Genomic DNA, 141956 nt, shown 5'->3' on the forward strand with positions numbered 1-141956 from the left:
CACCAGCTACTCAAATGTATTCAGTGCCACCACCAACAGTAAGCCAAAATAGTTCACTTCAGGACCAACAAGAACAAAATTATAGCATTGAAGCATTTGCTAATATGCTCATTGGTTTTCATGATAGCCAATAGAATAATTTAAATAGTATTATTTAACTTTTATAATTTATTTGTATTATTCTATCTAAATTGCATGCAATAACAAATAATTATAGAGTAGCTACGTTACAATAATAAGTGTATATTTTACAAGTTCACACGCATATGGTGTTTTGTAGGAGGAGGGGGGGGGGGGTAGATATACCACACTTTTCTGGGATCTTGCTGAGTCAAGTATCAACTGTTGGGAATATCAAAGGATGACTCCATGCAAAATTTGAGCCGGATCCGGCCAAAACCGGCCGTGATTTTTATGAAAAACCGGTTTTTTCCGGTTTTTAGGGGGTATCTGTAAATCGATTCAGCTGGAGCAAAACCGGTTAGAGGTACAAAAAATTTTACTTCACATGAAATTTAGCCAATGCAATTGCCTACAAAAATGTACTTCATCATCAACTTGATTGGACAACTCTTTCCCCTCCAAAATGTCCATTAAAACCTCGGAAACGGCAAAAATCGCCAAAAATCACGCCTTCGGCGGCAAATAACGGCTAAACGGTCAGCCGGAGGCGAATGAAACATAAATAAAGAAATGTCTGCCTCAAAAAGTTGTTCAACATCAAAGAGATGCTTGAAGTCTCTAAAACGACTCCTTCCCCTCCTTTAAGGGGAAAAACTGAAAAAACGTGATTTTCAAAAGTATGCCCACTTCGTGGGTGTGGGGGGCACTGAACCCGTCACCCCAGGGTCACCAAATATAAAGTCTAGGCGGCTCACAATGCTGAATTTTCACCAAGTGAAAGTCTTGTGTCATTATCTCTTATGAGAAAAAAGTTATTAATTAATTAAAATTTCAAATTGTGATTTTTTGATGGATTTCTTTGATGAAATGACAGGCCGGTCAATTTTTAGGCCATTTTTTGCGGTTTTTGGGCCGTCACGCCCAAACGGTTTGAGATAATCTCACGGGACCTTTTGCCCAACCTAAGTCTGGTTATTTGTGAGGTCTAGGGAAAAAAAACAGACTTACGCAAAAGATTATAATTATAATCTTTACACAGAAAAATGGCACGAGGTGAGGGTTTGAGGGGGCAAAATGAGCCGACCAGCGATTTTTGACGGCACGCAGCGACGTCGTGCTTCATCCAATCCGGGATTTTTTTTTTCTTAGACCTCAGAAATAACCAGGCTTAGGTCGGGCAAAAGGTCCCGTGAGATTATCTCAAACCGTTTGGGCGTGACGGCCCAAAAACCGCAAAAAATGGCCTAAAAATTGACCGGCCTGTCATTTCATCAAAGAAATCCATCAAAAAATCACAATTTGAAATTTTAATTAATTAATAACTTTTTTCTCATAAGAGATAATGACACAAGACTTTCACTTGGTGAAAATTCAGCATTGTGGGCCGCCTAGACTTTATATTTGGTGACCCTGGGGTGACGGGTTCAGTGCCCCCCACACCCACGAAGTGGGCATACTTTTGAAAATCACGTTTTTTCAGTTTTTCCCCTTAAAGGAGGGGAAGGAGTCGTTTTAGAGACTTCAAGCATCTCTTTGATGTTGAACAACTTTTTGAGGCAGACATTTCTTTATTTATGTTTCATTCGCCTCCGGCTGACCGTTTAGCCGTTATTTGCCGCCGAAGGCGTGATTTTTGGCGATTTTTGCCGTTTCCGAGGTTTTAATGGACATTTTGGAGGGGAAAGAGTTGTCCAATCAAGTTGATGATGAAGTACATTTTTGTAGGCAATTGCATTGGCTAAATTTCATGTGAAGTAAAATTTTTTGTACCTCTAACCGGTTTTGCTCCAGCTGAATCGATTTACAGATACCCCCTAAAAACCGGAAAAAACCGGTTTTTCATAAAATTCACGGCCGGTTTTGGCCGGATCCGGCTCAAATTTTGCATGGAGTCATCCTTTGATATTCCCAACAGTTGATACTTGACTCAGCAAGATCCCAGAAAAGTGTGGTATATCTAGGGGGGGGGGGTTAGGGGGGATAGTTGACCCTTTAATAATATGTGTGTGAAACACCCAAATATTATTTCTAGCTACAGGGGGTACAATACGGAGATAAGGAGAAGAAATTTAATGGACAGACGGAGGGGGATGGGGGAGAGGGAGGGGGAGGAAAGTACAAGATAAAAAAAATTCCCATAAACACATTAGGCTGGTTAAAAATACTTCTAGATATAATTCTGTTTTAAAATTTATTTGGAATAGTCCTCTATATTTTGAGATATTAATAGTTATTCTGCTTCTTTTGATAATTACTCTACAAGGGAAAAAACCAACCCATCAATTTTGAACATTGGTTTAAGGGGTTTATTTGATAAATAGACCTTAGATTGTTTTGGTTTGCTAGCCAACAGCAATAGTGTAATACTTTTAGAGAATGAATACATTACCTAAAAGTCCTGTAAATATCTTATGTACAAACGTCAGAGGTTTAGGCCAGTTTAAGAAAAATAGATATAGATTAAATGGTGTCCCTTATAAAATTAAGGAAATGGTTGCTTCTTGCAGGCATATTCCAACTATTTATTTTTGCCTTGAAACTAAACTTAAATCTTTTCACAGAAAAATCCGTTTACCCAAGAGGATGAAATATATTGGTGAGACTTCATGTGATTCGGGGCAAGGAGGCATTTTTGGATTCATGGATAATTGTTTTTCAATTGAGGACAGAAAAAGAGATGTAAAAGTTATTGTCTCTAAACATGCTATGTTTGTAAGGGTAAAAATTGGGAATGAATATTTGAATTTAGTTCCCGTCTACTTGCCTTCAAATAAGGAGGAGTGCAACAAAATATTTAAAAAAGTTAGCTCATTTTTAGACAGAAACAACATAACAAATTTTAGTATGTTTGGTGATACAAATTGTGATTTTAATCAAAAACGACATAATAGCAGGAACATCCTTATTCAATCCTTTCTTGAAAAATATAATTTGCATGATTTAGCAACTAAACTAAATATTGAACCAGGCTATACCTGGAGGGGTACGAAGCAAAGAATTAATTCTTATTCATATATTGATCATTTTTATACAAATATGGATTTTTTTAACTTTATTGAATTTTCTCATAATTCTTTTTCTGATCATAAATCAATGAGAATTGGAAACAAGAAAAAATTTAAATACTCAGCCCCAAAATGGCAGGGATATCTAATTAATAATAAGGATTTTATTAATTTAATGAAAGAAGAAACATCTAAATTTCTAATTGAAAATGCAGATCCTATTTCTTTTAAACTTAGCAGTCACAATTATAGTAATAATTTTGGTTTAATGCATAATGATTTTACGTTTCTAAGCTCAGAACATCAAAATAGCACAGTTTTAATTTGATTTAATAAATCATCTCAAAAAAGCGCATGATAGATTTTTTTCAAAATTAAAGTTCAAATCTTATAACAAGACTAAAGAATTTGATAAACAAATTAATTTGCTTTATGATATGATTGATTCAAATAAAAATTGTGTCCAGGCTAGTAAGGAAATAAATCAGCTAATAAAACAACAGCAAGAATATTTCAAAATGCTTGTTCAAACCAATTCTGAAACTTTTCAAATGTGAGCCCTCTTATTAGATGGTTTACCAAATAACTTTACTTATAAAAATTTTAGAAACTCGAAAAAAAATGTTCAAACTTGCTGGTTAATAATGAATTGATTGATTGTCCTAGGAAAATAGCCAACATTTGCATGCACAACTAGTGTGTCCTAATGTTATGCCAAATTCGAATTTAGATGAACTACTTAATTTTTTTTGATTTAAAGCTTGACAATATGTATCCTAAGATTAAGCATTTAACAAACCCATATTCAACAACGGGTGAATTCAGAAAAGTTATAAAGAGCATGAAAGCAAATAGCATGCCAGGCCCTACATCTCAACCAACACAATTATTTGCTTTCTTGCTTGATAATTTACCTAAATTCACTACAAAAGCTTTTAATAATATGTATGATATCGATTTGGATAATTCTAGTTTATCATTTGTTAAGGAAAGAAATATTACATATATTCCCAAACCAGGACTAGATCCATCAATACCTGGAAACCGCCGCCCTATTGCACAAATGGAAAATGTCTTGAAAATTCTTGATAAAGCAATCAATAAAAAAGTTACTCCTTTGCTTTCTAAAATTTGTCATTCTGACCGATATGGCTTTATACCTAAACGTCATATGTCCAATGCCAGTTTATCTATAGTAAGCATAATAAATCATATCAAAACACACAACTATAATAGCCAACTAATTTTTTTTGATTTACAACGTGCATATGACAAAGCATTACATTGTGTGTCTAATATTATTATTAAACATATTTTTCCAGAGGGTAATTTTGCGAAATCTTGGATTTCTCTTACAAATGGCGGAAGTTTCAAAGTTGTTGTTAAACTGTTTTTAACCTATTTTTGTATCGGGGGTCAAAAATATACTAGGACACCTATAGAATTAGACTGCAGAGCCCAAATTTGAATTAAGTCCCCAATAAACTTTTTTTGGGGGATTTAAAAATTAATTTTTAGTGTTGCTGTAATCATTTTGACCGAAGCAAAAGCTTTTTTTTACTTCGGGTAATATTGTGGCTTACAGAACATTTTTATATAATTCACTTTATATTGATACAATAAAAAAAACATTACTCTGTTCATTGGAAATAATTTTTTTTCCAAAACAATTAATTTCATTAAAAAATCTAACATTTACAATAAAACAAATAATTCTGAAATCTAACCAATAAGAAGTGTTGTTTTATATAATTCTTTACAATTCAAAAAAAGAGTGTTTTCACAAAGTGACTTATTTCCAATGTAGTTAAATATTTTTTATTTAATTAAAATGAAAAGAATGAAAACCATACACATAAAAGATACATACTTTTTAAAATTATTTTAAAAGATAAGTTTAAATAATCTTATTTTATAACACAGTTGTATATGTGACAAAAATAAATTTGTTGTATTGCATAAACATTTGTTGTCATTTAACCCTTTACAGCCATTTTTTATGTTTTTAAAATAAGTGAGAGAACACAAACATGTTAATGTTAATTCGTTGATATATTATAAAGAATTAACTTTTTAGTGAATTTTTGTAGTAAAATCATAAGGCCTAATTTTACTCTATACCAGAATACAATATTTATGAAGCAAAACACTCTAAAAGCTACGAATTTTACCCAAATAAAAAAAAGACCTTTTGCTTCGATCTAAATGATCACGGCAACAGTAAAAATTAATATTTAAATCCCCCCAAAAAAGTTTATTGGGGACTTAATTCAAATTTAGGCTCTGCAGTCTCGTTCTACTGGTGTCATAGTATATTTTTTATATACGTTTTAAAAATAGGTTAAAAACAGTTTAAAGGGAATTCATCTAGAAAATATAAAAATAAAATTGGTTTCTCTCAAGGGGCACCTTCAAGTGGAAGTTTATTTGATATTTACAACCACATATTTTATTGTTGTTTAACTAGTCCTAAAATTAAGAACCTAACTTTGAAGTTGGATTGAAAACCATTTGATCCAATATTTTTTGCTGATGATGGCTTTAGTGCCTTCCAATTAAAAACGAATCAAGATATACAATTGATTTCCAACTCACTTCAAAAGTTAGAATCAACAGTAAATATCAAAATAAACTTTCAAAAAACTAAAATTCTTACGCATGGGGAGTGTCCGCTTAACATTTCTATACTAGGGAATAAATGTGATATAGTAAAGCATCTAGGCATTTATATATCTTTTAATTTAACCCAAGCAGCAGATGTTACATACGAACAATTGTTTGAAAAAAGTCTAAAAAATTTGCATTTTTTTGCAGTGATAATGTTTTTAAACGTAGAAATATAACTTTCTCCTTAATGAACACCATGGCTTTTCATATATTTAGAATTTATGCTCCTAATCAAAAGCAAATGAAAAAACTTTGGAAAGTAACAGCAAAATTTCTTTGGTCCTCTAAAAGCATAGAAGGGAAAAATTCTTATAGATACAAGGTTGCAAAAATAGAATAGAGATGGATTTTTCTCATGGTGGGCTAAATATGTTGTTACCATCTCAACAATCATTTATTATTTGGTTTAATGCTTTCTTAAATTTATTAAAGCACGCCCATCTTTTCCCAAACTCAAATATTGCAAGACTTTTGTCTCACAAACATGTACCAATAAGTAGTATTTTTGATAACCTTGGATCTGAAATCTTTCATAAATATATTAAAAATTTTAGAACCTTTTATCCATTAGAAAGTGGACTAATGTTTAGAAAAGCAAAAGGATTTTTAGTACTTCTAGAAAAGCATAGAGAAACCTTTCTTCATTCAAATATTACTTCATCTGTTTGGGCAAAAAATATCAAATTTAACAGTGTTGATATAATGGAACTAAAAGAGCATGGACTAAACACCATTGCATCAATTCTTGATTTTGTCAAAATACAGCACAAAGTTCTATATCGGGCATTGTTAAATTCTGCCATTAAAGAAAATCTTACTGAGAAACCAGTTTTATTAAAACTACAAAAAGTGGTAGAAAACATGTATAGTGGTTTTGAATTTAATAACTTAATTTGTTTAACCGAATCAAAACAAAAGTTTGTTTTGAAGCCCATCATAAAGCTTTTTGAAAATTCTCCTAGCATATACAGGGTGAGTCAGAAAAAACTGAGTTTTTCGATTTTCAGAAACAACAAGAAGGAATACAGAAAAAATAATTATATATCCTTGTTCTCTGTACAAAAGCACATCAAACTTGTAAAAGGTGTTTTTCATTATCTCTAAAAATGCGGCCTCTAAGATAGGTGTATGGTGTCAAAAAATGCCTTGTGTGAAAAATGTTGATTAAGATAAATTAAAATAACTCATCTATTTGCATAAAAAAATCTTAAAACTTCATTATTTATTTAGAAAAAGGTCTAAGAAAAGTACTTTTATGAGTTTTCAAGGTGAAATGCTTTTTTGCTCCTCACAAAAGCATTTTTAGAATACTGCAATTTGTCATTTTTTCATATTTCTTGATTGTGATGCATGTGGTTTAAAAGAATCTTCTATAATAACGTAGCTTATAGTAAAAAGAAAAAAAAACCTTTTTATTTGACAAAAATATCTCTTAAGATAAAAAAGTTATCAAGGTTTGAATTCTTAAAATGAAAATGCCTTTTAGAAACCCTACCCTATTTAAATGAAGTTATTATGATGGATTATAACACACAAGTATAATTTGTCAAAAGGGGGCGGAGATTTTGGAGATTAAATTAAGTCTTGCACCAAATATAGAGAAAATTCACGGGGAGGGGGTAAGAATTTAGGTAACAAGATGAAATATTTCCGGTCATGAGCTGGTTTTCCAGTCATGGAGCATTAAATCTTAACAATAGATTACAACAAAACATTTGATTTATAATGTGATAATTTAATTTAAATAAATTGTATTTTTAAGATGTTAAATATTTACAATCTGTTGAATACAAATTTTAATAATCAAAAAATATGTTTGTTTATCTTTTTAGAATGGTAGATATTTTTTTATTATTCATAAATCTACCTAAAAAGTACAAAATAATGGCCGAAAAAGTCACCACACACACTTTTTGAAATCTTTATGCTCTAAAAAGCGCTGTTGTTTTCAGAGATATTCAAAAACACCTTTTCTAAGTTTAATGTATATTTTTATAGATATCAAGAACCTAAAATTGTTTTTTCCATATTCCTACTGGTTGTAACAGAAAATCGGAAAACTCAGTTTTTTCTGACTCACCCTGTATACCTTTCATTTTAAAAAAACAAACAAAGAATTATTGCAAGATCAATTTATTCCCCCTTCATTTAAAACTAGACAAATGGATAAAAAATACAATCCTGAATTTGAGGTTTTCAAAAACAGCTTTAATAAAATTCTGTCGCTACCTATCCCAGCCAGAAACGTCGTAAGGAAAATCGTAAGGAGATATTTACTATATTAACGCAAAAATCGAATTTACGATTTTATAGGGATTAATTCGAATTTGTAGTAAAAATTGTGACAATCGTATGTATCTCGCATTTTATGTTTGTCAACACACACTTACAAACAGACACACAACCAACATTTTCAAAATCATTGTGTGAGAAATATAGTTTATAAATTGGCCACTAGGTATTCACATTACTTTGTATAGACAATTAAAATCTTTCTGTTATCAAACAAAATAAATTAAAAACTGGTATAACAAAATATCATAATGTGTTAATTGTCTTTTATTGAAAAAAAATTTGTTTTTAAACATTCTCATTTTAAACCACAGCAAGTGTACAAAAATATCTAAATAGCAATTAAAATAAGATAAATTCAGTAAGAAATTCTAACTTTCTCACAATTATAATTATAATGGAAACAAATTTAAAATCAACCTTATAATTTCAGAGGAAATACAAAGAGAAACAACCTCTCTTTCTCTCTCTTTCTGTATGCAAAGTACAATTTGTGTATAATGTTAAGAATGAATATTAATGATTTACCTAACCTTTCCTTACAGAAAACTACATGATGTTAAATTGATTTTTTAATGAACTATTTATTTACGATTTTAGTACAATATCGCGCGCGATCTTTACGATATCACCTGCGATTTCGTAGGTGTATCGCGCAGCTCTAAGTACCTTTTCGACCATTTATCGTAACATATCGTCGATGTGCATTGGACGACTATTTAGCGATATCGTAAGAACTCGTGCTCGATTGCTACACGACATCGTGCGCTATAGTAGCGCGATAGTGATGCTACTTTCTGGCTGGGTATAATTTCAGAGGAAATACAAAGAGAAACAACCTCTCTTTCTCTCTCTTTCTGTATGCAAAGTACAATTTGTGTATAATGTTAAGAATGAATATTACTGATTTACCTAACCTTTCCTTACAGAAAACTACATGATGTTAAATTGATTTTTTAATGAACTTTTTATTTACGATTTTAGTACAATATCGCGCGCGATCTTTACGATATCACCTGCGATTTCGTAGGTGTATCGCGCAGCTCTAAGTACCTTTTCGACCATTTATCGTAACATATCGTCGATGTGCATTGGATGACTATTTAGCGATATCGTAAGAACTCGTGCTCGATTGCTACACGACATCGTGCGCTATAGTAGCGCGATAGTGATGCTACTTTCTGGCTGGGTATTGTATTATATTATAAAAGTTTCCTGTTTGAGCAATTTAATCGTACTCTTATAAGTAGAAATAAACTGTATGAAATGAATCTATTGGAGAATAATCTTTGTTTAAAATGTAATAAAAAAGCAGATACTGATCACTCTATTATGGAATGCTACTTCCCTAGATATTTTATGCATTGTCTTGCTCTATTTCTAGACCATTATTACAATGATGGCAAGCCAGACTTCATTTTTTTGAAAGAAAACTTCTATCTGTTTAATATACATTTTCCTGTATACCAAAATGATGAGTATATTCAAATTAGCATGTTAACACTTGTAGCCAAAGATAGAGCATTAAAAATAAGCAAGGATGAACATTTATTGAAATATGATGATTTTAATTGTTTTGCTCAAACACTATTTATTGCACAATTTGCGTCAAAAATGCCTACTAACACAGGAATTGATTGTAACTTCATTGATAAATTTGTTGAATTTATATTGCTTAGTAAAAATAATGTACAAATTTTTCGTATTAATTAGATATTATATTGCTATTGTATTATCATATTATGATAATTATATCAAATATTAATCATGTTTAATTTGTTTCTTGAAAATAAATTATTAAAAACAAAAAAACATAATACAATTAAGAAGGATCAAAGCCAAAGTATTAAATGCTTTTAACAGTTTATGTTATCATATATCTATTCAATTTCCATTGTAATTATAATATAATTATTGATTGATATACGATATACAAAATTGTAAGTATATTTGTTGCAAAACTGCTTTAATACAGGATATTGTTTAAACTTTAAGGACTTACTTATATTTTTAGGACTTCATATTAGAGATGCCTTGCTTATAACATTGTACTTTGTTGTCCTAGGAATCAGAACTCCAAAAATCAGACCAATCGGATAATTTTATCACACTAACATTTGTTGTTAAAAAAGGTAAAAAAAATGTGTTTAAAATTGACGTACGGACAATCTGGTAACGATTATAAAGTTGCTACGCTTTCTAAATCGTACTACTACAGGAATCACCATCCAAAGTTTGGAATCGATAGGACAATTCTAACCTGTTTAAATAAACAAAAAGAGATAACTCTCCGTGACGTACGGACGGCCCGGCCATAATTATAGAAAAGCTTCGCTTTTAATAAGAATTTTATGATAATTGTGGATCATTATAATCATACTAAAATATTAAATGGATGTAGAATATACGTGAATATTATGACAGGGGGAAATTATACGTCAATTCAGCTTTATAACATGGAATTTATTTATTGGTCAGTTTGTTCATCCAAGATAGGGAAGGGATGGAGTAAATGGGATGGAAGGGGGAATAATTATTTTAGCCCGATGCGTGTTTCCTATTACTGGAGAACATGAAAATCTTGTGTAAGATCCAAGTTATAATATATCCATTAAAATATGATTTGTACTTTTTTCCTTATTCCAAATTTTACCAAAATGTCGTCTTACTTCATGCAAAAAAAAATCTAAGTAAAAATTGGTATTTGTTGTGTAATATGGTGGAATTTCAAAAAATACATTAAACGTGTCTCTAGGAGCATTTTGGCAAGCGGCCCAGGTCGTTCGGAATAAAACGTGGAAAGACAAGGATAAAAAGTCAATATGAGAAGTTTAAAGTAACACAGTTTGAGAGATCTTAAGCGAATTATGTGAGAAAATTCGCTCGTAGTATTGAATAAAAAGTAGAATGGCTGATATAGAAAGCCTGGAGAGCTAGCAGACAGAAAAAATTAAATTAACCTTAGTTGTCAGCTACGGCCGTTAGATGGCGGTAGAGAGACGTAGTATAGAGGGAGTACCTCTTGCGGCGGATTCGTGCATTATAAATGATATACAGGCTATATGAAGCGGCAGGGGCCGACAATGATGTATAGGCACGTTTATATACTCTTAACTGAGTGGTAGTAGAGGAGGACTCTACGTAAGGCGGTACAGGCCAGATAAGTTTCTCAATTGCGGTAGGCAGATTGTGAGACGGAACGGTACAAATTTAGACTAAACCACGAGGGGTGGTTGTTGTCAAGCTGAGCGCGAAAGCAAGTAGTCATACACACACACACGCACACACACACTTACACTCGGACTACAGGGGCCGAGAGAAAGCTCGCTGTTTTACTTCATTCTTTATCTGACCATTGAACGAACAACATCTAAATACAAAAGTGAAAGAATAAAGAATAAAGGATAGTGAAACATAGGTTTATGCTACAAAGTCGCTTGTGATATTAATCGTTTAAGTTTTTTCTAAAAATTTATTTTTCCCTCCCTCCCACTCCCTTAAATTTTTCATCAATATCTTTTAATTTTATAGCATTTTTTCTTTATATTTTTCCTTTTCAAAATTCACCGATTTTTCTTATGCACGTGGTTTTTGATAGGGCAATAATAGATAGTTTTATGATTCAAATTTCAAATTGGATGCTATAAGACTTAACCTAAAAAATTTTTATAAGGGTCATTTTTAATGTCGATTCGATTTATTTCTTTTAAATATTAATTTATTACTCATAATGCTTCGTTTATTTTATATGAGTTCATTCTAGATTTTTTGATTTATATTTTATATAAATTTTTCAGATTTTTTATCATAAGCCTTTTTGTTTCTATCTCATACGGCGCATATTTATACATAAAATGGCCGACGGTGAGGATGAGATGCAGTTGCCACATTTGGGCGATATAGCCCAGGAATTGCCGGCGTTTGAGGATGAAAACGGTTTCGAGCCTGTATCTCCAGGTATTATTTTAATTGACAGACCATTGGCTATTAAGTTCAGAGTTTTTCTTTTAGTCACGTATCATGATATAGACCTATGGTTATATACGTTACATCAATTCTTGCTTTTTAAAATTTTTTCGACTCGTGCATACACTTGTTTAAGGCACAATAATATATAAATATACTTTAGCTGAATTGCAAATCTGTCGACTAAATTCATGGATTTTCATGTTGGACATGTTTTGTTCAGCTTTAACCATTCAAAATAGCAGTTGCAATGTATAAATGAAAATCGATAATTGAAATAGTTTTTTATTTTTTAGCAGCGGACGTAGATGATGATCCTGCTGTTGATAGTGACGAAAGTGTCCATGATCAAGAGGATCAGATTGACGCCGCTCATGCGCAGTTCCATGAATCACAACCAGCTCCTATGATGGATGAAATTGCGGAGGCGGATCGAATGAATGATGGAAACGGAAGAGATCCAGCGGATTTGTTGGCCATGCTAGCTGATGATGCACCAATGGGAGCCAGACCGTTTCGGGCTTCCACACCTCTCATTCCAGCGGCTCAATCGTACATTCAACAAGAAAGGGCCAGATATGGTCAGCATGATCATATTAATAGAGTAGCACAGCAACACCCTCAGCATCTCCCACAGTGCCGGCCTGGTCCAGTTCATTATCCATCTCAGAATCAGGCAATGAATTTTAGTAATGTTAACATAAATGCGGCACCATATATGGCAGGAGGCGCGGCAGCTAGGCCCCAACCGCAGCAAAACGGCGAACGCATACGCCATAGGTCGGAGGAACTACCCAGAGTGCCGACAAAATCAGCTCAGCCTGTCATGCCTCCACGTGGTACGTGTCATGACCGAGGATCAGCGGCTGACAGGCCTTTATCTGTCGATAATTCGGGTCAGGTACCAAACAGTGCTCTTATCGACGTAATTCGCATGCTAGTCAGCGATAGAAATCAGAAAAACCAGCAGAGCGCCAGCGCTTCTCAGCCATCGACCAGCAATGGTGTTGGCAGCGTCCAGCAACAGCAAGTTCAGCAGCAGCAGAGGACTGGCTTACAAGCATCTCAAGCGGCCAATTTTCAACAGGCTACGCCGTTTCCCCAGGGGTGGCAGATGGTCGCGTTGCCGAGCAGAAGACTCGTCGCAGGTGTGCCTACAAAAACAAAGCCGCCCAGTTTCTGCCTAGTACACTATGCCGTTACGCAACAAACCAGATTGGGAAAAATAACTGAGGTCAACGCGCAGAATTGCCGTGACTCCAGTTATTTGAGGTTGATGCAGAAGACTGGTCTCGATCTATTATCTGTCCAAAATAATATCGAGGTAACATTATTACAATTATACGATAAAAAAGTCTCGTTCGCAGTTCTAGTTCCTTATTCTATTTTGCAGTTTCAATTTTTTAATTTCACAAGTATTGTGGCACTGAGATGTGTTTTTTATCCGTAATGCTGTAGATCTTAATAGGCACTAGAGCATTGTATCTGTACAATGTAATATTTGAGGTCATTGTTGTATATCACCATATCTGATTTAAGTAACATTTAAGTGTTATAAAATTTGTTACGTTTTAAACTATAATTTAGGACGCAGTCCGCGAGCTTTATAACATGTATTTGCCCCCCGAGGCCCACGCCGCCGTGCATCGCAGTATGGAGTTCTCGCTTATGGCAATCGAGCTGCTTAAGTTCATGAGTCTCTACACGAGTTTGGCGTTTACAAACAGCCCCTCTGTGGTTGTCAAGTTTGCCTGCAACGACAACCGTGAAGTTCTGCAGGGTGAGAGGCTAACCAGATTAAACACCTTGCGCAAGGAGCACGAAGAAAGTGAGAAGCGCAGACGGGACAGAGAGCGGGAGGCCAGACCATCTGCGAAACGCTTCACTGGCACGTGCCATAATTGGTAAGCGACAAAAATTTTTTAATATATCTTATTTACAGCCGATTTGAGTTTGTTGTAATAATAGTTGGATCTCGATTTTGCGTGGGCAATCAATGGATATGCCAAATAAATAATCAAGAATGTTTCTTTTCGAAAAATACATAGTTTAGTTTTTAAAAAAAAAAAAAAAAATATATTTGCAATTTAGCTTATCATTTAGCAGAGAGTTTCTTAGTTGTTAAATTCAGCCAATTTTAATGTTTTATTATATTTTCAGCCAGAAACAAGGCCATAGAGCCTCTCAGTGCACAGCTCCTAAGAAAAAGGACTGAAGCGAGGCTTCGAGTTCTCCGGCCATAGCGGCATATCCATCCACCAAAGCCGAGGAGCTCCTTATTGACGATGTTATCGCCCCGCTCGATAACGACAATTTAACTGACACAAATTCTATTGACTTTAACTCCAATGGTACTATTGAAAATGACGACAATATTTCTGTAAAAATTGTTACCAGTGACTTAGTCGTAAATTCTTTAAGTGACATTTCTGACCAAGATTTTGCGGCTTTTATTGACAAGGAAATTGACCGGTTGCAAGGCCTTGGTTTTGGTCCAGTTGCAGGAGGGATCCATGATCCAAAGGCTCAGTTATTTTATAAACAAATTTTAAACGCCAGTGATTCAGTTTTAGAACTATTAAGAGACGGTTATAAGCCGGACATAGTTACTCCTCTTCCTGAGGCGACAGATATCAGGAACAATATGAGCGCTTTACAAAACATTCAATTTGTTCAGGCAAAAACAGACAAATGGGTTAAGGAAAACATTGTTAGAAAAGTTGATTATAAACCTTATTTTGTCAACCCTTTGACGGTGGCGTCAAAATTGGATAGTGAGGGTAACGTGAAATTGCGCCAGTGTCTAGATCTGTCGCGTACACTGAATGATTGTTTAAGAAAAGTCTCTATGAAAATGGAGGATATCTCCATGGTCCTTCCCAGAGTTACACCCGGCTGCTGGATGTCCGTGTTGGACATCTCAGCGATGTATTGCCATTTGGCATTACATCCAGAGTTCCGTGGTTTATTTGGTTTTGCGGTTGTCAACGCCTCCGGCACGCGGGAGTTCTATGAGTTTTTAACGCTGCCATTTGGCACAGGTTAGTTATTTTTATCATTTTCTAATTCTATCAATGGCATAAATTTTCGATACGCAAGTGCTAAAACGCATAAGGATAGCGATGTCTATTGTTTAATGAATGCAATATGAAATGTATTTGACAGCTTCATGCATGCTGAAAACCAAAAAACGAATGTATATTTTTTGTTTTTACATTTTGGTAGCGTTTTTCTTAAGAAACGATCGGGCGTCAAATTGAACTATACGTATTTATTCGAATTGATCCATAAGAATGCAATATTTTTTGTCAGGTCCAGCCACATACATAATGAATTCTCTGATAGTCCCCATACGAAGATTCTGCCACGCTCGAGGCATCGATTTATCGACATTTGTCGATGACTCGTTCAATTCAGCCTTGTCTAAGATTAAAGGATTGGCTAGCCTTAAGTTCATAAAATTCGTGTTCGAAAGCACAGGCTGGACGTTAAATTTATCGAAATGTGTCGGGCCTGCCACTTCTTTGTGTTACCTGGGTTTCAATTTAGACTCGATTTCCATGAGAATCAGTGCCCCTCTAATGAAGATAATAATTCTTACAAATGATATTAACGCTGCAATTTCAAAAGCCGATAAGGTTGGCGTAATACAGGCCAAAGAATTAGCACATATCCTTGGTGTATGTTGTCACCTTCTCCATTCTCATGGAAATATAATGAGAGTGGTGACTAGAGCATGTCAGCAGACACTTGGATTGACTGTTCAGGAGAAAGGATGGTCCGGGTCGTTAGTTATAAACGATAGAATGTTACAAGAATTCGAAATGTTGAAAGTTTACTTAATAAGGTGTGTACATTCGAGTTTTTTAGTTTTTGAAATGTTTTCAAAAAAAAAAAAATTTTTTGCAAATCCGACACAGTTGTGCATATATTTTTTCCCTGGCATCTTACGAATGTATTGTTTTAAGCCTCGGTTAAGTTTTGACGTTCATTTAAATATGAGCTATACATTTACAATATTATTTGTTTTTATTTTAGTTTCAACGGACAACCTGTAAACAAGTGCAATGCTGTCATCAACATTATCCAACCTGCGAAGCAGGCAGTTTTGCTGGAAGCTGTAGATCCTCTAGACATCACGCAAATAGAGTCCATCATGGTCTCTGATTCGAGTGAATCTAGGGCTTATGTATTTGAAGCAGAACAACTTCGTTTTATAAAGGAGTTTCCCTTCGAATACGATGAAATGCAGCAGTCCAGTACACTGCGTGAGTTGTTGGCAGTTGTTAAAATGTTTGAACAGGAGTCCTTTCTCCAGCAAAATAGACACAAAACAGTGGTTTGGTGCACGGACAATCGCGGCTTAGTCAGCATTTTGAACCGCGGCTCTAGAGTAGAAATTCTACAGCGCCATGTGATAAATATCAAGCTAGTCCAGTTACAATTTGATATTATTCTCTTGCCAGTATGGCAGAGGAGGAGCACGTTGTTACTCAAAATTGCCGACGAGGGATCTAAAGTAAGTAACACCGACGAGTGGTCGGTAGCTCTCGAGGACTATAATTTAATATGTGAGAAATTTATGGTTATGCCGGATATCGATCTTATGGCCAGCGCGGCAAATAAAAAATGTTCGGCGTTTTATTCAAAGTTACCGGATAAAACGGCATTAGGCACCGACTTTTTTATACAAGAACTGGATAATAAGCGCGTCATGTACATATGCCCTCCGGTCAAAGTTATAGTTCCAGCATTACATAAAATTTTAAGTATACCATCCGCCACTACCGTTTTTATTATTCCCTTATGGCAGTCTGCTTGTTTTTGGTCGCAATTTATTGAAGCCGGAAGGTTTAAGTCTTTCATAAAAAGAATTTTTGTGTTTAAGACCATTTTTACATCAGAAGCAGCAGATTGCATGTTTAAAGGAATGTGTAATTTTTCTATGATCGCTTTTTTGATTAAAACCTGAGTGTGCATTTATTAGTTAATAGAAATGTTATATTTATTGGGCTACGATATTTCTTTGGCAAGATTTAGTAAATATACAGATAAGACCTTATTAGATCATATGGGGAGGTTATAATTCTATTTTCATTATAACGAAAACATGTAATAAGATTTGAAGATATTTCATTCGTACCCAATAAAATGATATCAATTTCTATGCAGATATAATTATTTTAATTCATGTATACATCTGATTTGTAATCTAAAGTATTCATTAACCATTCAAGTCCAGAAATCATAGGATCGTGAGAAGCATTTTTATTTTCAAAATATTTACATACAATTTAGGCACATTATTCTAAATTCAGTAGGTTGTTTAGACGAAATTAGATTATGTATGCTTATAAGAGAAACCCTGCTGGTTTCGGACTTTTTGGTTTTCACAAGTACTTTTATTATCCATTTATGTCCTTTTATGTATTTGTCAAACATTCGGTCTTTCCATGAAAGTGCAATTTGAAAATTATTCTAGTCTGTGATACACTCTGAAAATTTGATATATATTTGTTGGCTGTTCAAGAAATGGGTTTTACAATCTTAATATTTGGTCTTTTTTAGTTGATTCCGAATGGATTTCATATATGTGCACACTGATTTTTTACAAATTAAACGAGTTTTTCTCGGAAATTTGTTATTTGAATTCTCAATTTGTATACCCATTTCAGATTTTATATTAGAGGAATCCGCGGAAATCAGTATAAAATGGGTCGCGCCGGATTTGATCCAGCTTACCGAGTCAGAGGACAACAAAGACCTATGAGAGGCAAGTATAGTTGTCAAATGATATAAAATCGGGTAGTAAAGGCAGAAATCGAATGTTTTTTCGGCGTTAGGATTGATAGTCTTTTAGTCTCAGATTTATGATACAACAAACAAAGAAATTTGTTAATGTACAATGGGCGGTTTCGACACATATTTTTTCTTTTCATTCAAATAGCTGCATAACTGTCTCTATAAGAGATTTTTAATGTGTACGAAGTTTCGCTTTATACAAACCTACGGTTAATTTAATCTATATTTTTAGTCGGAGAGGGTCTTCCTGCTCGAATTTCACAGAGGTCAGCTCTGAGAATCATGAAAGCAGCGCGAGGTCTGAATTTGTCGCCAACAAAGAATCGAGATGCCAAATTATATACGTCGTCCCGCGCCCAGTCTACCACGAGCGTGCATTCCCAAGTAGTGGAGGTATTTCTTGCCTACTTGCGCAAGAGGAATCTGCCTGCAACCACGTTCCAGGAGAGGGTGTTGCAGGACTTCATCCATTATCTGGAGGATATAAGGAAGCCTTACTCCTTCCTCAAACAGGTTTGTGGAAGTTTGAAGGCATGGTCATACATAATAGATCAGCCTGTTTCGGAATTTTCACAACGTGTGTCGCGGCTGTTAGAAGGAGCGGTGAGAAGGGCAGCAGTGGAACGCGCCCCCGTCAGAAAAGCCACGCCCATTCCTAAGGGCGTTCTCACGGCAATCATGCGCAAGATAGTCTACGACTATGACTCCATCTGGGACATTCCGCTGCCATTTTTCCGAGCGACGGTGGCAATAATTTTGCAGTTCCATACATTCACTCGTCTCGCCGATCTTGATCAAGTGAGGGCTTGCCATATAAGCCAAGATCAAATCGGCGGGGTGGAAGTTCTGCGAGTGATCTACCCCAAGAGGAAGAATGACCAAGAACATGAAGGTTGTACAAACCTGTTGGCATCAGAGGGCGGAGATATGTGCCCGGTGGCGCTGATTAAGAAGTATTATCGCAGATGTGGATTCCAGTTCATGGGGGAAGGGATACTGGACGAAAATTTCTTGTTCTGCAGATCTTCAACCATGTGGCTGCCAGGAGGTAGACAAATTGTAGCTGACGGCAGGTATCAACTCTCGCCACAGACTCTATTGAATGATATCACGCAGTTATGCCGTCAAGTAGGATATTTCGGCCCTGTGGGCAGAAAGTCCTGTAAAATGTCCGGGGTTTCCGCAGCGTGCGAAGCCGGCTTGTCGGACGAGGCGTTGAGGGATAAGGGGAAGTGGCGGTCGATTGAGATGTCCCGTATGTACCGACAGATGACGGAGCCATATCAAATGGCTTTGTCGCGGTGCATTACAATGCAGGACGATCCACAAATAACGGATTTTGCGCGGAACTCCGGTCAACCAATTTATCGCGGGGCGCAAAATCCTAGGTCGACCTCCCATCCCCAAGTCTCGCGGCGTCCGTCCCCAAGCAGACATGAGGACATTATACCACAGCGGCCACAGGACAGGCCTGTGTCGGCAGCCCAAAGATTATTCCCATGCCAGCCGGTGATAAACGGCCACACAAATAGAGCTGGGCTTTTTCACAATATTGTGATAAATTCTCCGTTCACAGGAGGACAGCGAACGGCGAGATTCGTCGACGACGGCATTGTCGACACACGTTTCACAAGAAACACTGACGCTTTTCGTTCTTGGTTTTAGCCAAACAAATAAGTTTTCCGTTAAGTATTAATTATTATTTTATGTAATATTCGACCTTATAGGTTATGTCCTTTGTGTTTTATCATGGTATTTCAAGATTAGTCAAGATATTAAGGTTGTCATAGGATTTGGCGGCGGTTAACGATATAATTCTGTTTCGAATGACATAATTTGACCACATTCGAAGCGCGACATGCGTTGTCGGATATTTTCATCGATAAGTTATCGGTTTTTTCAGTCTCAATTAACAATATTACCATAAAAGATACAAAGGATTATATCTATTGAAAATTCATACTGTGTTAAATCTAGTACCTGTTGTATTAGTCATGTCAGGAATCTGAAACTTATTTTATCCAAATCATGTTACAATTTATTTCTGATTTTTGGAAGTAATCCATATCTTAATGATAATAGGAATTTTACGAAAATTTTTTATGATATAACGTGCAAACCAGTATATAATCTATGAGCATTATTTTCAATCAGTAAGCGTTTCAAACAAGTTTTTTATACCAGTGCAAAACAATACAGTCATCACAGCCTCTTTATATATATCACAGTCATCCCAATACTTGTAATAATATATTTATGTTTTTCATGTTCAAGAAAATTAATATAAGTGAAACAATAATAATGAGTTAGTCATTTATTTTATGAATTTTTTCATTAGTAAAATTTATAGATTTTTCTCGGGAAATAATTCAGCGCTTACGCGACCAGCAGTTCGCGGGTCTCGGTTTCAATTTCAGCCATATTTGGAAAATATCTTAGACTAGGCTCATTCAGCAGCATCTTAGATCCGTTTCTCGTTTGTAATCGACCATGGGAAAAGCCGTTTCACGCGCCCAATGACATATCATAAATATCATGTTATAACGGCAGTTTTTTAAATCATTGCATTTATATTTATTAGATTATTAAGATATTATTTCATCCCCGGCCGTTATAGCTTCTGCTCAGACGAATTTACTTATTCTTTTCTCCCTGTAACTGAAAGTGGTTTTTTAGAAGATAATTATATGGTTGGTTGGTTAGGCCACGTGTGCCCGTGGTGGTTGACTGTTTGTTCGTCACAACTAGTTGTAGGAAACTAGCTTCATTTACTAAGAAGAGAGTTAGACATATACTGTTCACTAGTATAGAGTTAAAATGTCATTCGCCGCCAACGAGGAGTTGTACAATGCTTTGCAAAGTCGTATGGATATAATAAAGGAGGAAATGCTTAGTAGAGCAACAAATACTGAGGATATCGAGTTAAAAAGGGCACTGACCAGGTGCTTATACCACCATGGCTGGGTGGAGGCTAACCTGCGTCATTGTCGCCCTACTGCTGACAGGTCAGCTGCCGCACAGGCTGCCGAGCTGTCTACTATGCTTCAAGATATCAATCGACACGAGGAGGAATATCGTGCCATCTAGATGTGTCACCACATGAGTTATTGACTAGTATCAAAAACATTTGATTATATTTCTAGTTTAATAAAGTTGTGAACCAGCCTTCCTAAAATAAACTGTTTATTTTTGTATCCAGAGTAGTTGAATGTGTGTCTGTAGATCTTAAATGTTTAACCGTGTGCGATTTCTTAGATAAATACTTTTTCATTTCAATTGGGAAAGTTTTTTACCTAGGTGAATAAAATATATTAGTTTTGTCAATTTCAGCCATGTAATCGATTAAAACCTTCAAGGTTATTGCAATCGGACTCGTGATCTTTATGATTATAAGGTTCCACGGAATTTCAATTGGTTTTACACCAAGCAAGGTGATGATGTTGTTTATCTAAGATTTTAATAATTCGACGTCCGCATATCGATTGATGTTTTTTGCGTGTAATTATAAAAACTCATGAAAAAACAAGATTCTTGAAGATTGGTAGTTTCATTTGAACACTCTGTTAAACTGTTTTTAACCTATTTTTTTATCATATATCAAAAATATACTATGACACCAGTAGAATCAGACTGCAGAGCCCAAATTTGAATTAAGTCCCCAATAAACTTTTTTGGGGGGATTTAAAAATCAATTTTATATGTTGCTGTGATCATTTTGATGAAAGCAAAAGCATTTTTTAGTTTGGGGTTAAATTGTTTCTTACAGAACAATTTGATGTGATTCAGATTATATCAATACAATAATAAAAACTCTACTCTGTTCGATGCAAATAATTTTTTTCTAAAACAATAATTTATATAGAAGAAATTTAACATTAAAATAAAACATATTATTCTGAAGTCTGAACCAATTAAAAGTCTCGTTTCATTTCAGTTTTTTACAATTCAAAAAAGAGTGTTTTCACAAAGTGACTTATTTCCAATGTAGTTAAATAATTTTTATTGAATTAAAATGAAAAGAATGAAAACTATACACATAAAAGATACATGCTTTTTAAAAATATTTAAAAAGATAAGTTTGAATAATCTTATATTTTATCATATTTGTATATGTGACAAAAAAAAATTTGTTGTATTGCGTAAACGTTTGTTGTCATCTTTCACTATTTAACCCTTTACAGCCAATTTTTTTTGTGTTTTAAATAAGTGATGGAAAACAAGCACGATAAAGTTAATTCATTGATATATTGTAAAGAATTAAGTTTTTAATGAATTAATTTAGATGAAATCAAAAGGCCTAATTTTACTCTATACCAGAATACTATATATATGAAGCAAAACACTCTAAAAGCTACGAATTTTACCCAAATAAAAAAAGACCTTTTGCTCTGATCAAAAAAGACCACAGCAACAGTAAAATTAATTTTTAAATCCCCTCAAAAAAGTTTATTAGGGACTTAATTCAAATTTAGGCTCTGCAGTTTAATTCTACTGGTGTCATAGTATTTTTTTGATATATGTTTTAAAAATAGGTTAAAAACAGTTTAAGAAGGTTGCGGTACGATTCAGCCATATTTCCGAAGTTTAAATTTAGCAAATTTTGCGAATTTCTATAATCAGAATGGAAAAGAAATCATAGAACATACGAATTCGTGCGGTATGTAAATCAGAATTACCTAAGATTCAAAATTAAGCACGTTTTCGTAAAAAATCGACAAACGAACGTTTTAATTGTACGAATAAGCGTTCAACTGTGAATTTTTATCGAAAATTTTCTATCGAAAATGTGCTTATTTAAGATTGATGAACGAAAATTTGTTAAACGATTCGAATGAAAGCACGTAAGACAAAGAACTTATTCTGTTCCTATAAATTCTTTAAATTTACCATTCTCGAAACTTCTGGGTTACTTTAGATGGAACAGGTTTACTCGTTCCGAGTCTTTCCGCGTTTTATTTCGATCGAGCTTCGGACAATATGACAAAATTGAGTAGGTACACGTTCCAAACGGATTTTTCTGGAATTCAAGCTATGAAATAATAATGTGAGGTTTTCATTGAAGTATCTAAAACGAAAAAGAAAACTGGTTTTCATGTAATATTTATCAATTTTATTATTAGTTTATTCTATTTTTCATTCTATTTTATTGAACAGTACCCAAAATGTTGCCGAAAATCCACAAAATATAACAAAAAAGAAAATGTTGCAAAGAAAAGTTGAGCGCGGCATTCTGAAGCCGGATGCGCTCAGCCAACAAAAATTTGTTTGTCATTCAAAAAATGAAAGGAGAGAATTTAGAAGAAAAGTCATTGAATTTGTAGCTTTATTATTATACAAATGCTTGTAATCTTGTAACAGTTAAATCATAAAGTGATAATATTATTGTTTTAATACGAAATAAATATTTTTAAATTAATTTAAGGAAATCTTAGAAGTTTAAATAAAATAAATTAAAGTAGAGATTTTTACCCCATCAATTGCGTTTAACTTTTTGAGGACCCTAAATAAACATTTTTTGCTATAGTTCAGACGTTTTAGAGATCTTTTGTTGTAGATTTTTTTGAATTGTGTTTGACTAAAGTATATAGGTATTGGGCTTTGTATGTGAAAAAGGGTAGATAGAAAAGAGCAAATAGCTAGCTAGCCTCAAACCAATCCAAGACTTCAATCGAAAATAAAATTTCCTTAATCCACTCCGGAACTTTTGTGAAGGTTTTACAAAATTCATAAACCCAATCGTTTCAGTGGTTAATTCTTCAGCTTTAGACATAAAACCTTACTACTGTATATAATAGGATATATGTTTTTTTTCAGATGAAATCTTTAGGAATTGAGAAAGTGCCCAGTAATGGGCTGGGCGACTATTCCAACGGCATGATTGAGCGTCGTTTCAGCCCGTATTCCGATAACGGCGGCTCCATCGTGGCAATTGCCGGCGACGATTACGTTGTAATCGCGTCGGAGACCCGATTGTCGGGCAATGGGTACTCTATTCTATCTCGGGAACAGCCCAAGCTTTTTAAGTTGTCAGAGAAGACTGTTTTGGGTTCTACTGGCTGTTGGTGTGATATTCTCACTTTTACAAAGGTTTGTAAACCAGTTTTGTTAGCCCTGAGGGGCCGAGAGCACCGTCGACTATCAAAATTGTTTTTAATTTTATGATATATTCTCACTTTTAAAAGGTTTGGTTTTAGTTATTTATCGTCGCATCGTATTATAGATAGCTTTAATTCTGTGGATATTAAAATGAAAATTCATAAGATTAAATTAATGACTAATACCAGTTTTGTTAGCCCCAAGGGGCAGATCGAAGACACCGACTAACTAAACATGTAATGATGTATTTAAATATTCAAGGAAAATTGTTTGTATTAAAAGCTATGCGGGATTTTGCAATAAGACTTAGAACTGGTTCATATCCAGCGGAAGAAAGCGTTTTCTATAGTATTTTTCTACATATTATTAGATAGGTATCTCAACTAACTTGATTAACACAGCGAGAGTTATATTTATAAATATGGATATATCCTACGCGATACTAAAAGATATATATCTATTAATGGATTTTTCCTTTTTTAGTAACTATTAAGCATATGTATTTACTACTTGCAGTCTCTAATTTCTATTCAATTAACTATACATCTTAGATCGATATATTATTACTTTAATGTTGCACCAGATTTTCATGTACTACTCTGATAAAATTGATGTACGCAGCTAGCTAAAATAACGTACTCTTTACCCAATCCCTCCCTTCAATACTAGATGAAAGAATGAGGTCCATATCAGCAAGCTAAATTGGCTACAAATTTTCCTGTTTCAATATATCCTATATCCATTGCCCTATAATCTAGGTTGCTGAGATGCGCATGAAGTCGTACCGCCACACCCACAACAAGGAGATGGGCACCAAGGCCGTGGCCCAGATGACCGCCACCATGCTCTACCACAAGAGGTTCTTCCCCTACTATGTCAGCAACATCCTGGGTGGCCTTGATGAAGACGTAAGTGACTTGTCTTAATCTTAGAAAAATGTGTCTTTAAATTACTTTATATGCAAGCGAAAAACTGTTTCGTTTAAATATGGTTAACATCTTTATAGTCAAAAGGGGGCACTTTGCTTTGGGGGGGGGGGGGGCGGCATGTTTGTTTATTTTAAGACAAATAAAAGTACATTTGTACTAGTTATGATAATTTAGACTTGCTATACTTTGATTTTTTAGATATATTTTGCATGTTGTGACCAATGCCTAAAAAATGTTGAATTAATATTCTTTATCGCATCGTATTATAGACAGCTTTCCGCGGATATTAAAGTGAAAAATTACAAGATTTAAACTGGTTTAAATTTAATAATTTTTATACTTTTGAAATTATCTGTAATACATGATTTTTCTCTTGAGAACCGGTTCTATTCTAGCGGATATCAATCGGTTTCGAAGTTATACTGGAAAAAAATTTATTGTTTTTTAGGGCAAGGGAGTTCTGTACTCATACGACCCTGTGGGTCACGCTGAAAAGAACATGTATAGAGCTGGCGGCAGCGCCTGTACACTCCTCCAGCCCCTGCTCGACAACCAGGTATAGTTGTTTATCGCATTGTATTATAAACAGCTTTCCGCGGATAAAAAAATGTACTGAATTATAAGATATTTTAGCCCCGAGATGCCGAAGATATTAGTAATAAAACTGGTTTTATTCTTGTGAAGTTATGATTGTACATTTTTAGATTTGTAGACAACTGGATAAAATACGATGCTATACATAATTTTTCAGTATGGCTGAAAACCGATTCTAATCCACCGGATCTTTTTCGAATCTTTTCTGGAAAACATATTAATGTATTTATTAGTTTGATTTATAAATAATATCTAGAACACATGCCATATTTAAGATTAGAAAGGGTTTGGTAATAATACGTGGCTCCAATAATACAACGTTTAAAGTCATTATAATGATTGATCGTTCATCTTAAATAAACTATTATGGTTAAAAAGTTCGTAACACCAGAAACTGGCTTTAACTCTAGTTTCCTGAAGTCAAATAGGCAGTGCTTAATAATAGTAACTTAAGGCTAATAACTTTTAAATTCTTAGATTCCATCTTAATAAATCAAAAAAATAGTTGGCTTGTAATTTAATATTTTAAGGTTGGATTAAAGAACATGCAGGGCGTTGAGAGAAAGCCCATCCCCGTGGAAACCGCCATGAACATAATTCACGACGTCTTTGTCTCGGCGGCTGAACGTGAAATTCATACTGGTGACGCTATCCACTTCAACATTATTACAAAGGTTTTTTTTTTAATACTGATTCCTGTTACAACAAGGTACAATGTTGTATGATAAGAAAAGCATCTCTATAATCAAGTCCTAAAAACGTAAGCATGTCCTTGAACTGTTTGCAACAAATTTACTTACATTTTTGTTTAGACTTATTCATCTATATTCTACTTATTTAGTTCTGACACTCTACTATTGTTAATGTTCGTTTGTCCTACTGTTTAAGAGCTTAGCTTTTATGTCATCCTTGTTTTGATTAAACTTAAGCAGCTATAATATTTTTGAACTACCGGAATTGAAATATGATTCTTTTAAAATTCCCCAAACTTTGTCCTGAAATTTATCTAGGTATCAAACTTAAAAATCTTTATTTGTTGACGAAATATAATGATTTTAACATATTTTGTATCTTTTTAGGATGGAATCAAGGTGGAAACAGCAGCTCTGCGTAGGGATTAATCTACCAGCTTTGCATACACCTCAACAATACATTATTAATTCTAATTAAGCCCAGTACATTTTCTTATTCGCAATTAAACAAAATTTGTCCTTTGATTTCACCTTTTAAAAATTGTTTACTGTAATTTCTATGTGTATTTACTATTTATTTGATGAAATTGTGATAATGTTTTCAGAAAATAAATTTACAATGGGAGGGAAGGATTATCTGGGGGCTGACCAAAGAAAAACTAGAGATTCTAATCCAGAAGAAAAAGAGATTAAGGTTAGTTTTTAATGCCTATAATAAAGTAAAGTATATTTGTTTGTTTGTCTGTACTGAAGGATCTCACAAACCGCTTAACCGATCGGGTATTCAAGATTTAAATTTTAGGATGGATTGAAGGTATGTTTTTAGCCCCTCTGTCCCTCTGAATACAGAGCCCCTAGATGCCAGGGGCGTAGCAACAAGTACTTTCATATTACACCAGACTTTAAGGGGCTTAGTTTATTGGGTGTGTGTAGCATAGTTGAGTTCCCATTTAAGAAGCATTTAAGTAGTAACACATATAAGAAATAACAGTGAAATATAAATTTTATAAAAAGCCTATATTTCTCAAGGGGTGTATATTCTGCATGGGATACCCTGTTAAGGGGAGGGGTGGGGGGGGGGGGTGAAAAAATAAAGTTTAATGAACACATTTTTTCCATTTTTTTTTCATACCCTTGGGGTAAAACTAGAAATATGTGTAGGAGGGGTAAAAAATGAATAAGATAATGAGTATTGAAAACATATTTTCCATTTCATTTTTCTCCCTCTCCTTGGGAAAAAACATCTTGTGAAGAATATACAACCCTGTATTACCATTCTTGAAAGGACGGGGCCTATAATTCGAGGTCCCACACTTTATTGGCTACTTAGTTACCTACTTATTAATTTATAATTTTAGTCGCTAGATGAGAAAGATATTGCACTGTTGAAATCATATGGACAGGGACAGTATACAAAATCTCTAAAGGTACCTATCTAATTCTCACATTAAAAAGAAAAAAAATATTTTTAATGATACACACAAATAAGATAATGAATAATGTTATATATATTCGAATCGTTTATTACTTAAGTGTCTTTTGGATCAGCAAGTTGGGCTGTTTATTACACTAGTTCCCAGAGATTTTAATTACGAACAACTTTGGGGAATTTTAATGCATTTTGTTGGCTGTTTTATTGAGTTGAGTGTCCAAACGTTTTAACCAATGGTAATAATTGTAATCTACAAAAGAGGGAATTTTATGTAACATTATTAGGGATTTACATCAATTTTTGGCAATTGACTTATCCCTGATTTGGGATAGATTTCAGATTGCTTAGAACAAAGATAAAATGATAATCCGATTTTCCAGTATGGCTTCGAGACCGATTAATATCCGCTGAATGAGAACCGGTTCTTGGTCATTCTATAAAATCATGTATCGTATAGTTTTATATTCAGTTTTCTACGAATATAAAAATGTACAATCATAATATTATAGAAAGTTTTTTAGTCCGTGCCTTCGGCTTCTCGGGGGTAAAAAACTGGTTTAATTTTATAATTGTACATTATTATATCCGCGCCGCGGAACGCCGTTTATAATACGATGCGATAAATAACTATAAGAGAATTGTTTGACTAAACGGGGTATGTATTCAGGCGGTTGAAGTTGATATTCAAGAGATCTCTAAACGTGTGGCTGAACTAGCTGGCATCAAAGAATCAGACACAGGTCTAGCCCATCCTGGCCTATGGGATTTGGCCGCGGATAAACAATGCATGCAATCGGAACAACCTCTGCAGGTTTGAAATTAGCTTTTTCAGTATGGCTTCAAAACCTATTAATATCCGCTGGATCATAACCAATTTTTTTAGCCGTACAATTTCTTATATTAGTTTTATACAGAACTTTAAAGGTTAGAGTTTATTACCTCCCCCAAATAGTTTTAAGCCTTTTTAGAACCTATAAAAAGCTAGGTACCCTGTAAAGGAGAACCATATGCGGTTCATTGGTTAGCGAGATCCTTTGGTACACACAGACAGAGATCCTGTTACTTTATTGTAAGGATATTAATGCTATGTTTCTTTTAGGTAGCCAGATGTACCAAGATTATTCATGCAGACTCGGAGGATCCTCAGTTTATTATTGGTATCAAGCAGATAGCCAAGTATGTTGTAGATATAGCAGATAATGTGGCTCCTACTGACATAGAGGTAGATATTATTATTATTATTATTATTGGTATTAAACAGATAGCCAAGTATGTTGTGGATATAGCAGATAATGTGGCTCCTACTGATATAGAGGTAGGTATTATTATTATTATTATTGGTATTAAACAGATAGCCAAGTATGTTGTGGATATAGCAGATAATGTGGCTCCTACTGACATAGAGGTAGATATTATTATTATTATTATTATTGGTATTAAACAGATAGCCAAGTATGTTGTGGATATAGCAGATAATGTGGCTCCTACTGACATAGAGGTAGATATTATTATTATTATTATTGGTATTAAACAGATAGCCAAGTATGTTGTGGATATAGCAGATAATGTGGCTCCTACTGACATAGAGGTAGATATTATTATTATTATTATTGGTATCAAACAGATAGCCAAGTATGTTGTAGATATTACAGATAATGTGGCTCCTACTGACATAGAGGTAGATATTATTATTATTATTATTGGTATCAAACAGATAGCCAAGTATGTTGTGGATATTACAGATAATGTGGCTCCTACTGACATAGAGGTAGGTATTATTATTATTATTATTGGTATCAAACAGATAGCCAAGTATGTTGTAGATATTACAGATAATGTGGCTCCTACTGACATAGAGGTAGATATTATTATTATTGGTATCAAACAGATAGCCAAGTATGTTGTAGATATAGCAGATAATGTGGCTCCTACTGATATAGAGGTAGATATTATTATTATTATTATTATTGGTATCAAGCAGATAGCCAAGTATGTTGTAGATATAGCAGATAATGTGGCTCCTACTGACATAGAGGTAGATATTATTATTATTATTATTATTGGTATTAAACAGATAGCCAAGTATGTTGTGGATATAGCAGATAATGTGGCTCCTACTGACATAGAGGTAGATATTATTATTATTGGTATCAAACAGATAGCCAAGTATGTTGTAGATATAGCAGATAATGTGGCTCCTACTGATATAGAGGTAGATATTATTATTATTATTATTATTGGTATCAAGCAGATAGCCAAGTATGTTGTAGATATAGCAGATAATGTGGCTCCTACTGACATAGAGGTAGATATTATTATTATTATTGGTATCAAACAGATAGCCAAGTATGTTGTAGATATAGCAGATAATGTGGCTCCTACTGACATAGAGGTAGATATTATTATTATTATTATTGGTATCAAACAGATAGCCAAGTATGTTGTAGATATTGCAGATAATGTGGCTCCTACTGACATAGAGGTTTATATTTGTTTATCATTCATTGTTAATCATTAAATAAGTTGTTGTTGTTGTTTTTAACAACAACATTAAATAAGTTTTATATTATATTTAATATCAAATGGATAAGAATCGGTGCTCAGAGCCTTACTAAAAATTCATGTACCTATAGCTTCGTATTACATACAATTTTCTATGAATATTGAAATAAAAATCATAAAATCAATACCAGTTTTGTTCGAGCCTAACAAACTGGTTTTCAATCTTATAATTTTTCATTTTAATATCCGCGAAAAGCTGTCTATAATACGACGCGATAAATACTTAATATTTATAGGAGGGTATGAGAGTTGGTGTAGATAGAAGTAAATACAAGATCCACATCCCTCTGCCACCAAAGATTGATCCTACAGTTACGATGATGCAGGTTCAAGTTTATTTTTCTTGTGCCATGTCATTGTTTTCATGAAGGGATCTAAAGGGATAAGACAAAAGCCCAATGATAACAATCAAAAGCACACCTTCTGTAGTCTACAATTGGTGGTTGAAACGTTTTGACACCAAAATGAATGAACCAACTAATAAAAATTCAATTAAAGTCCTCAAAGTTTGTCGCCAATTTAGGTTGCAATATCCTCTCGCATTCATTGGTCGGGCCGTTTATCCAAAAGGGAGGGGATGGGGTAAAGGAGGTGATTGATATTTTAGCCAGCTATAAGTTTCATTTTATTACAGTACATGAAAATCTGGTTTATGATCCAAGTAATAATAAATCCATTCTTATAAAGGTTGAAGAAAAGCCGGACGTTACCTACGCCGATGTTGGCGGCTGCGCACCCCAAATAGCAAAACTCCGCGAGGTTGTGGAAACTCCACTGCTCCATCCTGAACGCTTCGTGAACCTTGGCATCGAGCCACCCAAGGTAGGGGATTTTCTCCCGGCTTTTAAAAAAATTCAAGTAGTTGCATTTTTTATTCAAAAAATCTTAAACGAACCCTTAAAAATGGTGTTTTTAGAGGTTTTTTCAAAGATTTTCTCAGGCTAGGAACGAGATATTTTGAAACTGATAAAAATTCCTAATTCTACTCCTCAAGACCTTTTCAGGGAGCACCATAAAGCCATAGTTCTGATGCAATGATTTTTTGACCCCCCATAAGAGAGGTCTAAAAATTTCAAAGTGTAATTTCTAGGCATAATACGTTTCAAAAGGGGTTTTTCACCGAAAGGCATACCTAATAAATGCAACTGCACTTCTTGAATTTCAAAAAAAGGCGAGGGAAATAATCCTCTAACCCAAGGGCATCCTGTTGTATGGTCCTCCAGGCACAGGCAAGACCCTGTGTGCCAGAGCGGTGGCCAACAGAACTGATGCCTGCTTTATCAGAGTTATTGGCTCAGAACTTGTTCAAAAGTAAGTAATTTTTATTTTTATTTACTAATCTGAGCTTAAATTAAGGTTTGTTTCGTCGTATTTTCACAGATACTTTTGATAAGTTATTTTAGGTTTGGTTATGTTAGATAAATGTTAATGATTGCCCCGCAGGATTAGAGCCCCCCGCAGGGTCTATAAATAGGAGAAAGGCTACTGTTAAAATACGACGAAACCCGCTACTTCATTTTCTTTCCAGAATTGTTTTAAGATTTGTCAATTAAATAAATTCTTAATTGTGAAAAGTACGATTTCTTTCCCAATAGGATTTTTCAAAATAAACAATTTTCTAGGTACGTTGGTGAGGGCGCTAGGATGGTGAGAGAATTGTTTGAGATGGCCAGAACAAAGAAGGCTTGTGTCATATTCTTTGATGAAGTTGATGCTGTGGGCGGAGCCAGGTAGGATAATATAAACTAGCAGCTGCGCCCCTAAAGGCCTCTAGGGGCTCGTAAAATGTTTTCATTCCAATCTATGTTAAGATTAGCTGTTTACCAAAAATAATTTCGTCGCTAGATGGGTTTGTTTAGTTTTAAGAATGTTTATATTGAAGTGGAGATTTGCTTTACCTGTAGAAAATCTTTACCTCACTGTTGACTTTAAATCTGAAAGCTTGCTATTAAGTGTTAGGCATAGGAAAAATCTCAGCACCCACCCTTATTTTCAAATTAAAAAGAAGTTGGGGATGGGTATTAATGTTCAACAGGCATATTGTGTGAAAGCACCAATGTCCAATAATTATCCTTAGATTTGATGACTGCGCCGGAGGGGATAATGAGGTCCAAAGAACTATGCTTTAGTGTCCAAACGTTTCAACCACTAATTTTGATCAATAATTATCTTTATTTAGATTTGATGATGGTGCCGGAGGTGATAACGAAGTGCAAAGAACTATGCTTGAGCTTATTAATCAGCTCGATGGTTTCGATCCTAGAGGAAATATTAAGGTCTTTTTTTATTACTTGCGGATAAGCCCCTAGAGGCCTTAAGTATAAAAAATGAGGAAGGATGGGGGTATTTTTTTTTTTTAAAACTTTACATAGGCATATCTATCTTAAGTTATAAAGCTAATATTAATATGTGTCTACCTAATAGGATTAGGAAACCCTTTTCTGCATTCATTCGTAACCCGGTGGATTAGAACCGGTTCTCAGTCATACGAAAAAAAAGGTTTTAATCTTAATACTATTAGAAATTTTTATTAGTATTTTTATTTATTTTGATATTATACAGGTATTGATGGCAACGAACAGACCCGACACCTTGGATCCAGCCCTGCTGCGACCTGGCCGTCTCGACAGGAAGGTCGAGTTTGCCCTCCCAGATTTAGAGGGCAGGGCAAATATTTTCAGAATTCATGCCAAGTCTATGTCTGTTGATAAAGATATTAGGTAAGTAGGTTTTGCAGTTAGTTCTAATAAGATTTAGAGATCTAAAGGAATAAGACAATGGCCATAAATAAATTGATGTACATCCTAAATGATGATGCATAGGATTACACTTTTGTAGATTATATTTAGTGCTGTAAACGTTTGGACACTGAACTTAATGAACCCACCAATCAAAATTTATAAGAGTCTCCAAAGTAGTTAAGCCAAGTAATGAAATCAATATTATAAGACTTTGGGGACTTCTATATGTGAAGCTTGCCTAAAAAGAAAGAACCCAGTCGGTATAGTATATATTTATTAAGATATTGTATTAGGTATATACTTTTAGAAAAGGATGAATTAATTAGATAATATTTATTTTAGATTTGAATTATTGGCAAGATTATGTCCCAACTCCACCGGAGCAGAACTGAGAAGTGTGTGTACCGAGGCTGGTATGTTTGCCATCCGGGCCAGGAGGAAGGTGGCCACGGAAAAGGATTTTCTGGACGCTGTCAGTAAGGTTATCAAGAGCTATGCAAAGTTTTCGGCCACCCCGAAATACATGGCTTACAATTAATAGTATGGCTTTGAAACCGAATAATATCCGCTGGATTAGAATAGGTTCTAAGCCATACTGAAAAATCATGTATCATATAGTTTATCAGTATTGACAAAAGCTTTAATACCAAAAATCATTGATTGTTGTATCAAAGGAACTAGGGAATGTGATTCAGACAAAGAATTATAAGTAGAAATTTCCCCAAAACCCTCTCCCCTTATTTACCCACCACCCCCTTTCTTACCCACTTCCCTCCAGCTACATCGAAAAACAAGTTTTACTGAACAAATATCTAGTTTTCGGCAATTTCAAATGGATTTAACTGTCTGAATCACAGCCCCTGGAAATATCATAATTTCTTTTATACTATATTGTGTATTTACTATTGCATATGAAATCATAATATAACAAAAAACCGTCCAAAAATTACTGCTTATTATATATATTGCTTCTTTATGAACTTTTAAAGACTGTAAATTTAGTAAACTATCTAGTCCATGCTATTAATATATTGTATCATAAATTGGTGCTTGCAACTTTTGGCTGTGTAATTTTCTTATGAATCTTTAAATTTACATTAATAGATACTTTTATTTATATTATACAATGATATTGTATTAAAATTAGGGACTTGAACCAGGGGTGTATATTCTGCACGGGATCCCCTGCTAATGGGGAAAATAAAATTAAAAATTAAGAGTTATGAAAACATTTTTTATAATTTTCCCATATCCTTGCGGAAAAAATTAGAAAAATTTGTGGGAGGGGTAAAAAAAGAATGAAATTAAGAGCACTGGAAGTATTTTTCCATTTTTACCCTTACTTTGGGAAAAAACTAAGGATAAAAAATTCAATATTTAGCAGCCGGGGAAAAATGAATCTTGTGCAGAATATACACCCCTGTAAAGTTGAACAAATCATAGTGGAATAATTAAAAGGGGGTCATTTTTTCCGTGTATTTTCCATAAAGTAACCTTTTAGTCAAATTCTCTTAATAAGTCAAACTTTTCTTAATAATACCATTCGACTAAAAGACACCCAACTTTACGGAAAATACGCGAAAATAATGACCCTTTCTATTTCAGATCTAAACAAATATTTTCAAAGATGTTGACAAGTGCTGGTGGCATCCTGGCACTCCTACAGGATAATCCTCATGTTAAGGTATATGTATTATGTTTATCATAATTGGGTGTGTACTAATAATTTTAAAATGTTGATAAGTAAAAACAGACAAAAAGTAGGTAGTACAATCAAAATTAGAATACATTTTTTGTATAGGATGATTCGAAGGCTGAGGATATTCAGCTGAAGGTTCAGCTGACACAGTTTGCCCTGAAAAAATTGGACATGATTGTCGACGAATTTTGGCCAGAAATCTCTGATTCTATCCAGATTATCGAGGTAGGTAAACACGTATAATAATGTAGGGAGGGAGGGGACATTGGGCTGTATATTACACAAGTTCCCAAAGTCTTATAATAATGCTTTCATATTGTTTGTCCTAACAACTTTGGGGACCTTGATTCAATTTTGATTGGTTGGTTCATCTAGTTGAGTGTCCAAACGTTTCAACCACTAATTTTAATCTACAAAAGGGATAATTTTGTGCATCAAAATTGGGAATGTAACTATATAACAGCCATTTTCTTATCCCTTTAGATCCCTGATTGATCACCTTATCACTTTTTAGGTTGTATATGAGGACAAGATGTATCCTCTGGAGGTGAGAGAGGTTGCTGCCCTGGTGGCCTCCAAGGTGTACTACCACCTGGCCTCCTACGAGGACTCCCTCAACTACGCCCTGGGCGCTGGCAGCCTGTTCGACCTGAACGCCCGCACCCAGTATGTGGAGACCATCATCTCAAAGTGTATTGACAGCTACACCGCCAAAAGGGTGCTTGACATGGAGGTATGGTAAACATTTTAGATTATTTTGAATGTGCTTTTGATTGTCCAAGCTACTTATTATTGGTCCCCCAAATCAGAGAGAGAGGGAACAAAGCTACTCAATAGTCCCCTAAAATGCAACACAAACGATATTAAGTTTTTATATTTAGAGTGGAAAGAACACAATTGACAAACGCCTGGAAGCCATTGTCGACAGAATGTTTGAAAGGTTAGTACTATCAATTTGACTGTCCTTTTAAAAACGTAGCTTTTCTATAATATCCCAATATCTATTAAAACAAAGTTAATGTTTATTTATTAGCTAAACTTAATAGAATTCTATTATTGTCTAATTAAAACATATAAAACGTATCTAAATAATCAAAATCATGGTCTCTTTATTATTCATTCAAAGGTAATATTTTCATTCCTTTATACTGGGTATTGTTATATTATAATAGTCAGACAGACAGACATCCTGTTACTTAATTATATTGATACTATACAGGTGTTTTGAGCACGGAGAATACCGCCAAGCCCTGGGTATTGCAATTGAGACCAAAAGATTGGACATATTTGAACGCGCAATCACTTGTGATAAAACTGAAACACAGGTATTTTTATGTTTATTTTATACCTAGTTTTTAGTTACCTTGGCAAGAATGAATGCATTTAAAATAAAAAATGCACTTTCTATCTAAACTATATTGATAATTTTTTTGTCAAATATCTTCAAAGTTTATTTGGGAAGTTTTTTTTTTAAAGTGAGGGTGGGGACATTGAACTGTAAATTACACTGGTATCCAAAGTAAGTTTTATAATCACGATATCTTATCAATTTCATTTGCTTAAAAACTTTGGAAATTTTTAATTGAATTTTGAATGGTTAGCTCCGGACTATTGTCTAAACTTTTCAACAGACAATTTTAATCTACTTAAGGAGTAACCTTGTTTATCATTAATGGGGATGTATTTTAATTTATCCTCCATTGTCTTATCCCCTAAGATCCCTGAATCTGATTTTTATTGCAAAATATGCTATTTAAAGCAATATACTGTCGATTGAGGTTCTGGTAATTTGAAATTATGTAGCTTAATATTTAGGCTTGTGAGATGTTGGGCTATGCTTTCCGTGTTGTGATGAACCTTATCCAGAATAGGAGCTATAGAGGAGAACTACTTAGGGTTCTAGTTAAACTTTACAAGGTAGAATATTATTTTTAGTAGAGCAGCTACTCTATAACTAGGGTATATCAAACCTTATTTAAAATAGAAGATATAGAGGGGAGCTACTTAGGGTTCTAGTTAAACTTTACAAGGTAGAATATTATATTTAGTAGTGCAGCTACTCTATAACTAGGGTATATCAAACCTTATTTAAAATAGAAGCTACAGAGGAGAACTTCTGAGGGTTCTAGTTAAACTTTACAAGGTAGAATATTATATTTAGTAGAGCAGCTACTCTATAACTAGGGTATATCAAACCATATTTAAAATAGAATCTATAGAGGAGAACTACTTAGGGTTCTAGTTAAACTTTACAAGGTAGAATATTATTTTTAGTAGAGCAGCTACTCTATAACTAGGGTATATCAAACCTTATTTAAAATAGAAGCTTTTATATTAAAGATGCGGGTAGTTGGGGTAATAACTGCTACATTCAAAAAGATGTAAATGAAATGTTGGTATACCATGTTTATAGGTAACCCCCCCCCCCCCCTCCTTCATTTAATATTAAGAGAAAAACCAATGTGTACAGAAAAGGGGAAAAGATAAATGGAATGAATCCCAATCCTGTATTTGCTTAATTTTCGTAGCGTGGCGAAAAATCATGTAAATAATGAAATTATTATCTAATGGTTAACTGACATGACCAGGGTTTCGGATCCGCATTGATTTTATGCGGATCCGGATCCGGATCTTTGACAATAAAAATAAATCACCAAATTTTTCAAAAAAATTTTATTCTTTAATTCGAAGTCAAAAATACTTTTAATTTTCAAGTCTGAACCTAAACCTTAAAGATTGGCTCTCATCAAGAGAATGTCTGAGATTTTATATAAATTTAGGTAGATTTTTCCATTTTTTCCGCATTTTTTGGAGTCTAAGGATCCGGATCCGCATTTTTTTGCGGATCCGGATCCTTGGACTCAAAAATATGCGGATCCTTGCGGATCCGGATCCGAAACCCTGGACATGACGCATTATGTTTTTTTATAGATAAGCTTTGCTGCCAATAAAGGGTAAATTATCAGCGATCTGATTGGACAAGACAATGGCATATAAATTGATGTGCATCCTCAATATTTATGCACAAAATTACCCCTTCTGTAGTTAAAATTAGTGTTTGAAACGCTTGAACACTCATCGTAATGAATCAACCAATAAAAATTTCACTAAAGTTCCCAACGTTATTAAGCCAACGAATAAGAAAACGTTATCATAAAACTTTTAGGACTAGTGTAATAAACAGACCATTATCCCTCTCTCTCTCTCCCCCTCTGGTAAATTATAAGATACGTTATCAAAATACACATTACACATTTTTATGTGAGCAAATTAAAGAGTACATTATGGTTGTTTATTATTATTATTCTTTGGTGGGCTATGAATATTTATAACTTGTTTAGTTCAATTATGATTGTGAATAACAACAGAGAGAGGGGGCAATGGGCTGATTATTACACTGGTCCCCAAAGTTTTGTAATGTTTTCTAATTCGTTGGCGTAACAATTTGAGGACTTGTGAATTTTGATTGGTTGGCTATGGTCATTATGTTGAATGTCCAAACGTTTCAACCTCTAATTGTAATCTACAGAAGAGGTACGTTTGTGTATCATTATATTTGGGATGTGCATCAATTTATCGGCCATTGTCTGATCCCTTAAGATTACTGAGTATAGCTACTCTACAATTTATAATATTCGTCAGTTACAGCATGTCTGCAACAATTACAAGTGTACAAAAAAGAGGTTTGTGAATTTGGTGATAATTCATCCTTATACTAAAGTAAAAGGATGTCTGTCTTATCGTGTGTGTGTGTGTGTGTGTGTGTGTGTAGCTAAGGATCTCACTAACCACTGAACCGATATTGTTCTCCTTTATAGTAAAGCTTCTTTTAGGTCCAGGGAAGCAATATAGGAGTTGCTTTTCGCTTTGAATTTGTTACAATTTTGTAAGAAATCGTAAAATTAAAAGAAGAAAAACCATTTTTTTTTCTATTGGAAAAATGCTTAGGTAAATGTGTTTAAACCGTACTTTTTTTCGGTTATAGTTGAATTACGATTGTTAAAATTTATTTTAGGGCCTGAAAACACCTGATTATGTGCAAATGTGCCAGTGCTTAATTTTCCTCGACGAACCAATGGCAGTCGCGGATGTCTTGGAGAAACTTTCTAAAGGTAAGGAATAGTTATTTTTTGTATTCATTCGAAACCGATTAATATCCGGTGGATCAGAACCGGTTCTCATCCATACGATGAAATTATGTCTAGCATCGTATTATATCCAATTTTCTACGAAGTATAAAAAAGTACAATCAAAAGATTAAAACCATTTTTTAAAATCCAATAATTGTTTAATTGAATTTAAAACCGCGGAATTCTGTATATAATACGGTTCGAGAAATAACTATTATCGCATAGTATTATAGACAGCTTTCCGTGTATATTAAAATTAATTTTGTTTTTAAAATTTTTTATTGCAAACTTATTAATGATCTGAAATAGGATTTTTGATAACATTGTAATTATTAAAACTATTACTTATTATATTCTGACGTTATTTTTTATTTTATAGTTATTTTTGTTATACTAAACTTGTTTTCTGTAGGTTCCTCTGCCGATGCCCTAATGGCATACCAGATCGCCTTTGACTTGTACGAATCCGCCACCCAACAATTTTTAAGCCGCGTTCTGGCCACCATCAAGAAAACAGCACCCGCCCTTCCCGCAGTCCCTGCTGCTGAGCCAGAGGCAGCCGCAGAAACCGCCGCCGCTGAAGGAGAGTCGGCGGATAAGATGGAGACAGATGACAAGGCAGAGGGTAGTGCGGCTGCCGCCTCTAAGGCAGAGGCGAGTAAGCCAGTGCTTAGCAAAGAAGAGGCGGAATTAAATGATAAGGTTATATTTTCATTTCATCCATCCATCCACTATTTCATAAAGTAGTAATAGATTTTTTGTCTGTAGCGAAGGATCTCACTAACCGCTGAACAGATATGGTTCTCCTTTACAGTGAAGCTTCTTATATGTATAGGGATATAGAAAATGATACATACAGAAAGAAAGAAATATTTAAATGGATAAAGAGATAATACTAATAATTTTATTAAGTTATTAATCTATTTATTTTATAAGTTGATAAACTTGTGAGTATTCTCTCCGGTGAGAAGCCTATCTATTTGTGCGGGAAGGATGCTATATCCCCCTTGAGGCTTAAGACTTACAGATTGGCTAGTTATAGAGCAGCTTTAGCAATAATAAACTACCTGGGTCTGTAATGCAGGGAAGATCAAAGTTATCACAATCTCACCAGAGGTTATCCAAAGGGTGCAGGGGGCCAGGACGGGAGTACGGTTAGGGTCTCCAGGCGGGGCCTCAGGGCATTTAATGGAGTCTGGAAATATTGGAAGATCTTGATGTTAGGCCTAAACAAATAGAGTTATATTTTGGGAAATTTGGTGGAAACCTAAACTTCACCCGGCCTAAGCTATTGTCCTATCCTCCCCCCAATTACATTATTTGTTAATAGGGAAGGTGGAAAGGTTAATGATTTGAAGAACTAAGCTGTACCTGGATGTTAATTCTGGACAGCTTAGTTTTCCAAAGAGCCGGCAGACATTATAATTAAGCGGTCTGAAAAATGAAAATCTGTAATTTGCTATTTGCAACCGCGAAATTATGATGTCTGCCGCAGTGAGCCGCAGGCAGCCTCTGTTCTTCTCCAAATTTGGTGGCCTGAAAGTGTACATACATTAGCGTACATGACACTCCCGGCAAGAAAAAGAAGAACATAGGGCTGTGGGCTGATCACTGCAATGTACAATATAAAGTGGAGAAAAAAGAATACATGACAATACACCCCCGAAGCCGTCACCGCTGGACCTTTAAAAAATGGAAGTGGCATTCGGAGTGGCTGGTCATCACATTTTTTTTTTGGAATTATTATGTCTTTTCTGAAAGACATATTGGTTTTGGATTTGAATAAAAAATGGAAGAAAGGGAAAAGGAAAACACATTGGAAAAAATGAATTTACAATTTTAATTTTTGGAATTGGAGACAAAGGTCCATGGTCTCCAGTTCTTTTTTGGCGGCTGAGAGATCCGCGTTGGCCTCACGGGCTTGCTTCCGGGCACGCTGGGAGGCTTTTTTAAATTTTCTAACTTTGGTTAGAGAAACTTGGCGCCAGGGGGTTGTAGTTTTGGGGGGGCTCCAGACGGGGAAGAGGGCAAAATGCTGGGCTTCCACGGCCGGGCCCATTTTTGACGCAAGAAGCAGCACTTCATAGCGAAGGATGCTGACTTCGCGCCTGGCCAATTCTGGGGGCATACTGAATGCCCACATCCTCCACGAATCAATCTCTTCCTCGAGATACTCGATGTGCTTGGCAAAACCGTCCAGGTAACGGCGGTTTACCACATCCTCCGGGAACAGCCGGGTGTGGTCATGAATACCACGCCGGATGGACTCTAACATACCTTTGATGTCTCTGACTTCATACAGGATGTACTTGTGGTGGTCATAGGGCTTGCCAATTTTAGCCAGCAAGTCGAATGGCAGACTCATTGTGGTTTGGGTTTTATCTGAAATTAGATAAAAATTTGATAAAATTGATAAAAACGAAACTTGTGGCGGCACAAACAGGATGAAAAAATGATAATTTTATTTATCGACACATTTTTTCTTTAATAGAAAATTTTAATAGAGATTTAATAGAGACGGTCTGTTACAGGTATATAGCCGTAACCGTCCTGGCGTGAGGGGTCATAGGTGTTATCATAATGACTCTCACTTTGGAAGTGACGAACGTATCTACCCTGTGGTGTGTTGATATGATTGTGTGCATATCTATCATCATAGTCTGCTGGTCGGCGGTAGTCTTGACGTACAGCAGGTGATGGTGACCGTTGTCGTGTAGGTGAACGTTGTCTCGGGGGAGAACGCCTTCTAGAATAAGAACGGCGTTTTGGGGAATAGTGTCGTGTAGAATAACGGCGCCTAGATGGCGAGCGCCGTTTTGTAGACGAGCGGGAGCGTGAGCGCTGTCTTGAGGTGGAGGGTTCCTGCTGTTTGACCTGGGAAACTTTTTGTTTTTTCCTTCTTGAACCAGAATTCTGGAGACCGTGGGTTTTCAAAGAAGGTTTGGTGGTGTGCTTACAGTCAGGGCAAGCTTGATTTCTACAGTAGAGCATTTTACTATTATGCTTTGGAATCTGGCTGATGGAATTTTGCATATTGTCAGAAGTCTTTTTTCTGTATTCGTAGAACTTCTGTTCACGGTGGAACTCTAAACGGGCGAGTGTGGTTTCCATCGCTGCTTCCTTGCCTCTGAGGTATTCCGCCTGTACGTAAAGGGAGTACATTTTTTGGAATCTGGGGGCGGATACATCATCCTTTCCAAGCAGCTCATGTATCAGATCAAGTTGGTGCCATCTGTCGAAGAAGGTGGGCATTGGGCTAGCATGGAATATTTGATAGAGATTATCAATACTCTTTGTCAATTCACTGTCCATGTTACACGGGGGGGGTTTAGGCTCCTCGGGAAATTTTTGTTTGTATAATATTTCGAGGCGGGCTCTCTTCTGAGCCTCTTCCCTAACCTGGCGGGTACTTGAACAGTGGGTGCCTTTTAGAGTCCAAGCCGGGATTTGAACGTATTCTTCCTCGTTAGGTAGGAAGTTTCCACCCTGGTTGTCAGTGACGTCTATCTTGTGCAGTTCCTGGTTAATTTTTTCTTCAAGAGTTTTGATATTTTCTTGAGCGCACAAGGTAGCTTCCAATAATGTATTTTCAGCTTCAAGCATCTCCCGTATATCCGGGTTGTTGACATTCTGGAACAGAGCGGGTTCAATTCGGGTAACGGAGCCTGGGTGTAGTCGATCTAGCAGCTCCTTTCTCTTCTCCTTTAGATCTTTTTCAACAACAGCTAGCGGTTTGGTTAGAGGGGCGCTGAGAACGGGGCCGTTGTTGGAGATGGCGGAAATGTTGGAATCCATCCTGGAATAAAAAAAGATTTTGTTTATAAAAGAGAAAGAGAAGGCTTTTATGGGGTGTATTGTTTACAATGGTTTATAATATTCGTAAAGCTAAAGGAAGATTGGCAAATAATGATTATTATATAAGAACATTTAAATTTAATATTTGATAACACTAATCCAGGTTTTCTTCGGCTGGAATCAATTTATCGGTTATTGATGTAGAACCATCATCCTCGTAGGTGGGTTAAACTTCTAGAGGCAATTCATCATTTAATAATAACATTATTAAGGGCATTAATCATCATTTACTTGTTATAATTTAACATTTAATAATATGATTATTAACGTTATTAACAGGTGTGTGAACCTGTAAGTAGGAATCTTCTTTTGTTGTATTTTAATATTTAATAATAACATTATTAATATTAATTGTTGGTTTGTAAGGCAATTACAGCCGTATTCAGGGATGTGGGCCAATTCAGCCTTTATTTAATAGGTAGGTTTTTTATGTCTTCGGCACTTACAGCCTTTATTTATTTGAATGAGAAATTTATCACAAATGCATATCATGGAAATGCGTGTCTGTGAGGTTAAAATTATTATCTTCGGCAACTACAGCCTTTATTATTAGGTTTAAAATTGAAGCATGCAGATCATGGAAATGCGTGTCAATGAGGGTAAAATTACTATCTTCGGCAACTACAGCCTTTATTAGTAGGTTTAAAATTAGAAATGCAAATCTTGGAAATGCGTATCAAATGAAGTTAAAATTATTATCTTCGGCAATTTCAGCCAACGTTTAGCGGGTGTAACTCATGTGCAATGCATTGTGTTATCCCGTTACAGGAATGGTTTTAATGGGAGGTTTTTTGTTTGCGTTGCTCCGAAGTGTAAGACTCGTCACACTTGGAGGCCGCGGATCTGATCTGGTCAATTAGCGCGAGCTCGTCCTCGGAGAACAGGATGGCAATGTGCCGGACACTTCTTCTGGTTTCATGAAACTCTTCCTTCCAGTGTTTCCGCCAACGGATAATTACCTGACGGACGATACCATCATCAGAGGTGATGAGGTGTAGGACCTGGCCAAGGCGCCAGAGTTGATCGCCAATCAACTCATCTGGGGACCGGAGGAAAACAACGATATCCATTTCTTTTGGTTGTGGACCTGTTTTGCCAAATTTCTTTGGTCTTGGAATGTAATCTGGAAGGCGTTCATACAGCCAGATCTGCCACCATGATTGATAGAGGCGTTCCATCTGTTCCAATAGGCGGGATGGTTGCTCTACCCTCATTGGTCCAGTGGGTGCACGCCTGTTATTTCTGCCGTGTATCAGACGGTTAGGCGTGATAAGGTCTGCGTGACCTATATCCTCCGTTCTGGATACCGTGCAGATTGGCATGTTGTTTATTTCATTGGCAATGTATGAAAAGGCGGTCTCAAAGGACATGACGTCCAGCTTGAGACCGTTGAATGTTGCATGGAACAAAGTTTTTATCTCTTTGATTGAGCGTTCCACGCAACCTTGATAATTGTGGGCAGCAGTGGGACCGATCTCGTACTCTATGCTGCAGCTTTTTCCATTGAGCGTTTTAGTGATGTCAGCCATGGAAAACTCTGATTTTGCTACGCCCTTGATGAGCTGTGCACCTGGGTCGATGAAGACCTTTTTAGGGTAGCAATAACGATGAACGAATCGTTGGAAAGCTTGAAGAAAAGCGTCTGTGTTATACTTCGTCATAGCATAACAAGCCGTTGCGGATGAGGCTGGGTCTCTACAGACTAGACCCCAAACCTTGACTGTGGATCTGTGGTTATGTTCACAGTGAGCTAAGAACGGACCCATTAAGTCAAGTTGGCAGTAGTAGAACGGGGGAGCAATGGTCAATCTATTTTGATGGATTGGTCCCATTTCAGCTTCTAGGAGCTTGGCCTTGAACCTACGACAATGTGGGCAAGCCGCTCTGATCTCTTTGGAGAGATCTCTGCCATTAAGAATGTAGGCAATGTGCCTGGATTCTAAGAGTGTTGCGTTTACATTTCTGTGTAGTGCAAGCTCTTGATGGGCGTATAGCATAACGGAGTATGCTATTAAGCTATACCGATCGACTATCGGTCTAACGAAGTGGAGGGGAGACAAATCAGGCATGATATTGTCAACGTCTTCTATGTTAGTGCCCTCGACAATACGACCATTGTATTTGATAATGCCATCGTCAGTGACGACATTGTTGCCGTGGGCCTTTGAGTTGGAGAACTTAAGCACTTCTTTAGTAGCGAGTCTAAAGTAGTAATTCTCCGCCTTGTGGATTTCTTCGTCCGAAAGTTGGACGACCTGAGGATTTGGATGAGGGGGGGCCTTCAAATTACGGTACGATTTGAAGTCGAAAAAGCAGAATTTTCGAACAATGGCCATGACACGGAGAGACTTGGGCCATGACCGTTTGCACGGGTCGTAGAGATAATTCGAGAACTTGGTTATCTCTGCCGTTCTTTCCTGAGGTGATTTCGTATCACCATGGAGGATTCTGACCTCTTGGGCAGCGGCCTGCTTCGCTTCCATTGATAGTTTAAGATCTTGGAAGGATTGGGCTGGCATGTCCTGGTAATCAAGATACATCCAGGGTTTGCCGTTTTGCCATTCAGAATTAGCATCGATATCCTTGATAGTGGCGAGGAAACGAGTACCCAAGTCGGCTATGTTGTTTTCAGATTCAACATGTCGCCATTGGTCTGGGGAAGAGAATCGGCGAATTTCGATGACGCAGCTGCGTACGCCAAGAGAAAGAGGGCGTGCATCTTGATGAAGCCAAGACAACACAACGGAAGAGTCCGTGAAATAGGTGACTTTTTCTACCTTGTTTTTGAGATTTTTGGCAACGGTTGTTGCGAGAATGGTGCCTACAACAGCTGCCCTGAGCTCTGCTCGAGGAATTGTGCTACCGGTTACAATCTTTGATTTGGCAGCAGCTAGTCGGACGGTGACCTCGCCTGTGAGAGACCTTGACCTAACATGCACGCATACGATTGCCATGTTTTGACTAGCATCAACAGATACTAACAGATCAACTTTGGGCTCAGAATTTGCCGGAATTACGGACCGTGGGCACGAAACTGACGCAAGTTGTTGCATCGTTTCAATGTTCGTCACCCATGTGGGAAGCAACTTGGTTGGGAGACCGTCGTCCCAACCAGTGGCGTGAGAGAGGAGGTCGTGATAGTCTGCTTTGAATTTAGCAGTCACGGGGGTGCAGAGTCCGAGAAGGTCGAAGTTAGAGGCAACTTGCGACAAGATTGTTCTTTTTGTGAAATTGTGTAGGAGAGCCTCTTCAAGACTTCCTTCTACTGGTGGAGGTCTTTTACCTCGTTTTGTTTTACCGAACGAGAGAGGTTTGACGTCCAGACTGAGAGTGTCAGCAAGTGGAGCCCATCGATAGCCGAGGTAGCTAACATGTGTGCCATCATTCGACACAGTGTCTTCAGGTACAGCTGAAGATTTGACAAAGCTTTTGACGCTCATGCCTGCTAAGTCAAGAGTGAATTTAACTCCCGCAATGATTTTGTCTAGTTCAATTGCGGAGTCTGTTGAATCAGAAGTATCATCAACATAAGTTTTGGTTTTGAGAGCCTGGGCACCTGCAGTATGTTCAGGATGGTTGTCCATGACATACTGAGCTACCTGTTCAAGACCTTCTGCCGTTTGGTTGCCAGAAGGTTTAACCCCATAAATGATGGTGCGCATGATGCGCGTTCTGATGGTGCCACCAGGGGCAAGGCTATCAACCCACAAGTACTTGTGCCAGCGGAAATCAGATGGATCCAACTTAATCTGATTGTATGCCATCCGTATGTCGCATGCGAAAGCATGTGGGCCTGCTCTGAAATTGATGTCCAGAGCTAAGATTTTTTCAAGTCTGTTTGTGCCCTTTGCTAGGACATCGTTCAGACTTTTACCTGACGAGGTTGTTGCAGAAGCGTCAAATACAACCCTGACTGGAGTGGAAAGAGAGTTTTCTTTAGTGACGAATCGCCAAGGGAGGTAGTATTCTCCTGGCAGATTGTCTACAAGGGCGCGTTCCTCAGGGGATAGGTCATCAATGTCACATGAATAGCCATTCAATGCTAGTTTGTCATGTGACGCCATAACTTGTAGTTTGGCCTCTGGATCCTTCTGCAATTTTCGCAGCTGGGACTCCAGAACTTTGAGGGCCCTGTTTTTGTTTGGTTGTAACTCCTTAACCGGATCAGCAATGAAGGGAAGAGATGCTACGATCCGGCGTTCGTCAGGTGAGAACTTGACGGACTTTTTTATTAGGAGTTGTTCGGCCTCTTCTTTCAGAGAAGTTGCCTCCAGAATGTCTCCGTTTTTGCAGTCATTGCAGCCACGGCATCCTATGCAACGGTAAGGTGCTTGAGTGCCTATGTCTTCACTCTCAAGATACTTGCGTTCATGTCGTTTGACGTGTTGAATATTGGTGCTGTATGTATGAACATCCAGCGAAGCGTCCTCGTCTGTTGTTTCCTCAACAGTGATTGGACGGGGATACGGAAAGGTGTCGGTTTTGGAGTCATCCGCGCACCAATTCCTGCCACTGTTCAGAAGTGTTTCAGTGGTATAGCGGTAGGCAGACAGCTCGTTGGTGAAGAAGAGAGCAGCACCAACAAAGTTTACAGTCTCGGCTGCTTTAGCCCAAGCCTTGTGGGGGCCACCAAGTACACCTGTGTGGCCGTCGATACCCTTAAGTGGGCTTCTGTATAAAGATAAACCACAGGGCAATGAGCAGATGCGCATTGGGAACAAGTAATTGTACTTGATTCCCAGGATTATGTCGACTTGGCCTCCGCCAATGACATCTGGTACGGTAGGGAGGAGCTCGTGGCCTTTGTAATGATTTGCAAGGTCACCATAAGGCTCCTTGAGGTCCCAACGAGGAAATGGAGCCGTCAGCGTGTCCATTTTTGCAGCAATTATAGTTGCGGACATGGCACTGTCGACTAATGGCAGTGTGAACTTGTCACTGCCATAGGGAAGATGGACGACTTTACCACCTGCTACGTTCATGAGGGTGGGTCCAGGTCTGTGTTCTGTGGCATTTAGTCTAGCCGCTGCAGAAGCTGAAACTGCGGCTGTACCACAACCGCTGTCATAGAATACAAACAACGGGTTGCCGGAGAGATCAGGGACGTTTTGGCACATGAAGATGCCGGGAGCAGCAACATCAGGGAAAGTGTTGGGGTCGGAAACGTCGGGTGTGGTGTCGGCGGTTTGGAGGTTCATGGTTATGTTATCCATGAACAGAAGGTTGCCAGATGTTATAGGGACATCCTTGGGCAATGATTTGCGGAAATCGCCTAACCTCTTTTTATTCTGCTCCACATGAATTGAGCAGGCGAGGATGTGTTTTTGCACGCGGTGTGAGGATGCGTACTGGCAATTGTCAGCTTGGCAGTAAAAGGTGGTGCGACAATCGTTTTTGTGATTGTTCCACCATTCGTCAATATTGTCGAAATTGACGTTGGTGTCCATTCTGAGACACCTATGACAGGCTTTTGTCTTGCCGTGGAGTTGGCGTTTCTCCTTGTGTGGTGTATTGATGTACACCTGGCATTGGAACAAATATGTGTGTTTGTTCTGACAAAGCGCGCAATCAGTCGATACAGGCTTAGAAGCAGGACCTGTGTATGCTAAGAGCGGAGTGGGCGTCTTAGTCGACTTGTCGGCTAACCTGCCTTTTTGGCGATGTTTTGGGTCCTCCGAGGCCGAAAAGGTGGAGGCTGTGTAGGTTTGGGAGGCTGGTTTACTCCGGTTCGAGTTTTTATGACCCGGGTTGTTACCAGCATGATTGGACTGTTTGTTACTGGAACTGCCGCTGTTTGTGTTGGCATTGTTGCCGATCGAGGTTGCGGTGCCAGTGTGGAGGGATGCCCCTTCATGTTGATTGAGCTGATACTGTAGCTGGCGGAGCTCAGAGTCAAGAAAGAGAAGAAGTTGTTCATAGCAATACTGGCCGTCTTCTTCCCCGTGCTCATCTGCACTCAACATGAATTTTCTAGACATCTCCTTAAAGTAGTCGCCTTTAAGAAGATTCAACACGGAGTTGGCAATATCTGTTTTGCCGTGATACAAGGTTTGCTCCGCGTCATTTTCTTTTGCAAATTCTTGGGTGTCAGCAAGCAGTGAACGGAGTTTTACCATCCATGTGATCTGCTGTTCCCAGTTGTATTTAGGGCATGGTCCAAGTTCCATGATTTTGGCCTTGCGTTTAGCTATGATGCTGGTTTTGCTGCCGTAGTGGAACGACAGCTGCTTCATACAGGCCTTAATGGATTTTTCGGCGGAGCACAACATCTGTGCATTGCCTTGGAGACATTTCTCTTTCAGTATCTCCAATGCTTCGACTTCTGCTATGGAAGGCATTGAGTCGATGTAAATCTGGAACTTCTTTTGGAATGTAAAGAGGTCAAGTTTATCTGTTTTGGCCCCAGAAAAGTGAGGGATAGGAATGTTGGAAGAACGCTGATTGAAAGAGTGTCCTGAGATAGGCACTCCGAAACGGTCCCTCAAGCGTTCAACGTATGATTCCACGCTGGATATTTCAGTTTCGAGCGTGGTGGACTGGGCATCCAATGCTGTTGCATCTTCCTCCATGTCCGTAAGCATCGCGTCTTCACAAAGCGTTTTGGCTTTATGTAAGGAACGCTGTGCCTTTTCGAGTAGCTCTTTGAATTGAGCATTAAGTTTATTGAACTGACCTAACTGCTTAACTTCGGTCGTTTTAAGGTCGCCGAACTTTTCGCAGAGATCGTCGAGCTCAACAAGCAAGCAAGGGGTCCCTTTTTTGTTTTACCCTTGCTTGTTTTACCGCATATGTCGTAGGATTTATGCGGTTGGGGATGGGAGCTGTTTGCTGGGGCATAGTTGCAGCAGGAACAGCTGTGGCCTGAGTCGTAACTGCTGGAGGCACAATTACTTGGCCATCACATGGTAAGGTACCTGCCTCGGATCCGACTGCTGAAGTGGTAGTCGAGTCGTCAGAGCAAGTAGAGAGAGGTACTGCTGGAGCAGCAGTCGTCGTAATCGGTTGAGCTTTCAAACGTGATGTACGATGTTCATGAATGAACTCGATTTTTGAGCGCATGGCTATACGTAGCTGTAACGCTTTGTTCATGTCAGCTTCGGTGACCCTTGGGTCTGGGCTGTTGCGAAAGAAAGCTATGATGTGGCGAATTGACGAGGCTTTTTCTTCCAACAATGATAGACTATTGTCTAGCTTTTCAATGCTAAACCTGTCAGGGTTATTTATGATGCTCTGACAGTCTTCGTCTATCATCATGCACACATCGCATTCGATGATGAGTTTGGTTGCCTCATCAGTCATGGTTGGGGTTTGTGCTGTATCAAGCGCAGATAGATCGACACTAATATTGTGTGTCGATGTGGAAGCGTTATAAGCGGAGCCTGGGAGGTGGTCGTGTAATGGGAACTGTTCAGGGTTATAAAAAACCTCGTCCTGAACCTCTTTCTGTAAATCTTCAGAATAGAGTTGTTCCAAAGCTTCTTCAAGAATTGAAGCTGATTTTTGGAAGGATGGTATGGGGGAATAATTATCCCAATCTAGTTGCTGTGGGGCTAGCTCAAACTCTTCAGTATCTGTAGGGGTTGTGGGGGTTTGTGGTGAAAGGCCGTTATACGGATGTGTAACGGGAAAAGTTACCAGTGGATCAACAGGTGAGGAGGGTAAGTGGGGGGCTGCAAGTAGTTGGGGAGCTGCAGGGGGTGTAGGGAATCCTCGGATAGGTGACGGGGATGGGCTACGGTGGTGGCTGTTTTGGCCTGGGGGGGTGCGACTAACGCTGGGCCTGCGTGAGGAAACGACGGGCCTAGAGTTGCGGTCAACCGGTTTTTGCCGTTGAAGTAGCGCTTTTTTTGTTTTAAGGAGTTTTTTGGCGCGTAATTCAAACGGGGTGTTGAGTTTATGTTTTTTGGCTAAAACTCTGACGGTTTTAGGCCGACGACTCGCAACAGTCGCAGAGTCGGATTGTGAACGTTTGGTGTGAGAAGGGGTGGGGTGTGAGTTAGATGGATGATAGAGGGTGTTATGCCTTGAGCGTGTAATTGCTCCGGGCGGTTTAGTGAGGAAAATCTCCTTCATTGACCACTGAATGCTGTTGTTAATTTATTTATTTAAATTATAACCTCTCTTTAGCTTATATTTTTTTTTTGGTGTTTTTATATTTTTGTGTTTTTACAACAAATAAATGATGAGGGGAGAATCTTCACCGAATTTTTGTTGTCTTTAATATGGCGCAGTATGGCAGGGACCGCGAGCTATCAGGGAGATGAAAAGGGGTAGGGGGGAAAACAGGTTCAGATTATTTAACAGCTATATTGTTAAATAAGAGGACAAGGAGTTGTCCTATGGGTAGGGAGAAAAACAGGTTCGGATTACTTAACAGTTATTGTTAAATAAGAGGACAAGGAGTTGTCCTATGGGTGGGTGGCACTTAGTTGTAAAGCACCTCAGCAGCTGTACAGAATTAACAGTCTGTAAACATCAATGTGCGGGAAGGATGCTATATCCCCCTTGAGGCTTAAGACTTACAGATTGGCTAGTTATAGAGCAGCTTTAGCAATAATAAACTACCTGGGTCTGTAATGCAGGGAAGATCAAAGTTATCACAATCTCACCAGAGGTTATCCAAAGGGTGCAGGGGGCCAGGACGGGAGTACGGTTAGGGTCTCCAGGCGGGGCCTCAGGGCATTTAATGGAGTCTGGAATTATTGGAAGATCTTGATGTTAGGCCTAAACAAATAGAGTTATATTTTGGGAAATTTGGTGGAAACCTAAACTTCACCCGGCCTAAGCTATTGTCCTATCCTCCCCCCAATTACATTATTTGTTAATAGGGAAGGTGGAAAGGTTAATGATTTGAAGAACTAAGCTGTACCTGGATGTTAATTCTGGACAGCTTAGTTTTCCAAAGAGCCGGCAGACATTATAATTAAGCGGTCTGAAAAATGAAAATCTGTAATTTGCTATTTGCAACCGCGAAATTATGATGTCTGCCGCAGTGAGCCGCAGGCAGCCTCTGTTCTTCTCCAAATTTGGTGGCCTGAAAGTGTACATACATTAGCGTACATGACACTATTTTCATCTACAATTAATCTATTTATTTTATAGGTTGATAAACTTGTTAGTTGTTAGTATTCTATCCGGTGAGAAGCCTATCTATTTTCATCTACAAATAATCTATTTATTTTGTAGGTTGATAAACTTGTTAGTATTCTATCTGGTGAGAAGCCTATCTATTTTCATCTACAATTAATCTATTTATTTTATAGGTTGATAAACTTGTTAGTATTCTATCCGGTGAGAAGCCTATCTATTTTCATCTACAATTAATCTATTTATTTTATAGGTTGATAAACTTGTGAGTATTCTATCTGGTGAGAAGCCTATCTATTTGTATCTATAATTAATCTATTTATTTTATAGGTTGATAAACTTGTGAGTATTTTATCTGGTGAGAAGCCTATCTATTTACATCTACAATTAATCTATTTATTTTATAGGTTGATAAACTTGTTAGTATTCTATCTGGTGAGAAGCCTACCTATTTACATCTACAATTAATCTATTTATTTTATAGGTTGATAAACTTGTGAGTATTCTATCTGGTGAGAAGCCTACCTATTTACATCTACAATTAATCTATTTATTTTATAGGTTGATAAACTTGTGAGTATTCTATCTGGTGAGAAGCCTATCTATTTGTATCTACAATTAATCTATTTATTTTATAGGTTGATAAACTTGTTAGTATTCTATCTGGTGAGAAGCCTATCTATTTACATCTTCAATTAATCTATTTATTTTATAGGTTGATAAACTTGTGAGTATTCTATCTGGTGAGAAGCCTATCTATTTGCATCTACAATTAATCTATTTATTTTATAGGTTGATAAACTTGTGAGTATTCTATCTGGTGAGAAGCCTATCTATTTGCATCTACAATTAATCTATTTATTTTATAGGTTGATAAACTTGTTAGTTGTTAGTATTCTATCCGGTGAGAAGCCTATCTATTTTCATCTACAAATAATCTATTTATTTTGTAGGTTGATAAACTTGTTAGTATTCTATCTGGTGAGAAGCCTATCTATTTTCATCTTCAATTAATCTATTTATTTGATAGGTTGATAAACTTGTGAGTATTCTATCCGGTGAGAAGCCTATCTATTTGCATCTACAATTCCTTATCAGAAATGATAAATCGGATCCTCTTATCCTCAAAAATACTAAGGTAATTGATTTTCATTCTTCTTTTTTTTCTATGAATAAAAGACATACCTATAGTTTCTACTTTTTCCACCAATTTGATTAAATATTTTCTTATAAGGGGGGGGGGGGGGTTAATGCAACCATCTCGTAATCAGTGAGCAAATGGCACTTAGAATTCGAATTTCGATCTGAAATTTTGCATGAGTAATCCTTGGTAGGTCTATTTTCCCTAAATCGAACAAAAAGTTGGAAAAGTAACGGCTGGCGGCCCAGCCGTTTAGCCATTTTATAACTATTATCAAGGAAAATCATCACGAAACCTATCTCCACATAATACTCTTTGCTGCTCCAAAACGTTTTCAAACGGTTCTAGTCGCTAGTTGCTGGTACTAGAAATCTAAAAATGTTTTTTTTGTATCATTTCACATGATTTAAAGCAAAAATATGTTTCAAAAAGTTGATTCCTACATTTATGGCAGATTTGCCCTAAAAATAGCCAAAAAAACAGCTTAACGGTTGAGCCGTTAGCCGTTACTTTTCAACTTTTTGTTCGATTTAGGGAAAATAGACCTACCAAGGATTACTCATGCAAAATTTCAGATCGAAATTCGAATTCTAAGTGTCATTTGCTCACCGATTTCGAGATGGTTTGCATTAACCCCCCCCCCCCTTTGTGTGGCCTCAAGGACCTTCAAAATTATGGTCTCAAAGAAAACTTTTAATTTTTTTTATTCGACAAAAAGCATTAGTATATCAATTCTATTTCATTGTTCCATATAGTAATTGAATGTCTCTCTGTCAAAGTAGTAGAATGTATCTGTGTCTATCTATACAAATTTTGCGTATCTTGGCCAATTTTCTTCGAATTTTAATTTTTTTAGTTTTAAGTACCTATCTAAGATATTTTTTTTAAATTTTGTGTGTCTGTACACAAAAATAATCTTTTTAATAAGGGTATAAGTTCTCATGAAAACTAGGTATTCTTTCTAGGTCTATTTTTTATCCAACAATGCATTAAAAATGAAACATATTATTTTTCAAGGATGCTGTACGAGTGAGTATCTGTCATACAGCGACTGTTATTGCTAATGGATTTATGCACAGCGGTACGACACATGACCAGTTTCTTAGGTGCGTTGACATTTTATTTTATAACATGGAAGGAGGGCACATTTGGGACTAGTCCCCAAAGTGTTATAACGTTTACTGATACTTTGACTTAACAACTTTGGGGACTTTTACTGAATTTTAATTGGTTTGTAATTTTAGTTGAGTGTTTACACTTTTTTAACAACTAATTTTAATTTACAGAAGGGTTAACTTTGTGTATCATCATTTGGGATGTATTGTACATCAATTTATCGGCCTTTGTCTTATCCCTTTAGATCCCTGAACAGTTTGATACGAATTAATTTTTAACAGGGACAATCTTGATTGGTTGAGCCGAGCCACTAACTGGGCCAAGTTGTCAGCCACCGCCACCCTGGGTGTGATCCACAGAGGCCACGAGAAGGAGTCGCTGTCTCTTATGCAGTCTTATCTGCCCAAGGTAACTTTTGGATTTTCAGATTACTTTATTATTTACATGAGGGAGGGACGGGACATTGGACTGTTAATTACAGTGATACCCAAAGTTTTATAACCGCGTAATTGGCGCAAAAACATTCACTTTCGATTGGTTGGTTATAAATTGATGGTGTCACTGTCCAAACTTTTTGACCAATAATTTTAATCTACAGAAGGAATTATTTAGTTTATTATCTTTATGGATGTAAATCATTTAATTTATCATCCATTCTCTTACCCCTTTAGATCCCTGGAATAGCATACAACATGATTGTAAATAAAGATTGGATTGACGACAAATGAGAAAAAAATCAACCAAAATTTTTTCTAGGAATCCGGGACTAGCTCAGGTTACGCAGAGGGGGGTGGTCTGTACGCCCTCGGTCTTATTCATGCCAATCATGGAGGAGAAATTACTGAATATCTTCTAGGTAAAATTATTTAATTTTGTAGCGAAGCTACTCTATGATTTACTTTGTCTGTCTGTACGTTATGCAGAGGGGGGTGGTCTATACGCCCTGGGTCTTATTCATGCCAATCACGGAGGAGAAATTACTGAATATGTTCTAGGTAAAATAATTTTTTTTTAAGCGAAGCTACTCAATGATTGGCTTTGTCTGTACGTCAGTAATGCTATAGGGGACATTTGTTTTAAAGGCGTGGGATGGGGATACTATTTAAAATAGACTAATGATTATTTGGTGGAAGATTTCCCTTATCAAAGATAATCTTTAAAATATTTTTGTACGTCTGTGTCTAAATTTTAGATTTTACACTGCAACGTTTTATTATAGAACACCAGGAAAAAATTATCATAATTTACTTTATCATAAATGTAAGACAAACTATACTAATAGTGGAATACTAAGGATTCCTAATCGCTTAGTACATAATTCTCTATCATATTTCGAGGTCATATTTTCTCAATCTATATATTATTCCTTGAAGTTCCACTAGATTTTCATGTACTCTATTAAAGCAATACTCACAACTGGCTAAAATAACGATAACCCCCATCCCCCTGTCCCCTTTACCCTCCTACTGGATGAACTAACACGCATTCTATATTCCAGAGAGGGAGGGAACAATAGGCTGTTTATTATACTGGTCCCCAAAGTTTTATAAAAACGTTTTCTTATTTGTTTGCTTGCCAACTTTGGGGACTTTGATTGAATTTTGATTTGTTGATTCATCAAGTTGAGTGTTAAAGCGTTTTAACCACTAATTGTAATCTACATAAGTGGTAATTTTGAACATCATCATTGGGGAATGGGATGTACAGGAATTATCTGCCATTCTCTTATCCCTTTAGATCCATTACTACTGTTTGTTGTAGGACAAGTGAAAGATGCTACCAGTGAGCAGATTAAGCACGGAGGATGTCTGGGACTATAGGGCTGTCATAATATCTATGTAAACTATATTCATTATTGTAGGACAAGTGAAGGATGCTACTAGTGAGCAGATTAAACACGGAGGATGTCTGGGACTATAGGGCTGTCATAATATCTATGTAAACTATATTCATTATTGTAGGACAAGTGAAGGATGCTACCAGTGAGCAGATTAAACACGGAGGATGTCTGGGACTATAGGGCTGTCATAATATCCATGTAAACTATATTCATTATTGTAGGACAAGTGAAGGATGCTACCAGTGAGCAGATTAAGCACGGAGGATGTCTGGGACTATAGGGCTGTCTTAATATCCATGTAAACTATATCCATTATTGTAGGACAAGTGAAGGATGCTACCAGTGAGCAGATTAAGCACGGCGGATGTCTGGGACTCGGGCTAGCAGCCATGGGCACTCACAGGGCAGATGTTTATGAGCAGCTCAAGTTCTGTTTGTATCAGGTATTACATACATTGCACATTGGGGCATATCAGCCAAAAAGGGGATTTAATTATTTAGAGCCCGAATTTCTTGTTCAAAATGTCAAATTAGAATGTTTGAGGTCAGGGAATGCATTTCTTAACTTATCAGAGCAATATGAAAATTTTTCAGTAGCGCAGCTACTCTATCACTAGCTTTTTGGGCCCTTTAAAGTGTATCTATGTCAAATGTAGTCCGATTTTAGTGTTCAAAGTGTCAAATAAGGGGTTGTTGGGGCCTGGGAATTCATTTCGGTAGAAGGGGAGGGGATGGTGTATAGGGGGTGGATGGGAAATCCTTATTTTAGTCAGCTACAAGTTCGTTCAGTGATAATAAATCCATTTTAAATGTAGGCATGATTGACATAAATTTTTATAAACTAATATCTATATTTATAATGAAATTATGATTCTTGTTTACTGTTTATCTGTATATTAACCCTTAACGGTTAGGGGGAGGGGGTCGTTTCCCCCCCCCTTCTCCCCTCCGTTTTTTTCTATCATATTTTCTGTGTGTGAAAGATAGAGGGCAATAAATGATTGACTTCTTAACTATGGCTATGCCACATAACTGAGAGTTGGAATTTTTTGAATATCTCCATCCTGGCGGGCACGCATGCCAGCAAACCTGACAGGTTCATCCAGATAAAAAGCAAAACATTTTTTCTGACTTAAACAAAGCCTTTTATCTTACTAAAATATCATCTAGTAGTAAACCCTTATGTAAAATATAGGTATTCAAGTCAATTTTAGGTTCCAGATATGATCTTGAAGGTCCTGATCCTCCAGGTCTCTAGAAATCTTTAAAAGCCTCCTGTGACCGCAATTTTTGACTTCAAATTTTAAATTTAAGCTTTTCTTGTATGTCTACATAACGTATTAAAATTTCCTAAAGATCCGCCGCCGTTTTCCCGCCACCCGCCGACTGCGGCGGCTGGTAGCTGCCAAGTACAGCTGCAGCCGCCAAAATTTATGTTTTGAGATTTATAATATAAAATTTACATAAAGATAAACATTTTCTGAAAAAATTGTATTTGTAGCTTCAAAAAAAAGAAAATAACAGCTTTTTGAAATTTTTAAGTAAAAAAGGACCTAAAAACAAAGGTTGTAGAATAAAAGAGCGAAGTAAGCGAAAATTGACTTTGAATCACTTGTAGTCGGAAATTCATTATCAATCAGGGGACCTGCAAAAAGAACCCCCTCCCCCCCGACCGATAAATGTGCGACAAGGGGCCCAACTGTTAAGGGTTAATTAACAAACAGGGATCTAAGGGACAAAACAATGACCGATTAATATATGTATCATTGTATATTGTATATACCTACATAATATTGATACATCAAATTATATTACGAAATTGATTACTGTAGATGACAATTAGTGATTAAAATATTTCAACACTCTACTTAATGAACCAAGCAATAAAAAATCAATAAAACTTCCTAAAGTTTTTAGGCCAAAAAATATAAAAATTTTATTTTAAAACTTTGGGGACTAGTGTAATAAACATCCCAATGTCCCCTCCCTTCCTAAATAAAACTGCAGATTTTAAAATGAAGACCAAGTAATTACATAATTTAAAAACAAAGCATTACCAATAGACAGACACATAACACTTGCTAATTCCAATTTCAATTAATTATAAGAACACCACGTTATTTGGATATTAACTTAACCTTTGGGACATTTGGCTGTTTATAACACTAGTCGCCAAAGATTTACAGTTGTGTGTTAAAATGTTTTGAATACTAATTTTTATCTATACAAGAGGTAATTTTGTGTTTTATAATTGGGAATGTACATCAATTATATTGACCTTTGTCTTATCCCTTTAGATCATTGATAATGGTAATAATCCTTAGAAACATTAATAATCCTTAGAAACATTAAAACTTCGAACATAAAGAGCCCCTCCCCACCATTTAGTGCAATATCTATCATATTATCAATATCTAATTATTTAGTTACATTAAAACTTCGAACATAAAGAGCCCCTCCCCACCATTTAGTGCAATATCTATCATCTATCCATCTATCTAGTGTGGTAAATTGCAAAATCCATCTATCTATCAATCTATCTATCCATCTATCTATTCATTTATATATCCATCTATCTATCCATCTATTTATCCATCTATAAATCCATCTATCTATCTATCCATCATCCAACTATCTATCTATCTCAACCTCTCAGGAAAACAATAAGGATGATACAATTCATAAGTAACGAAGCACAAAAAATCTACTGTGATAAATTGCGAATATGGTCAATTAAAGAGCAAATGCTTAAATTTAATAGTAAATTGCATACTGAATAGCTTTTATAGTGTTTCCAATTTATCTAAACACTCTAAAATAATAGACATAATATACGTGGATATTATAACTGGGTAAATTTTGTTGTCAATTTAGGTTGCTAATCTAGTCCTCATTTATTGGTCAGTTCTTACGTCCAGTATGAGGGGAGGGGATATCGTTATATTAGCATGCTGGAAAGACCATTTCATTTTAGTTGGAGAAAATATGGTGCAACATGCAAGTAATTATACAGTATGACCCTCGAAAAAGTATTTTTTAGCATCTGCAGCCCTTATTTCTCAATGAATCATTAAAAAATGTATATGTCCTTGTTCTCTATAGATTTCCACATAAGTAGATATACAAATTTTAATTTTACCTCCATTAACACCGGAGATTTTTAGAGCTAAAGTTTTGAAAAAGTGACTGAGAAAAGGAATTTTTTTTTGTTTCTCATAATTATTGGATGGTTATATCATGTTTTTATGGCAACTGAATAATGATACACAAAGAAAAACAAGTTAACTAATTATTTCTTTTTTATTACACCAAAAAATATCAATTTTTAATGGCAAAAAATACTACTAAATGAATTGATTATTTGCAAATTTTAGGTTATTTATTTACCCTTATTTATGAAAAGGATTAATTATGACAGTTGCTCCGCCCACTTTTCTGACATCTCAATCATTTAATAGGGGGTTGATTAAGCTTTTAATACTAAAAAATCATTATGTTGAAATTTTATTTTCTTTATAATTTTTTTGTTATTAAAGTTAGGATTATGAAACAAAAACAATTTTCCTGCTTTATTCATAAAGATTTGTTTGGTTTTTTAATCTAAAACAATTTTGCCTAATAAGTAAGTTTTTCAAAATATCATTAAACTAAAGACTCAAAAAATATGTGTAAAAAAAAATGCTTTTTTCTCTAAACCGAAATTTTTTATTTAGATTTTGTATAAAGTTTCTGCTAGTAACAAAAATAAAAAGAATTACTACCTTAATTTTGCTAAAAAAGTCGTTTCATGTTAAAAGTTACTTTTTCCTCAGTCAATTTTTCAAAACTTTAGCTCTAAAAATCTCCGGTGTTAATGGAGGTAAAAAAAATATTTTTATATCTACTTATAAGGAAATCTATACCTAGAGAACAAGGATATATACATTTTATGATAATTCATTGAGATGCTAAAAAATACTTTTTCGAGGGTCATACTGTATATCCCTTATTAAGATTCTAATTTCGGGTTGTTACAATATTGACAGGAAGAATTATCTAATAAATTAGCGCAGCAATATCAAACTTGAAAAAAACCATATATTTTAGAGGTAAAATAAAGCAGGGATTTAATGAAATAAAACAACTATGTTATTAAATTTTGACTTTAAAAGCGCCTTTAAAAGCATTTTCTTCCAAAATTTTTGTGCACCCACCTTCAGAAAACAGGCAAAAAACCCCTACGGGGGCGCGGGGGGGTAAGTGAAACCAGTACTGGCGATTAAAATATGTCTTTGGGTAATCAAATATCGTTTTTTTAGCCGGCGACACCCGGCGAAAACATGTTTCCTGATACTGTCTACTTAAATGTTGATTTTAAAACAAACAAAAATAAACTAAAATCTTGACTTCAACTAGAATTATTTAGGACTAATTTTTCAATTTGTGTTTTTTTCTTTTATACTGTCAAAATATATGTAATGCATGACTCATCAAAAGTTATTTTGTCTAATTACGTTAATTCTAAGAGATTTTATAATACTTTTAAAATTGTTGGTAAAACACAAAAAGTATGCCTTTTTCTGTAAGAAAATTTTTGCATTTCTTGACTTCCATGCATTAGAATGCTTACTTAAAAAGCGTATTTTTACGATTCCTTTGAAATCTGATGTACATTGGGTATGATAATACTCATAGAATGTTTAAAACTTGATTTAGGGGTGGTGAATTGATGCCCCTTGTTGCCCCTATGTGCATTGTAAGTCGCAAAGCTACTCTATAATTTACTTAGTCTGTCTTTAACGCCAATGTGGAAATGTGACTTTCTTGGCTGCTTTTAAGGATAAACTACGGTTTTTTCTGTCAAGATTTCTTAGAGCTTCTATTAAACAGTTTACTTTGTCCGTCAGTCTGTCTGGTTAAGCTACTAAAAACAAATGTATTTTCATAAAGGTTTTGTGATTTTTTACAATTTAATAAATACATATTATCTCTCTTTTCTTCTGTAATGACAACTTCACTGAAAATCTGCTCTATAACTCACTTTGTCCGTTTGTCCATCAATTGTTTTTTTGTGCATTGCTTTTATGAATGTTGTCTTATTTGTCAGTTTCTGTTAATATAAAAAGATTCGTCCTTGTTTGTTTGTTGAAATTTAACTAATTTTTTTCCAGTATGGCTTCGAAACTTATTTATTCCTATTCCTATCCGGTGGATTAGAACGGGTACTCTGCCATACTGAAAAGTCATATATAGACAATTTCCCACCCACGCATATTAAAATAAGAATCATGAAATTAATACCTACCAGTTGTTAGCTTGTGCCTGCGATCGCTCATGGCTAACAAAACTAGTTTTATCTTAAAATTTTTATTTTAATATCTGCAGAAAGTTGTATATGAAACGACAAATAACTATTATAGGATGATGCTGTAACTGGCGAGGCAGCTGGTCTTGCCATGGGTCTGACCATGTTGGGCAGCAAGTCAGCCTCTGCTATATATCTATCTATTTGTCTATCTATGATGATGCTGTAACCGGCGAGGCAGCTGGTCTTGCCATGGGTCTGACCATGTTAGGCCGCAAGTCAGCCTCTGCTATCTATCTATCTTATTTATCTATCTAGGATGATGCTGTGACTGGCGAGGCAGCTGGTCTTGCCATGGGTCTGACCATGTTGGGCAGCAAGTCAGCCTCCGCCATCGAGGACATGGTCGCATACGCTCAGGAACGCATTTTGGATAAATAAAAGTCCTTCAAAGTAGTTAATCAGCTTATCTTATAATATAAAATAGTAAAGATTTTTTTGTCCGAAGTTAAATATCTCGGAAACTGGAAGCGTGAATTAATCTTACTTTTCATGGAAGCTTTATAAATGTTTTTGTGTGGTTCTAGGCTATTTTCTTTACTCACTTTGCCCTCTTCTAGAATTTAAGGCTTGGCTACTAGTTTTTATATATTTTAGTTTTAATCTAATATTTTATTTGTATACTTCTAAATCTCTGAATAGTTTGTACCGCCAGATCAAGATGTATTAAAAGTTCCCAAAGTTTCAAAGCTCCGTCACAACTTTGGGTTATTTATTACACTATATAGTCCTCAAATTTATATAATCACGTTTTCCTGTTCAATGGCTTAACAACATTAGGGACTCCTATTGAATTTTAATTAGTTGGTTCATTAACTTATGTGACCAAACGTTTTAACCAATAATTTTACGCTACAGAAGGGGTAATTTTGTGTATCATCATTGGGAATGTACACAATTTATTGGCCACTTTCTTATCCCTTTATATCAATGGCATACCATAATGTTTATCAGCTGTTTATTTATCCTTAATCCGAACTACTAGGAGACACAACACGAGAAGATTTTGCGTGGTCTGGCGGTCGGTATCTCTCTGGTCATGTATGGACGTCTGGAGGAGGCTGATCCACTCATTGAAACTCTTTCCCAGGTAAGATTTTAAAATTGTTTTGGATTTTAACCAGTATTGAAAAATGTGGCTCTTTATAACAACTAGTCCCAAAAGTTTTATAGTAACGTTTTCTTATTCGTTGGCTTAACAACTTTCGAGAGTTTAATGAATTTTGATTTGTTGAGTGTTCAAACGTTTCAACCACTAATTGTAATCTACAGAAGGGGTAATTTAGTGTATCATCATTGGGGATATAATATATCGGCCATTGTCTTTTCCCTATAGATCCCTAGGACCCTCAAGTTCCTTTGATTCATAATACTACTTTTAAAATCAGTTGCTTAATGATAAAAATATTATAGGACAAGGATGCTATCCTGCGTCGCTCTGGCATGTACACCATCGCCATGGCGTACTGTGGCACAGGCAACAACAAGGCCATCAGGAAGTTGCTCCACGTGGCCGTGTCCGACGTGAACGATGACGTGCGTCGTGCCGCCGTTATGGGCCTTGGCTTCCTGCTGTTCAAGCAGCCCGACCATTGTCCCGGCGTCGTCCAACTGCTCTCCGAGTCGTACAATCCCCATGTAAGATATGGTGCCGCCATGGCCTTAGGTATTGCCTGCTCTGGCACTGGCAACAAGGAGGCCCTTGGCCTGATTGAGCCAATGAAGAATGATCCAGTGAATTACGTCCGTCAGGGAGCTCTCATTGCATCTGCCATGGTGTTAGTCCAGCAGACTGAAGTAACCTGCCCCAAAGTCAAAGACTTCCGCAACCAGTATGCCAGTGTCATCAGCGATAAACACGAGGATGTTATGGCTAAATTTGGCGCCATCTTGGCGCAGGGTATCATTGATGCTGGTGGCCGTAACGTTACGGTGTCACTGCAGTCACGTACTGGACACACAAATATGCTGGGTGTGGTAGGCATGCTGGTGTTCTGTCAGTACTGGTACTGGTTCCCTCTGTCACACTTCCTCAGTCTGGCATTCCAGCCCACAGCACTCATTGGTCTCAACAAGGACTTGGAGATGCCTGTGGTTCAGTTCAGGTTAGAATTATCCTATTATACAAAGTAACAGGATGTCTGTCTGTTTGTTTGTACCAAAGGATCTCGCTAACCGCTGAACCGATATGGTTCTCTTTTACAGTTAAGCTTCTTATAGGTCCTGGAAAGGTTTAGGTATAACTTTTATTATTAAAAACCATTTATTAACTTTATTGTTTAAGAAGCCCTTGATTTATTTAAAACCTTTTCCAGTATGGCTTCGAAACCGATTAATATCCTCTGGATTAGAACCGGTTCTCAGCCATACTGATAAATCATGTGTAGCATCATTTAACAGACAATTATGAAAAACAATAAGATTAATACGTGTTTTGTTAATCAGGGCCACCAGCCACCATGGGGGTTTACAAAAACTAGATTTAATCTTAAAAATTTGCATTTGATTATCCTCGGAAAGCTGTCTATCTATATTACGATACGATAAATAACAAAGTTGGATCTAACATTAGAAACATCAATAGCTGGCTAAGTTAATGGACTACTTTACTTAGTATTTATCTTAACTATTGAATTAAAACACTAATATAATATTTTCATTTATTAAGATCAAATGCTAAGCCCAGCACTTATGGGTATCCCGCTCCCCTGGAGGAGAAGAAGAAGGAAGACAAGGAGAAGGTTTGTCTGAATTATTAATTCATATTATTATTTCAACACAAGACGACATTTTAAGTTATACAATATATTACGTGGTAATCGCGCACCAAACGTACTATGCTTTACAATCAGCTGATCGTTGTTTACATTCAAATACTCTCAATTGACATCTGACTTCCAATGTGAAAGGTCTATTGGTTAAATTGTAGTGTATATCTATTAAACATTGTGATCTATATGCTTTTAAGTATTATTTTTTTAAATATTTAATTATAACCTACATGTGTTTTTTTTATAGGTGGCCACAGCCATCCTTTCCATCACTGTCAAGCAGAAGAGGAAAGATGCAATGGCAGAGAGAAAGAAGAAGGAAGAAGAAAAGATGGAGGTAATTTTTGTGAAAGAGGGACAATGGGCTGTTTAATAAACAGTGTTTATTAAACTAGTCTAAAAGTTTTATGATAACGTTTTCTTAGTTGTTGACTGAACAACTTATGGGACTTTTATTGAAATTTGATTGGTTGGTTCAATAAGTTGAGTGTTTATATTCCACCACTAATTTTAATATATAGAAGGGGTAATTTTGTGTATCATCATTGGGGTCGTACATCCTTTTATCGGCAATTGTCTTTTTCTTTTAGATCCCCCTTGGGTAATTTTACTTTTAGATGCCTAGCATCTCTTTGAGTTTCTTTCTTCGCTGGATATTTCACTCATTAAGTCTTATACACATTAGGGAATTTTTTTCCCGTTTTTTTTTGAAATTCAAGTAGTGCAGTTGCAATTATTATGCCTTTTGGTGAAAAAATACTTGTGTAAAAATTTTAACCATTTTGTACAAGTATTATGCCCAGTAATTTTTGAAAATTGGCCAATTTTTAGAGGTTTTTTGAACTTTTCTCAGGCTAGGAACGAGATATTTTAAAAATTTCAAAAATTCCTGATACTACTCCTCAAGACCTATTCAGGGAGCACCTTGAAGCCATAATTCTGATGCAATGATTTTTTGACCCCCATAAGGGGGGCGTCAAAATTTCAAAGTGAAACTCCTAGGCATAAAAATTGTCCAAAATTGTTAAAATTTTTACACAAGTGTTTTTTCACCAAAAGGCATAATAATTGCAACTGAACTACTTGAATTTCAAAAAAAAACCGGGGAAAAAAATCCGGATCTACTGCAGTTCACGGTAAGATATTGCTGGTAACGAATATTGCTAAAAATCTATGAATTTTAAAGGCCGCTAGCTGCCAAACGGCTGAACGTACAGATCATGCTCGCACACCATTTTAAGCGGTATAAGAAGTCCTACAAATAATCTGGAATAGCCAAGATCCAATGATGTACAGGGAAAGCTTCACTGAAGAAAAAACGCGTAAAATAGGCCTTTTTCGCGCATTTCTCTGCACTGCGGGATAATTATGCATAATTGATTAATGGCTTTTTTCAGATTATTTGTAGGCCTTCTTATGCCGCTTAAAATAGTGTGCGGGCATGATCTGTACGTTCAGCCATTTGGCAGCTAGCAGCCTTTAAAATTCATAGATTTTTGGCAATATTCGTTACCAGCAATATTTTACCGTGAACTGCAGTAGATCCAAAAATCCCCTAATACACATCCCTCGCGACACTTTAAAAAAAAGTTTATTCAACAGTTTTTTATGGTAAGGAACTAGGTATATGCTAAAAATATAAGCTTATCTGACAAGAAAAATCGAACAAAATAAAAATATAATAACCTTATATTAAAGTGATGGCACACTAATTTCGATAAATAGATTTTCCAGTATGGCTTCAAAACCGATTAATATACGTAGGATTAGAAACAGTTTTTAGCAAAACGTAAAAATTATGTTAAGCATCGTATTATAGCCAGTTTTCTTTGAAAATTGAATTAAAAATTATGATTTTGTTGGCCCGAGCCTTCGACACCTCAAGTCCAACAAAACTGGTTTTAATCATAAAATTATAATTTTAATATCCGCGAAAAGCTGTCTATAATACGATGCGATAACTATTTGTCATCATCAGGTTGACGAGAAGAAAGAGGAGGAGAAGAAAGAAGTGGAAAAGAAAGAGGAGCCCTTGTTTGAACACCTGTCTAACCCAGCCAGAATTGTTAAGAGTCAACTCAGAGTTGTTCAACTTGAAGATGGTAAGAATTTGTGCATTTTTTGTTTACTATATACCAAGTAAGATTAATCATAGGCTAGGTTTGAAAAATGTTTACGCTATAGAGGTTTTATATGTCAGAGATTATTCATTACCTTACATTAAGGACTCAAATGATTACATCTTTGTGGAAACATCTACCCAAAGAACTACAGAGGGGCTATATACTCGAGGGGATATGGAAGGGCAGAAAAATGTGAAGCTTACCTAAAATAGAGAAACCCATCAGTTTCAAATAGTTATTCATTGAGATCTTAAGCTTCAGATGGAAAAACCGTACTACTTGATGGAGAACCATATCGGTTCAGCGGTAAGCGAGATCCTTCGTTACTGACAAAAAACTTTACTACTTTATGTAATAGGATATATGTATTCATTTAGCTAAGTTAAGGGAGTGAAGGACCTGGGTATTGGATGTATTGTCAGAAAAACCTTATTACTTTATATAATAGGATATATGTATTTATTTAGCTAAGTACAAGGCAGTGAAGGACCTGGGTATCGGAGGTATTGTCATCCTGGATAATATTTCTGGAGAGAAGGACACCATCGTGGAACCTATGGTTGTTGTCAAGGTAATCATATATTTGTAAGGATGTATATTTTCCCATTTCTAGGATATTGGACAAAATAGACTTGGTCAAAAAAAAACCTTAGGACAAAATAGCCTCAACTGATAATCATGATCATGGCCGCAGCGCTCCAAGATCCAATTTTACCCACCCACCACTCTCTTTTAAGCCCGTGCCTTCGGCATCTCGGGTCTAACAAAACTGGTTTTAATCTTCTAATTGTACATTTTTATTTCCGCGGAAAATTTTCCATAATACGATGTGATAAATAACTATTATTTTTCAGGCTGACAGCAAAGATGAAGACGAGGGAACCGAACCCGAGCCACCACAACCTTTCATGTACACTGAAGATTAAACTTTTAATTTATATTATGTTATTAAATATTGTATCATTCAAATACCCAATAATAGTCCAGCATTTTTTCCAATGGCACAAGAATTTTAAAGAAAAAAATCAAGCAAAATACTTTTTTTTTCTAAATTATTATAAATTCACTCTAGAATATGCTATTTATGTATTTTATTTAAATAATTCATAGAAAAATTAATGATAAAAAAAATCTCTTGTGATTATACCGTAGTAAGTAAAACATTGTGTTTAAAAAAACTATAAAAATTTCAGATATGTAAATAGTATGAGTTGACAAAGGGCCTTGCCCTGCATAATCTTGTTCTATATGTATTATGATAATATTAGTGGTACAGGGATAGATCAACTCAATAATAATAAGCAGCATAACTGGATCGAGAATGGCTGAAGCGGATGAAAGAACGTCACTTTTAACTAGGAGGTAAAATTTTTTTGAGACTTTGGGCTGATTATTACTTAGTCCTCAAAGTTTTATAACAACGCATTCTTATTAGTTGGTTTAACAACTTTGGGGACTTATGTTTAATTTTGATTGGTTGGTTCATTAACTTAAGTGTCCCAACGTTTAAACGTTGACTGTAGTCTACGAAAGGAGTAATTTTGTGTATCATCATTGGGGATGTATTGTTCATCTATTTACCGGCTATTGTCTTATCTATTTACTAGTTACATATTTTTGTGTGTCTTTCTGTCGGTCATGCTTAAAAGGACAAAAACCTTTTTGTTGGGGAAATGTGATTTTCTCAACTGTTATTTTAGATAGACAGCTGCAATTTTTATTTAAGATTTATGCGCAATCGCATCTGCTCTGTACATTTTTGTATGTCTTTCTGTCGGTCATTCAGTTCAAAATGACATCAGTGTTCATGTAAACTATTGTTGTTACAGGGTATCAGTGATCCCCCCGGAGGAACCGCGATGGATCAAGTGCAGATATGTGTTCTGTGTCATGAGCTTTCTAGGATTTGTAAATGTTTATGCCATGCGGGTCAATCTATCAGGTAATAATAACTAGGGATGGAGGGGACATTGGGCTGTTTATTACACTAGTCCCCAAAGTTTTACAATAGCGTTTCTAATTTGTTGATTTAATAACTTTGGGGACTTGTGTTGAATTTTTATTAGTTGTTTCATCAAAAAGAGTGTCAAAACGTTTAAACCAATAGGTAATTGTAATCTACAGAAAGGGCAATATTGTGTATAATTATTTGGGATAACTCAACCCACAACAACGATACCTGTTTTAACATGAAGCCTATACCTATCAATCTATTTAGTTGCCATAGTAGCCATGGTGAACAACACCGCTATTTCTCCCAACTCCACGTACAACAACGATACCTGTCCCAACCTGGAGCCTGTGCCATCAAATTCAACACATAATAATGGAGATGGTCCCTTCAATTGGGATCCTGAGGAACAAGGTACTATACAATTTTTTTGCCGCCATATTTTGCTGGAGCCGTTATTTTAGTTAGAAAACAACTCCGGCTCCGGGTTAGCTAAAATAAGAAATTTTTATTAATTATAATTTGGTGACTCTGTGTCGTATGCAAATGCCCCTTTTAAGTATTTCAAGTTTATCTTTCAAAATCAAACGGCTCCGCAACGCTGCGTTTCTGGTAGTGAATAGGTATAGAGTTCCTACGCTTTCTAAATCATTATAAACTGTTACATGCCTAAAAAAGAATAGAGATATCCATTACCTACTGACAGACGTATGGACCGACGTTAATTATAGAAAAGCTTCGCTTATAAAAACGTTACATCAGGTCAATTTGATGTTTTCACAGAGAGAGGCATTTTTTACACTAGTCCACAAAGTTTTAAAATAACCTTTTCTTATTCGTTGGCTTGACAACGTTAATCAAGTTTCAACTTTTAATTTTAATCTACAGAAGGGGTAATTTTGTGTGTCATCATTATACATCATTTTATCGGCCATTGTCTTATCTAGTGATGGCAATCCGTCGAATTTTTGGGCCGGATTCGGATTCCGGATTCTTGAAGAATCCGTCAAAAAAAGTGGCGTATTCTTGCGGATTCCGGATTCTTAATTTTGGCGGATTCGGATTCCGGATTCTAGCAATATTTTAAAAGGATTTTTAAATAAATTTAGTGCTACATATGTCCTAAAAATCAATGTTCTTGGTGTTCTCTATAATTCACTTCCGAGAATCGAACCAGATTTTAAAAGATATTATATATATTATATATTGATGAAAATCTTTGCCTTCAAAGAGGAGGAGTTGAAAGAAAAAGCTCAAGACGCTAATTTTAGCCTACCAATAAGAATCCGGAATCCGCTATTAAAAAACTGATTCCGGATCCGGATTCCAAAATTGGCCAAAAATTGGGCGGATTCCGGATACGGATTGCCATCCCTAGTCTTATCCCAGTGTTTTTTTAGGTTTGATACTTGGTGCTTTCTTCTATGGGTATGTGTTGACCCAGATTCCTGGGGGCAGGCTGGCGGAGTTATGGGGTGGTAAATGGCTTTATGGAACAGGTAAGATAGACAGATAGAAAGATGGGATAGATAGATAGTTAGACAGACAGAGGGGATAGATAGATAATGTGTTGACCCAGATTCCAGGTGGTAGGAACTGGTAAGTTAGATAGACAGACAGATAGAATCTAAATCCTTTTGTTACCGCTGCTCTTGTTTTTTGTTTGGTAAGAGAATAGTCATTTATCGCATCGTATTATAAACAGCTTTCCGTTGAAATAAAAATGTACAATTATAAGATAAAAAACTAGTGTTGTTAGCCCCGAGATGCCAAAGGCACAGGCTAACAAAACAAAACTGTTATTAATATTATGATTGTATATTTTTATATTCGTAGAATGACTTAGTACCAGTTCCAATCCAGCGCATATTAATCGGTTTAGAAGCCATACTGAAAATAACTTTTATTATTTTAGGTGTTCTTATCACCTCAATTCTGACGCTGCTAACGCCAGCAGCTGCCAACACTGGCGTGGGCATGTTCACAGCTGTCAGAATAATGGAGGGACTGGGGGAGGGCGTCACCTTCCCCGCTATGCACGCCATGCTCAGCAAGTGGGCCCCGCCGAACGAGCGCTCTCGGTTAAGCGGGTGGGTGTACTGTGGGGCCAGTTTGGGGACAGTGCTTTCTATGCCCGCTTCAGGTATTATATTATTATAAAAAGCTGGGATCTAAATGGATAAGACAAAGGTCGATAAATTGATGTACATCCCCAATGATGATACTTAAAATACAAATATTGGTTGAAACGTTTGAACAATCGACTTAATCAACCATATGATCCAATCAAAATGTTAATCCAACGTATAAGAAAACTAGTGCAATTAACAGCCCAATGTCAACTCCCTTTCTGAGAAAAACTAATTTTTTTGAGATTTTGTTACTTTTAGTCTCTTGTAATATAATTGTAAATCTCATTTTTACCTTTCTTTAATTACCATCCATCTCCGCTTTATAAGTATTATTTCAAAAAAATATGATAACTTACATGTTTAAATAATTAAAAGGGGGAGGTCATTTTCTAGTAAATTCCGTAAAGGTGTGTGTGTTATAAGGCCTAAAAATAGTAGTAGAACGATAAGGTGCTCCCTATTGTTCTATTCAATAGGGAATACAAATATATAGAGCACCTTATCGTTCTACTACTATTTTTAGGCCTTATAACACACACACCTTTACGGAATTTACTAGAAAATTGTTCTATTCAATAGGGAATACAAATATATAGAGCACCTTATCGTTCTACTACTATTTTTAGGCCTTATAACACACACACCTTTACGGAATTTACTAGAAAATTGTTCTATTCAATAGGGAATACAAATATATAGAGCACCTTATCGTTCTACTACTATTTTAGGCCTTATAACACACACACCTTTACGGAATTTACTAGAAAATGACCTCCCCCTTTGTAGGGTATATGTGTGATACTTACGGGTGGGAGAGTGTTTTCTATTTATTTGGTCTCCTTGGCATTGTTTGGTTCTTGTTCTGGGCTTGGATTGTGGCGGATAGTCCAAACAGGTGCGTAGCATTTATTTCTTTTATATCTATCTCTATATGCCCCTGGAGGCCTATAGGGGCACTTGTGATGAAACTAAAACTAGATAATTTTAGAATAGATCTTGCACCAGATTATTATGTCCTGGAATAATTTGAAACATAAAGCTGACTAAATTAAGGATTCTCTCTCCTCCTACTGGATGAACGAACTGACCAATAAATGATATCCATGTTAGCAACCTAAATAAACGACAAATTTCTTGTCATAATATCCACGTATATTCTACTCTAAATCCATTAATTTTAGCCATCCAACCATCAGCCGGGGAGAGAAGGAGTATATAGCCAAGTGTATAGGACCTGCGCACAGTGACAAGTCCCCACCCGTCCCCTGGAGACACATTCTTACTAGTGTACCTGTATGGGCTTTGATTTTTACTCATATTGCACAGGAAAATACTTTTTAGTTATTTATCAGAATGGAAAAGTTTTAATGTCTGTTTTGTATGAATGGTTTTGGTAGTTATAGAAAAGAGTTGGTAGTCTAAGGTTTTAATCAGGGATCTAAAGGGATGAGACAAAAGCCGATAAATTGACGTACTTCTCCAATGATGATGCACAAAATTACTCCTTTACAACGTTTGGACACTCAACCTAATGAACCAACCAATCAAATTTTTATAAAAGTCCCCAAAGTTGTTGAACCAACGAATAAGAAAACGTGGATCTACTGCAGTTCACGGTATAATATTGCTAGTAACGAATATTGCCAAAAATCTATGAATTTTAAAGGCTGCTAGTTGCCAAACGGCTGAACGTACAGATCATGCCCGCACACTGTTTCAAGCGGCATAAGAAGGCTTACAAATAATCTGGAATAGCCATAAATCAATAATGCATAATTATCTCGCAGTGCAGAAAAATGCGCGAAAAAGGCCTATTTTACGCGTTTTTTCTTCAGTGAAGCTATCCCTGTGCATCATTGTATATTGGTTATTCCAGATTATTTGTAGGCCTTCTTATACCGCTTAAAATGGTGTGCGGGTATGATCTGTACGATCAGCCGTTTGGCAGCTAGCAGCCTTTAAAATTCATAGGTTTTTGGCAATATTCGTTACCAGCAATATTTTACCATGAACTGCAGTAGATCCGAAAACGTTATTATAAAGCTTATGGGTAGCCTATGTCTCCTTCCTTCCTGGATTTTACCTAGTAATGTTTGTGTGGTAACGTGTGTTTTCTTGATTTCAAAGGCGGTTATTTGGTTAGGGGCATTTTAACATAAACATAACATTATAAAGAACCGTCATAAACCTTCAATAAGTTTTCTAGAGCATAGATAAAACAGTTTTTTATTTATATCACTATATTTAAAATTGAATAGAAAATTATATCAAGTAGTAAGGGTTTTTTGGTTTTCCGTTATTTTAAAATTTAATTATTGGTATGGTTTTAGCATATTTTTTCTGGGATTTCCTTCCCTAAATTATTTAAATAGAACTCGTTTTTTATTTTCTATGGTTTTTCTGATCTAAAAAGTATTGTTTTTTTTGTAGAATTGGGGCTTTTACACATTGTTGACTGAATTACCAACTTATATGAAGAATATTCTACATTTTAACATCAAAGATAATTCAGCAGTTTCTGCCCTGCCGTATTTTCTTGCCCTACTTGTTTCAATTTTATTCAGCCCATTGGCAGATTTTATTATAGGTAAGAGAATATAGTTATTCATCGCATCGTGTTATAGACATATTTCCGCGGATAGTGAACTAAAATTTATAAGATTGATTCCAGTTTTGTTTGCTCTGAGGGGTCGACGGTCTATGCTAACAAAACTGGTATTAATATTAATTTTATTAATTTTTAGTTCAATATATGTTGAAATTTGTCTTTACTTCGATGCAACACATGATTTCATAGTATGTAATGTATACTTGTTACAAATTTCATCTTCAATTGTTTAAAATCAATAGGACAATTCTGACTTACATAAATTAACAAAAAAAAGCAAGTCGTGTCGTACGGACGGACGCACATACCCTGAAGATAGAAAAGCTTCGCTTACAAGAAAGTATTTCTACATGCAGGCATGGGGGCACTACACCCTCCTAACAGAGTTGCCAACATTTATGAAGAATATTCTACATTTTAACATTATGGATGACGCATTTGTATCAGCTGTGCCTTATCTACTATACTTTATTGTTTCTATACTATTTAGCCCTGTAGCAGATATTATTATAGGTAAAACTAGGATTTTAAAACAAAAAAATAATGTCTTTGATTTATTTTATTTTGATGTTACCGTATAACAAGCGTTTGTCGATTCTTCCAACAAATTTGCTTATTGACAGCTGTTGAAATTAATGTATGATCATTTTTATAAATGGATTTAAGTACAAGAAGTTCAAAATATTTGAGCAACATTCTATCAAACATATTAAGGGTAATTTTTGGGGATATTGGAGGTCGTTAGCGAGATCTTGTGGTACAGACAAAGAGACATCATGGTTCTTGTAATGAAGTATGCTCGTCTGAATGGCAAAAAATCTATCCTTTTATTTAAAGTAGTTAAGGTTTTTTTTGGCTGAAGCTTACGATTTAATTAACTACTGATCTGATTTAATTTAGTTCAACTTTTAGGGAACTTCACAGAGCCCTTAGATGGCAGGGGCGCAGCCGTTAGTATATAGAGAATTTAAATTGCTATCTTGACATTACTTTAATTCTAATCAAGATATTATAGAAACTTTAATTGTAATTTTGTTTTATTTAGACCACAGAATAATGGCTAGAAGCGCGACAAGAAAACTTTTCAACTCATTGGGATTCTGTCTGCCAGCCATTTTTCTGGTTTTAGCTGGATACTCAGGTACAATAGTGTCAGGGACATAAAGGGATAAGACACGGGCCGATAAATTGATATACAGCCCCAATGATTACACACAAAATTACCACTTCGGTAGATTAAAAATAAAAATAGTGGTTGAAACGTTACAACATGCAACTTAATAAACCTACCAAACAAAAGTCCCTAAAGTTGTTAAGTAAACTAATAGGAAAGCGTTATTATAAAACTTTGGGGACTAATGTAATAAACAGCCTATTGTCCCCTCTTTCTCTCTGATCTCTCTGAGTATTGTTCTTGGTTATTTTTTTAGTTTAGTTTATTTCCTACGTCTATAAATTATTTTCCAATATGACTTCGAAACCGATTAATATCCGGTGGATTAGAACCAGTTCTTAGCTGTACTAAAAAATCATCTATAGCATCGAATTACAGACAAATTTTAACAAATATTAAAATAAAAATCACATATCAGATATACCTGAAATTTTTAGTGAAGATTCTCATGGCATGATATGCGCATCTAATCTATACATTGTTTTGTCCGTCTGTTTGTAGGTCATGCTTTAAAAGATTGAAACTTTTTAAGGTTTCGTGTTTTTCTTAGAATTTTGGCATATTTTGTCCATTTCATATTTTTTGTGCTTCGCTGCTTATGGATGTTGTCATCCTTGTTATAATTAAAATTTTATTTAGGATGTGATGTAGATAGTACAATAGCATTTCTAGCTCTCGCAGGAGGTCTCAACGCTTTCCAATATGGAGGTACATATATTTAATATTCAATGATGCATGGATCTTGTCACTTTTTAAAGACACTTTATTACAGAGACTAAATGATATTCCTTTAATGGTCCCAGCTTATGTCAATAACGAAATTAATGCGGGGGAAAATCACGAAACCTATACGTGATTTTCAGCTGTCGTTGGGGGGGCAACAATTTATAAAATCTGTCCCCAAAATATTGTTTTATTCCTGTAATGGACCCATTGGTCCGCAAACCAGCAACTAAACTAACAACTTTTTCTTGTCTCTAAAGATCACAGGAACAGTTGAAAGCTATCCATTACATTATCCATTTTTATAAAATAGTATTGTTTATTGTTTGTCCGTTAAGATTTCGATATTTCTTTTTAGTTAAACTTAAATTAAGAACGGGTTGAGGCTATTTCTGTCATTTGAATACAGAGTTTATTTTTTAGTTATTAACTAGGTAAGTTATTTCAAGTTAATCTTATTTAATTTACAAGGTTTTATGAGCACCCACCTGGATATGTCGCCAAATTTTGCGGGCACCCTGCTGGGCATTACCAATGCATTCGCCAACCTGACAGGTTTTCTGGCTCCAGCTTTCACTGGATATATTATCAATCAAGAGCAGGATCTGGGCCACTGGAGATTTGTATTTTTTGTAGGTAAGAATTTATCCATTTTATAGTATTAATTTAAGGATATTTTATCGGTAAGAAAACCAATTTACCTTCAAATACTAACTTATCTTAGTCACCTATTTTTTTTATAGTTAACACAAAATTAAACTTTATTGTTTTTTTATCTACTTGTGGATAAATTAGGAGCCTAAAAAGGATTTTCTTCAAATAAATTAAATACAAGGCTCAACATGTCACATCAAGGCACCGGTGTCCTGGATAGGAAACAGGTTTTTTTTGAGTTACGTATGACAAGACCTATATTTCTATGACCGGGCATGTATGACGGTTCAGCACATAACTTTCATTAAATCACAGCTGATCATTTTTGTGGATTTTTTTGAAAATTACTTTTTTACCCAGATTTTCATAGTTTTTACCCCAAAAATCACAATATTCTCACATTTCCAGCTTAGTTATTCTAAATTCATGCAAAAAGTATAATAGATTACAGCTATAACAAGATCAATAACCTCAATTGACTATTCTAAGATTTGTAGGTAAAGCATAGATCCTGGATGTGATACAAGGTTCCTCTGAGGTTCCACCAAAAAAGTTTAAACAAATCAAAATCAGCAATGATTTTGTACAATGTTTTCATTGTAGTATTGACAAGTAAATCACTTCTAGACACCAAGCATATGGAGGACTGGTAAAATTATTTCATTACTGAAACCAGGGAAACTTGACAATTAGGGTTCCAGCTACTGCCCTGTCTCATTTCTTTATCCTGCCTGCATGATTCGTCCCTACCTGAACAATGCTGTTAAACTTGCAGACCAACATTATGGCTTTCACACAGGCAGGTTCACCACCACTGCCTTACAGAGTATTAAAACCTTAATCAACAACAGCCTAAACAAGAAGAAACCAGTTATCAGAACAATGCCAGTTGCCATTTATCTTTCAAAGGTTTTTGACACTGTAAACAATGAGGTTCTTCTGCATAATATTAATGCACTAGACTTGAAATCTAAATATGCGTAAAACTTGCCAAACAGGCTGACCTACAAGGAGGGGTCCTATACCATATACTATTCAAACTGTAAATTTCTTAAATGCCAACAACTCACTCTAATTACATCTAGTTTACTCTTCTGACAACTCCAACAGCATAGGTCCCCTTATTTATCCTTACGTCACATAAAATCTTACTTAGCAGTTCTTAAAAGGACTCTCCACAGAAAAATCAACTTTGGATTTTTGAAAATCTAACCTGAAACTATTATTCTCTCTTCAATTTTAGGCATTTTTGTTTTTGTGGCATCGTGATCGAAGCCCTTTGAAAATTTTGTCCGTCGCCTATTTGTACTGCCGCTATAACAATATATACTACACTTTCCTCCACTCAATATATGTTTGCCGCTAAAGAACATTTGCTCCATTGCAACCGGCCGCTCTATGATTTATCCTCTTCCTTGACTGGACAATCCTGCCGCCTCCATTTTGTGTTCGCCTCCGCCAAATATAACCATCTTTTGCCGCAGTTGCCGCATTCATCGCCCTTCTCCGCCGCTACTCCGCTATACATTGCGTACGTCGCTATACACAACACCCCCAGCCTCCATTTAATTTCTGAACAAGGGAGAGGGGAGCATGTATTAAAAAGCGATGAACAGCGGAGTAGCGGCGGAGAAGGGCGATGAATGCGGCAACGGCGGCAAAAATAGAAGCTAAAAATCACTAAAGCAGCACAAATTAAATGGCGGGAGGATTCACTTAAAGGAGGTAAAAAATTTCAAAGGGCTTTGATCGCGATGCCACAAAAACAAAAAATGCCTAAAATTGAACAGAGAATAATAATTTCAGGTTAGATTTTCAAAAATCCAAAGTTGATTTTTCTGTGGAGAGTCCTTTTAATGATTGGTTAAAAGCCAGAACCCATTCATTTCTCCAGCCAAATCATCTACAATAGTCTTTACCACTTTTTCGAATGAAGCAGGCACTGTAGTTATTGTTAAAACAGTACCATAAGTCAGACATCCTAAGTTCTTAGGTATTACATGTGACAATCTTTTCTATATCGACCATCTTGTTAAGGAGCCTAGAAACAAACTAAACCCTAAAAACAAAATGCTTTAAGCTCTCTCCACCAGAGGAAGAAAAGTAAGTCATAGTAAATACATAAAAAGCAATTTGCCAGTCCCTGATATTCTACTGCATTTCCATATTTAGTAATGCCAGCTGGGACAGCCTACTGTTTGCTGGAAAAGCTGCTCTGAGAATAGCCATCTACAGTCACATCATGAACCAGGAAGCATTTGTTACCAGCAATTTTCTACCATGAACTGCAGTAGATCCAAAATCATTACCCAGAACAGCTAACACCACCCAGTTCCAATATTTTCAGGTTACAATGTTTACCTGAATACCTTAAAGGCCAGAGTAAACAAGAATCTGGTGCAGTTTGTGTCTGACACTGGCAAGAATTTCACATAACCACCATCATTTCAACTGCAACCACAACCCATCAAAACCTTTAAAATCAGCCACAATACTGAACTGACTGTTTCCAATGATGATGAGCAGGAACAAACAATAACACAGGAACTATTTAGACATCAAGTCAGCAATGAACCAATATTGAGCAAGATAACTTGTCAATATTACAAGGAAAACTTTATACAGAATCATTGCTGATTTTGGAGCATGTTAGTTTAAACTTCATTGGTGGAACCTCAGGGGGACATCTTATTATAGCCAGGAACAATGCTATAACAATTCATGAGGCATGCATGAGGGACTTAAAAAGTGAGTATTTTTTTGTGTTGACTACCAAAACCAGTTTTGTTTAACTGTTTATTTCAAAATAACAACTTCAAATAACTTTTACCCAACTTCTAGACTACAAATCTTAGATTAGTTAATTGATTCTGAAAGATCTTGTTATTGATAATAACATAATCTTTGGTTTAGCGTTCATCTATTATACTTTTATTTGAATAAATTTAGATAAACTAAGCTGTAAATATGAGAACATTGTGATTTTTTGGGGAAAAACTATGAAAATCTGGGTAAAAAAGTAATTTTCAAAAAAATCCACAAAAATGATCAGCTGTGATTTAATGAAAGTTATGTGCGGAACCGTCATACATGCCCAGTCATAGAAATATAGGTCTTGTCATACGTAACTCAAAAAAAACCTGTTTCCTATCCAGGACACCAGTGAAGGCTCACCTATCCATTTTTTAAAGTTATAAAATGACAGACCTGACTATTGAAAGTTTAATGATATTCTAAAAAAAAAAAAATTTCCTTTACTTTATTTTACATTTTCAATAAATAGTTCTCCATCATTGCTTTTAATATGTGAAACTTTTATTTCAGCTTCGATCGTGTATTTCTCTGGTAACATGATATATATTGGGTTCGGCAGCATTAAAGAACAACCATGGAATAATATTCACAATAGAACAAATAGCCAAGAACCGGCAAGTGCCCAGCAAGAAGAAGGGTGGCGTGGTGGGGAGAATGGGGAAGTACAGCCCCCCACGCTGACATACATACAGATACAGACCTCCTACACCCGGAGCTATGATCCCCTGAGTGGGGCTAGCGAGCTTGATATTGATTAGTAGGTACCTAGTAGATTAAGGTTCGAATTATAGGTAAAATATTTTTATCAGTGCAGCTACTCTATAACTATTATGTCCGTATGAACACGTCGCTGGATCAACGAAAATGCATTACATACGCAGAAAAATTAGTAAATTTATAGGTATTCAATGACTCTAAATGCCTGTTTTAAAAAAGCTAGGCTTTTTTGTAATTAGGGTCGGTCCGTCCGTGCTAAAATTGAAGTATGTTCTTAATTAGAATACTGTATTTAAGCAGTTTTCAGCTATTTTTTTCGACTTGTGATTTTGTATTTTGCTTATTCAGTTTTGACACTCAACAAGTGTTGAAGTTCGCTTGCCCTACCACTTCAGAGCGTCGCTTTTATGGATGTTATCATCCTTGTTTAACAATGGACATAATTATTAATTCTTTTTTTCTACAAGCTACGTTTTTCATATTTAGTACCCTCTAATAAGTTTTATTATTTGTAAAAATTGTACATAAATTGATTCATTCGTTCAATTTGTTGATATCATATTATATGTATTTTTTACTTAATAATTTCAAGGCTGTATTCAACTTATTTCATAAATCTCATAATTGAATAAATTCTCATATTTATATTTTATCCAATTTGGGGGGGGGGGGATTACTGTAGATATCTCGTAGCTAATGTATGTAGGAAATATCCTAATAAAGAAAAAGATCTCTATTCAGCTAAATCTAAAAATTTAAACAATATTCTTTTAATGTATTATTTACGAGATATCGACTATATTCACTTCCCCTAAAAGTAAGGCGTTGTGCCATTTAAATTAAATTAAAATCCATTCAGAACATTTGATTTTAACTTAAGGATTATGTAATCTATTGATTAAATAGACATCCCTTTTTAAAAAGACAATGTGTTTTTATATGATAATATTTTTAACTTTCATTAAACTTTTATTATTTTCTCTATTTATGTAAAAATTGCATTTGATTTTGTATACTTTTTATGTATTATTTTGCAAGAGCTTTTTTACTTGAATTGTTAAGTTTAATATTAAGGTTGTACTTTTGGGTATAGTCCCTTTCGTGACATCGCCTCTTAAGGGGCGTTTCGTCGTATTTTCACAGTAGCTTTTCTAACCTATCAAAAGCTACTGTGAAAATACGACGAAACGCCCCTTAAGAGGCGATGTCACGAAAGGCACTATACCCGTAATTTTTAATTTTTACTTAAAAGTTTATTTTCACACCGAAAATCTCATTTTCTTGTCATTAATGCAAACTCCGGTTGAAAAATAAGGCATTCAAATTGTCAAATATAAAATATTAGTTTTTAGTTAGTTAAGTATTAATGTAGGGAAGGAGAATTGACACATTAGCGTTAACTAAGCTTAGGTAGGGAGGGAGGGGACTTTGGTCTGTTTATTACAGTAGCCCCCAAAGTTTTATAAAAATATTTTCTTATTCGTTGGCTTAACAACTTTGGGGACTTAAATGAATTTTGATTGGTTGATTCAATAAGTTGAGTGTTCAAACGTTTCAACCACTAATTACAACCTACAAGAGGAATTTTTTTTTGTCATTGGGGATTAAGAGATATAAGTTTTCCGGAATTGTAATGTAGGGAGTAGATTTGAAATCTGCATCAAATTTTAAGGATTTTTTATAAAATTCGTTTTTTGTATAGTTCTTTATCTAAAAGCGGAAATACAAATTAAGTTAATTAATTTTGGCATCTGTGATTGGTGGATTTAAAAAATCTGCGCTCTGATTGGATGTCGTACATCATTCAACCAATTAGAGCGCAGGTAGTTTAAAATCCACCTATCCTATTGGTCAAAATTAATTGACTTAAAATGTATTTTCGCTTTTAGATAAAGAATTTTACAAAAAACGAATTTTATGAAAAATCCTTAAAATTTGATGCAGATTTCAAATCTACTCCCTACATTAAAATTCCGGAAAACTTATATCTCTTATTGGGGATGTACATCAATTTATCGCCAGTTGTCTTATCCCTTTAGGTCCCTGAACTTAACCTCTCTTAATTTCCATTTAAACTAAGCATATACGCAAATGCGTCAAAACTCCTTAGCCATCTATTTATTTTTGTATAATGTATGTACTATTATTAAATATTAAAATTGAGAGATGTATATTTTTACAGTAACTGCAATGATATTAATTATGTATGTATATAATGTACTATAATTTACATTTTGTTTGTCTCACGGGGTATCCGTGGAAAGCTGTCTATAATACAATGCGATTAATAACTATTTGCAGACTGTCTCAAAATGTTTCTCAACAGATCCGAATACGACAGAGGACCAAATACCTTCTCTCCTGAGGGCAGACTCTTCCAGGTACAATGATAATGCACAAAATTACCCCTTTTATTGATTTCAATTTGTGGTTGAAACGTTAGGACACTCAACTTAATGAACCAACCAATCAAAATGAAAAATGTCCCCAAAGTTAAGTCAACGAATAAGAAAAAATTATTCTAAAACTTTGGGGACTAGTGTAATAAACAGCCCAATGTCCCCTCCCTTCTTCCTTACAAACGAATATTTTAGATGTATAAATAACAATTTCCATTGAGGGCGCAGTCTAAAGTAGGCCTGACCTTTAGACGTTAAACAATGCCACTTAGCATTAAACAAATTAAACTGTGGGGGGATGGAAAAACGACGTTACCGATTTATGTTGAGACCATTAAACAATGGTTGTTAGACTGAAGTGCTTCACAGAATGCCCTTGTATCAAAACAAGTTATAGATAATATAAGTTAAAAACCTTAATTTTCATTTTTTTATTAGGTTGAATATGCGATTGAGGCCATCAAGTTGGGATCTACTGCCATCGGTATCCAGACCAACGATGGAGTTATCCTAGCTGTTGAGAAAAGGATCACCTCTCCCCTGATGGAGCCTACCTCTATTGAGAAGGTTTGTGCTTGTTCATTATTGTTGTTGAAAATAGAGAGGGGAAGGATTACAAAGACAGAATATTTAAGAATGTTTAGGTAGGAAATTCAATGTTCTAAACAATTTCTCTCTATTCTTTTTGAATATTTGCATCTTTTATTTAACTTTCGGAATAGGTGGCTTGTTATCAAACGTTTAGTAGCCGTTTTTGTAGAAAAAAATGTTAAAATATTCTCAACGGCTGTGATTCAGGGATAAGGCACTTTGCACAAATTTGATTAATAATGAATTGCCCAAAAGTTTGCTGATTTGTCCGAAACGGATTCGAATTATGAGATGAAACCGAGCATGAAATCAGTTATTACGGCCGTCAGATTTTGACTTGATTGATTCAAAAAGGGTGCATCATATTCAAATTAATTTCCTTTGATATAATATTACAAGCATCTGAGGATTGTACACAAAATTTTATGCGAAAATTTATAATGAACTATTTAAATATTTGTGAGTTAGGTAGTAATTAAATAAGAATTTGTTTTAGATTGTTGAGATTGATGGTCACATTGCCTGCGCATTTTCTGGTCTAACTGCTGACAGCAAAACTCTCATTGACAAAGCCAGGTAACCTTTGCTTTCTAGTGGAATGGCGGTACACCGATAAAAATAAAGGATCAAACCTACTATAGGACATACAACATAAGGGACATCTAAAAAAACTTACTATGATTTCTTAAACTATGAAATAATAGATGATATCTTTCAATATTTAAATACAAAATCCACCAACAGTAAAACAATTTAACAAACAAATCTAATATATCTAATACACATTGACCTAATAAAATATTGAACTTTACTTCTTGAATAACTTTATTTACAGGCTACAATTTGAAAATTCGTCTGACAGTTTTCCCAAAATCTGTGTTGGCTACCAATGGCAAGGTTTCGAACCCTAATTTTTTTTTACTGCTTTCTCTTACTCTAGCTTCTTTTAATCATTACTTTCTCTAATGTTTGAATCCTCTATTTTAGAGTTGAATCGCAGAACCATTGGTTCACGTACGACGAGAAGATGCAGGTGGAGAGTGTGGCCCAGTCCGTGTCCAACCTGGCCATCCAGTTTGGTGATTCCGATGACGATGTCGGTATCATGTCAAGACCCTTTGGTGTCGCCCTGCTATTTGCTGGGTAAGTTGAAATATATATCAGGGATCTAAAGGGATAAGACAATGCCCGATAAATTGATGTACAATACATTCCAATGATTATAAACAAAATTACCCCTTTTGTAGGTTACAATCAGTTGTTGAAACGGTTTGACACTTAACTAAATGAACCAACCAATCAAAATTTAACAAAAGCCCCCGAGGTTGTTGAGCCAACGAATAAGCAAACGTTATTAAAAAAAACTTTGGGGACTAGTAAAATAAAAAGCCTAATGTCCTCTCCCTCCTTGGTTTTATTTATGTCGATAGAATATTAATAACTACAAACTTAAAAGATTTATCACCTTATTTTTTGGGGGAATCGTTATTAAGCCAGCTACAAAATTCACTTTATTATAGTACATGATAAGCTGGTGTAAGAACCAGGTAATATTAAATCCATTGTTTTCAGGTTTGACGAGAATGGTCCCCAGCTGTATCATATGGACCCCAGTGGAACTTACCTCAAATTTGATGCTAAAGCCATCGGATCTGGAAGCGAGGGTGCTCAACAATCATTGCAGGTTTGCCTTTCTATTAGGTACCCAAAGTTTTTAAGCCGACCGACCAATGTGCCAGCGTGACTATCTCGTAGGGAAGGGTTATTGGGCTAATTGCTGCACTAGTTCCATCCACAGGTATCTAAGGGGATAGGACAATAGTTGATAAATAAATTTATGTACATCTCCATTAATGATACATAAAATGACCCCTCCTGTAGATTACAATAAGTCGTTGAAATGTTTGAACACTCAACTTAATGCACCAACCAATCAAAATTCAATAAAAGTCCCTAAAGTTGATAAGCCACTTAGCCAACTAATAAGAAAACAATATTATAAAACATTGGGGGATAATGTAATAAATAGCCAATTTTCGCCTCCATTTAGTGTAAGAATAAAGTACATCGTTGACGTTTAAGGGGTTTCAAAAGTATCGCAATTCGTGATAGTAAAAAAGTTACCTAAATGAGTAGCCACTTCCCCTCAAACTTTTTCATGTTTACATTTTTAGAGATTTTATTTAAAGCCTTTTACTTAAATGCCGTTATTAATATTTTTTAGGAGGCTTATCACAAGACTATGACCCTAAGAGAAGCTACCAAATCAGCTTTCACAATTCTTAAACAGGTAATTGAAATAAATTTTTAAAATTTTTCTTGAGAGAGAAATGTCTGAAGTGTCTGTCCATTAGTTTTTTTGTTGACATATATTGGCCAATTTTAATCTAATTCTTCTAAAAATGCATTATGTATTATACCTAGTTATTTATTGCATCTCATATAGACAGCTTTACTGGGATACTAAAATGAAAAATTTAAGATAAATACCAGTGCTGTAGGCCTCTTATATTAATTTTTTATTTCTAGAAAGTTTTCCTTTGCACGATATGATACATGATTTTATAGTTATTTTAGCCAGTTACGACACGAGTTTTAACTTTATTAGGGTACATGATAATCTGGTGCAATATCCAAGTAATAATAAATCCATTATTTATTTTGTAGGTTATGGAAGAGAAATTAAATGAGACCAATGTTGAAGCTGCCCGCGTCACTCCAGAAGGTGGATTCCAGCTAATTAAGGTAAATACAGAGATTTACAGGGAGGGAGGGGACATTGGGATGATATTACACTAGTCCACAAAGTATTTTCTTATTCGTTGGCTCAACAACTTTGGCGACTATTGTTAATTTTTAATTTGTTGGTTTATTAAGTTGAGTGTTCAAACGTTTTAGACACTAATTGTGGTCAAAAGAAGGATTAATTTTGTTTATCATCAAAATATTACTTGATTTACTTCTACAAGAGATGCGAATGATAATGAGTATATTTACTTGAAATATAATTCGGAATGATAAAGTAGACTTTTTCCTTTTAAATTTGGTTGAGAAAGATTTCTAACTGAATGGTTTTTTTCAATATTTTATACCTAGCAAGAATAAAGGTACTAAGAAAGAGAGGGAATGTCTGATTGAGCCAATAGGAGAATCGCATCGGAATTTACATTGGATCTCATTGGTTGAAATTGTGTACACATTTTGCTACGAAGGCATGTTTTTTTTCATTTCATACATACATAAAAGTCAGCTGTAAACAGTATATTTTCTTAGTAGAAAGCTTTGCGGAATCAGAATTAATTGCCCAAAAATTTCGTTTAAATTTGAAAGCTTAGTAACGAGGTGGATTCTTTAAAAAAAAGTTAGGCTGGCTACTCGCTGGTGAGGCAAAATTATTTTTGTGAAAATTCCTCCAAAATCGAATAAAAAAAATTACAAAAATTAAATAAAATCTTAAAGGGTTATTAACATATGATTTAATTTGTTTAATTTTTGTAGATTTTTAATGTGCTTTTGGATGATTTTTAACAAAAATAATTTTGCCTCACTATCGAGTAGCGAGTCTATAATTTCTTAAGAATCCACATCAGCTTGAGTCGAAAGTAAACAATACTTTTGTCTGCTAGAAATGTTCCTTCTTAGATCTGACGAAAAAAGGGTTCAGAATATGCTTCTATTCTTCTATTTCTATTCTAGCAAGGTAATAATCATTTTTTATTTTCAGGGTCAAGAATTGGAAGAAATCATTAAGGAGCTGTCCTAAGAAACCCCCAATGATGATATACAGAATATCCCTACTGTAATATCTATGTATTTCAAACCCTCCCCCCTCCCCCCCCCCCCCAATGTCAAAATTCAATTTTGTTTTAACTTATTATTACTGTGCTCGATAATTTATATAATTGTGATCATATAATTTTAATCAGTAAATAAATCTGGTTCACTTTTTATACAAAAAGGAAAAATTCTTTGTGTTTGCTTGAATGATATTATTTCAGATATTTGTTTGTTTGTACACAAACTATAAACAATAATGTGGCCGGTTATAATGGCAATGGCCAGATCGTATGCGCCCTACGTGGTTCTGCCTATAGCCACGGTTATAGGTTTTGTTGGTAAGACATACTTAATAGGTTTATTAGCGGCTTTGCCCCAAAAGGTAATCCCATGCCCTAGAAAATAGCCTAAAACTACCACAGGACCAGTAGGTATTTTCCCTGAAGAGTAGAATCCGATCGGTTTAGTGGTTACCGAGATCTTATGGGAAGGACGGACAGACCATCATTCTACTTTGTATTATAGAGTAGCGGCTGCGCCCCCTTAGGGCCTCTAGAGACACTTGAGGGAAGTGGGGGATGGAAGTTTAATCCTCGGACCTCCACTCTCAATTTAGATTTAAAAAGAAAAATAAATATGGTATATTTTGTTCTTTATTATGCACTTTTAATTTTTTTATGGTGCTACCTCGACCCTCCAAAAAATATTGGCCATAAAAAAATAATCCCTCTCCCTTAAGTTAAAAACAATGGCCTTAAACAATAAAATAGAAGCCATTATTCTGCATTAGTTTATTCTTTACTAGCGGCTACGCCCCTAGAGGCCTCTACGGGCACTTGATAACCCAATTTATAAATTAAGTTCTAATAGAAAAAATTTAGGGGCGATTTCCCTCTAAGGAGGGTGCATGCAGGGGTGTATATTCTGCATGGGATCCCCTGCTCAGGGGGGGGGGGGGGGGTGAATAAAAAATAAGTGGTTGGAGGGGAAAAAAAATGTAAAAATTAAGAAAACTGAAAACATTTTTCCCATTTCGCCCCCTCCTTGGTTAAAAAAACTAAAAAAATGTGTGGTAAGAGGGATAAAATAAATAAAATATAGAGTTCGTTAAATATTTTTCTTTTTTCCCCCCTACTTTTTAAGAAAAATCTAGGGGGGAAAAAAATAAAAAAAATTTTGTAGCAGGGGAAAAAAAATAAATCTTGTGCAGAATATACACCCCTGGGAGGGTGGTGTTACTCTCACTCAAAATGGTTTTAAACCTTCCCAGGACCTATGAGAAGCTATAATGTAAAGGAGAACTATATCGGTTCAGCGATATCCTGTAGTACAAACAGAAGACCTCCTGTTACTTTATTATAGGGAACTATATAAAGCTTCTCTGAAAAGGAGACCCATATCGCTTCAGACAAAAAAAAGCCTCACTACTTTACATAATAGGATTAGGACCGCCAGAAGCTCAACTCTTCTATTACCTATAATTTTCCATTATTAAAACAATGCTTTTTGTGAAAATAACAGGATGCGTGTTTTTCTGTGCATGTAACTAAAGATCTTTACAGGTCTTTTGAAATAGTTGTTAATGGCATCGTTTTAGAGAGAGCTTTCCACGGAAATTGAAATGAAAATTATAAGATTGAAACAAAGTTTGTTAGCCCAGATTCATGTACTCTGATAAACTGAATCATTATGAGGGTCAAAATAACGATCCAATTCCTTTACCCTGTCCACTCCCCTCCTACTAGATGAGCAAACTGACCAATAAATGATAAAAGGAATTAGCAACTAATCACAATTTTTCCCATGTCATAATATCCAATTTTATTCCACATCCATTGCTAAGAAAGTCATGTATATAGTTCGACATCGATATATTTTATTTGTCTAAAACTTTTTTTAGAGAAATGTTAAATTAAATATTTTATAGGTTACAATTTGGAAACTTGCATTAGTTATAGACAATCCACTGCTCATACTCTACTAGTTTTAATGTTCGTTTGTCCTACCATTTCAGAGCTTCGCTTTTATGGATGTTGTCATCCTTGTTAGAGAATTGTTAAATTAAATATTTTATAGGTTACAATTTGGAAACACTTGTTAGTGACAGACAACCCCCTGCTCATAAATTACTAGTGTTAATGTTCGTTTGTCCTACCATTTCAGAGCTTCGCTTTTTTGGATGTTGTCATCCTTGTTAGAGAAATGTTAAATTAAATATTTTATAGGTTACAATTTGGAAACTAGTATTAGTGACAGACAAACCCCTGCTCATAATGAGTCTGTAGGAGAAAGGTAAAATAATAGACAGATAGATAGATAGATAGATAGATAGACATATAGATAGATGGACATGTAATCAGATAGAAAGATTGATAGATAGACAAACCCCTGCTCATAATGAATCCGTAGGAGAAAGGTAAAATAATAGACAGATAGATAGATGGACAGATAGACATATAGATAGATATATCGACAGATAGATTGCTAGACATAGATGGACATGTAGACACACCCCTGCTCATAATGAATCTGTAGGAGAAAGGTAAAATAATGGACAGATAGATAGATTAACAGACAGACAGATAGATATATAGACAGATAGACATATAGATAGATGGACATGTAAACAGATAGAAAGATTGATTGATAGACAAACCCCTGCTCATAATGAATCTGTAGGAGAAAGGTAAAATAATAGACAGATAGATAGATGGACAGATAGATAGATAGACAAACATATAGATTGATGGACATGTAGACAAACAGGTAGACAAACCCCTGTTCATAATGAATCTGTAGGAGAAAGGTAGCCAGATAGCCAGACAGATAGACTCATAAATAGAAAGACAGATAGATAGATGGGCATATAGATAGACAGACAAATAGATAGATGGACATATAGATAGACAGACAAATAGATAGATGGACAGATAGATAGATACACAGATAGATAGACAAACCCTGGCTAATAATGAATCTGTGGGAGAAAGGTAAAGATTATAGATAGATGGACAGATAGACAGAGAGACATATAGACAGATAGATAGATGGACAGATAAACAGACAGATAGATATATAGATTGATAGATGGACAGATACGCAGACAGATAGATAGATAGATGGACAGATAGACAAACCCCTGCTCATAATGAATTCGTAGGAGGAAGGAAAATAATAGACAGATAGATAGAGATGGACAAAAAGACAGATAGATAGATGGACAGATAGAAAGATATATAGATGAATATACAGATATATAGATGAACAGATAGATAGACCCCTGCTCATAATGAGTCTGTAGGAGAAAGGTAAAGATTATGGACAGATAGATAGACAGACATATAGATGGATAGATTGATAAGTAAATAGACAAACCCCTTACTCATAATGAATAAAGATAAAGTCCCTGTCAAAATCCGCAAAATTCTAGGGAATTTGCCTTTATACTTGTTTGGAAGTCTAGACACCCTAAAAAAATTTTGTCAAAATGTCAAGGTCACCCAATAATTTTTATGTGAATTTTTTTGGGGTTAGGGGTGGGGGGTTGGGTAGGTTAACTTTTTTTCGCCTCAAGGTGTGAAAAAGGTTTTCCCATCTCTCTTAATTGTTTTGGCTTTAAAAAATTAGACTTAAAATCCTCAGATGGACAGACAGACAGTCAACATCGTTTTTCTTTGTATTATAATTGAATTTTTTCAGGCGTGATGAGCGGATATTAGATGAAGTAACTAATCCCACAGTAGAATCTTTAAAAGAACATAAGTTTGTACCAAAAACTATTTTTGAGAAAAACACTTCACCTGGGTTAGAAAAAAATTTAAAATAACTCCTTAGCATAAGAATTTTTTCATCACTTAAATAAATCAAGTTTATTTACAACTAGGGTTGGGTCGGATATCCGGTTTGGCCGGGTATCCGGCAATTTTCAATATCCGGCCGGATACTGGATATTGAAACTATCCGTGACTTTATCTACATTCAAGAAAAGACTTGATAGTCATATTCAGACTTTGGCCTAGATATTCAGACCTCTTACTATGACCCTACTTGGGTTCTTAAGAGTAGAATAACAATAAACAATCCGGATACCGGATATCTGGCTGATGCCGGATACTCGGCTGATTTTATACGCCGGATATCTGATTATCCGGCCGGATACCCGGTAATTTGCCGGATATGGAACGTTGGCCATATATCCGGTATCCGGCCAAAAAAAAGTATTCGGCCCAACCCTATTTACAACATACCTACTAAAATGAAGGATGTGATACATTTTAACAGGCCGAAAAGTTTGAGGAAAAATCAAACTTCATGGATAGTTTTAATTTAGTCATATTGTTGGTATCTTTTATTGTGATATACCGTATTTAAATAAAATATATATGTACAACGAGTTTACAATATATTTATATTAAAGGGGATTATACACGAACGAGAGCAAGTGATGATAAGCTTTTGTGGTTAAGTAATTGATAATTAATTGGGAAAATTATTTAGTTTTATTTCTTACAGGAGTAGGGTAGAACTTCTTTTTTTCATTAAACTAAATATATTTAACAGAAAACTAGTATGTATATTCAAAAAACTAGTATGTTAAATATTACTTTTTCTCGTTCGAACATAAACCCCTATTACATTTTTAAGAATCTTAAGTTATTATTTTTAAGTAAATTCTTTATATGAATTATTTACCTAGTGAATATACATTCTGTAAGTTTAATGTTATTTTTTTTTATTTGAAACTTCAAGAAACATGAAAATACATATTAACAAAAAATTCAATCCGCTTCAACTTAAATAAGCTTTAAATCCTTATTTTAACATGTGGAGTTTTTTCTTCTATAACCCAAGTGTTTCAAAAAATATTTTCCTACATAAAATTTTTAAAATTGGTTTATTTATGTGGATTTAAAAATAAATTTGTTTTTTATCAAACAATTTTATAAAGAAGGTAAAGGCGCAGCCACCAGTTCCCTATGATAATGTAACAGGATGTCTTCTGTTTGTACCGAAGGATCTCGCTAAACACTGAACCGATATAGTTCTCCTTTACAGGATAGTTTCCCATAGGTCTTGGGAAGTTGGGGGAGAGTACCACCACCCTCCCAAGAGAAATCAGCTCTAGAAGTTTTTTTAACATTTTTTTTTATAATCTAAAGGGGGGAGGCGGATGTGCCACTTTTTGAAACCAAAAGTAAAACGTGCATAATCTCAGCCCATAAAAGAGTTATAACTCTAAAATTCTGCACACATATCTTAGGATTTTTTGTTTTGGTATATTTCTTTATGATATTCCATTCACTTTAGTTCATACTACTTTAGTTCATAACTTAAGGGGCTTCTATTGCATTTTGATTGGTTGGATGATAAAGTTGAGTGTCCAAACGTTTCAACCACTAATCATAATCTAGAGAAGTGGTAATTTTATGTATCATCATTGGGCATTTGCATCAATTTATCGGCTATCTTCTTATCCCTTTAGATCCCTGGTGATAATGCTTTCTATTAATCATAGGGCTGTAATAGGCAGTTACTTTTTTACTCTGATACTAATAATACACACTTTATAACCCTTCTTAAGTTAGTGAAAATTCTACTAATCCTATCCTTTTTATATAAAGTAGTAAGATTTTTTTGACTGTAGCTTAAGATATTGATAACCATTGAACTGATTATGTTCTCCATTTTAGGGAGGATTCACATAGGTCCTATGATAGTTTTAGGCTATTTTATTTTCAGCTTTAAATTTTGGGATGTTTTAAAGCTATTTTTAGCTTCTAGGGGATAGGTGTGTACTGTGTTGCTGCTAGTATATTATAAAGTAGTACATTGTTTTTGGATGTACTTAATATCTTGGAATGGTTTAAGGCTGTTTCACTAGCCTACCATCCCCCAGAAGCTAGGGGTGTAGCTTTAGTTAAATATTAATAACAAAATTACATGCAAAAATGGTGTTAAAAATAATATCTATGTTTCCAGATTAAAAATGTCTGGAAATCTTACTGTTGGTGGAAAAAAAAGGTCTTCTATTACCTGGACAATTGACAACTACAGCCTTTTCAATACATTTTCAAGTAAAACCTTCATTGTCTGTGACAGAGACAATAATCATGGTATTTGCAGGCTAGGATTTACTCGATCTCCATTTGAGATAACTCTAGAAAATGTAGGCAATACTGATGTTTCCTTAAAAGGTGTAATACAATTTTGCAATGAACAATCAACATTATTTACTGCCAAATTTGGTTGGACTGAATCAAATTTTTGTATAACAAATAGCAATCCTCGTAAATGGACTTCACCCTATCGATATGATGGCAGCGTTGTAAAGTTGAAACTTGAGCCGCCAAGTTATATCATTGATCAAGACTGTGTCAAAGATGATAATGCTGCTAAAACTAAGGATACTGCTAGAAAGGAGACATCAAATATTACCACTGATCTTGAGAAACTATTGACTGAAGGTAAATACTCGGATGTTGAAATTATCTGTGTTAATGGAGAAATTTTGAAGTGCCACAGGAATATTTTGTCTGCAAGAAGCCCAGTTTTGGAAGCAATGTTTAGCAATGATTTCAAGGAAGTCTCTAGTGGCCAAATCAAGCTGGATTACTTTAATACAGAAGTTGTGAAGGTAAAAGTTTCATTGCATCTCAAGCCTATTTATTTTCAAAGCAAAATTCATTGCATTGCATTGCATTGTATTTTTTTTTAACAGGAATAAGATGAAGCTTACAAGTGAAATAAACAAAAAAAAATTTAATAGTATTTTCCTTATTTAAGATATGATGTAATATAAATAAGAAACATTTCTAATTAAGTCATAAAATTATGCTAAATTGCAGGATTTGCTGAGCTACATTTACACTGGAATGCCCAAAAATTTGGATGGCAATGCTGAGATTCTTCTCCAAGCAGGAGAACAGTTTCAGATGGAGGCTCTCAAGGGTAACATAAATAGATATTTTTTAGTAGAAAAGCTTCTCTATAATTCACTATGTCAGTGCGTAATGATATATTTGTTGGTTGGTCTGAAAGTTATGCTTCTAAAACATTAATATTAAAACAAAGAAAAATACATGACAAAGGCTTATGCATGACATAATACCTTTATTTTTACAAGAAATAACATAAATTTTTACATAAATTTTTTTATGAAGATAAATAATATACCTAACTATTGTTTGTTAGACAGAAAAGATGTACAGGCAAACATCCTTCTCTTTATTAATAATTTACTGTAGCTTATAATTATATATTATAGAAATCTGTGGGAAGCATTTGATCAAAAAGCTGACTAAGGACAATGTGCTGGAGTATTTAGCTCTGGGAGACAAGTACAGACAGCTGGATCTGAAGAAAGCTTCACTTGAGATGGTTGTAAAGAATGCAAAAGATATAAAGGAGAAAACCAAATTCACTGAGTTTGTCATCAACAATCCTGAACTCATGTTTGAGGTTTTCAGTGCTATGGCATCCAAGATTTCAATAAATCATTAGTGAAGTTATGGTTAAGAAGATTTGTAACTTAATAAAAAGTTCAATCATAAATAAAAAATTAATAAAAAGTTCACTTGTACCTTCTCACTGAACTCTTTGGCTTAAACAAAATATTGATTTATTGAAATTACTTAAATACCTAGGTAATGTTTTTATTTTATGTAGCACATTTGAATCAAAATTAAAATTTCTCAGATATTACAAACAACAAACTTAAAAATATTTTAATCAAAATTAAAATTTGAAAATATCTATTTCAGAGTATAGTAGATTTTCATTCAGTAAACTTTTATTTATTGTTGTTTCAATTTAAAGGGATAGTTACATGAAGTGCATTTCAAAAAACTGATTTCAAGCATAAGTTACAAGTATACCATCAAACATATGTAAGGGGGAGGCGGACACTTGAAATATTTCAAACATGTCAATACTAAAAAAAATTGCAAGTGTAAAAGTATCAAGGGAAAATATTAGCAAAATTTTTAAGAAGAAAAAAATGTTTATCTCAGATGATTGAAAATTGTCTATTATGGCGAGAAAAGGCAAAAGAATTCGGCGGGAAACGGCGGTTTTTCGGCGGAAGCGGCGGCCGCCGTTTCTTCACAGTTCCATATTGTTCACCACAAAAGCAACTGCTGTGCAGAATTTTAGAGCTGTAACTCTTTTATGGGCTGAGATCATGCACGTTTTACTTTTGGTTTCAAAAAGTGGCACATCCGCCTCCCCCCTTTAAAAAGTGGGTTATCGAATTCTACACCCCCCACCTCAAGTGTCCGTAGAGGCCTCTAGGAGCGTAGACGCTTATAAAGAATAAAATAATGCAGAACAATGGCTTGTGTTTTATTGTTTTAGGCTATTGTTTTTAACTTATCAATTGTTATTGAAATATATGTTGTTCTTTATTTTTTGCACTTTTCATTTTTTATGGTGCTATACAAATTTTTAGTAGAGTAGCAACCTTACATTTCATTTGTATGTCTGTCGGTTATGCTAAAAAAAATGATATATCCTATCATATAAAGCTTTTTTGTCTGTACCAAAGGATCTTGCTAACCGCTGAACCGTTATGGTTCTCCTTTAGAGTGAAGCTTCCTATAGGTCCCGGGATGTTTTTAAGCTGTTTTATCTTTATAAAAAAATAGAAAATCATGATTTTCTTTTTTGTCATAGATTTCTTTCTCTTCCTCTCCCGTCCTCTTTTTTTTTAAAGACCATTGAACATCAGCTTTATACCTTACTTTGTTCTTCGCTACTTATGGATGTTGTCATTCTTGTTTATTTTCTTAAAAAGTTTATTGCACTTTTAAGACATGCAAAGTTTGTCTGAAAATTCTGAATTAGTTTTAAAAAATAATTAGAATTTTAAAACATAGGATAGGTCAGACATAAAAAATATTAAAAGTCACATTTTTTTAATCAACTGTTTCTTAACATAGGCCTGTTTATTACACTAGTCCTCCAAGTTTTATAATTACCTTTTTTTAACAACTTTGGGGGCTCTAGTGAATTTTTATTGGTTGCTTCATGAGGTTGAGTGGTTATGGTGCTATTTTATCTTCCAAAAGTTAAACTAGTCGTCCTATTATGAGATTTGAAATGTTTTAACTGTATTTTAGTTTACTTATCTTTTTAGCCTTTTTTTCTAAGCTTTTTCGATATTCAAATATTTCAGAGATAAAAAATGGCGACGAGGGCTGCTGGATTTATAATTTACAGAAATATGGAGGGTTCTATTCAATATTTGTTATTGCAGGAACACAACAACTTTTTATATTTATGTTTTTAGTAGCGAATCTTCTCTATAATTCACTATGTCCGTCCGTCCGTATTTCATGTATTTCTCCATATATCTGGTGTATATGGTCCGATTTTCCAAATTTTTTAAGTTAATGATATAAAAATTAAATTTCCTGTCGTTTTATGAAAACAGCCATGTCAGTCAAACTGCCTTTTAGCAGTTTTTGGCTATTTTATATGTTACATATTTCCCCATATTTTTGGTGTTTTTTGTCCAATTTTCAAACCTTTTTGGATACTAGTATCAAAATAATTTTTCCCATTGTTATGAGCATCTTTTATGTAATTTACTTTGACCGTCATCATCATACAAAATAAAACAAGGTTTCGTGTTTATTTTACAAATAAATCTATTCTGGATTTTAATGAATACACTTTTAATCTTCTTGTACGTATACCCATCCAGGATTTTTTGTGCTTTGCTACTTATGGATGTTGTCATCCTTGTTTAGTAGCGAATCTTCTCTATAATTCACTTTGTCTGTCCGTCCGTCAGTAACGCTATGGGGGAAATGTGTTTCTCGGCTGCTATTAAAGATACACAGCTGAAATTTTTAGTGAAAATTCCTATTATATATGTGCATCTACTCTATACATTATTTTGTCCGTCTGTCTGTCGGTCATGATTAAAAAGACAAAAACCTAATAATTTCAGTTCAAAAAGGCATCAGTTTTGATGAACTATTCTTATTGTTTTCAGTTGTTTTGTATGAATAATCATTAATAACAAAAGCAGTGAAGATTTATGGTTTATAGTCGCAAAGATACTCTATAATTCACTTTGTCCGTTTTATAGTAAATGTTATTTTCTTAACTGCTGTTTAAGGTGTACTGCTGATTTTATTTATTAAGAAACGACTTACAGTGTACCTATAACCTGCTTGATTATTTTTAACTTTTCCTTCTTTTTCGTCCTCTCTTTATTTATGACCACTTAACATTTACTCTACTCGTTTGTCCAACCATGATTTTTTTGTGCTTCGTTACTTATGAAGGTTGCCATACTAGTTTTGACGGACTTGTTTTATTAAAAAATAATTCTTTATGGTACGTAGCGGAGCTACTTTAAGACCAAGACATTGCCTGTACGTCCACGGGAGAGAAGTATATAAGACATATGAAAACTGACACAGTCTGCTATTGCTAGATTTTTTAATTAATGAATTTATCATAAATAGGTATTTCCACATTTATATATAGCGAAACTAATCAATAAAAATTGGTAACTGTACTTTGGTGTTTTCTTATTATTACTTTACAACACTTTAATGTTCTTTTCCAAAAATCTTAATGTTGTTATTGTTGAGCTACTTTTAGAAACAGTAGATTTGTTTAAATGATACATGTTGTTGTTGTTTTGGCTGCTCATAGTCAGTTTCCAGTCCGGGTAGTCATCAGTGGGGTGAGGGGGGGGGGCGTGGGCTTATGGTGGGGGCTCTGGAGGTGGGCGTTGGAGGGGAGGAAGGCTGGTGAAACTTGGATGGGAGGAGAGGAAGGCAGCTACATGGGTGGGATTTTGCCAGAGGTCCATAGGAGTAAGATTTGTAGGATTATTTGGGCATGAAAAGAGGTGCTGGACTGTTTCTGGGGTAGGATTAACAGGACAGGATGGGCAGTTGGGGGTAAGAGAAGCGTTGATGGAATGGAGGTAGCTTTGGAGTTTAGGACAATAGTTGGATCTTAATTGGGAGAGGATGGTTCTGTAGTGCCTGGGGAGTTGGATTTCGGAGGGGTTGATGTCAGGGGGAGCTTGATTAAGGACAGGATTAGGGGGGTAAGAATTTATGGCTTGGGTGACAGCTGAGGTGTGGAGTCTGGAGATTGTGGATTTGTAATTTGTGGGAAGGAGGGTGTTGTCGGGGGAAAGAAAAGGTTGGAGAGTAGGAAGGAACATGGATTGAAGGGTGGATTTTTTGGATCTAGGGCCAGGGGGGGTTGTGACGTTGTGGAAGGATGGGTGGGAGGGGCGGAGGGAGGAGGCCAGGTATTGGGAACAAAGAAGGGAAAGGTGGTTCCGTACTGGTAGGATTTTGGTTTCTTGGTGGAGGTGGCTGATGGGAGATTTTTTAGTGGAACCAGTACAGATGCGGAGGGCTTGGTTTTGGAGGACTTGGAGTTTGTCAATGTTGTTTTTGGAGGTGTTAGGGAACCAAACAGGACAGGCATAGGTGGTGATGGGGCGGAGGAGGGTGTTGTAGGTGGTGAGGAGAGTCTCCTTCTGGTGGCCCCATTTGGTGCCAGCCAGACATTTGAGGATTCTAAGGCGGGAGGAAATTTTTGAGGAAATGGTGGAGACATGGGAACTGAAATTGAAAAAGGTGTCAAAGGTAACTCCAAGGATTTTAGGGGTTTTCTCAAGGGGAAGGGTGGAGCCGTTGATTTGGACTTGAGGATGGAGGTTGGATTGGTGCTTGCGGTCAGAAGTGAAGAGGGTGACAGTGGATTTGTTGGGAGCTATGGAGAGGCCGTTGGTGGAGGCCCAGTCAGCGATTGAGGAGAGGTGGGAGTTGATGGATTCAACTGACTGGGGGATGTTAGGGGAGGAGTGGAAGGAGTTAAGGTCGTCGGCATAGGAGGAGGTGTGGGCAGGGGGAATGTGGGGGGCATCTGCTATGTAGAAGTTGAAGAGGACTGGGGAGATAACAGAGCCTTGGGGGACGCCAGTGTGGACAATTTTAGGAGAGGCATTGGTGTTTTGATAGGAACAGAAGGCCATCCTGCCACGCAAGTAGCAGGATAGCCATCTAATGATGTTGGGATGAAGGTTGGAGGAGGAGATTTTTTGGAGAAGGAGGTGGATGGGAATGCAGTCAAATGCTTTGGAAAGGTTGATGGAGGCAACAGTTGTGCGGCTGGGGGGGAGGTTTTGATTGAAGCCATTGGCAATGGTGGTGGAGAGGTTGAGGAGGGAGGAGGTGGTGGAGTGGAGGGGTTTAAAGCCGTGTTGTGAGGGGTGGGTGGAGAGGGATTGTTTAAGGTAGGGGAGGAGTAGGCGTTCAAGGACTTTTGCTGCAGGACAGAGGAGGGAGATTGGGCGGTAGGAGGTGGAAAGGTCAGGGGGTTTACCAGGTTTGAGGAGGGCAATGATTTTGGATAGTTTCCAAATGGCAGGGATGTTGGCAGCGGAGATGGAGAGGTTGAAAAGTTTAGTGAGGTAGGAGATGCCATTTGGACCAAGGTGTTTAAGGTGAAGGATGTTAAGGTTGTCGGGGCCAAGTGCAGAGGAATTGGAGGAATTTTTAATTGCTTCAAGGACAAGGGCAGGGGTAAAAGGTTGGAAGTTTCTGTTGAGGTGGTTGCGGCGGCGGATTTTACGGATAATTTTTCTGGAGAAAGGGTTGGAAGTATGACGGGAGACAGAGGTGAATTGACTGGTGAAGGATTCGGCAATGTGGAGGTGGGAGGTGTGGACTTTGTTGTTGTTGAAGGAAATGGGTTGGTTGGAGGGAGGGGAGTTGTTTTTGCCGGAAAGGGACTTGAGGAGGGACCAGAATTTGGAAGGATTTGTTCTATGGTCGGATTTGGAAAGGGTTTCTTGCCATTTTTTGTTGGAATGTTGGTTTACTATTGAGGAGATTTGGTCATTAAGGATTTGAATTTGAGGATCATGGGGGTTGGTTTCTCTTAAGGAGTCTCTTTGCTGGATAAGGGGTTTAGCAGACTGAGGGAGGGTAGGGTTGGAATTTTTGATGAAGCCAGCAGGAACAGTGTGTTTGGAGGCAGTTTGGAGGATTTGGCGGAAAGTGGCTTCACCTTGGGAGCAGGAGGAAGGGTCAGGAAGGTCTTCAAAAAGGGTTTCAGTTTCTAGGGTAAAGGTGTCCCAGTCTGCTTTATGGAAGTTGTGGAAGGTTTTGACAGGGCGGGGGGTTCTGGTGATTTCGGGAATGGAGAGGAGAATGGGAAGGTGATCAGAACGGAGGGTGGTAAGGGTGTGCCAGGAGAAATCAAGGGCAAGGTGGGCAGAGCATAAGGAAAGGTCAGGGGAGGTAGGTTGGCCATTGGGGGGAAGGCGGGTAGGGGAATCCTCGTTGAGGAGGCAAAGGCTGCTCTCATTGAGAGCTTCCAGCAGAGCCTCCCCACGATTCATGGCAGATTGGTCAAGGGTAATGGAGTTCCAGGCAGGGTTGTGGGCATTGAAGTCACCGACTAGGATAAGGTCATTTGGATTTTCAAAAAGGAGGTTAAAGTCAGGGGTGTATTGTGGGGGGCAGGAGGAGTGTGGGGGGAGGTAAAGGTTGATGATTTGTAGAGGGGAGCCATTGCGGGAAATTTGGATGCCATCAACCTCAAGGGGGCCATTGGAGAGGTGGTTGAGGTTAAGGTGTGTGAAGGGGATGTCTTCAGCAATGAGGAAGGCTATTCCTCCACCAGGTCGGTCTTGTCGATCCTTCCTGATGAAGTTATAGCCAGGGAGGGGTTTAGGATTGGATTTGCAGGAGAGTTTAGTTTCTTGGAGGCAGGTAATTGGGATGTTAAGGGTTGAAATAAGGTTGTGGAGTTCATCTTGGGTGGTAAGGAGACCATTACAGTTGAATTGGAGGATGAAAGGTTTACCAGGAGGTTTGCGGGGGGCAGGGGTGGGGGGAGGAGGGGGCGGGGGTGATTGAGGGTGTGGTGGTGATGGAGGTGCTGTTGGGGAAGGTGGGGGAGACGGGGAGTTGGGTGTGGAGGGTGAGGGAGGGGGGGAATTTTGGGGGGAACAGGAGGGGCATATCCAGAAGGGGGAGTAGTGGGTGGAGGATGGAAGGAGGGAACATTTGGGGTGGACCCATTGGAGGCAGGAGTTACATTGGAAGGAGCCAGTGGATTTTGTAACACCTAAGGAACAGATAGGGCATGGAAATTTGGGGCCACGGGATTTAGGTGGGGGTGTTGATTGTTGGGGGGAAATGGGTGAGAAGGGGGTAGGGGAGGCAGAGATGCAGGGTGGACAGGACCAGTTAGAATTGTATTCGGATTTGGATGAGAGGAGGGAACATTTGGGGTGAACCCAAAGTTGGCAGGAGTTACAGAGGAAGGCACCAGAGGAGCGGGTTATGTTGCGGGAGCAGGTAGAGCAAGGGTATTTGGGACCAGGATTTGGATGGATGTCGCCAGAGAGGATGAGGGGAGGAGGGGGGGTGATGTTGGATGTGGTTATGGAGGGTTGGAGTTGAAAGGCCTCCAAGGCCTCCAGAGCTGACAGGGGCTGACTTAAAAGCCCTTTAGGCCAGCCCCGTGGGGGAAACCCGGACGGGAGACATGGCTGTCAGAACAGGTGGTTTGGTGCAGGTTTGCCCGGGGGTGTACATCTTCTTCTCCTCCTCCCCGGATAGGTCCACTGCGGAAAAGCTTGCACCCTCGGTAATGATACATGTATAATATATATGTAAATGTTATTGTGTTAGTTAGGCGAGCAATCAAAAACATCATTGGACCCCTCCTAAAGGTAAAATAAATATTTACTTAAAACTATTGAAGAAAATTATTACATTAAAAATTCCATTCAAAGAACAAATATTTTTACAATTAGCATAGCAAAACTTGTCTGAAAATTAAGCTTTTCATTTTAATAGTTCCTAAGTTTTGTAATATTTTTTTTTAATTCGTGCTGAACAGCTTTTGGGACTTCTCATTAATTTTGATTGGTTGGCTTATTAAGTTGAGTGTTTGAACGTTTCAACCTATAATTTTAACCTAAATAAGGGGTAATTTTGTGCATCATCATTGGGGATGTACATCAATTTATCGGCCATGGTCTTATCCCTTTAGATCCCGGCACTGTTTAGGACATGTAGACCTGGGTGAAGATAATTGGTTGTTTCAGTTAGTTGAGTGTCCCAACGTTTCAACCACTAATTAGATGCCTGATTTAGGACATGTAGACCCAGGTGAAGATGATTTAACAACAGCTTTCAGAGAAACCTGGGAGGAGAGTGGTATTAAACAGGTTTGGACATTTCCAGTGATCTAAAGGGATAAAGTGGAATAAAGATATCGTTAAAAAGTTTGAACATTTCTAATTTAGAACCTTTAACACTTCTATGAAGTACCTAATTTCTCTGGGCCAACGAAAAATTAAACGGCTATAAAACTTTGAATACAAGTGTAATGTATAGTCCAATGTATCTCACCCTTCTCCCTTGAGCTGCGTCTGTAAAAATGGATTAGTTCTTTATTGTATTGTCTCTAGAACCCCCCCCCCCCCCCCCACCCAAAAAAATAGCTTGGACATCTTTGTACGTAAATGATCTTCCAATAAAAATTGAAATTTGTTTTATTTAGGAAAATCTTGCAGTACATCAAGATATTAAAGATGAACTTCATTACAGAGTAAGAAATTTACATTCAGATCATTCAGTAAGATATAAAAAATGCTCGATCAATCCTTCCTATTATATTAAGTAGTAGACTTTTTGTCTATAGCGAAGGATCTAGCTAACCGCCGAACCGATATGGTCCTCCTTTTCACAAAGTTCCAAATTATGTCTTTTTGGTGCGTCATCGGTTAATTTCATTGGTAGTAAGATTTTAGTAAAAGTGGTACCTAATATTTCTTTCCAGATTGTACTGAATTCTATTCAATTGCCTAGAATTAAAACTGTTTCTTAGTCATTATGAAATAATGTACCATTGTACCTTTGTAAGTATGAGCTGAGCTTTCGGCCCCTTGGGGCCGACAAAACAAATTAAACACACGATTTTCTGTTTTCCTGATAGAGGACAACTGTTTCGGTCCAATAAGATAATAAATATTTATCGCTTTAAATTATAAACAGCTTTCCGCTTATATTAATATGAAAACTTATTATTTTAAAACCTTCGGGCCCCTCGGGCTAACTAAACTGCTATTGACTTAATGATTTTTATTATAATATTCGTGGGAAATTGTCTGTAATACGATGCTCTATATGATTGTTAAGTATGGCTGAGAACCGGTTCTAATCCAGCGGAAATTAATCGGTTTGGAAGCCATACTGGACACATGTTTGTATGTAGGCTTGGGGTAAAGACAAAGTGGTGACATATTGGCTAGCCAGACTGACAGACCCCAATGTGGAGGTCAAAATTTCTCATGAACATCAAGATTATAAGGTAAACAATTATGGCTAGGTTAGGTTAAGTTGACGGTATTCAATAAAGCCCTGTTTATAAGTGCTTAAAACTAGGGATCTAAAAGGATAAGACAATAGCCGATAAATTGATGCACATGCACAAACACAAAATTAACCCTTTCTATAGATTAGAATTAGTGGTTGAAATGTTTGAATACTAATCTTAATTGACCAACCAATCAAAATTTACCCAAGTCCCTAAAGTTGTTAAACTATCAAGGCTACATACATACATACAGAGTGTTTGGAAATCCTTATAAAAAGCAATAGGATGACTGTTTGTCTGAAACGAAGAATTTGTATTACTGCCGATATGGTTCTCCTTTTCAGTGAAGCTTACTATTTTGGATTTATGGCAATATAGGAGGGCTTTAAAACGATAATTTTTAGTAACATTCTTTATACAAGAAAACCTTTGGCCTTATAAATTTATCTGTCATTGTACTCTCCCTCTCTGAGTTGTTGTCGTTCTTGTTTGCAAATAGTGCCTTTTTACTTCAATAATAATTAAGGATAATTACTATGTATAGAGTTGAATACGCAATGCATTTGCATATTTCTTTACACTTGTACTAATACATTTTTATGGCGCCTATGTGAAAAGGCGTTTTTTTTTCATTTTCTTTTCATAAATACAGTGATAGTTATTTATCGCATCGTGTTATAGACAGCTTTCCGCTAATAATAAATGAAAATTTGTAAGATTAAATCTGATACTGATTTTAAGTCTTTTGTTTTAATATACGTGGAAAATTGTCTGTAATACGATGTTATACATGATTTTTCAGTATGGCAGAGAACCGGTTTTAATCCAGCGGATTTTAATTGGTTTCAAAGCCTTACTGGAAATGTTTTAAGATCAACAACATTTGCATTACTATAGTTACACCTTAAGTGATGGTTTCAAAAAGTGTTTCTTATTTTTCTGTCTCGCGTATAAAAACAATTAAATTGTATATCTTGGCTGTTTTTATCTATTTATATCATTCTTAAATTTTCATATATATTTCTACGTCAATATACAAAAGGACAGTTAACAAAAAAAGGCATAAGTTTTCCTGAACACTAATCTTGTTTTCAGTTCATGCTAAAGGGATAAGACAATGGCCGATGATTTGGTGTATTTCCCCAATGATGATACACAAAATTACCCATTCCTTAAATTACCATTACTAGTTGAAACATTTCGACACTCAACTTAACCAACCATTAAAAATTCGATAAAAGTCACCAAAGTTGTTAAGCCAACGAATAAGAAACTTTATTACAAAACTTTGGGGACTAGTGGAATAAACCACCCAATGCCTCCTCTCTACCTGGCTACTTATTGTTCTTGTTTTAAACTTATATGAATAATTTTATTCTTTTGTTTAGTGGCTGGAGATTGGTGAGGCCTGCAGGTGTTCAGGATTCCAAGACATGCAAAATACACTTAACAAGTTCAATGATTATCTTTGCAAATCTTAATTTTTTTTTCCAGTAGGTATAGCTTCGAAACTGATAAATATCCGCTGGAATAGAACCGGTTCTCGGTCATACTGAAAAATTATGTACAGCATCGTATTTTAGACAATTTTCCACGAATATTAAAATAAAATTAATACTAGTTTTGGTTAGCTCGGGCCCTCGGCCTCTTGGGTCTAACAATACAGGTTTTCATCTTATATTTTTTTATTTTGATATCCGCGAAAAGCTGTCTATGATGCGATAAATAAGTATTATTTAACTTTTGTCTTTAAGGGAGGGGACAATGGGTTGTAAATTAAGATTCACGTAGTTCCTCAAAATTTATTTGAACATTATTTAAAATTTGAAGACTTGAATGGATGTTTATCGCATCGTATTATAGACAGCTTTCCGTGGATATTTAACTGAAAAATAATAAAATTAAAATCAGTTTTGTTAGCCCCGGCTTACAAAACTGGTATTATTCTTATGATTTTTATTTTAATATTCGTGGAAAATTGTCTGTAATACGATGCTATACATGATTTTTTTTGTAAGGTTGAGATCCGGTTCTAATACAACGTTTATCTATCGGTTTCAAAGCCAAAATGAAAACCATATTTTTTTTATCATTTTTAATTTTTTTTTATTAAATCCAGAATCTACTTATATTTCTATTTAAATTGTGGTAGGTTTTAAATACTAATTTTTATTTATTAACTTATTAATTTTAAAATGTTGTTATTCTTGTGATTTTTTGTTTGTATGTATATTTAATGTGATTATAACATAAATGAACGAAATAGCTACTTAAAAATAAAGAGAATCATTGAATATTTAAAGGCGTATCGAAGTTTTTGTAAATAATGTGTTTGCCTTACAACCTTTTGGAGTTTTAAATTTTGATTGGTTTGTTTCATTAAGTTGAGTGTTTAAACTTTCAACTACAAAATGTAATTTACAGAGTAATTTTGTGTAACATCATTGGGGATGTACATCAATTTATTAGCCATTGTCTTATGCTTCTAGATCCCTTGAAACAAATACCTTTAAAAATTTGTATTATGTTATTGATTGATTGCTTATCAAAGACGACTTTCAGCTTTCCTCTAATGACAATGTATCAGTTTTTCTCTGTGTATTTATTCTCCTTTTTAGAATATGCAAGTTTTGTTATTTTCTGTTTACAACATGTGATTTTGAAGAATAAAAATTGTTTTAATTTGATTGAAAGTTCTATTTAAATTGGTTGGTAGTATTTTTCTCCTTTCATAGAGAAAATAAATGGGAAGTTTTGTTTTAAGAGAATTTGTCCCGTCTAAACAAATATGTCTACTCTATCTATCTATTATGCTAGGCACAATTTCTGTCTGTTTTCCACGGATTCTCCCATTTTTGTTTGGAAAAATTGGATTTTTAGAAAAATTTAGTTAAAGCTATAATTATTACAACACAAGTATGACTACGAAACCGATTAATATCCGCTGGATTAGAACCGGTTCTCAGCCATACTGAAAAATCATGTATAGCATGCATTTTATTACGGTCAATTCTTCACGAATATTAAAATAAAAATCATAAGATTAATACAAGTTTTGTTAGTCCGGGCCTACGGCCCCACGGGGCTAACGAAACTGGCTTTAATCGTATGATTTTTCATTTTTATATCCGCGGAAAGCTATCTGTAACTAGCTAATACGATTCTATAAATTAAATCCTAAGAAAATATTTCTGAAAGTTATATAATAGATATTAATAGTTAATAAATAGTTATAAAATGATAAATTTGAAGATTATGAGTTTTATTGTACTATTCGTTGTAAATTGTCTGTGAAACGATAATATACATGATTTTCAGTATGGTTGAGAACTGGTTCCAATCCTGCGGAACTTAATCGGTTTCGTAGCCATACTGGATTATTTATTATTGTGTTTAAAGATGAATAACAACTAAGCAACAGGGATTTTAAGGGATAAGACACCCACAATTTGATTTTATCATATATACCCCCTACATGCCAGATTAATTTGGTAATGAAGAACTTTGGGGACCAGTATATATGCATGTATATAATTAACAATGACGTAGGGAGGGTGGGGACACTGGGTGCTAGTCCCTAAAGTCGTATAATAATGTTTTTTATTCGTTAACTTAATTGGATTTTGTTTAGTTGGTTCATTCATTTGAGTGTCCAAACTTTTCAACCATTAACTGAGATCAAAAGACGGTGTAATTTTATGTATCATCATTGGGAATATGCACTAATTTATCGTCCATTGTCTTATCCTTTTAGATCCCTGACATGACAATAACCCATGATTACCTAAATATTGAACATAATGCAAATTTCAGATTATAAAATGAACGAAATAAAGAATTGGTGGCCATATTCTTATAGAACACAGGATGAACAAAATAATAAATATTGTTTTATTCTGTTGAACCAACCAATCCTTGACTCTGCTTTAGCAGTAAGGTAAGTCGCGTATTCCAGGTATGGCTTCGTAACCGATTAATATCCGCTGGATTAGTACCGGTTCTTAGCTATACTGAAAAATCATGTAATATATCGTATTATAGATTATTTACTAAGATTAATAAAATATAAATCATAATGTTAATACCTGTTTTGTTAGCCTGAGCTTGATCTTTAAATCATTTTAGTGGTGGTTTAGATCGGGGCGCGCCAAAATGATTTAAAGATCAAGCTCTGGGCATCGTTGTATTAGCCAGCTTGGAGAAACATTTTATCGGGGACTGCGATAATCTCTTACAATATCCACGTATTCTATACATAGTTATCCATTTTTAAACGCAAAGCTTTTCTATAATTAGAGTAGGTCCACCCGTACTTTAGTAATGGTTAGCTCTTGTCGCGTTAATTTAGACATGTTAGAATTGTCCTATCGATTTAAATATGTACAATTTTGTCAAGACAAGTTCTGACACTCTACAAGGTTAATGTTCGTTTGTACTCCGTTTCAGATCTTCGCTTTTATGGATGTTGTCATCCTTGTTATGTTATTAGATTATGGACTGGTAGTAGTATGAAAGTGACTGTAGATGGGGGGACAAGTATCTGGGCCAAGCTCATCAACAACTCACAGTATTCCATAGGTAGGTACTCAAATGTTTTATTTTCTTGACATTAAATAAAGGATGCACGAGCTTTATATGTAACTACTAACGGAGTGGGGAGGGGACCTTGCGCTGACCTTCAATTGGGTCCTTGAAGATCTTCAATAGCGCCGGAAATATAAACACTGCCGAGTCGCTACGAAAGAACATAAATTTGCTAGCTGAAGAAATTTAGAAATGTTTTAAGTTATGAGGTTCATAATGATATTACCCTCAATTATGATAAACAAAACGAGCCTCCAGTTTAATTTAATGGTGGAAAAGTTTGAATGCTAGTTTTTACCAATCCAGAGTTATTATAAAGTCCCCCAAAGTTTTAAAGCCAAAGAATGAGATTGTATCTCAAAACTTTGGGAACCATTGTATAGTCAGATTGTTAAAGATTGTTAGACTGAGCCTTCGCACATTTTTAGAAAAATGCATTGAAATGTACGTTTTTTTAAGAAAAAGAAGTGCCTGACTTGATAACAGGAGATTTTGATTCGGCAGACATAGAAAACATCGAATATTTCAAGGTATTTACAATTTGCTTAGGTAGCATATCTACTTCTATAGGTATTTTACTTTGACTCTTTACTTCTTTGAAATTTTATTATACAAAGTAACAAAGTAGTAATGTTTGTCTGTAGCTTAGGATTTAAATATCTACTGAACAGATTGAGTTTTCCACTGTAGGAGGCTTTACATAGGTTCCGGAAGGTTTTATGCTATTTTGTTTTTGATTCAAGTCTTTGGATGGTTGTATATACATAAAATAACAGCCCTCGTGTTGTCATAAATTCCCCCCCCCCCCCCCCCCACCCAACTTGGTTTTGGCAAAACTAAAAAAGACAAAAATTAAAGTACCCATTGTTTTAAGAGGATGGGGGCTGAAGTAATAGAAACTATGGACCAAGACAGAACAGATTTTACAAAGGTACCTACTTTAATTTTTTAATAGCGAGGCAACCTTTCATTCAATTTGTCAGTTTGTAACGCTATTAAGGATATGTGGTTATATCGGTTGCTGTTTAAGTTATACTGCTGTTTATTCTTCTTAAGATACCTCTTACTATTAAGAAACCAACACTTTTTAAAAAACACAATCATTAACCAGCTGGAAATTCATTTTCACACTTTGGATGTAAATGGATAAGATAATGGCCGATAAATTGATGTTCATCCCCAAGACACAAAATTACCCCTTTTGTAGATCACAATTATTGGTTGAAACGTTTAAACACTCATCTTGAAGAACCAACCAATCAAAATTCATTAAAAGTCCCTGAAGTTGATAAGTCAACGGATAAGAAAACGTTATTATAAAACTTTGGGGACTAGTGTAATGTACAACCTAGTGTCCACTCCCTCCCTGCTTAATGTATCGTCCATTGTTCAATCCCTGTATCCCTGTTGGTACCCAAGCCTAAAATCTTGTTAGTGTTTAGATGAGGTAGGCAAACGTATCTATGGAAGAACATCTACAACAACTAGCGGACAAATCTCGGGAACCGCAACAACTAGCGGACAAGATATTAGTGTTGTGTATGCGTATGTAGAAAATTCTGGAAGACTGGATCAAATTATGGCAAATATTCAAACATTGTTTTTTGGTAAATTAACACATTTTGTACAGTTTTCTTTTGTTTTATATGCTAGCAATAAATTCAGCGGTGTATTTCCTTCATGAGAAACCTTGGCTAATATTGAGGGGGGGGGGGGGCTAATAAATAAAGTGTAGTGAGATCGTCAGCTGAGCGTACCTTGGTTGATTTTATTGAGCCATAGATATTTATCCTATTATATAAAGTAGTAAGCGTTTTTTGTCTGTCCCGAAGGATCTAGCTAACCGCTGAACCGATATTGTTCTCCTTTACAGTGAAGCTTCTTGTAGGTCTTGGGAAGGTTTTAAACTATTTTTACTATTTTCACCCCCTGGGCCCTCCCCCCCCCCTTAATTTTTTTTTTACCTTTTTGAAACTCAAATTTAAAATGAAATGAGGTCGACTTTTACCCCTCCCACCTTATGTACCCCTAGAGGCTTCTAGGGGCGTAGCCGCTAGTATTGTATATAATCAAAGGAAACTAGAATCAACTAAATGCATTAGGGGGGGTGGGGGTTCTAAGCAACTCTATTGATTTTTCCATTTATCCTTGGGATAAAACATGTTTCGCTAACATTTGATTGTATTTGCTTAAATTGACTTGTATTAAAGGTGAAGAATATCTTGGAAGTATCCCCCTGTACCTGATCAACTCGCAGTCGATATCCTGGTTGTTACAGCCCGGCAAACATAGTATACATTTGCCTGAGGTTAGCCTTTTAAATTTTGCGTATCTTGGCCTGTTTTCTTCTGCCTTATAAAATGATTTAAAGTATGGCTTCTAAACCGATTAATAACCGCTGGATTAGAGCCGGTTCTCAGCTATACTATGAAATCGTGTATAGCATAGTATTACAGACAATTTTCAACGAATAAAAAAAATAGAAATTAAAGGATTAATATCTACCAGTTTTGTACCCGGGTCTAACAAAACTGGTTTTAATCTTATAATTCTTATATTTGTGTGTCTATTTAATAAATCAATAAATATATATTTGGCTCCGATTTTTAAATATGAAATATTTTCAGGAAGTGTTACTTGTACCTGGAAAATCAGAGGCAGAAGTTTTGGACTCCTTGCATTGTGGGTTAATACCTCTAGCTGGCCCCACTATAGTCACTTCTACAGGTAGTGTATCTATCTATGTATGTATGTATCTATCTATCTATCTACCTATCCATCTATCTATATGAAGTTTTGGACTCCTTGCATTGTGGGTTAATACCTCTAGCTGGCCCAACTATAGTCACTTCTACAGGTAGTGTATCTATCTATCTATGTATCTATCTAACTATCTATATCCATCCATTCATAAATTACATCAATACTTTTACATTTTATTGGTTTTGCAGCAAAATTTCCATTTTTTAATGCTATTTCATTTTAACATTATATTGATACCTTTTAGTTTGTGAAAAAATTTATATTTAAAAAAATGCTAGAAACCAGAATTAGACCAAAAAAAACTTTGTATCTTGTGTTCAAATAACAGATTCTTTTAAATCATATTAGTTGTTTTTAATTTTATGATTTTACATTTATTTTGGGAATGTTTTCATAAAAATGATCATATTTTTGTAATAGGTCTGAAATGGAATTTAAATGAAGACGAGCTGAAATTTGGTGCTCTTGTATCTACTTCAAATGCATTTGCTTCAAAGGTTAGACAATTATTCCAATCCAACGTAAAAGAAGATAGTTATTTATCGCAACATATTATAGGCAGTTTTCCGTGGATATAAAAATGAAAAATTATAAGATTAAAATCAGTTTTGTTAGGCCTACGCTAACAATACTAGTATTAATTTTATGATTTTTATTTTAATAATCGTGGAAAAATGTCTGTATTGCGATGCTATAGATAATTCTAAGTATGGCTGAGAACCGGTTATAATCTAGTGGATACTAATCGATTTTAAAGCCATACTGGAAAAACATACCTATCTAAAATATCGGCCCACAGTGGTCTAAGGCCGGACATTTCGCCAAAAATCAACATTGGAATTCCTCAAAATTAATCATTTATTTTGAAAATATATACCCTATCTCATATAAAACCGAAGAGTTTTTGTCTTTTCAACTACTGGTTGATGAATTATGAACTTTGAAACATGAAGGTTCATGATTATTTTCACGTCATGAATTTTACCTTTTGAATTTTCACCGTCTTTGGAAAAAATATTTTTTTTCAGTGTTGCATTGATACAATGAAGTTTTTTCACCTATTTTTATTTAAATATTACATGATATATTAGGAAACTGGGGTTTTAGATTTATTTTTTACTTTTTTCATCAATTTTATAGTTGTTTTTAAAAAAATTGTATGTCATTTCCTAAATAGTTTTGCAATAAATTTTGGCAATAATTTTAAGTTTTTTAAGTTTTTGACCAAAAACCGGGCCCCGTAACATACCAAACCATATAATATTCTTAATATACAGGTATAATGTTATAGTTTGATGTTTAGTTTAGGTTGTTACGGGGCCCGGTTTATTTCAAATTTTAACTTTAACTTTATAGGGTAAACTCTAAAATTGCAATAGATGAAAAAAATTTTTTTTTTATTCTTTGTTAATTTTAATCTTAAATGCATTTTAACTTATTTCTTCTCAATAACATAATAACATTAATGTTTAAATTTGTGTCTTTGTTATGTAAGATATCTAAAACAGATTTTTGAACAATAATTTGATTTTTGTTAAACTAGTAGGTATAATATCAATAAAAAATGTCTAGTTACATTTATCAATTTAAGGGCCAATGCAATGCCCATACTCTAAAAGTAACGTGCCTAACAAAGCTGCAGCCTTTTTTAACGTCTCTAGTATGATTACATTTTACACAAAATAAAAACTAGCAAACGCATTACCCTTTATGCTATAGCCTCGGGTCCATGATAGACTAATGGATATAGAATATACGTGGATATTATGACAGGGGAAAAATTATTGTCAATTTAGCTTGCTATCATGTCTCTCGTTTATTGGCTAGTACATTTATCGAGTAGGAGATGGGATGCGGTAAATGAGGTGGATTAGGGGGTCATGTTATTTTAGTCCGCTGAGAGTTTCCCTTGCTAACATGGAACTCGTTTATTTACCAGTTCATTTATCGAGTAGGAGATGGGATGGGGTAAAGGAGGGGGATGGGGGTATAGTTATTTTAGTCTACTGCGAGTTTCCCTTTTTTTTGAGAACATAAAAATCTGGTGTAACATTCAAGTAATAGTATATCTAATGCTAGACTAAAACCATCTGGAAATTTTATTTTCGTCAAAGATATGGCATCTAAGGAACAAAGCCTTAGACTTTTCAGTTATCGAATTTAATCATTTTCCTTCCCATTTAAGTACTATTGAATGATTAATCTAAAGGGATTAGGCAATGGATGGTTAATTAATAATGATATCCATTCCTAATAATGATGAACAAAATCATCCCTTTTATTATTGGTAAAAAAAATTGGACACTTCTAGTTTGAAACCAACCAATCAATTTCAATAATACCTAAGTTTTTGGGCCAACAAACAAGATAACGTGTTTATAAAACTTTGGGTACCAGTGTAATTTACGGTCGTATGTCCCCTTCCTCGTTGCAATTGCATGCTGTATGAAACTTTCTTTTGGAGCCAAAAAGATTGTCTTCAAGTAACATATCCCTGTGTATTTATTTCGTGATAAGAAGCAACAACTTGGGTTACCACAAAAACAACATTTTTAGATAAATTCCTTTCCAATAAAATAAAATAATTTTTGCCAGTAACCTATCCTTGTTTTTTATTACTAGATTACATTAAGTATTATTAATTATCTAAGAGAAAATAACTTCGTAAAATAAGGGTGAAGAAACTTCAATTAGTTGTATCAAATGTATGTTGCACAAAGTTTGGTGATAGATCATTTACCTTTATATAATCATTTCTACAGTAATAATTATTCATGCTTCAAGGTTTTTAAATGTTTTTTTGCTTTAAAACATCGAATTTAGGCTCTCTAGGACTTTAGAAAAATTTTTAAAAATATGAAATTTTAGCTAAGTTTCAAAGTATTTTCTAGGCCAGTTGGCTTTTGTTTTTCTTCTCTAGATGCATATACGAGTTGTATTAGGTAATAATAAGGCGCACACTTTTTATTTTGAACGATTCTATCAACTACAAGCTGAGAAAATTGACTTTGAGTAGAGGTAGGTGAAATGTCCACCAAAAGGCCAAAATAGACCACTGTGCGGCCACTTTTGATAATGTTCGTTTGTCAGACCTTTTGATTTAACGAGCTTCACCTTTATTTACATTGTTATCCTTGTTTTTTATTTTTAGGAGATTGTTATAGAAACAGACAAACCTCTCTTGTGGACTATGGATATAATCACATAACATCGTGTTGAGTAACACAAAAAGCAGGGCTCGGCAGCTGCGCGTCAGCCGCGTGTAAGCCTCAGTGAAAGTGTCATATATTATAATTTAAAAATTCAGCTAGATGTTTAAACCTGTTCTTAAACAGACAAACCATCTTTCCGAAAAAAGATTTTGTCACTAGGAGCTTTAATTTTGAGGCTTATATACGACTGCCGAGCCCAGATGAATAGTCTTCCTAGATATTATTATTTACAATAATGTATTTATGATTTTAAATGATGATCTGATAAATTTACACAATTTAATTATGTACTGATTTAAAATATTTAAAAAATCTAACAAAAACAAATACTCCATCGACTATTTTATGTTTTAGATTGCCGGATATCAGGCATTATAAATAAGCTGAACATCCGGTATCCTGAAAGTTCTAATATCTGGTATCCAGCCGGATATTGAAAATTGCCGGATATCCGGCTGGATATCCGGCCCTACACTAGTTTTTTTAATTTATTGAAAGATTTGATGGTGATTTAGCACTTTTTGCCAGTAAACTAAAATAACAGAATTGATTGAAGATATAAAAAGGTGCCCTATGTTGGCCCACAAATAAAGTACCTGTGATTTTAATAGTAATAAAAAAGGGGGAGGTAGGTTGTGCTAAAATTCCGTAATAGTGTGAGTTTTAAGGCTTAAAAACCAAAAGTAGTACGATATTATTCACTGTAGACCAAAATATTAGTGAAAAATATTTAGTGAACATTATCGTTCTACTACTGTTTTAAGCCTTTTTTTTATCCTTTTTTAGCACAACCTACCTCCCACTTTATGTATTGGATATGTCTTAAAACTTTAAAAAGAACAATTCATTAACGGTACGAAACCTTTATAGCAAAGAGACAAGGTAATGTCGTTTATGAAAAGTTCTTTTTAGATAAGTATGAATTTTATTAGATATAGCGAGGGGTGTATATTCTGTCCATGGGATCCCCTGCCAAAGGGGAGGGGTGGGGGAATTATTTTCATTTTTTACTTTTTCGGGGGAAAAAATTCAAATAATGAGGGAGGGGGGAAAAATAAGGAGAATTGCAAATATTTATCTATTTTTTCTCTTCTTAGGATAAAAATTAGGGGGGGGGGGGTCGGAATTTAATATTTTGAAGCCGGGTAAATAAAATTAATCTTGTGCAGAATATACACCCCTGAATAAACAGACCTACACTTCTAGGTATTGTTAATGATATATTTTAAAAATTCCAGGTGAAAAATGGTATTTGGCACTAAGGAAAACAAGTTTTTGGTCCCCTACAGGATTTTCAGGGGCATAGATGCTGGCGATGCTGGCGTCGACATACCCATCCCTAAGACAGGTACAAAGCAGGGAGAATGGGGGGGGGGGGACATTGGGCTGTTTATTACACTAGTCACAAAAATTTTTAATTAACGGTTTCTTATTCGTTAGCTTATTAACTTTGGGGACTGTAATTGAATATTTATTGATTGATTTATTAAGTTAAGTGTTCAAACGTTTGAACCACTAGTTTTAATGTAAAGAAAGGGTAATTTTGTGTATAATCATTGAAAAAGAACATCAATTTATCGTCCATACTTAGTCTTATCCCTTTAGATCCCTGTTTTTTCACCTCTTATTCTTTATATGTTTTCAGTGGACTTCTTTGATCAAAAGAAAACTTTTGGTGACAAGCTGAAGTGTGGTGCTTACCTTGGCTTTGTGGGTGGCGCCTCGTTCGCCCTGAATGATATCGCCTACCATACACATCTGACCGAAGCCAAAGCTCGGCTCCTCAGGAACGGTTATTTTATTGTTGTGATTAAGGATGTATATTCTGCACAAGATTTATCCGTCCGTACGGCCGTCACACACGGATAGTTTTTTTCGTTAATTTAGGCTTGTTAAAATTGTCCTATCGATTTCAAACTTTGCATGGTGATTCCTTTAGTAGTTAGGTACGATTTAGAAAGCGTAGCAATTCTATAATCATAACCAGAACGTCCGTACGTCCATTTAAAACATGTTGATTTTTTTACTTTTTTGATTAATCTGATTTTTTGGTATATTGATTCCTGGGACTACAAAGTATAATGTTATAAGCGAAGAAACTCTATAATCAAGTCCTAAAAATGTAATTATGTTCATAAACATTATCCTATACCTATCTAGCAGTTTTTCAAAAAAAAATTACAATTTTGCTTCGTCTCTTATACATTTATATTCTGATTATTCAGTTCTGACACTAAACAAGTGTTAATGTCTGTTTGTCCAGTGGTTCGCTTTTATGGATGTTGTCATCCTTGTTTCCTCAAGAAGAGGGAAGAATTTAGTAGACTACCTTCTAGTAGCGATGCTTCTCTTTAATTCACTTTGTCAGTCTGTCTATAACTCTACGGGAGGAAATGCTATTTTCTCGGCTACTATTGAAGATTACTATGACACATATGCAAGGTTTCGTGATTTTCTTTGAGTTTTTTTTGCATAGTTCCACTTTTTGATAATGAGAACTAAACATCTGCTCTATAACTCACATTGTCCGTTGGTCCATTACATAATTTTTGGCACTTAGCTTCTTATGGATGTTGTCTTCCTTGTTTATTAATTTTCCCCGGCGCAATTTAAATCCTTCCTCCATTTAATACTATCCTATTATATAAAGTATAATAGTTTTTTGTCTGAAGCTTAAGATCTCGTTAACTACCAATTTGATTTCGTTCTCCCTTTAAGAAAAGTTTGAAGTCCGAGGATGGTTTAAGGCTATTTTTCTGCCCCTTTCTTGCCCCTTTGAATCCCTTTTAATAATGATAAAATATTCTGTTTGGTTTGCAGATTTACCTATTTCACCGCACCTACAGTAATGGCTGGAGTTGGTTACGTGGCTGCTCTTGAGCTCGCTAAGAAGGTAATACCTAGTTATTTAAAATATAAGAACCATCTTTTTCACAAAAATATACTTGGCTATTTCTTTTTAGGGACAATGGGCAGTTTTTTACACTAGTTCCCAAAGGTTTATGATAACGTTTTCTTTTTCGCTAGCTTAAAGAGTAAAAACTATGGGTTGGGACTTTGGTGAGTTTTGATTAAATGATTTATTAGGTTGAGAGTTCAAAAGTTTCAACCACTAATTTTATTCTATAGAAGGGGTAATTTTGTGTTTTATCCTTGGGGATTTACATCAGACATTGTCTTATCCCTTTAGATCCCTGATAAGTTTAGATCCTTGTTTTAGTACACAGAAACCTACCAACGTATTCGTTGACTAAACAACTTTGAGGACTCGAACAGCCATTGTCTTATCCCTTTAGATCCCAGATAACTATCCTTGATAATAGTATACAGAAACCTTAACCTACCAACGTATTCGTTGACTAAACAACTTTGAAGACTCGAACAGCCATTGTCTTATCCCTTTAGATCCCTGATAAGTTTAGATCCTTGTTTTAGTACACAGAAACCTACCAGAGCGCCTACTGCTTTGCAGCCCTTATACCCGCAGGAATTGACGCATCCTGGAGGCGTGACATTCGCAGATTTCCAAAAGTATTTGGCTTCCTGGCGGCGGCTGGTAAGTTTTTTTTTGGTATAGTCCCTTTTGTGACAATGCCTCTTAAGGGGCGTTTTGTTGTATTAGTAATAGTAAGATTATGGTAAATACCTGTGCTCATAAACAGGCTCAAGTAATTACCATGCATGCTTTATTCTTAACTAGTGGCTACACCCCTAGAGGTAAAACTGAAATTGGGGGTGGGGGGGGGGGGTGGTTATTTTTTTCCTCTTGGGTCGATTTCTCTTGGAAGGTTGGTGATACCCTCCCTCAAAATAGTTATAATCCTTCCAATTACCTATTAGAAGCTATCTTGTAGAGAGGAACCATATCAGTTTAGTAGTTAACGAGACCCTTCGGTACAGACAGACACACTGTCATATAGAGATACTGTTACTTTTATAAAAGATTTTATTATTTCTATATTTTTAAATCCCAAAAAAAGTTTAATGATACACGTTTAGGGATTTTTCTGTTGCTATATCTATTAATCTAAGCTGATTCTCGTCGAATTTAATTTTTTTTTGGTCTAAAGTATTAAAATTTTGTATCGCATTGTATTACATACCTACTGCTTTTCAAAGTAGTAAATTGAAAAATTATAAGAATCCTCGGGGCCAACTAAACTGGTAGATATTGATTTTGTGATTTTTATTTTTCCATACCTAAAAAATTGTCTATAATGATACATGAATTTTTCAGAATGGCTCACAACCGGAAAATCTAGCGGATATTAAACGGTTTTCTTTATACATACTAGAAAAATACTTTATATTTTCTGTTTAGGCTTCTGTTACGCTACTTTGGTGGACGAGAATGCGGCTCTTAACTTCTGGGCGTCAGACAACCCTAATCTACCCGCTGGACAAGTTTACAGAAAACACCACTTTTTGGATTGGGTATGTTTTTACACTCAGATCAGTTTTCTAAAATTATTAGCCGTAATTTTGTTCTCCGTAAAACAATTCGCGTGAAGTCAACAAAAAAATAAGGTGTCAACTATTAAATTAATAAATATTAATCCTCACTTAGCTTTTCTGTTTGTTGGGTGCTTCTATAGAGGTTAATTAAAGTAGGACAACTGCCATACTCGAGTTAGGTTTCAGACAGTGATCTAAAGGGATAATACAATGGCCGATAAATTGATGTATTTCCCCAATGATGATACACAAAATTGACGGTCTACAGGGAGGGAGGAGACATTGGGCTGTTTATTACACTTGTCCCCAAGGTTTTATGATAACGTTTTCTTATTCGTTGGTTTAACAACTTTGGGGACTTTTATTGAATTTAAATTTTTTGGTTCATTAAGTTTAGTGTCCAAACGTATCCACCACTAATTGTTACCTTCAAAGGGGATAATTTTGTGTATTATCATTAGGGATGTACATCAATTTATCGACTTTTTTCTTATCCCTGTAGATCCCTGACGGTCAAGGACTAACTTGCATAGCTGTTATTCAAGAAATAAGATTGAATTTTTTTGTGAAGATTCTCAAATACCATCCAGTGTATACCTAATAGTTCCCGGAATCTACAGCATGACCCTCGAAAAAGTTTTTTTAAGCATCTGCAGCCCATACTTCTCAATGAATTATCAAAAAATGTATATGTCCTTGTTCTCTGTAGATTTCCACATAAGTAGATATAAAAATATTTTTTTTACATCAATTAACAGCTGAGATTTTTAGAGCCAAAGTTTTGAAAAAGTGGCTGAGGAAAAAGTAACTTTTCAAGAAAAATGTTTTTTTAAAGTGAAATGACGTGTTTTCCTCATAATTTCAATACTTTTTATAAAACTTATATAAAGATGTTTCCAAGAAATTTATTTCATGCTGAAAGCACTTTTTTCACTTGCTCTAAAAGGCATTTTTAGATTAGTGTAAATTGCAAAAACACCTTTACAGAAAGAAATCCTATAAAAAATAGTAGCAAATTAAAAGTTTACATAAACAGAAATCAAACACTTTTTATTTTATTAAAATAAGTTAAAAAACGTAAAAGTTACAGCTACAAACTTTTAATAAATAAACTGCGAACCAAAAAAATAGGCAAATCCGAATTTTCAGAATGGCAGCTTCATTATTCATTTGGGACGAATTTACTGTAAATATAATATGTAGATGCATCTTTTTGTTACAAGTTTCCACCGTTGATTTTTTATTTATCAGCACCAATGAAGCATAAGATCTCAAAAACAGCATATTAGGTAAAAACTGGTGAACCAAAAAGATATGCAAATCCAAAACAAATCAATGGAAAAACGATTTTTTTGCACTTTTCTTCTGTTTTAAAGATTGATTCTAATAAATTCACAATTTTTTAAGGGATTTATGCATTAATTATTATGAAATGTAGTATAAGGTAGAAATTAATGATTTTTTTAAATAAGAAATATTAGTAAAAAAGAAATTCAACCCTTATCACTTTAGAGGTCAGTTGCTGACCTCCAGTTTAATGGATATAGCCTAATTCATGTTAAAGATAAAAATTACCCTGAAAAGTTTACAAAAATGCTTTTTAATGTGTTAAAAAAAAACATTTCAAAATCTTGATTTTGAGGATGATGTCCTTTCAGATGCTCCTATTGGTGATGATAGTGAGCCAAATGTTATCTAAGTACATGCCCATTACAACAACTTGTCTATCAACCTATGTACCATTTTTTGTAGTCATAGCAATCTCCAATGGAGCCTGATGACAAGAAATATAAACATCTTCTAAAAACGACAGTATTTACCTTATGCATAGGAGTAATTAAAATTGCAATTTTTTTCTTTTTTAATACTGCTCGGCTGGAGGCTGCTATGAATACAAAAATTGGACCATAGCTCAATATATAAGTTGTCATCATGGTCATGCACTTTGATAACATTTGGCTCACCATCACTACCCATAGGAGCATCTGAAAGGCCATCATCCTTAAAATCAAGATTTTAAAATGGATTTTTTAACACATTTAAAATCATTTTTGTATACTTTTGGGAATAATTATTATTTTTAATATGTAATTAGCTTCATCCATAAGACTGGAGGTCAGCAACTGTCCTCTAGAGTGATAGGGGTCGAATTTCTTTTTTTCTAAAATTTCTTATTTTAAAAAATCATTAATTTCTACCTTATACTACATTTCATAATAATTAATGCATAAATCCCTTTAAAAATTGTGAATTTATTAGAATCAATCTTTAAAACAGGAGAAAAGTGCAAAAAATCATTTTTCCATTTATTTGTTTTGGATTTGCATATCTTTTTGGTTCACCAGTTTTTACCCAAAATGCTGTTTTTGAGATCTTGTGCTTCATTGGTGCTGATTAATAAAAAATTAACGGTGGAAACTTGTAACCAAAAGATGCATCTACATTTTATATTTACAGTAAAGTCATCCTAAATGAATATTAAAGCTGCTATTCTGCAAATTCAGATTTGCCTATTTTTTTGGTTCGCAGTTTATTTAACAATTTAAATGATTTTTATGTGTCTTTAAGTAGTTTGTATAAGTGGGTGTTAATTTATTCATGTTAAGAAGGGGATATTATAAGGTTTATGGGTAAATGGTTATTAGAAAAAATGCATTCAATAAAATTTTAAAAGTATTTTTTTATATGTAAAACCAACATTTTTTAATGCAATAAAAAAGGTATCAATTGTAAACTTGCTCTTCTTTCTTATTTGTTTTTTAACTGGTTGATAAAAAGTAATATACTAATAAAAAACTAAGAAATATTTAGCAATATCCAGTTTCTCAAGCACTTTTTCCAAACTTTGGCTTTAAAATCTCGGCTGTTAATTGATGTAAAAAAAATATTTTGATATTCTTTGATGTAGAAAATTATAGAGAACAAGTACATAGGTATGAATCTTTTAATATTTTATTGAGAAATATAGGCTGCAGATGCTTAAAAAAACTTTTTCAAAGGTCATGCTGTATATTAATAACTATTGTATATTTTTCAGCCCCACAAAGAACATATCGGCCCCAAACTGGACTTCGATTTTGTGACTGTCAAGGACCCCGGACCAACCTACGCCAAGTGGGAGAAGTAAGCTGCGCTCCAACCAACAAAAATATCGGAAGTCTCATCCTTGTTTTAAGTTATTAGTCAATAAATATATTATTTTATTGTGATGTTTAAAATATTTTTTTTAAATCGGGCTATTTTTTTGTTATTAATCTCAAATTAAAAATTAGACCCAATATAAGAATTTTCCAGTAAGGCTTTGAAACCGATTAATATCCTCTGGATGAGAACCGGTTCTCAGCCATACTGATAAACCATGTATAGCATCGTATTACACACAATTTTCCTTGAATTATAAAATAAAAATCATAGAATTAATACCAGTTTTGTTAGCCCGAGCCTTCGGTCTCTTAATGCTAATAAATCTTATATTTTTTCATTTTAAAACCCACGGAAAGTTGTCTATAATACGATAATAGTTCTGAAATGATTAGGTAGGTACTGCTACTACTACTACTAACCATACTGTTTCAGAGATTGTAATGGATAATGATGATATTACAATAATGGATGAGGTAGTCAATACTGATTCTAACAAAGGTATTATATTAGGTTTTTTTTTAGGGATCTAAAGGAATAAGACAACGGCCGATAAATGGATGTACATCTGTAAACAATATTTACAAACTGACTGCTTTTCAGTCTTTTTGATAGCAGCTTTTATTTAGGGAGGGAGAGGACATTGGGCTGTGTATTACACTAGTCCCCAAAGTCTTACAAGAATGTTTTCTTTTTTGATAGTTTAACAACCATAGGGGATTTTGAATGATTTTTGATTGGTTGGTTCATGTAAAAGAGTGTCCTTACGTTGTAACCACTAATTTTAATCTATAGAAGGGGTAATTTTGAGAATTGAAAATGTACATCAATTTGTAGGCCATTGCTTTATTACTTTAGATCCGTGGCTTTTATAAGTCAACAAATTCTCATTTCATCATAAATTTTTTTATATTCTTATTTCTGCTCTACTTATTGACAAAATTGTTTGTTACTTTTTTCATTTATGTTAATAATGTAAAAAATATTCTCTGACTAAATTCAGCACACGGACTTTTTATTATTTCTTTTTTTTCTTTATAAAAACATGGTACCTAAATATCATAAAATTATTTTAAATTCTTATTTATTTTAGTAAAAAAAGACGATAGAAGAAGTAAAGACAGATCCAACAAGAAAAGGTAAAAAAAATATTTTCATTTTTTTACTTTCGCTTACCTCCCGAGAGGCCTCAAGGTGGGGGGCAGGGTTTCGGATCCGCATTGATTTTATGCGGATCCGGATCCTCAAAATTTGGTCAGTGCGGATCCGGATCTTTGACAATAAAAATAAAATCACCAAATTTTTCAAAAAAAAATTTATTCTTTAATTCGAAGTCAAAAATACTTTTAATTTTCAAGTCTGAACCTAAACCTTAAAGATTGGCTCTCATCAAGAGAATGTCTGAGATTTTATATAAATTTAGGTAGATTTTTCCATTTTTTCCGCATTTTTTGGAGTCTAAGGATCCGGATCCGCATTTTTTTTGCGGATCCGGATCCTTGGACTCAAAAATATGCGGATCCTTGCGGATCCGGATCCGGATCCGAAACCCTGGTGAGGGGAGTCGACTCTTCCTTTTTTAATTATTTGAAAAGAAAAATTTGGGGGGGGTCATATTAGGTAGGGGAGATTTCTCTTGGAAGGTGGTGGTACCCTCCCCAAAATAATAACCTTCACAGGACCCATGAAAGGCTCTACTATGAAAAAAAATCATATGATTTCGATTCAGCGGTTAGCGAGATCCCTTTGTACACACAATGATCATGTCACTATTAGCCCAGGCTTTCGTTTCCGAGGGGCTAACAAAACTTGTTTAATTCTTGTAATTTTCATTTTAATATACGCGGAATGCTGTCTTTAATACGATGCGATTAAAAAAAACGTTTTTTTTCTTTTTAAGGCGATCAGACGGAGGAAATAAATCGAGAAATCAGGTTGGTTTTAATTTTCAACTAAAATATTTCAACATGCAGGGACATCCAAGCTTTTTATTTTGAGAGGGGTAAAATGAGAGGTTTCAAAGGTTAATATAATGTATGATTTTTTTTGGCCAAAATACCATCTTACAAAAGAATTAAATTGCACTTATGTCCGTTGATAGTAAATAAAATATTCTGTTCTTTGAAAAAGTCTTTGATTAAGTACCTAGTAAGATGTATAATATTGATTAATTTCCCTATCAACCTATTCCTTTTTAACGAAAGTTTTTGAAAATAACAAATAATGTTTTAAATTCCTTTTGTTTTACCGTGTGGACTAAATCATCCTTGTTGAACCGGTTCTAAGCCATTCCGATAAATCATGTATCGTATCGAAATATATCCAGTTTTATAAAAATATAAAAAAATTACGATCATAATATTAAAACCAGTGACTTTGTCATCTTGGGGCTAACAAAACTGGTTTTAATCTTATAATTGTACATTTTTAAATCCGTAGAAAGCTGTTAATAATACGATGCGATTTTAAACTATCATTTTAGAATTCTAGCAGCAGTGCACAGATGTCCTCCCAAAACAACAGCCAGGGCTCATCATTCCCCAACCCCATGGGGTGGGCTATGCAGACCTTCATGCCCAACCAACCATCCCAGGAATATATGCATTAATATCCTGCAGCTTTCTTATTTACCCAGCCGGCTTAGTTTTAGTAGCGACGCTCCTCAATAATTTGCGTTGTCCGTCCGTTAATAACGTTGTTGTGCTAATATGATTTTCTCTGCTGTTATTTTCTCTTTGCAAATATAAGTTTGGTTAAAAATGCGGGATTTACATCTAGTTTTTAATTTTCTGTTTGATATTAGGAATAGTTTATGCCATTCCTAAAAGATTCCTTGCAATGATATGGTCTAGGAATGGTTTTAGGGGTTGATCAACAATCTTAAGAGAAAGAGCTTTGAAAAATATTTTTAAACCATTGTCATCCTATTGTAAAAAGAAGTATTTGTCTAAAGCTTAAGATCTCAATAACTACTAAACCGATTTAATTCTCTTTTTTAATCAAGCTTCACATGGTTTCTGTGATGGTTTAAGCCCATTCCGTTTTCAGATTTAAGTCATTGGGACGGGAGGTTTTTAGTTATTTTTCTAGCCCATTTCTGCCTCTTAAGAATACAGAGGCTACGGGCGTAGCCGCTAGTATTGCTACATTGTATCCTAATATCGACATTACCTATTCAAGTTTGTGTTGCTTGTATCCTAATTCATGAAATGCTGACAGGACCAATTACAACAACAGATAGCAGCGCAGCAACAACAACAACAGGCAGCTCAGCAAATGCAGCAGGTTGGTAGCAGAGGTGTTATTCTGCGTGGGATCCCGGGATAAGGACGGTGGGGGAGAATGAAAAACATCAGCTGATAGTATTGTCCAGAAAAAAATTTGAATTCGTACCAAAAACACCAACGGTATGGAGAAATATTTTAAAATTTGCAGAAAGCTACTTTTCCTCTAATCTACTGAGACACAAAAAAAGAATGAATTTTAATTTTATCTAGGACCTAGGGAAGGGAAAAAATAAAATATTTTTGCAACAGGGGTAAAAATGAATCAACACTGGATCCAGGTAGTTGTCTGGGTTATACATTTATACTCAATACAATGATATATTGCAGGAGCAACAGCGACGTGGTGGCAGTGGCAACAACAATCCCAACAACCCTATAGCACAACAACAACAGCTGATGAGCATGATGCAGAACCTGAGTGGTGGGGCTCCGCCCCCTCCCCCACCCCCAACCACCTCACATGATATGAATAACTTACAACAGGTAGAATTATCAAAACTTTGTTTTCAGTATTGGTTCGAAACCGATTGATATTGAGAACCGTTTCTCAGCCATACTGAAAAATCATGTATAGGGTCGTATTACAAACAATTTTCAACGAATATTAAAACAAAAGTCATTAAGGGATTATATATAAAAATGTACAAAAGTAATACCTACCTAGATTCTGAAGAAAAAAACTTTTATGATTTGTATTTTAGTGGTTATTTGCCCTTGTGCCTTTTAGTCTTGTGTACACTCTCGATCTGTTGGGTATTGTGGTAATACTAGTCGTTGGTAATAAGACTGAGGGGCGGCTTTTCACAGTATCATGATCTGTTTTTGGGTTAAAAACTTACCGTCCAGTACCCAATCTTTAACAACCAAAATTCTAGGGAATGAACAATTTGAGCAACATGAACATGATGAACCAGATGAACATGGGAAACATGAACACGGGGAACAACATGGGGAACATGAACACGGGGACCATGAACAATGATGGTAACAACAGTATGAACAATTCATTTGCCGCCATGATGATGAATCAAATGCAGGAATGTAGATAAATTTAGAGACAGAGAGGGGATAATGGGCTGTTTATAACACTAGTCCCCAAAGTTTTGTAATAATGTTATCTTATTCGTTGGCTTAACAACTTGGGAAACTTTGATTGAATTTTAATTGGTTAGTTCATAAGTTGCGTGTCCAAACGTTCCAAGTGTAATCTATAGAAGGAGTAATTTTCATGTATCATCATTGGGGATGTACATCAATTTATTTGTTAATGTCTTATCCCTTTAGATACTTAGTTTTTTTTTGGTAATACTTCAATGAAAGATTGGGTATCTTGATGTTAAAGGTTTTAAAATCAGCTCTCTGTGTGATCATGATTTCATAAGAATCTTATTCAATATTTTCAACATGATAATTTATCTACAAAAAATTAGAACAACATGAACAACGCAGGAAACAATATGGGGGGCGGAGCCGGTAATAACATGAACGCTATGGGGGGCGGAGCCGGTAACAATATGAATGCTATGGGGGGCGGGGCTGGGGCGAACATGGGAGGCGGGTCTGGAAACAATATGAACAACATGGCAGAGTTTATGAAGTGGACTATGCAGAATATGAATAATATGAATATGATGACCGCGGGCATGGCCGCTAATACAGGAAAGATACTTTTTACTATGCCAATGGATTTATTATTACTTGGATTTTCATGTATTCTAATAAAGTGAATCTTGAAGCTTGCTAAAACAACGACCCCTCATCCACCCCATCTCCCCTCTCACTGGTTGAACGAACTGACCAATAAATGATGTCCATGTTAGCAACCTAATTTGACGACAATTTCCCCCCTCGTAATATCCATGTAAATCCCAGGACATATGTGAAGCTACATGTAAAGGAGAACCATATCAATTCAGAACCTGATACTTTTTTATGCTCACAAAATAAAAATGATCTGAATAAAGGAGGGGGTAATGGTATGATGGCGGGTGGGGGAGGGGGTGCCAATAGCGGACTTCTGGGCAGTGCCCCTAGCAGAGGGATAGGTAAGGATATCTTCTCGTATTCATTCGAAACTGGTGGACTAGAACCGGTTCTCATCAATACGAAAATAATATGTCTAACATCGTATTATATCCAGTTTTTTACGAATATAAAAAGTGGTTTTAATCTTATAATTGTACACTCCTTATATCCACTGAAAGCTGTTTATAGTACGATGCGAGAAATAACTATTTAAAAAATTAAAATATTTCCAGTTTGGCTTCGGAAATGATTAATAAATGCTTGATTAAAACCGGTTCTCAGCATTAATTAAAATTGTTATTGCAATATTTAACGAATATTAAATAAAAATCATAAAATTAATAACAGTTTTACTAGCAAGGGCGTTCGTGTCTAACAAAACTTGTTTAATTCATATAGTTTTTCATTTTTCCGCAGAAAGCTGTCTATGATACGATGCGATAAATAACTATTCTGTTTAGTAGGACCTGGAGGTCGACTGCCAGCAAACATGCCAAAGATGAATCAGTCAGTCAAATTCAACAGGAACAGACACGACAGGGACAGTGAGAGTGCAGGTATGTCCTTTGGGTACTATTTTTAAACTTTGGGTACTATTTTAAAACTTTAGGTACTATTTTAAAACCTTGGGTACTATTTTAAAACTTTGGATACTCTTTTAAAACTTTGGGTACCATTACAGACTGACAGGGACAGTGAGAGTGGAGGTATGTTTGGAAGAGGATAATGATAAAGTGTGTCATTTTTTTGTGTATTTTCCGCAAAGTTGTGTGTAAGCTTTTAGTCTTAACTGTTCTTAATTATGACATATACTGCAAATAGCGAAGGATCTTGCTAACCCCCTAACATATATGGTTGTCTTTTAATTGGTCCAGAGAAGGTTTTTATAACTTTTTGGGAGATAGTACCTTCATCTTCTCCAAGAACTAAATAAATTGAAATACCTTGTCGACTCCCTCCCCCACCCCCGTTTCTAAAGTGTATGAAATTAATCAATATACATTAATACTTGGATGTTGCACCAGATTTTCAAATACTTTCATAAAGTGATGCGCGCAGCTGGCTAAAATAACGTTATCACCCATCCATCCTCTTTACCCCACGCACTGTTACTGGATGAAGAAACTGATCAATAAATGAGGTCCATATTAGCAGGCTAAATTTGCAACAAATTTTCCCCGGTCAATATATCCACGTATATCTTATATTCATTATATTCACAGGTGGAGAAGGAAGTGAGAAGGGCGAGGGTGTGATTGGCCCAGAGAAACCCGACAATGAGGAGGGGGTTGACAGCGACGGAACAAAAATGTCGGGAATGGTGGGACTCGTACCTACCCAGGTAACAAATTAACCAGTTGGGGTCAGGGAGAAAGAGGAATGATTATTCACTGATTGAGCAAAAATGTCGGGCATGATGGGTTTTATTTTTAATTTGCGAAGCTACTCTGCAATTAACTTTGTATGTCCGTCTGTATAGGGAAAATGTGATTATCTAGGCTTCTATTTAAAACAGACAGCTAATTTTTAAAAACGAAGATTCCCTGTATCATAGATTTTACTATGTCTGTCGTTCGTGCTTTAAAATTCATAAATAATTTTTTTCTCTCAAAGGTTTCGTAATTTAAATGCTATTCAACTCACTTTGTCCATTTGTCCATCTATGATTTTGCGCTTCGCTTCGTTAAGTGGTAAAGTTATTCTGTAATTATCAGAAAAGAGAGAGAAGGGAGAGGGGGGCAATAAAAATATATTTCCCGAAACTTATTATTATATTAAACTTTTTAGGATCCCAACCTTGCGGCAGCCTGGGGAGGATGGGTGATGACCCCCGACGGTCAGATGACCCGGCAGCCCATAGTTTACACTAAGAGTGTTCTCTACCCCCCAAATCCCAATGCGCCCGCCCCAACCCTGCGGGATAAACCCCCCGGCTGTAGGACCATCTTTATTGGTAAGTTTTTAACAGCAAAACTACTCTAAAACTCTCTGTGTCTGTCCGTCAGTTCGTAACGTTATGGGGGAATTGTGATTTTCTTGGCTACTATTTAAGATAGAAGGATGAAACTTCTTGTCAACATTCCCATTATTAAGGGGCATAAGGGGGGGGGAAGTTTTGCCACTTTCGCGTAATCCGTGATTATTAGGCTAGGTATTGATGTGAGACTATAGGTTATTTGGGATAAAAGTTTACTTTTGGGTAGTACTTCACGTATATTTAATCATTTTTTGGATAGGTCTCCAGGTTCAGGTGCTGCAGGCTGGAAGGTGGTTTCTGGACAGGTAAAAAAAAATTAAAATTTTTGTTTGAAGAGTTAGAGATCAAATTATTAAACAAAATATGCATCTTAATAAATATTATTGACATATAAGAAGAAAAAATTAAAACCGGCCTCCAGGTTCAGGTGCTGCAGGCCTCCAGGTCAACTCTGGACAGGTAATAATCAAATTTTTTATATGAAGAGTTAGAGGTCATCTTATAAAACAGAATATGCATCTTTTTTTATATTATTGACATTTTTGAAGAAAAAATTAAAATTGGCCTCCAGGTTCAAGTGCTGCAGGCTTCCAGGTCCACTCTGGACAGGTAAAAAAACAAGTTTTTTATTTGAAGAGTTAGAGGTCAACTTATAAAACAGAATATGCATATTTTTTAATATTATTGACATATTTGAAGAAAAAATTAAAATCGGCCTCCAGGTTCAGGTGCTGCAGGCATCCAGGTCCACTCTGGACAGGTAAAATAACAAGTTCTTTATTTGAAGAGTTAGAGGTCAACTTATAAAACAGAATATGCATCTTTTTTGATATTATTGACATATTTGAAGAAAACATTAAAATCGGCCTCCAGGTTCAGGTGCTGCTGGCCTCCAGGTCCACTCTGGACAGGTAAAAAATTATATTTTTTTATTTGAAGAATTAGAGGCCAACTTATAAAACAGAATATGCATCTTTTTTTGTATTATTGACATTTTTGAAGAAAAAATTTAAATCAGCCCCCAGGTTCAGGTGCTGCAGGCCTCCAGGTCCACTCTGGACAGGTAAAAAATCAAATTAAAATTTTTGTTTGAAGAGTTAGAGATCAAATTATTAAACTAAATATGCATCTTAATGAATATTATTGACATATAAGAAGAAAAAATTAAAACCGGCCTCCAGGTTCAGGTGCTGCAGGCCTCCAGGTCAACTCTGGACAGGTAAAAATCAAATTTTTTATTTGAAGAGTTAGAGGACAACTTTAAAAACAGAATATGCATCTTTTTTGATGTTATTGAAATATTTGAAGAAAAAATTAAAATCGGCCTAAAGGTTCAGGTGCTGTAGGCCTCTAGGTCCACTCTGGAAAGGTAAAAAATAAAAATAAATTATTTGAAGAGTTAGAGGTCAACTTATAAAACAGAATATGCTTCTTTTTTTATATTATTGACATATTTGAAGAAAAAATTAAAATCGGACTCCATGTTCAGATCCTGCAGGCCTCCAGATCCACTCTGGACAGGTATAAATTGAGTCTTTTTATCTGGAAAGTTACAGGTCAACTTATAAAACAAAATATGCATTGTTATGGATATAATAAATATACTTGAAGATAAAATTAAAATCGGCCTTCAAGTTTAGGTGCTGCAGGCTTTCATTTTCAGGTATTTTTGCTTTTTTTCCTGTTTTAAAACGTGGTAGGTAGGTATCATACATTTTTACTTTTTTTATATGGACAGTGACACTTTTACCTGGATCCTGGTGAACGCTGGTTGTTGCCGGCCAGGTGAATATCTCAAATGGTTATTTTGGAATTTATAAGAAAGATTTCGAAATAGAATAAGTTTAAAACTTAAAATATAATAATATAGTGAAATTAAAGGACCTGGAGCCTGTCTGGACACACATTTTGAAGCCTTAAATGATTAATTTTACTATATTATCTTATTTTAACCATTTTTTAAATACATACCTTTACTCTAAATTCAAAAATTACCTGGATATTTACCTGGCCAATGGTCAACAGCGGTCACTGGGATCCATCAAAAAGTTTCAATAAATATGATAACTACCAGGTTTAAATAAATATAGAATAGAAAAAAAAGTAGGGGGGAAATCAAATAAATAGGAAATATACCTGAAAATAGTCTCTAAAGTTCACCTGGAAGCCTGCAGCACCTGAACCTGGACGCCAATTTTATTTTTTTTCTTCAAATATACATGTAACATCTAAAAAGATGTTAATGTTGTTTTAAAAACTGACCTCTAACTCTTCAAATAAAAAAATTGATTGTTTTACCTGCCCAGAGTGCACCTGGAGGCCTGCAGCACGTGAACCTGGAGGCCAATTTTAATTTTTTCTTCAAATATGTCAATAATAACAAAAAAAATGAATATTCTATTTTATAAGTTGACCTCTAATTCTTCAAATAATTTTTTTTATTTTTTTACCTGTCCTGAGTTGACCTGGAGGCCTGAAGCACCTGAAACTGGAGGCCGATTTTAATTTTTTCTTCAAATATGTCCATAATATAAAAAAAATATGCATATTCTGTTTTATAAGTTGACCTCTAACTCTTCAAATAAAAAATTTGATTTTTTACCTGTCCAGAGTTGACCTGGAGGCCTGCAGCACCTGAACCTGGAGGTCGATTTTAAGTTTTTCTTCTCATATGTCAATAATATCAAAAAATATGCATATTCTGTTTTATAAGTTGACCTCTAACTCTTCAAATAAAAAACTTGTTTTTTTACCTGTCCAGAGTGGACCTGGAGGCCTGCAGCACTTGAACCTGGAGGCCGATTTTAATTTTTTCTTCTGATATTTCAATAATATCCATAAAGATGCATATTCTGTTTTATAAGTTGACCTCTAACTCTTCAAATAAAAAAACTTGTTTTTTACCTGTCCAGAGTGGACCTGGAGGCCTGCAGCACCTGAACCTGGAGGCCGGTTTTAATTTTTTCTTTAAATATGTCAATAATATCAAAAAATATGCATATTCTGTTTAATAAGTTGACCTCTAACTCTTCAAATAAAAAAAACTTGTTTTTTACCTGTCCAGAGCGGACCTGGAGGCCTGCAGCACATGAACCTGGAGGCCGATTTTAATTTTTTCTTCAAATATGTCAATAATATAAAAAAATATGCATTTTCTGTTTTATAAGTTGACCTCTAACTCTTCAAATAAAAAACTTGTTTTTTTACCTGTCCAGAGTGGACCTGGAGGCCTGCAGCATCTGAACCTGGAGGCCGATTTTAATTTTTTCTTCTGGTATTTCAATAATATCCATAAAGATGCATATTTTGTTTAATAATTTGATCTCTAACTCTTCAAACAAAAATTTTAAATTTTTTTTACCTGTCCAGAAACCACCTTCCAGCCTGCAGCACCTGAACCTGGAGACCTATCCAAAAAATGATTAAATATACGTGAAGTACTACCCAAAAGTAAACTTTTATCCCAAATAACCTATAGTCTCACATCAATACCTAGCCTAATAATCACGGATTACGCGAAAGTGGCAAAACTTCCCCCCCCCTTAACTAGAAAACATCAATAGCGGTTGGAATGCTTTTTAGCAGGTTTTTGGCTATTTTTATATTTTTCACATAATCCCAATGCTTTTACCCCAACCCTGCGGGATAACCCCCCCGGCTGTAGGACTATCTTCATTGGTAAGTTTTTAATATCAAAGCTACTCTATTATTAACTATGTCTGTCCGTCAGTCCGTAACGTTATGGGGAAATGTGATTTTCTTGGCTTCTATTTAAGATAAGAAGGATGAAACTTCTTGCCAACATTCCCATCATTAAGGAGCATAATTAAAGACCCGTCCATTAAAACTGGTAATATTTTTCTGTTTTTTCATACTCGTAGAAAATTGTCTGCAATGCGATGTCATTCATGATATTTCAGTATAACTGAGAACCGGTTCTAATCCTGCAGATAATAATAAATCGGTTTCGAAGCGATATGGGAAAAATGATTAACAAAACTTAAAAAAAAAACATTGCATAATTGTTCAAAAGAACATAACTTAGGATAAACAAACATACCTTTAGGCTCTTTTTATACAGTTGCTTTGCTATAATAGTTGAGTGTCCAAACGTGCAACTACTAACTGTAATCTACTAAAGGGGCTATTTTGTTTATCATCATTGGGTATGTACATCAATTTATTGGCCATTGTCTTATCCCTTTATATCCCTCTTTCTTAAGGTGGAGTTCCGGACAAAGCAGATGAAGAAATTTTGAGGGACGTGTTTGAAAAATGTGGGCCCATTCAAACAATTAGAATTAACAAGAAAAACTTTGCGCATATCAGGTTAGCTCAATTATGGAATAAATTCTTGATGGTTACATCTTTTTAGGAAAAGCTGCATATTTAGAATTATCGAAAAAGTTTTTAAGGGTAGTTCATTTTCAGCTGTCATATTTCGATGCTTTTACACAATTTTAACAGAAGGGGTAATTTTGTGTATCGTCATTAAAGATGTACATCAATTTATCGTCCATTAACCTATACCTTTCTATTTTGCCTATTTTGCAGGTTTGCTGGTGAGCCACCAGTGGACCAGGCAGTCCTGCTGTCAGGATGGAGGCTCAAGGTTGATAATCAGTCAGAACATCCATATACCAGCAAACTTCATGTTGACTATGCACAGGTCAATAATTTTAGTTACAGAGCTGCTCTATGATTTGATTTATCCGTCCGTCCTGGACAGTTAGCTCTTTTCGTTAGTATAAACGGAATAGAGTTGTCCTATCGATTTCAAACTTTGAATGATGATTCAGCAACAATTAGGCACGATTTAGGAAGCGTAGTAACTCTATAATCGTTACGTACGTCCATTTTAAACATGTTGATTATTTACTTTTTTGAAAACAATTTTTTTTGTATGTTATAATTATCAACCACTGATTGTAATACACAGAAGGGGTAATTTGTATATCATCATTGAGGATGTAAATCAGCTACTGTCTTATCCCTTTAGATCCCTAAAGATTTCCCCCTACTGAAATAAAACAGACAGCTGTATCTTGTAAATAGTAAAAATAATAAAATGAAACATGTGTCGATGTATTGTTAGCACATATTTTCGTGAAATGTTAAATTAACAAAGGTTTTATTTTAAGCGGAGCTTTTCTATACTTAATCAAAATGTCGTTCATGTTATAAAAGTAACAGGATCTCTGCCTGTCTGTACTATAGAATCTCGGTAACCTCTGAACCGATATGGTTCTCCTTTACAGTGTAGCTTTTATAGGTCCTGGGAAGGTTTATTACTATTTTGGGGGAGGGTACCATAACCCCCGGGCCCCCTCCCCTCCAAGAGAAATCGTAAAAAAAATATTTTTTGGCAAACAGCTGATCTTAACATAGATTGAAGGGCAAAAAATTAAATACTCCTAGAGGCCTCGAGGGGGCGTAGTCGCTAAACATTTTAGACATTTTTGTTAATTAAATGCTATTATAAAGTTTTAAACACTTAGGTATTTAAAAAATACAAAGTATATTCAAATAATATATGTAGGTATTTTTCCTTGTTTTCGTTATTTTTAAAATAACCCTTTTTAGTAGCGAAGCTACTCTATAATTCACTTCACCTGTCATTCTGGCAGTCAGTCCGTAACACTATTCGGGAAATATGATTTTCTCAGATGCTATTCGAGATTGACGGCAGATTTTTTTTTATGTTGAGATTCCCTATACCAATAAGCACCCAGTATGTGATTTACTTTGTCCGTCGGTATATCAGTCATGCTACAAAATATAAATACTTTAGGAAGGTTTCGTGATTTTTTTTATAAATAATCTATTCTTGATTTTAACAAAGGCTCTTTCAATCTCCTTATCAGTATTCCCATTCATGTTTCTTTGTGCTTCGCTACTTATGGATGTTGTCATCCTTGTTTAATTTATTTGAACTCCATATTTACTATTCATAATTTCCTTACATAAAACAATTAAATTAGAAACTATTTAACAAAACAATTTTTTATTCAGTTGCAAGTTGTTAGCTACAACAAAATGTACTTGATGGTATAGTTATATATCGCATCGTATTATTGGCAGCTTTCCGCGGATATTAGAATAATAAATTATAAGTTTAAAACCAGTTTTGTTAGCCCCAAAGTTTCGAAGGCCCAGGCTAATAAAACTGGTATTGATTTTATGATTTTTTTGTTGTTTTTGTGGAAAGCTGTTTGTAATACGATGCTATGCATGAATTTTCAGTATGGCTGAGAACTGGATCTAATCATAGTCATACTGCAAACTTCTTTATAAGACAGTATTTTTACCTGTTTAGGCCCGAGATGACCAGCAGGCCTACGAGCGGATGATGTCGCAACAAGAACGCGAGGAAAGAATACAGCGGCGCATGATGTTGGATATGAATAGGGATCCCTCGCCCCCGAGGATGCCCACTTATAGTAACAGGTCTCATATTTTAGAGAGGGGAGGGCTTTTGGCATAAAAAAAAAACAGTAAAAAAAAACCAAATTGTTTTTTTTGGGGGGTATTATAACTCAAAAAAACCTGTACATTTTTTCGATAATTTTAACTCTATTTTGACTCATGAGGAGTAACATTTTCAAACAGCTAATAGAGTTTTTAAAAACATTTTAGTTTAACTATTGTATAGGTAATTGCATTTTTAACAGGCCCTGTGAGAATTTTATAACTATTTTGGGTAAGGGAACCACCTACCGCTAAAAATAAATCGCACATAGAAAAATACCCCCCTTAAGATATGTAAATTTACAACAAAAATAAGTAATACAACGGTTACGCACCTAGAGGCCTCCAGGGGCACTTGTGGAGGGAGCAATTCAATAACCCAATGAAGTTTTTTCAAAAGAAATACATTTGAGGGGGGGGGATTTTTTTTTTTTTATTGGAGTTGGTACCATCCCCCTAAATAGCTATAAAGCTTCACTACTATGAGAAGCTACCTGTAAAGAAGAATCATGTCGGTTCAGTTGTTTACACACGCACAAACATCCTGTTACTTTATTATAAGAACATTAAAATTGCAGGGATGCGCAGCGTCTTGTGGAGGAACTAAAAACGGAGGAGAGATACGACAGGGCCGCAGAAACTTTGGTCTACTGGCTAACTCAGGAAAAAAGACATAATATATATAGATGCTCCATCCAGAGGTGTATAGGTATTCTGCATGGGATTTCCTGCCAAAGGGGTGAGGGGGTAATAAAAAATATGTTGGAGGGGGGAATGAAGAAATTAACAGTCCTGAAAATATTTTTCCATTTTTCCCTCCTTGTGGGGAATAACAACAAAAATGTATGGGAGGAGAAAAAAACGAATAAAATAACCTGAGAACATTTTTCCATTTTTTTCTATTCCTTGCACACAAAAACCTTTGGTTATTTTTTGTTAAGAGAGACATTATTTGGAACGAAATTTTTCGACGATATAATTTTTAGAAATCTAACTTAATTCTAAGAAATAAAACTATTCATAAATATCTTGTTAGGTATATGTTTTGTCAATGTTTTACATTATACAATTAAAGAAATTTTTTCATGAATTAATTTACCCAAGAAAGGCTTTATTGGCTCATTATGCGAATGAAATGAATAAAGGGGGGAGGGGGGGGGGGGGTTAATGCAACCATCTCGTAATTAATGTATAAATGGCACTTAGAATTCGATTTTCAAGGACCATTTTTGTCTGCTAAGAAATTATTTTCTGCTACTTGGCTGTATTATTTTATTATTCTCGGCACTATTGGTTGATTTTCTAAGAACCAATTGAGAGTCAGCACGATGTCCTTGGGATTGGGACAGTTATTTAACCCCTCTAGTGTTTTACTCTAATCTCTATGTTATGTCTATTGACAGGGAGAGTGCAACAAACATAATGCACAGCAGTTCTTCAACATGGTACAGGCGGCCATGGGCCATGTCAAGAAAATCGCCGCTGAAAAGGTAAAAATCCTGTTCCAGGACAAACACAGGAGTGACAAACGACAGAGTGGACAAAATACCGTAACTTTAAGACTGCAATAAACCATTTTTTATTAGGAAGCTATTATTTAAAGAAAATTTAAGATTAAGACAAAAAATTTAAAAACATATTTTTTAGCACGATTTCGAAGAGCAATTGAGAGTTCTGAAAGAACAGTGGAGGTCAAAACTACAGATGACCACTCTACAATGTAAGTACACAGTCTATTATTTCACAATTTGCATTATTAAAGTTCAATATAAACTCTAATTGCTCTAATATCCCAAAGATGTATGTTAGAATTTTGGTAAGCCTTGAGGATTTTCCAAGTTATGAAGATAGTGTTCTTTAAAGGTTATATTGGTTGGCCCCAACTAATAAACTTTCTAAGAATAAAAATATATTTTAGATTTTATTATTTTATTAGTTCATTTTCTATTAAAACAGGTCAATTTTTTATCTTTTAGACAGTAAATCAGTAAAAAATCAGTAAAAATATATGTTTCCAGATATTTACCAATCATATCACCGAATTATAACAGGTTAACCCATCAACTATCAATATTGCATGATTATTTATATTAAAGGAAGCCTGCAAGAAATACCACGCTTTAACTGCTGAAAGACTGCTACAAGTAGACCCAATACCCAAAATTTGAAGCCTTTAGCTTCTATAACAAAAAAGTTCTAGGCATTTTAAAATGACATTTTTTGTACAATGAAAATTTTGAAAGAATCTCAATGCTAATGTTAGAAATTTTGAAATTAAACTACGTGGCCTAGAAACAAAATTATAAGCTTATTTTTGTCATAAATTTAGGTTGCCAGTAACTAATTATGTTTTTACAATAAAAGTACCCATTTTTATAGTCATAATCATTAAAAAAATTAAGTTTAACTTGCGTTGTACCGATTGTACTGTAGCCAATCAGAAGGCTGAATCAGCTAAGCAACCAATCACAGCTGAGCTTGTCTTAGTTTCCCCCCTTTGTTTCCGTTTGATTTTCGTTTAAAAATGCAATTTAAATCGAATTTTTTTCATGGATTTTGACTATGAGATGTGGTGTTTTTATTGTAAAAATGTAATCAGTTACCGGAAATCTAAGTTTCTGACAAAAATGAAGTCATAATTTTGTGTCTAGGCGACGTAATTTAATATTGTTTTTTCTTTTATAAGCATTGGAAATCTTTCAAAAGTTTCATTGTACATAAAATGCTATTTTGAAATGCCTAGAACTTTTTTGTTATTGAAGCTGAAGGCTTTAAATTTGGGGTATTGGGTCTACTTGTGGCAGTCTTTCAGCAGTTAAAGCGTGGTATTTCTTGCAGGCGTCCTTTAAGGTACCATCCAACAAAGATAAGGTGAAAATATTAATCATTTAAGAGTCCAGTACGGCTTTGAATCCGGTTCAGTTCCACAGGATTGAAGCCGGTTCAAAGCCATGCTGAATAATCACTTACCTTACCCTATTACAGAGAACTTTTCAGGAAAATTTATACAAATAATCCATATTTTGTTGGCCTGGACCTTCGGTCACTAAGAGCCACCAATACTGGAATATATTCTTTTATTTTTCATTTGATATCTGTGGAAAACTATTTATAATACGATGAGGTCATCTGGGAAGGTAAAATCTAAAATCTTTGGGGTTCATGCTTATCTTAGTCTCTCTAGTATAACACAGGGATTGGACAATGCAATGGATGATTAAATAAATCTCCCCCTTCCCAATATTTACGAAAGAAATATTGGGGGGAAGCAAGGGTTGTAGATTAATTTTATTTTCCTATGTCCTCTCCTCTCCTCATTTGACCATTAGAGTAAAACAATAGAAGGGGAAAGCCAAGTCGCTACAAAAGAGCAGAAAATAATTTGCTAGCAGACGAAAAAGGTCCTTAACAGGGGGATCCAGGTAGTTGTCTGGTTTTACATCTTTACTATTAAATTTTTTGTTTGACCACTCTACGGGCCCACATGACTCACATAATACGGTGATATTTTTAAGTAGCGCAGCTACTCTACATAAATATATTAGCTAGCCACACACAACCACACCCTCGTTCTTGTTTGTAGTTGACAAGATAGAGACTGTGTTGAAGAACTGCAGTCTCCAGAAGGTTTGGGATCACTTTACCAAGGCACAGCGCAAGAATATTACAGGATGGAAAACTCAGTTTCAGGTTTGTTACTTCTCCTCAAACCTTTACAGAAAGGGAGAGTTCCATTAAGGGGTGCATAATTATTTTAGTTGTCCTATGAATAAAAGAATTGTTATTTATCGTATCGTATTAAAAAAATTTCCGTGGGTATAAAAATGTACAATTATTAGATTAAAACCTGTTTTGTTAGCCCCGAGATGCCGCAGGCAAGAGCTAACAAAACTTTTAATATTATGATTGTACGTTTTTATATTTGTAGAAAACTGATATAAAACGATACAATAAATGATATTTCAGTATGGCTTAGAACCAATTCTTATCCAGCGGATATTGATCGGTTTCAAAGCCATACTGGAAAATTAATTTTACCTTGAAGATATTAGAAATAAAATATATAGATACTTTTGATTTTTGGCTGTACTAATAGCTTTCTTGACTAAGTAGTAAAATATTACTTGGATTAAATCATTTTAATGGAACGTTCCCTTTTTGCACATTTTAAGAGTTTAGTTCAGGTTATGGAAATTAAAAATATACTTCCTTTGTGTTAATGCACAATTTTTAGATAAATCACTTTTAATTTGGATTTTTTTGGTATTTATACCTATGTAATATCACCCAACAAAATATGTCTTCACAAAAAAGAGAGGTAGTTATTATTATTTTATAAGTTTAAAAGCTCTATTAGCTTTAGAGCCTTATCAAGACTCGATATCTTTGGTAAGCTTAGGCTATTTCTTTTTTGGTAATGATTTAAGTTTATTATAATATAGGGAGAAGAAAAAAAGTTTCAGCTATTTTAATATTTTAAAGGATTTTTTTCAACCCAATTCCTTTATTTTCACTCTATATCCACTTCCACTTGGTTTCATCTCAAAACTAATTTAAACTGACAGAATATTCAAATATTAGGGATCAAAATATGTTAGACAATAAATTGATGTACATCTCCATTGATGACACACAAAATTACTACTTCTGTAGATTACAATTTGTGGTTGAAACGTTTGAACACTAAACTTGATAAACCAACCAATCAAAATTCATATTTTAAGTGCCCAGAGTTGTTAAGCCAACGAATGAGACAATGTTATTATAAAACTTTGGGGACTAGTGTAATAAAAAGCCAAATTTTCCCTTCCTCCTTGCCAAAGAAAAAGCTTAAATCTTAATGCAGATTAAAATTTTTTTGCTGGTTTTGGACTATTTTTATATACATTCCCTTTAAAGTGATAATAAAAAATGCATCATAGAAATCTCCATTAGTTTAACCCTCCATATAACCTGAACTAAACTCTTAATCCAACTAATTACAACCTCTTTATTTAGCATTAAACAAGCATGACAACATCCATAAAAGCGAAGCACTGAAACGGTAGGACAAACGGACATTAACACTTGTATAGTATCTGAACTGAAAAATCGGAACATAAATGTATAAATGTCGAATCAAAATTGTAGGTAAATTTGTTGAAAAACTGCTTAAAAACAGGATAATGTTTATGGACATACTTACATTTTTGGACTTGATTATAGAGTTGCTTCGCTTATAATATTGTTCTTTGTTGTCCCAGGAATCAATATACCAAAAATCAGATCAAACGGATAATTAAAACACTTGAAAATTTGTTGTTAAAGCAGAAAAATCAACATGTTTAAAATGGACGTACGGACATTCTGGTAATGATTATAGAGTTGCTACGCTTTCTAAATCGTACCCAACTACTACAGGAATCATCATGCAAAGTTTGAAATCGATAGGACAATTCTAACATGCCTAAATTAACGAATAAAAGCTATCTATCTCGGACGGACGTACGGACCGACCCTAATTATAGAAAAGCTTCGCTTTTAAAAAACTACACAGAGATATATTGGTAAGTATTTTTATTTTAGTCCAGGTAAAGTATACATTGATCATAGCTCCACTCAAATATATCAACCATAAAAATATAAACCCTCTTATACTTGCTCTATATATATTTACACATGACAAATAAAGAAGATAAAAACAGGTTTAACCTAAGGGTTCTTTATTTTGTTAGAAGATCACTTTCCAAAGGGTAATTAAATAGGTAGATAAATTCTTATGAGTTTGTTTGCACTTTGCATTTTTTTTATGGCTTAGTTTTGAGCAAAGGGGGTAATTTTTTTCGCATTTTAAGGCTTTAAAATAGTATAACTCCAAAATAAAATTGCTCCCTTTCAATGGATTTATTATAATCCGGATCGTACACCAGATTTTCATGTTCTCTAATAAAGTTAACTCTGTAGCGGGCTAAACTAACGATCTCCCACAACCACCTCCTTTACCTCATCCTCCCCATCCCTCCCCCTCCTACTGGATAAACGTCCTGACCAGTAAATGCGAGATGATATTGCAACCTAAATGTTTCTCCTATCATAATATCCACGTATATTCTACATCCATTTCCTTTTCTTACCCTCACCATTAACGGATAGCAAATTAATGGAGAAAACTGGTATAGTCTATTCGTGACTATGCTTCTTAAGGGGCGTTTCTTCGTATACTCACAGTAGCTTTTAAAAGGTTATTATAGGTTAGGTTTAGTTAGGTTAGGCGATTGCCCTGCAGGGTTAGCGCCCCCCACAGTGGCTGGAAATAGTATTAAGCTACTTTGAAAATACGAGTAAACGCCCCTCAAGAGGCGTTGTCACGAAAGGGACTATACCCGAGAAAAGTTCCCAAGTTAATATTGTCGAATTTTAGGATGCTCGGAACGAGTTTGAAAAGCGTAAAGTGATGCCTCAGGTTGGTGTTCATTACCGCAGAAAAACCAGAAATTTGAAGCGCCGCCAATAAATATTTTAAGTGCAGAAACTTCATTTGGCGTTATCCTCTTAGAAATATTTTTTCAATTTTGAAAATTCTTATATTTTGGTATTTTCTTTAGGGAGGGTGGTGTTACCCTCCCCCAAAATAGTTATGAACATGTCCTAGACCTATGAGAAGCTACACTGAAAAGGAGAACCTTCGGTACAAACAGACATACAGAGATCCTGTTACTTATATAAGGTTTACATTTCCAAAATTTTGGGTGAAAACATCAATAGGCGGTGTAGAATGTATATATGTGTCGTTTAAAATCGAAGCTTTTTTATAATAAGGGCGGGTCCGTCCGTAACGGTTAACTCGTTTCGTTATTTTAGACAAGTTAGAATTTTCCTTTCCATTTTTAACTTTGCATTTTAATTCCCATAACAGTTAGCTGCAATTTAGGAAGAGTAGCTACTCTATAATCGTAATCAGAAAGTCCGTACATCCATTTAAAATTGGCGGTGTAGACATGTGTCATTTATGCGGAAATGAAGACTCGCGGCTGTCACAGGATAGCGACGGCGATGATGAGGACAGTTTTGATCAACCAGAGCCGAAGAAGGCAAAAAAGAATCCCACCACCAAGACAAATACCTTCGATATGGATTCTTTAAAGGTAGAAATAATTTTTTTTTTTGGGGGGGGGGGTGGGGAGGGAGTGCATTCCTAAATTTCTTGCGTTGATTTTAAAAAGTCTAACTGCCCTATTTTCTTTCAATTCTTACGTGGAAGTTTTGCCTTTTTACAAGAAAAATAAAGTGGAGGGTTTGTATGTCTATACACAAGATGAGAGTTTTTTTTTACACACCCCCACATATTTTTTTTCATTCCACCCCCCCCCCCCCCTTAGCCAGGGATCACATTTAGAATATACACCCTTGACACAAAATGACAATTTTTAATATCCTTTCTAAAAGGCATGAGTTTTCTTCAAAACTAATCTTGTCAAAAAACAAATCTTGTCACATTTTTCGCCTAGCTACTAAAGTACAAACAGCACAAAGATGATAATTATATTTCCAAAAACTAGCGCTCCGAGCGGCTTTAATGTTATGCTCGGCATTTTCTATCATTAACACAAGCCGTGCAATTCGTGTTTTAAAACGGATACTTTTTACATCCTTTGCCATTGTAGGAGGCTCAAGAGAAATGGCTGGCACGCATGCAGAAACAGAACCAAGAAGTAGATTTTGCAGAGGATAACAAGGTAATTTCAACGTTTTTTAACATAAGAAAATCAATCAATTACTCGTAGAGATATTCATAGTTTGCACGCAGTCCTGTTATTATGCATAAAGGAAAAAATAGTATAATAATACAACAACAAAATTGGACCATTATTTCCAAATGAACATAATGATTTTGCTTGTCCTAATAAAGTGAAATTTGCAGCGGGCTAAAATAACGATTCCCCCTTCCACCACCCGTTACCCTATCCCCTCCTCCTACTGGATGAACGAACTGACCAATAAACAGGGTGGGCATACAAAAAACCCACCCAAAAAAACCCACCCAGGGTTTTTCAATAAAACCCCCATAAAAACCCTTAAAACCCTGGGTTTTTAAGGGTTTTTGGGTCGAGTTTTTAAGGGTTTTTGGCAGTGTTCTGGA

The 141956-nt window shown here is 35.3% G+C and overlaps 11 protein-coding genes and 1 long non-coding RNA gene across 22 annotated transcripts in view; 11 read left to right on the top strand and 1 right to left on the bottom strand.

Annotated features, from left to right (window-relative positions):
• The first annotated feature begins 22996 nt into the window (after positions 1-22996).
• On the top strand, positions 22997-26779 carry Prosbeta6 (proteasome beta6 subunit). The gene is made up of 5 exons (XM_080174891.1): positions 22997-23942; positions 24710-24859; positions 25329-25436; positions 26005-26148; positions 26554-26779. The coding sequence occupies exons 1-5, from the start codon at positions 23670-23672 to the stop codon at positions 26593-26595; spliced, it is 717 nt and encodes a 238-aa protein (XP_080031017.1). The 5' UTR covers positions 22997-23669; the 3' UTR covers positions 26596-26779.
• On the top strand, positions 26726-33504 carry LOC145330257 (26S proteasome regulatory subunit 7-like). The gene is made up of 11 exons (XM_080174885.1): positions 26726-26860; positions 27525-27593; positions 28266-28409; positions 28698-28820; positions 30397-30486; positions 30848-30982; positions 31359-31471; positions 31783-31890; positions 32340-32436; positions 32723-32880; positions 33244-33504. Exons 1-11 carry the CDS (start codon positions 26726-26728, stop codon positions 33437-33439), a joined length of 1368 nt encoding a protein of 455 aa, XP_080031011.1. The 3' UTR covers positions 33440-33504.
• A 954-nt stretch (positions 33505-34458) lies between these two features.
• On the top strand, positions 34459-67201 carry Rpn2 (Regulatory particle non-ATPase 2). The gene is made up of 21 exons (XM_080174876.1): positions 34459-34585; positions 34703-34825; positions 35115-35333; positions 35482-35540; positions 35820-35925; positions 36416-36517; positions 38616-38712; positions 39143-39432; positions 52703-52810; positions 53831-53919; positions 54211-54337; positions 54686-54785; positions 56091-56212; positions 61372-61471; positions 62097-62203; positions 62527-63218; positions 63782-63854; positions 64132-64221; positions 65863-65986; positions 66475-66578; positions 66862-67201. Exons 1-21 carry the CDS (start codon positions 34529-34531, stop codon positions 66931-66933), a joined length of 2961 nt encoding a protein of 986 aa, XP_080031002.1. The 5' UTR covers positions 34459-34528; the 3' UTR covers positions 66934-67201.
• On the bottom strand, positions 39769-51642 carry LOC145330258 (uncharacterized). Its single transcript, XM_080174886.1, has 4 exons — positions 51455-51642; positions 51151-51309; positions 41008-42526; positions 39769-39956 (listed from the first exon to the last, which is right to left on the bottom strand). Exon 3 carries the CDS (start codon positions 42523-42525, stop codon positions 41239-41241), a length of 1287 nt encoding a protein of 428 aa, XP_080031012.1. The 5' UTR covers position 42526; positions 51151-51309; positions 51455-51642; the 3' UTR covers positions 39769-39956; positions 41008-41238.
• A 2-nt stretch (positions 67202-67203) lies between the features above and the next one.
• Positions 67204-81082, top strand: LOC145330256 (sialin-like). 4 transcript variants are annotated; one of them, XM_080174881.1, is made up of 13 exons: positions 67204-67369; positions 67837-67949; positions 68226-68372; positions 69359-69457; positions 69874-70101; positions 70877-70985; positions 71272-71414; positions 72519-72677; positions 73744-73839; positions 74512-74580; positions 75067-75231; positions 78574-78854; positions 79129-81082. In XM_080174881.1, the coding sequence occupies exons 1-12, from the start codon at positions 67329-67331 to the stop codon at positions 78819-78821; spliced, it is 1617 nt and encodes a 538-aa protein (XP_080031007.1). In that variant the 5' UTR covers positions 67204-67328; the 3' UTR covers positions 78822-78854; positions 79129-81082. The 4 variants fall into 4 exon arrangements, with proteins under 4 accessions (XP_080031007.1, XP_080031008.1, XP_080031009.1 ...); XM_080174882.1 differs by having other exon boundaries at positions 79248-81082; XM_080174883.1 differs by having other exon boundaries at positions 79267-81082.
• On the top strand, positions 81032-85735 carry Prosalpha5 (proteasome alpha5 subunit). Its single transcript, XM_080174889.1, has 8 exons — positions 81032-81161; positions 81618-81746; positions 82267-82346; positions 82758-82913; positions 83343-83454; positions 83995-84060; positions 84438-84515; positions 85495-85735. Exons 1-8 carry the CDS (start codon positions 81093-81095, stop codon positions 85531-85533), a joined length of 729 nt encoding a protein of 242 aa, XP_080031015.1. The 5' UTR covers positions 81032-81092; the 3' UTR covers positions 85534-85735.
• A 30-nt stretch (positions 85736-85765) lies between these two features.
• Positions 85766-89485, top strand: LOC145330265 (small integral membrane protein 12-A). 2 transcript variants are annotated; one of them, XM_080174894.1, is made up of 4 exons: positions 85767-85885; positions 87624-87652; positions 88196-88233; positions 89247-89485. In XM_080174894.1, the coding sequence occupies exons 1-4, from the start codon at positions 85804-85806 to the stop codon at positions 89371-89373; spliced, it is 276 nt and encodes a 91-aa protein (XP_080031020.1). In that variant the 5' UTR covers positions 85767-85803; the 3' UTR covers positions 89374-89485. The 2 variants fall into 2 exon arrangements, with proteins under 2 accessions (XP_080031019.1, XP_080031020.1); XM_080174893.1 differs by lacking the exons at positions 87624-87652; positions 88196-88233 and adding an exon at positions 87773-87839 and having other exon boundaries at positions 85766-85885.
• A 729-nt stretch (positions 89486-90214) lies between these two features.
• On the top strand, positions 90215-93949 carry LOC145330259 (uncharacterized). 2 transcript variants are annotated; one of them, XR_013883341.1, is made up of 4 exons: positions 90215-92181; positions 92393-92495; positions 92812-93190; positions 93900-93949. XR_013883341.1 is itself a non-coding variant. In XM_080174887.1 (3 exons), exons 1-3 carry the CDS (start codon positions 91534-91536, stop codon positions 93045-93047), a joined length of 987 nt encoding a protein of 328 aa, XP_080031013.1. In that variant the 5' UTR covers positions 90215-91533; the 3' UTR covers positions 93048-93949. The 2 variants fall into 2 exon arrangements, 1 of the variants encoding a protein (XP_080031013.1); XM_080174887.1 differs by having other exon boundaries at positions 92812-93949.
• A 6279-nt stretch (positions 93950-100228) lies between these two features.
• On the top strand, positions 100229-101126 carry LOC145330266 (uncharacterized). Its single transcript, XR_013883343.1, has 3 exons — positions 100229-100272; positions 100700-100773; positions 101109-101126. It is a non-coding gene; the product is annotated as an uncharacterized LOC145330266 (long non-coding RNA).
• A 4304-nt stretch (positions 101127-105430) lies between these two features.
• Positions 105431-113721, top strand: LOC145330261 (thiamine pyrophosphokinase 1). Of its 2 annotated transcripts, XR_013883342.1 has the most exons (10): positions 105431-105861; positions 106414-106502; positions 106968-107038; positions 107383-107439; positions 107944-108115; positions 108719-108816; positions 109136-109235; positions 109692-109768; positions 112423-113111; positions 113270-113721. XR_013883342.1 is itself a non-coding variant. In XM_080174888.1 (9 exons), the coding sequence occupies exons 1-9, from the start codon at positions 105725-105727 to the stop codon at positions 112477-112479; spliced, it is 858 nt and encodes a 285-aa protein (XP_080031014.1). In that variant the 5' UTR covers positions 105431-105724; the 3' UTR covers positions 112480-113721. The 2 variants fall into 2 exon arrangements, 1 of the variants encoding a protein (XP_080031014.1); XM_080174888.1 differs by having other exon boundaries at positions 112423-113721.
• On the top strand, positions 113686-120147 carry LOC145330264 (uncharacterized). The gene is made up of 6 exons (XM_080174892.1): positions 113686-113831; positions 114129-114267; positions 115301-115376; positions 115919-116039; positions 116805-116917; positions 119976-120147. The coding sequence occupies exons 1-6, from the start codon at positions 113729-113731 to the stop codon at positions 120063-120065; spliced, it is 642 nt and encodes a 213-aa protein (XP_080031018.1). The 5' UTR covers positions 113686-113728; the 3' UTR covers positions 120066-120147.
• A 367-nt stretch (positions 120148-120514) lies between these two features.
• LOC145330255 (uncharacterized) overlaps positions 120515-141956 on the top strand; it is a 26617-nt gene continuing 5175 nt past the window's right edge. For 3 of the 5 annotated variants that reach the window (XR_013883340.1, XR_013883339.1, XM_080174877.1), the window contains exons 1-22: positions 120515-120580; positions 121173-121218; positions 121980-122013; positions 122562-122669; positions 123296-123364; positions 123694-123849; positions 124242-124401; positions 124795-125023; positions 125329-125411; positions 125853-125948; positions 126615-126733; positions 127180-127345; positions 131593-131698; positions 131924-132038; positions 133686-133816; positions 134416-134497; positions 135238-135327; positions 135485-135557; positions 137421-137527; positions 140238-140279; positions 140857-140961; positions 141481-141552. Coding sequence is in view for 3 of the 5 variants with exons in the window: in XM_080174877.1 (XP_080031003.1) it covers positions 120523-120580; positions 121173-121218; positions 121980-122013; positions 122562-122669; positions 123296-123364; positions 123694-123849; positions 124242-124401; positions 124795-125023; positions 125329-125411; positions 125853-125948; positions 126615-126733; positions 127180-127345; positions 131593-131698; positions 131924-132038; positions 133686-133816; positions 134416-134497; positions 135238-135327; positions 135485-135557; positions 137421-137527; positions 140238-140279; positions 140857-140961; positions 141481-141552 (2247 nt within the window). In the remaining 2 variants the exon portion in view is untranslated. The remainder of the gene's footprint in view (positions 120581-121172; positions 121219-121979; positions 122014-122561; positions 122670-123295; positions 123365-123693; positions 123850-124241; positions 124402-124794; positions 125024-125328; positions 125412-125852; positions 125949-126614; positions 126734-127179; positions 127346-131592; positions 131699-131923; positions 132039-133685; positions 133817-134415; positions 134498-135237; positions 135328-135484; positions 135558-137420; positions 137528-140237; positions 140280-140856; positions 140962-141480; positions 141553-141956) is intronic. The other 2 variants (XM_080174878.1, XM_080174880.1) reach the window with 2 other exon arrangements.

The sequence above is a fragment of the Acartia tonsa genome, chromosome 10 (genome assembly GCF_053477335.1).
Source record: "Acartia tonsa isolate MP-2025a chromosome 10, ASM5347733v1, whole genome shotgun sequence".
NCBI lineage: Eukaryota > Metazoa > Arthropoda > Copepoda > Calanoida > Acartiidae > Acartia > Acartia tonsa.

Bases quoted from the DNA above. Each gene is read 5' to 3' on its own strand.
- Prosbeta6 (XM_080174891.1), top strand. From the start codon at position 23,670: ATGAAATCTTTAGGAATTGAGAAAGTGCCCAGTAATGGGCTGGGCGAC. The intron at 23,943-24,709 runs GTTTGTAAACCA...CCTATAATCTAG, and splicing joins ATATTCTCACTTTTACAAAG to GTTGCTGAGATGCGCATGAA. The intron at 25,437-26,004 runs GTATAGTTGTTT...TAATATTTTAAG, and splicing joins AGCCCCTGCTCGACAACCAG to GTTGGATTAAAGAACATGCA.
- LOC145330257 (XM_080174885.1), top strand. From the start codon at position 26,726: ATGTGTATTTACTATTTATTTGATGAAATTGTGATAATGTTTTCAGAA. The intron at 31,891-32,339 runs GTAGGATAATAT...ATCTTTATTTAG, and splicing joins GATGCTGTGGGCGGAGCCAG to ATTTGATGATGGTGCCGGAG. The intron at 32,437-32,722 runs GTCTTTTTTTAT...GATATTATACAG, and splicing joins ATCCTAGAGGAAATATTAAG to GTATTGATGGCAACGAACAG.
- Rpn2 (XM_080174876.1), top strand. From the start codon at position 34,529: ATGTTGACAAGTGCTGGTGGCATCCTGGCACTCCTACAGGATAATCCT. The intron at 36,518-38,615 runs GTAGAATATTAT...AATTTATTTTAG, and splicing joins TTCTAGTTAAACTTTACAAG to GGCCTGAAAACACCTGATTA. The intron at 54,338-54,685 runs GTAACTTTTGGA...AATTTTTTCTAG, and splicing joins TGCAGTCTTATCTGCCCAAG to GAATCCGGGACTAGCTCAGG.
- LOC145330258 (XM_080174886.1), bottom strand. From the start codon at position 42,525: ATGGATTCCAACATTTCCGCCATCTCCAACAACGGCCCCGTTCTCAGC.
- LOC145330256 (XM_080174881.1), top strand. From the start codon at position 67,329: ATGGCTGAAGCGGATGAAAGAACGTCACTTTTAACTAGGAG. The intron at 67,950-68,225 runs GTAATAATAACT...CAATCTATTTAG, and splicing joins CATGCGGGTCAATCTATCAG to TTGCCATAGTAGCCATGGTG. The intron at 70,986-71,271 runs GTGCGTAGCATT...CATTAATTTTAG, and splicing joins GTGGCGGATAGTCCAAACAG to CCATCCAACCATCAGCCGGG.
- Prosalpha5 (XM_080174889.1), top strand. From the start codon at position 81,093: ATGTTTCTCAACAGATCCGAATACGACAGAGGACCAAATACCTTCTCT. The intron at 81,162-81,617 runs GTACAATGATAA...TTTTTTTATTAG, and splicing joins CTGAGGGCAGACTCTTCCAG to GTTGAATATGCGATTGAGGC. The intron at 82,914-83,342 runs GTAAGTTGAAAT...CATTGTTTTCAG, and splicing joins GTCGCCCTGCTATTTGCTGG to GTTTGACGAGAATGGTCCCC.
- LOC145330265 (XM_080174893.1), top strand. From the start codon at position 85,804: ATGTGGCCGGTTATAATGGCAATGGCCAGATCGTATGCGCCCTACGTG. The intron at 85,886-87,772 runs GTAAGACATACT...AATATTTTATAG, and splicing joins CACGGTTATAGGTTTTGTTG to GTTACAATTTGGAAACTAGT. The intron at 87,840-89,246 runs GTAAAATAATAG...GAATTTTTTCAG, and splicing joins AATGAGTCTGTAGGAGAAAG to GCGTGATGAGCGGATATTAG.
- LOC145330259 (XM_080174887.1), top strand. From the start codon at position 91,534: ATGTCTGGAAATCTTACTGTTGGTGGAAAAAAAAGGTCTTCTATTACC. The intron at 92,182-92,392 runs GTAAAAGTTTCA...GCTAAATTGCAG, and splicing joins TTAATACAGAAGTTGTGAAG to GATTTGCTGAGCTACATTTA. The intron at 92,496-92,811 runs GTAACATAAATA...TATATATTATAG, and splicing joins TCAGATGGAGGCTCTCAAGG to AAATCTGTGGGAAGCATTTG.
- LOC145330261 (XM_080174888.1), top strand. From the start codon at position 105,725: ATGCAAATTTCAGATTATAAAATGAACGAAATAAAGAATTGGTGGCCA. The intron at 105,862-106,413 runs GTAAGTCGCGTA...TTATGTTATTAG, and splicing joins GACTCTGCTTTAGCAGTAAG to ATTATGGACTGGTAGTAGTA. The intron at 108,116-108,718 runs GTAAATTAACAC...CTTGTATTAAAG, and splicing joins TATTCAAACATTGTTTTTTG to GTGAAGAATATCTTGGAAGT.
- LOC145330264 (XM_080174892.1), top strand. From the start codon at position 113,729: ATGGTATTTGGCACTAAGGAAAACAAGTTTTTGGTCCCCTACAGGATT. The intron at 115,377-115,918 runs GTAATACCTAGT...TCCTTGTTTTAG, and splicing joins CTCTTGAGCTCGCTAAGAAG to TACACAGAAACCTACCAGAG. The intron at 116,918-119,975 runs GTATGTTTTTAC...TATATTTTTCAG, and splicing joins AACACCACTTTTTGGATTGG to CCCCACAAAGAACATATCGG.